This window comes from Petromyzon marinus, chromosome 7, assembly GCF_048934315.1.
Source record: "Petromyzon marinus isolate PM22_M1 ecotype Great Lakes invasive population chromosome 7, UKy_Petmar_22M1.pri1.0, whole genome shotgun sequence".
Classification (NCBI taxonomy): Eukaryota; Metazoa; Chordata; class Hyperoartia; order Petromyzontiformes; family Petromyzontidae; genus Petromyzon; species Petromyzon marinus.
This window is the reverse complement of record NC_133673.1, coordinates 13,061,505-13,172,160: the sequence shown is the minus strand read 5'-3', so window position 1 is coordinate 13,172,160 and position 110,656 is coordinate 13,061,505. Positions and strand designations below refer to the sequence as shown.

The 110,656-nt window shown below is 52.8% G+C and overlaps 2 protein-coding genes and 1 long non-coding RNA gene across 5 annotated transcripts; 2 read left to right on the top strand and 1 right to left on the bottom strand.

Annotated features, from left to right (window-relative positions):
* Nucleotides 1-7,155: 7,155 nt before the first annotated feature.
* On the bottom strand, nucleotides 7,156-32,331 carry LOC142924031 (uncharacterized). The gene is made up of 3 exons (XM_076065416.1): nucleotides 31,763-32,331; nucleotides 21,855-21,962; nucleotides 7,156-8,933 (listed from the first exon to the last, which is right to left on the bottom strand). Exon 3 carries the CDS (start codon nucleotides 8,893-8,895, stop codon nucleotides 7,972-7,974), a length of 924 nt encoding a protein of 307 aa, XP_075921531.1. The 5' UTR covers nucleotides 8,896-8,933; nucleotides 21,855-21,962; nucleotides 31,763-32,331; the 3' UTR covers nucleotides 7,156-7,971.
* A 3,237-nt stretch (nucleotides 32,332-35,568) lies between these two features.
* Nucleotides 35,569-41,610, top strand: LOC142924030 (uncharacterized). The gene is made up of 3 exons (XR_012941174.1): nucleotides 35,569-37,855; nucleotides 38,022-38,162; nucleotides 39,006-41,610. It is a non-coding gene; the product is annotated as an uncharacterized LOC142924030 (long non-coding RNA).
* Nucleotides 41,611-51,854: 10,244 nt separating this feature from the next.
* On the top strand, nucleotides 51,855-83,591 carry CHST1 (carbohydrate sulfotransferase 1). Of its 3 annotated transcripts, none has more exons than XM_032949203.2 (3): nucleotides 51,855-52,111; nucleotides 53,343-53,488; nucleotides 79,933-83,591. In XM_032949203.2, the coding sequence occupies exon 3, from the start codon at nucleotides 79,969-79,971 to the stop codon at nucleotides 81,529-81,531; it is 1,563 nt and encodes a 520-aa protein (XP_032805094.2). In that variant the 5' UTR covers nucleotides 51,855-52,111; nucleotides 53,343-53,488; nucleotides 79,933-79,968; the 3' UTR covers nucleotides 81,532-83,591. The 3 variants fall into 3 exon arrangements, with proteins under 3 accessions (XP_032805094.2, XP_075921530.1, XP_032805093.2); XM_076065415.1 differs by having other exon boundaries at nucleotides 53,343-61,615; XM_032949202.2 differs by lacking the exon at nucleotides 53,343-53,488.
* The last annotated feature ends 27,065 nt before the right edge of the window (nucleotides 83,592-110,656 follow it).

The window sequence follows — 110,656 nt, the reverse complement described above, 5'->3', positions numbered from 1 at the left end:
TGTATAGTAGTGTAGTGTATAGTAGTGTATTGTGTAGTGTAGTAGGAAAGGAAGGTCTGGACCGCCCTACTCAACACGCTGCAGCCGCGACCCTCACCAGGACAAGCGGACTGAGAAACGAACGAAATAACATATTGGTGCTCATCTTCCGTTCAGAGCAATGAGCCAGTGGTGGAAATTCCACATTCCGATTGCAGGAGCGAGCTTATCCGTAGCGCAACCGCCGTCGAATTCCTCACACAGGGAGTACTCATTGTATCCACCCGGGAGCGATGATGATGATGATGATGAGCTGATTCGCCCACACAACCCGAGCCACCTGACCGCAAGCATTTCAACGTCACTGCAGAGGGCGATTTAGAAAAGAGGCGCGAAAAACGGTGAAACACCGGTGAACGCGGTAAAAGCCGCGGCAAGAAGCAAAAAAAAGGCACCTTTGCAAGGAAGCTATCACAGAACAAGCGAAAAACAATAAACGAGCGTCCCAGCAAAGGGGAAGCCGTACGATATTAAGGAGCAGGAGCGTAAAAGCACTTGAGGACAAGGGTCGTCCCGGCAGCCAAGGGGCCACGGAAGAGGGGGCCGCGTGTGGGGGTCTGACAGCCGATGGACGGGGCCTGACGATGGGTTCACTGGTGGCCCTCCCTCCCCACATCTCTCCGTGCGACCACGGCTGCGAGCGGGTGACGGCGGGGGCGGGGTGGATTTAACTCGCCTGTTGTCCACCCCGTGGTGCTGCCAGCGAATTCAACCGGGCGCAGAAAATGTACAGTTTTCGGGGGTTGTGGCGGGGCTGGGCGATGGACGACGATGACGAACACGATAGCGCTCGCATACTTCACCAGTCAGAACTCAAACTCCGTCGGAGGCCAGGAATAGCCAAAACCTTGCTTGGCTTTCTGTTGCGGGTGTGCAAATTACCCGAATGGACGAAATTTCAACGAAATTGTTTGCAGTAGTGGTATATTACAATTAGGGGCTTGTTTTAAATTTATTATAAAATTTATTTTAAAAGGATACCGACTTTGATTTGGTGTTCCCCTATTTTATTTATCTTAAATCCACGGCCCCGTTTGGTCTGCTTGTGGCCCTAAACTTTTGCTTAAGTTTGCTTCTGCAGAGCGCCGCGTGAGAGCGTTTCACAAAGTTGGCAGTTTTTTTAAAATAATTTGATTTAATCATTTTATTTGCATCGCCACGTCTGTGCGATTTCTGTAAAGGCTACGTGGCGAATGGGGCGAGCACAGAGGTACGGCACTTGTGTGCGACGTTTAAGCTCCGAATTTGCCACCGTATGGCAATTGCATCTCAAAATACATCAGCACCCTTCCTTGCACGTCCGCACATCAGAAAAGCAATGGCGTTGCCATTTTTTTTGTTTCTGCCCGAAAACAATCGCGGCTGCCTTTGTCTCGCCAGCGATGACGTTCGCGCACGAATGCACACACACGACCACCGCGTTCACCGCTCGCCAGCGCCACGGGGTTGAAGAGGGGGCGACCCCTCGTTGTGGCCCAGCGCGGCCAGGCGGTCCTCGAACTTCGCGCCCGGTGCCGGCGACGAGCGACAGCGCGCCACCGCCCCGTGCCACGTCACGGCCGGAGGCGCGCGGCGCGACGCGCGGTGCCGCACGACGGGCGCGGTGAGCTCCAGCGAGCACCGGCACGCCCGCACCGCCCGCGGCGACGCGCCAAGCGACAGCGGCACCTGCGGCGTTGGTAAAACGCACGCAGACGGACACGCGTGTACGCTGACGAAGACAAGGATCACCCCCCCCCTCCGTAGCCTTCGCTGGCTGTCGAGGCAAGAGCTGCTTGCGAGCGCCCATACACGAACACATGGAAGGAGGATGCACCAACGCACCAGCGATAGCGACACACATGCAGAGAGATCACCTTTGTCGACTGTTGGGTCAAGCGATGTTTTAACAAGCACAGATGAAGATCCCCCGTTTAGCCTTAACAGACTGTGGGCAAGTGCTGTTAGCGAGCACCTATTAAGGCCGGCACGGCACACGAGGGGGTTGGTAGCCGGCACCATGCCTGGCCGCCTTTGTCTCCCTAGCGGCGATGTTTGAACATCGCACCAGGTACTCAATTGAGGCTGAGTCGACCTAGGAGAGGCCCAGGACCGGTTCAGATAATCAATCAGCAGTGGTGTTGGCCATGAGCAGGAATCAAACTCGGGTCGCTGGGTTCATAACGCAGTGCGCTAACCACTGCGCCACCGCTCCCTAAACAGCGACACATACACAACCACAGCTGCACACGCAGACACGCGGAGCTTGTCATTAACGTGGGCTCATCAGACAACTGGGAGACTTATACCCTCTCTCCGTGGCATACACACCAACACGCAGTTGGGGAAAATGCTGTTAGCGACTACACGGTAGTTGTCATCATCATCATCATCGGCCATGGTTAATCCACTGCTGGATAAGGGCCCCCCTCCCTCTCCAAGCCGCTGGCGCCACCCGTCGCGATCCCGCGGTGTAACGATCCACGCGACACCGTGTGCACGAACCGATTCCATCGCTCCATCTCCCCGGCAGACGTCGTCATGGATGCGTTACATTTCTCGCCCGTCTCTCCGTTGCTGTTTTTATTATTATTATTATCACGTGTTGCGTGGATAGTATTGCGTCCGTAATTACGAATATTTTCAGCCCTTTGTCAATCACACCACTGCTTGCGAGGGCTGTCCCAGGCACAGATGCCAACCCGGTAACGACGGGCATCGCACGCACCTCGGTCAAGAATTGAACCCGGGTGGCCGGGATGGGTACGGCTCCCGAGCAAAACACAGCTTGCCGCCTTGCACCACCACCACCACCGCTGCTATCGCGACGTTCCCCTCCGCGCGTTGCGGTACATAAGCATGCGGCGCTTTCGAGCGCTCGTGCCGGCGGGCGATTAGATGGGTTTATCAAGCCATCGGTTTAGCGTGCGCGCGTGGATATCTTCCCGCGATACCGCGGAGCGGGTGGCTGGCCTGGAGCGGCCTGGAGCGGCCGACGCCCCGATCCGACGCACCGCGCCTCCCCGTCGCGCTCCAAATGCGACGCGGACGATTTCCCCCCAGTGAGGGTCCTCCACGGGGCCGCACCACGCGCGACGCTCTTATCGACAAACACCGGTAAAACATTGACTTCACACGCACACAACAAAAGTGCTGTAAGTGAGCAGCGCCTACAAAGGCCGGCACGTCACACGTGGGGGGGTGGGTGGCCAGATCCGCTCCCGCCCACCTTCGTCTCCCGAGTGGAGATGTTGGCACACCGCACCAAGTACTAATTTAAGGCCGAGTCGACCTAGGGTAGGCCAAGGTCCAGTTCCGATAATCGTCACTGTTGCTGACCATGAGCGGGAATCGAACTCGGGTCACCGGGTTTGTAGCGCAGCGCAAGCTAACCACTGCGCTACCGCTCCCCAATGAATTCTCACGCAGGCACGCACACACATACACGTACGTACGCTCGCTAGGCCGCTGTTGCCGCAACTATGAAAACGCACGCACGCACAAGCTAAAACGTCCACGCATCTCCGCACTGTCGAGCGGCGCAATGTAACGCTGCATGTATTTAACATCGGGGACAAGCGCGAGCATGACGAGGGGATTTCCCCCTCCCCCCACCCACCGAGGTCCGAATTGAATTGAAATTTATTTCTTCAGGAGGCATCCATACGTTCGCCGTCGGCCGCCGTGCGGACACCACGACGAGGCGCGAGGACTTCCCTGACGCGCAAAATCCTCATCGGCCGGGCGGCCCGGGGGCCCCTTCGAGGAGACAAAAACTTCCAAAGGTCATCGACGATTCTTACGCCGCTGCGTCCGTGAAACCCCCGTACGGCGGAGCGGGTGGGGAAAACGCTGGCCACCCCTCCCACCCCTGTACCGCGCGTGGAGCAGAACGTCTCGAGAGGTGGCTCTACGTTGTCCGTCTCCGCGGGCCGCTCTCCAACGCCGAGGAGGAGTCGCGCCGCTCTCGGCGAGGAATCGGGGGACGGATTCTCCCGTCGCCGGCGACAGCAAGCCCCGGGGGAGAATGGCGAGCGAAAAAACCCACCCCCCACAAACACAACACATTAATCCGATCGACGTCTCTCTTCTCGCGTCTAGGGAGCAGAGAGGGATTTGAAACAGCACTGCGGGAGGGGTGGGGGTGCGGGGGAGGACACAGAGGCTCTTTCTCTGGGAACGCAAACGAGGCGCAATCTGGCCCCCAAATCCCCGCGCAATGTCGCAAACATCTGCGGAAAGGACACCAGATGGGTGCATCCCGCCCGGCGATTAAACGCCGGCGCGCGCTCTCCGCACACAGTCTCACGGGGCGAGGTGATCGTTACGCTCCGGGCAGGACGGTTCGTTATAGCTCGTCACGGGCGTTCGGTCGGTCTATCTGCTGCTGGATGAAGCCTGCCCCCTGACCCCCAGATGCCGCCGTCGCTTGTGGTGTCGCGGTGGAGAAAGACCATCAAGATTCCGCGCGCGAGATGATTTCTCCGCTCCATCTCGGCGGACGTGACACCCCACTTTGGCTGCGACTCTGCTGCTAGTGATGATCGCCGGCTACCATCGCTGAAAATTTACCAGTTGGGTAAACGGATGATGATGATGATGATGACGAAGACAATGACGATGCACAAAAAACGTCCCCATCGAATCGGCCAAGAATCCTAGTGCAGGACCCTCCTGAGAAAGAGTGTTGAGACTCGGCAAGGATTTTCTGGACTGTAAAAGCCATCATCATTATTATTGACCGCAGCTGATAAGGATGATAGCCTTCACGCAACATATTATTTTTGTATATTCACGACTCAATGTGTTTGTTGTCGTTGTGGTTTACATACAATAATCTACACCGGGTATGAATGTAAACAACTTCATCATCATTATTAGCAACCTCATTATGCACAGGTAGAGGCGCAGCCCTGCAAACTGCCTGCTCACGATACTGCTGGCGGAAGGCCCGCCACCACAGAAGAGGCTCCAGAGAGTCTCTCTCGAGTGTATTTGGCCTACTCTTCCACGCCGGCCACACGTCATTTTTGGTGGAGGTGGGAGTACCCACACTTCATCCGACTACGCGCGACCTGCCGATCCACCGTTCGTCGTACCGATGTTGTGGATAGAGGCAGGAGGGAGGAGGGAGGGGCGCAGGGGGAAGGGCCGGGGTGGGGCGGGGGAGTCCAAGAAAGTTGCCTCATTGATTCAACTGCAGCGACCTCTGACCTTACGTAAAGGACACATTTCCATCCGTTCTGTCTTTGGTCGGAAGCAAGGCTATTTCCCTAAATGTCAGCCGATTCATTTATCCTCTTATAAAGGCAGTCTTAATAACTATTCAGATTTACATGGCGCTCTTAAGCGATGGATCTCAGAGCGCCACACATGCAGAGGAGGAGAATAGGTAGAGAGAGAGAGAGACTCATGGGACCAGATGGAGAACTAGTGAGAGAGGCCGTGGTAAACAGCTGGTGGTGGGGACTTACAAGTCTCCACTGACTGCGACCTCCTGACCTCCAAGAGGCAGGGGACTCCGGGGCCCCCCGGACGCCGTGCGGACAGCAGCCCGGTGGGCAACCCCAGCGTGGCAGCCTGGAGCGAGGTCACGCCGAGCAGGGGGGGGCAATGAGCGGTGGACCTTAGAGGCCTCGGCGGAGTTGCGTGTGGCTGAATAGTGGAGCGTGCGGCCGAATCAGCTCCTGGATATGAGGTGGAGCAGGCCCGTTTAAAGCATTCGAACGCAGGCACGAGTTGGAGAATCTTAAACTCAATAATATCGAATGCGGGTTAAAACGTGTGTTTATTTGTGCCTACGCGCAACTATCAAAGTAGTGCCGCCACCACCCTTATTTGTGTTTCGCTTAAATTAATTAGCACTCCCCGGTGTGGCAACGCGTGCCGACGGCCGCCCAGAGGCAAAAACCGACGCCTCCCCATCTCCCGCACCATCGGACACGGCAGCGCCAGGTCAACCCACCCCCGGCGGACCGCCCTCGCGTCGGGGAACCGAACCTTCAGATTCTCGGCGAGGATCTCGGCCGGGAAGCTGAGCAGCGTCGGGCAGGCGAGCATGACCCTCCGGACCGCGGCGCCGCCGCCGCCGCCGCCGCCGCCGCCGGAACCGCCGGCGCCATCGTCGCCCTCCTCCTCGTCCGCGTCGCCGCACCCCAGCTCGCTCCGGCAGAACCGCAGCACCGCGCCGATCGCCGGCGCCGCGGGCGGCGAGCCCCGCACGCCCGCCGCCACAGGAGGGCCGCGAGGCCCGCCAGGCGCTCCGGCGTGCCGCCCGCGAGCGCGTGGGCGTTCCGGCTCAGCAGCTTGGCGAGCCAGGCTCGTGCGTCGCGCTCGGAGCCGCCGAGCGAGCGGCGGGAGCGGCGCAGGGCGGCCACCGCGGCGCCGTTGTCGGCGGCGGGGCGGCAGAAGAGCCGCGGCGCCGCGGCGAGGAGCCGCGGTGAGGAGCCGCGGCGAGGAGCCGCGCGAGCACGAGGCGGTGGAGGCCGGCGGAGAGGAGCAGTGCGATGTTGTCCTGCGTGCGTTTGTGTGAGCGCGAGAGCGCGCGTGTGTGTGTGTGAATGAGGCGCGTTATTTTAGCGGTTAGCGCGCTGCGCTACGAACCCGGCGACCCTAGTTCAATTCCTGCCCACGGCCAACACCGGTGGCGATTATGTGAACTGGTCCTGGGCCTCTCCTAGGTTGACTCAGCTTAAAATGAGTACCTGGTGCGGTGTATAGTAAACATCGCCACCGAGGAGACAAAGGCGGCCCGGGCGTGCCGCTGGCCAACCGCCCCCTCGTGCGCTGTGCCAGCCTTCGCGAACAGCACTTGCCCTAAAAGTCCATTGAGCCCATACTGGGGATCTTTGTCTTTGGTTGTGAAGGAGATTCAATTGAACTGTCGCCCGGACGACGATGCTAGCGGTGGCTGGAAATCAAACTCAAGAGGGTCGCCAGTTTCATTTGGGCGGAGTGTGCCAACCGCTGCACCGCCACTCCACCCCGAGCAATGACACAGCAGCGAACAAACGCAGACACGAGGGGCTCGTCGTGCGGAGGGCGCGGTTTCTCGTAGCTCGACGGCGAAAATGTTTCCGGTCGAGGCCGATTTTAGAAAGCGATTTTGGAAAAAGGGTTAACACCGCCCTGGGCTGGTTCCTGCAGTGACCGTGCGTTTGGCGTTTATTGGTCAAACGGCGCAAATTGATTGCCGTGGGGAATTAGCACACACGCATCGTCGCCCGCTCGTTGTGTCCAGCGTCAGGAACACAGCGTCTCCAACGCGCCTGACCCCGCGCACATGAATACCTTTTGGTCATGCTGACCGTGTTCAGGTTTACCGCGTTCATGTGAATCATTTTTACGCGAACCATGTTCATGTGAACCATTCATGTTGACCGTGTTCATGTTGACCGTGTTTATGTGAACCATTCATGTTGACCATGTTCATGTTGACCGTGTTCATGTTGACCGTGTTCATGTGAGCCGTATTCATGTGAACCATTCATGTTGACCGTGTTCATGTTGACTGTGTTCATGTTGACCGTGTTCATGTGAACCATTCATGTTGACCGTGTTCATGTGAACCATTCATGTTGACCGTGTTCATGTTGACCGTGTTCATGTGAACCATTCATGTCGACCGTGTTCATGTGAGCCATGTTCATGTGAACCATTCATGTTGACCGTGTTCATGTTGACCGTGTTCATGTGAACCATGTTCACGTGAACCATTCATGTTGACTGTGTTCATGTTAACCATGTTCATGTGAACCATTCATGTTGACCGTGTTCATGTTGACCGTGTTCAAGTTGACCGTGTTCATGTGAGCCATGTTCATGTCAACCATTCATGTTGACCGTGTTCATGTTAACCATGTTCATGTGAACCATTCATGTTGACCGTGTTCATGTTGACCGTGTTCATGTCAACAATGTCCACGTTGACCATGTTGCTGATGATGATGAAAATTATGTGCTGCTGCTGTTGTTGCCACCGATAATCATGCTGGCCATGTGACGATGCAGCTGATGCCGCTGTACCTGCTGATTTGCCCGCTGCCCCGGCGACGCGGTGAGAAAAAAGGTTTCGGGGAAGCGCTGCACCACATTTGCCAGCTCGCCACCACCACCAGCGCCACCGCGACCACCACCGCCGCCGCCGTCGGCCACGCCGGAGCCCGCGGCCGGCCCGTCGCGGCGGTCGCACAGCGAGAGCCACGGCCGGCGCTGGGCTTGGGCGTCTGCGGGCGGGCACGGCACCGCGGCCGGGCAGCGCTCGAGCAGCGCGGCGACGGCGCCGCCGGGAGCCGCGCCCAGGGAGACGAGCAGCTCCGCCGTGTCCCGCACGTGCGCGCGCCGCTCCCGCAGGACCCAGCCGCGCAGCTTGCGCGTCACGCCCAGCTCGCGCGGTGCACGTGCCGTGTCAGCGTTCTCGTCCGCCGCCGGCGCCGCCGCCGCCGCCGCCGCGGTGTCGGCGGTTGGATTGTCGGGCGAAGGGATGGAGGAGGTGGCGCTGTTGTCGGTGGCAGTGTCCGGAGAGGAGATGGAGGAGGCGTGGGTGGTGTTGTTCGTGGCAGCGGCATCCGGCAAAGGGATGGAGATGGATGCGGCAGTCGTGGCGAAGATGGTAGGGACATCCGCCAAAAGCGTGATGGTGGAAGGGGCGGTGCTGTTGGCGGTTTGAACGTCTGGCGTGGTGGAGGTGCTGGTGGTGTTGGTGGTGGTGCTGGTGGTGGTGGTGGTAGGCACGTCCGGACAGGAGACGGATCTCGTGGAGGTGGTGGTGGACAAGCGGCGGACAATTGACGCAGTCGTCGGCAGCGGGTGGCGAGGGCGAGACATCGCCGCCGCCATCATCGCCATCCTCTTTATCGCGGTCGCCGTCAACGTCATGGTGACCTCATCTCACGACGCTCTGCGACGGGGGCAATCTGTGGCAGAGACAATCGACAAAGGCGACGGTGTGAGGATTGACACGGTGTTAGCTGCTGCACACGACTGAACCACCCAGCGGCGCGTTAACCAGCAGCTGAATGAAGGTCTTGCCGCGACATATCCGCCGAATAATTACGTAGCAAGGCTATCTCTATAACTCGCATCGATCGGCGTTGACCAGCCCTGCGAGGCCACTCGCTCGCGCGCGATGAGCGGAGCGGACGACCCGAAACGCGGGACCAGCGAAAGGGGTAACCACCACCACCCCGCGCGCTTCCGAGTACGGCAGCGGAGGGCGGCCTACGGCTCGTGGACCGCACGTGGCCCGCGGCTCCGTTGCACATGGCCCATGGCAACGCAAGGCCTACCGTCTTGAAACAAACGCATTTTATCCAAAACTGCCGAGCATTTTAGCCACACTAATAGGCTGCTGGGGGGGTGGGGGAGGGGGGGGGTATTTTCGACCTGCTCCTTGAGTCACCCCCTCGGTATGGAAAAGGCTCCACCCCCACCCACACCCCAGTTGTATGACAACGGCACCGGCGCGCCGAGCTGCCGCGAGCCGTGACACTCCGCTCGCTGCGACTTCAGGATTTTGCGATAAAAGCGATACGTCGTGAGAATTTTATCGTGTTATTTTATTATTTTATTCTCATTCTACGTGACTTTACCGAAAGAACCAAAGAAGAAAAAAAGCGATACCGTCCGCCCCCTGTTACATTCACAATCACGCTGGCAAAACCTGCCCTCTTTACTAAATTTTTTCAGCCACTTGATCAACTGCCAACAGTTTCTCCAGGCATTCCCCCGAAGCGCTTCGGTCTCTCCGGCATGGTGTAGGGCCCTCGCCCTTATACCGGGTACACGGCACTCGTCTTCCACTGCACCACAGCTTGAACCGGCCCGGTGGTTCAGCGGCACAGCGAGTGGCATGGCGAGCGGCACAGAGAGCGGCTCGCAATCCCAGGGCCACCACTTAAGTGAGGAAGCCAACAGTGCTCCGTCCCATTGATCTACTCGCCCCCACCATGGAAACGTAGAGTTTCCCCACCACTGGCTCAGGGGCTGTAAACGGGAGATCAGAACCGATGCTCGCAACGTCACTTTGATGCGTGACCGCTCCCGAGCTGCGATCTTCCTCCGATCCGCTGTATCGATCGTCCAAGTTTCACAATGCGTGCATCGCCATCGGGGGCCGCGTTGGGGGCGGGGTGGTGGGGGGGGGAGAAGCCGAGGGTCATCCCGCCTGATCGACCGACACGGTGCGGAGCCGCTCCGCTCTCTTGAGTGTGTCGTCCGTGTCTCCGTGCGTCCAGCCATCCGTGTGTCTGTGTGTCCCTGTGTCCACGTGTCCGTGCGTCCGCGCGTCCGTGTGTCCACGTGTCCGTGCGTCTGCGCGTCCCTGTGTCCACGTGTCCGTGCGTCCGCGCGTCCGTGTGTCCACATGTCCGTGCGTCTGCGCGTCCGTGCCAGGAAGTGACGCGTCCCATTGGGCCACCCGCGCCGCCAGGCCTGGGCTCCACCTGGGGTTGCCACCTCCGAGGTGCTCGTCCCCCGTCGACAGCCCCACGTCAGCGGTGGTGGTTCCGCATTCCCATGGCGACGGCAGTCAATCCATCGGGGACAACCGCCGAGTGACGTCGATTGTACCAACCCCGGAGGGACGATGGAGCTCAGTCCTACACCCAAATAAAAAATGTAACTTGCAAGCTTCCGCTTGCAAGTTCGTGGGCGAGACGAAGAATATGTCACGGTACCAGAGAAGGGGATAACTACGTGAGAATGCCTTGCCTTGAGAGGTGTATTACTATTACTACTACGCAACGGACGCAGAAAAAAAAACACATGGACTCGTGTCCTGGGAAGGCTTACGACTCAACTCACTAGGACAACCAGCCACCTCAAAAAGAGAACGGCCAATGCTGGGAAAACCAGAATCGGTGGCAACCGTACATTATACCAACAGACGATGCATAGAAAGTTAAACAACTGCTGACTGCTCTTCTAATGTACAGCCACGCAAGGGTGACGCCATCTTTGATCATGTGATTGGCATCCTGTGATAAAATACGAATTAAGAAATGTTTTAATATTCCGCACGCAAATAAAAGACACTGCGCAAATATCACCAGACGCGGAATACGGAGGTCTTAAAAACCTTGCCCGTTTCACCTGGCACGGCTGCCTCAAAAAGAAAGAGGGAAAAAAACACTTGGGACAGGTGGCAACCCTGGCACGGCTGGGGTGAGTGACGAGAGACGCTTGACCCCGGGACAATACGAAAGATTTGGGCGGAGAAAATATTTCTGACTTTTGGCGCCGCTCGATTATTATTTCATTTTTTTGGTACGCGCTCATGCAAACGCGAGGGAAACGCTCGTGGGAAATCGAGTTTTCTCGCGGCCGTGATTTTAAATAGAATATTGCCGGAACGAGAGCGCGGGGTTCCTCTCCGCCCCCGCGTCGCCCGATTCAAATGGCACCGCCGCATTAAGAGATGTGAATAATGGGCGATTTTGCATGGCAATGTGAAGGGGATATGCCAGTCAGTAAATTGTTGGCCTTTGTAAGTACAATAAAAAAACTACTTCCCCCCACATAGCCGATTACAGACTGCGGGAGGGAAGGCAAGTGCTGCTCGCCTATGAAAGCCCGGCGTGGTTGGCCAGCACTACGTGCCCAGCCGCCTTCATCTCCCCAGTGGCGATGTTTACGCACCACACCGGCCACTCATTTGAGGCAGAGTCGATCCTGGGGAGGCCCAGGACCGTTTCATATATCTATCAGTTGTTGGTCGTGAGCGGGAATCGAACTCGGGTTGTCAGGTTCGTAGCGCGGCGCGCTCCACGGCTACGCGGGCACAAACGCACACGCGAACACGGACAAAAACATCCTTTGTCGATCCAAATAGTCGGATGGACAAAGTCTGGTCAGCGAGCACCTACTTACAAAATCATACTCGTATAGATAATGATCTCCTAGGGTACAGCCTCTATAGACGGCAGGGGCAAGAGCTTCCTACCGGCTCTGAGAATTAAACAGTTAGGGTTGACTGTCACGCAATGAACATTTCTCTGCAGGAGAATAGATAAGTGGACGATACGTCTCCTCCCTTTCGCTCCTCCGTAGCACGGTGGCTCGGACAGTGCTAGCCACGGATATAAGAGGTCACTTGATCAAGGGAACTCAGAAGTAGTTCTGTGTTATCTACTTCCACGGGCCGATGTTACAGCTCTGCGAGAGCTCCTGTGGATGCCGAGCCTCACGACGTGATGCTCACAGCACGACTGGGAACAGAGTTTACGATAAGAAATGCATTTGTCTCTTCGTTGAATTCAGCAAGGTCGCAGATTCGAGAACTAAAGATTGTGGTTTCTACTGACGCGGGCAGGGCACAGAGCCACGAGTGTGGTCGCGAGCCGACCTCGGAAGGTGTTCTGCGACGTTCTTTTCCCGCAGCCGTTCTCCAACGCAGGGGTAGTGGCCAGGGGCGGAGCCAGAATTTTGACTTTTGGAGGGGGGCTGACTTCAATATTCTGAGATATACAGTGTTTATGTTTTCCAATGGGCGCCACAAATGTATGAAACACATTTTATTGGATTTGAACGCAGAGTTTAATAATAGGTCGGAGCCGCTGATGTGGCTAATAAGTTCGATAAGTTCGAAAGGCTGCCGCTCAAGCAGCCTGCATGGCAGCACAAGGTGGCAGCCTGCAGGGCAGCACAAGGTGGCAGCCTGCAGGGCAGCACACAAGGTGGCAGCCTGCAGGGCAGCACACAAGGTGGCAGCCTGCAGGGCAGCACACAAGGTGGCAGCCTGCAGGGCAGCACACAAGGTGGCAGCCTGCAGGGCAGCACAAGGTGGCAGCCTGCAGGGCAGCACAAGGTGGCAGCACAAGGTGGCAGCCTGCAGGGCAGCACAAGGTGGCAGCACGAGGTGGCAGCCTGCAGGGCAGCACGAAGTGGCAGCTTGCAGGGCAGCACAAGGTGGCAGCCTGCAGCATTTTGCAGCAGCCGGATTTCTGGTTATCCCGATTACCGACTTTCCCAAAATTTCAGGGGGGGCTAAGCCCCCCCCCCAGCCCCCCCTGTGGCTCCACCCCTGGTAGTGGCACTGATATCTGCGCGAATGGAAAACTTCGGTGCCGCGCGGACGGGGCAGAAAATCGCATGAGTGGAATATAATTATAATACGTATATATATTTTTTAAAAAGTCTAAGTAAAAATGTGCAAAAAGGAATTGAAGAAGAAAAAAAAACCTGCTCATTTCCCTCGAGGTTTGCCACACGTGCCGGCAACTCTCCTGTCGTTGCACTCATTGATTCCCACGTCGCAGACACGGCGATGGCAATCTTAGATAACTTAAGCAATATCCGCGCGGAGAAAAACCTATTATAAGAAAATAACCCTTGGGCTTAACGGCATACGCTTCAAAATGTTCGGGGGGGGGGGGGGGGGGTGGTGGGGCGAAAATCCCAAATTAACCAAAAAGGTTGTCTCTTTAAAACACCGTTGCTCGAGCCGTTATTTTAATATTAAATCACCGGTGCCATCACGGGGAATTGTAGACGCCACTTTAGCTTTACGTTCCCTTCTTACTCGTGCATATACCCATGAGTTCCCGGTGTATATAAAACCAAAAAGTTTGAAACTAATGAATGAGTTTCCCTCCCGCTGGAGCGTCAACGTCATCATTTTACTCAACGATCTCATTACCGCTCCCCCTCGAATTTACGATGAGAAAAAACTTTTTCGCCCATCGCACGGCGCCCCCACGCGCTTCGACGCGCGGGAGGTAATTAACGCGAGACAAGCAAAGCGCCACGACGAAAATAAAAAGAAACAAAAAAACCGGCGAACTCCGCTGCCAAAACAAAACTCGCAATCGCTGCAATCTGCCCGGGAACTATTTTCGCCGCGTCCAAGATTTGTTTCAGCCGTTGCGCCCGGCACGGCTCTCCCGACGCGTGCTGCGGGGGGCCGTGCCGTGCCGTGCCGTGCCGTGCCGTGCCGCCGCCGTCGTCGCTCGGGAACGACGTCCGACGTTTGCCTCCACGTGCCGGGAGATTTCTCTTTTTCTGCTTGGTCGGGGATCGGGAGGACGGCGCGACTTGTTTTCCGCGGCGGAACGAGCAAGGGAGTAGGGGAACAAAAAGGGAAGAAAAATAAAATCAAGCGCGAGGCTACTGGCGACACGTTTGACGAAAATAAGCGTTTCTGGGGGAAAAAAAAAACGCGAAGCTCGTCACAAACGTCGTACTAGGTTCACAGCACTATCGTGGCGCGCGATTTCCATTCACGGGACACACAGAAATTCAGCATTCACCGCATTTAAAATTAAGTGCTAATTGTCCGAAACGTCAAATGTGTCATGAAATCGTCACTTATTCGCGTTACTTCTGATTTCACGTTTCGTGAAAAAAATAAAATCTGACAAAATGCTCTACGACGTACGGCGGCTTATGTCAATATTTTTTTTTGGTGGGAGGGGTTCGATGGGGGGTGGTAGGGGAAGCAAGCAACTGCCCCCCCCCCCCCCTTTTCAGAGATGCGGAGAATCTAAATTACACGCGATGGAAATGCGCGCTTCCATGGCATCTGTAATGCGCAATCATTTACACTTCTGAAGCGTCTTCAACCCGGAGGTCACAAGGCGCGGTACAAAACACACGCGCGCACGGAGGCTCACACCAATCACATCCGACCCCAACACAAAGGATACGCCTCGAAGTAACAGGTCATTTTACATCGTTACTCCGGCAATAAAGGGCGACGCTGCTGCTGCTGCTGCCACTGCAAGTGGGATTCTTGGCGGCGATGCCGCCGATTCGATTCAATCTCCCGGCACGGCACTCGAAAAGATGGTGCGAGTTTCTAAAATCCTTCCCCTCCCCCCCCGCCCTTCGCGCGCCGTCCGTCCTAGCCAGCGGCAGCGAAGTTAGTCCATCGGCAGGTCACGTGTGGAGGGGCAAAGTGTGGATGCTCGCACCGATTTCAAGGCTTCCGACCAGCGTGGAGGAGTAGGCCAAAGCACCCTCGACAGGGTAAGAGATCACGAGCGAGCGCGAGAGAGAAATCACGAGAGAGAAATCACGAGAGACCGCGTAGGAGATCTCGCATGTCTCGAGCTGCTGTGCGCTGCGCCGCGTGGCCTCGCACGGCCTGCTTGCTGTCGACCAGCAAAGGCCCCAGCCCGCCCCCCACCCCCCACGAGGGCTGGGGCCCGGTTGCCGCTCGGCGCTCGCGTTAACGCGACACGCGCCGCTCAGTCGAGGTCGCGGCTCAGCTCGGCCATTACCCCGAGAAGCTCGCCACCAATTTCGCAGCCGGAAAGGTTAATGAAATCTCACCCATTGTGTGGAATGAGTTGTGACTGGCCGTGTACGCGCCCCCCCCCCCCCCCCAAGAAAATGTCAAGCTTCGCTCGCCTCGCTCGTCCGCTTGTAAGCGCACGCACGCGCAGACGCACGCGACCCGCTTTTTTTTCTTTTCCGGCAGCGCTGGCATTTTGCACTGACGGCACCCGCGAGCAGATTGACGCGTCAGAGCTAATGACCGTCCAGACCCCTTCGAGTCCCGGCTTTAAACGGCAGGGTCCTGTCGCATAGCACAGTGGTGGCGGTGGTGGAAGCGGTGGTGGCAATAATTGCGGAATTGGTTGCAGCGGTAGTCATGTGGTAGTGCTAAACACTACCACATTTCGTGGTAGTGTTTAGCAATGGTATCAGTGGTTGCAGCAGGAGAGGCGGCAGTAGCAGCCACAGTGTCATCATCTGTCGCAGCAGCAGTATTAGGCCCAGCCAGCTGCAACAGCAGCAGCGAACGTGGCAGAGGAAATGGCAGCAGCAGTAGCAGCATCAGTAGCAACAACGGACCTTTTCAGCCTCCACCTTAGACCCGAGTCAGCAGCGGTGGCAGCAGCGGCAAAAGCATCACCAGCCTCTGAGTCTCCACGCGTCTTGACCTCTGCCCCTTTGAGAAGGAGGAGGGGGAGGAGGAGGAGGAGGACGAGGACGAGGAGGAGGATCCCCCCCACCCCCGCACTTCGCATCCCCGTAGCTCTTCTCGCTCGCTCGCACGCACGACGAGCGCCACGCGTGCCACGCGCCGCATTGCATCAACGTCCGTGCCGTCGGGGGCCCGGCCACGACGAATCCTTGCTGGAGGGAATTTGCGGCTGTCGGAATAGCCGGCGAGCGAGGTGTATAAATATCAAACGCCTTTTAACACAAAGTCGCTCGCAAATGACCTCTCCGGCAAGGCGAGCGGAATACAAATGAGTGATGTTGTACCGTACAGTATTTATACAAGCAGACCTCCGTTCTGTCCCCACGTAAAAAAAAAAAGATGTATATTTGTTGAGCTCATCGGAGTATTTGTTGTTTTTTTCAGGCCAATTATCAAAGTCGAAGTCATTTCTTACTCAAACGCACTTTGAGGCAGTGCTTAGCTCCCGTTGACAGGACTGAGCCAGTGGTGACAATTCCACAATCCTATGGCGAGGGCGAGTCTATCCATAGGGACAACCCCTGTTGACTTCCCCACAGTGTGCTGCTTGTTTTACAGACCCCGGAGGGATGATGGGCCGAGTCAGCCAACCAGAATCTGAACTCGCAGGCCGTTCAAGCGAGTAAAAAGCCTACGTGTCAAATCAAGCAATATTCCGGAGCGGATTCGACCTTCTGGGTCGCATCGGCAGAGTCGTCAGGCTTGGAAGAGGAATGAAGCCGCTCGCGAAAAAAGGGCCCCCGAAAACGCGCTCGTTTTTTCCGTGCCGAGGGGGGGCGTGAAGAGAAAAACACTTCCATGGTGGCGGCCGACTCTTAATAGGGCCATAAAACATTAACGGTGGAGGGTGCGGGCTTGTGAAAATTAACATCTGCGTAAGCGAAAATTAACGTGCGAGCACGCGAGGATTTACACTGATAGGCACGAAAAGTGGGAGCGCGAGCATCTGCGCTCGCGAAAATTAACGACCGCGCTCGCTGCAAAGGTTTTGGGGAGGGCTTTTTTTTCTTTCTGAAGAGCGGGGATGTGACCGGGGCGGAGAAGGCTTTTGGGAGAGGGGGGGTAACGAATGGGCAGCAACACCATTGTGTGTGCGTCACCGTTGTGTGTGTGTGTGTGTCACCGCTGATCAATACAGCCTTCCATAAGCCCCACTGAGACTTTTTAGATCGCTAGATAGATACGTACCCGTTATTCGTTCGAATTAAACGGGAAAACAGAGGCAAATATCTCTCACTCTCTCTCTCATGCACGCACGCATGGGCAGGGCTCCATGTCAGCCGGGATCTGCCCGGGTCGGTGACGCGGGAAAAAATTCCGCAACCGGCACACCGCATCAAGTATACCTCCTCTTGCCACGGCTGCGGGCGGCAACTGATCGCGTGGCGCCGAGCTCCAGTCCTCTTGGCGAACGGGGAGAAAATGAAGCCGCACACGAGACCGTTTTATCTAAATGTCGTGGCGCGCGCGTCTCGTCCGTAGCGACGGAGGTGATTTCGTTCGCCCGAGTCTCACGATCTCCCCGACCGCAAAGGGCAACGAGGAGGGGGGTTACGGGGGGGGGGGGGGGTTCAGGTTTTTCATATATATATAAAAATGTAATTATTCACGTGCGGGGAAATAAAAAATATCTCCGTAAAAACGTGAGAGTTGAAACGGGTCTTGGAAAGAAAATGTCACTTCTACCGTCGGTGGATTGGAAACTAAAAAAAATGCAAATGCTACGAAGCACCCGGCAGCAAAAAACAAAAAAGAACCCAGCACGCAATTTTGCAACAGCGACGGGAAGCGTGGACGGTCGACGCATCCAAGGCAACGCGCACCGCGTCCGTCGTGCATCCACAGATATCCCCACGCGCGATGAAATACGCAGGTGGCATTTACGAAAAGATATTTTTTTCCCCTTTCCCCGGAAAGGAATTTAATGAGACACGAACCTGAAAATAAAACAGCACCATTCGATACCATGATTCTGTGCGACGTCTGACACCGTCGTGAACACGAATGATAGTTTATTTATAGAAAATAATTTGTAATCGTCTACTGATCCACTGCTGGATGAATGTGTTTCTACGTTGTGTCGGTCATGAGGGGCATGATTGACCCATACTTTACCACGGTGGGTGAAGTTGAGATGCCCTGGACTTGTTTAAGAAAGCCTGAGTCTTAAGACTCTTTTTCTAGGAGGGCCCTGCCAAGGAGGGGCCAATGGTAGCGATGCATAAACCCAAATGAGTAATTTGCGATTGCAGTTAAAAAATTTGGGCAGTATAGACCATAAAGCCCATCGCACATCGGCCTATTCTAGCAAACGACATCATGGAATCTTTAAACGTCCGTTCTGAAGCAGGCGGCGGCGTGAGGTTATTACACTTTCCGTGGTAATAACCAGGGCGGCCGCTGGATTCGAACCGTGAACCTCTGCAACAAGGGGCGAACGTGCAACCACAAGGCCGTGTCACCGCCCTGCAAACGACGGTTGGGCTCACACAACGCCTGTGCACTGACCTCTATGCTACCACTCCCTGCCTCTGGCATCACCTCCATGCTGCAATTTGAAACCTGAACCGCAATTATAATTTCACCCCAATGCTCAAAAATAATATTATTAATCCAAAGCAAAAACACGCACGCTGCGGGAACAAAGGCACACACATAATTTATTCCCGCTCAATGTTGTATTCGTATTATCTTGCTTACTGTTGTTTTTATATTCTTGGTTCATTCGGTAAAGTCAAGCTACACGGCAGAGAGGTGTCTCGTGAAAAGACGGTTCAGACACCAGGCCCAGGGCTCGTTCAGATATCACTCGCTTGCCACTTACGTTAGCCCATGGCTGGGAATCGAACCCCGGCGGCACCTGGGCTCACGGCGCAGTTCGCTAAGAACGCCGCGCTCAATCCCCGTGGTAGCGCTTCCTCCGTGAGAAGTGTAATAACAAAAAGTGCTTGAAAATATAAATCGTTTACCCAGGGCAGGGACGGCAACAACGCCGCCGCCGACGAAGACGGCGTTGTGCGGATTAGAGCCAACAAAACTCTCTCTTCCCCGCTACTCTCGTTCCGTTAGGCAGAGCGCGTGCAGCACGAGGTCTGCACTGCTATACGTTACCACGTGATCGTGGTCGCTTTGTTGAGCTACCATTTGCGGCCCGGGTCACGTCTTGAAAAATAAATTAACTCAGTGGGATTTTGCCTGGTAAAATAAAAAAAATATGTATTCTTTGGTTCTTTCGGTAAAGTCACGTAGATTGAAGAAAAAATAATAATCAAAAGAAAAACTACGACGTTTCGATCACAACACAAGCGATCGTCATCATTTTTTTTCCTCCTGATGACGATCGCTTGTGTTGTGATCGAAACGTCGTCGTTATTATTTTATTTACTTTTATTATATATTTTTTTCTATCTACGTGACTTTACATGAAAGAACCAAAGAATATGAATTCCTGCAGTCAAGAAAGTTTTATGTCAAAATTTTTTAAAAATAGTTACATTTTATTTGCATATTTTGTTAAAGTAGCTTTTTTGTACCTTTCCTATACTTTGCACAGTCGTGTTCTTTGTATCGTTTGTCGCTGTAACGTTGGTACCCGCCCTGAAGTGGACATCTGTTTAAAAAGAAAGAGCTTTACAGCTCGTCGGATTCCACCAGTGTAAATAATCTGACTGAAGAGATGCCGATTTCCACGAAAAGTCTGCCAGCCAGCCAGAAACCACCATGGGGGGGAGGGGGAGCTGAGCAGATGGCCAAGAAGGCCGGCTCCATCTCCCCGCCTCGAGGGGGCCGCGGTGCTCCCGAGTCGAGCGGCGATCAGTGACGGGGGGCGCCACGCGTCCAAAACGTCCACGGTCGCGTGATTTAAAAAAAAAAAATTGCAGTGCGAGCGAGCGATTTTCAATCCATATTCTTGGTTCTTTCGGTAAAGTCACGTAGAAGGGAAACAATAAAATAATAAAAATATAAAACAATAAAATTTCTCACGACGTTTCCACTGCAACACAAGCAATCATCATCAGGTGTGAAAACCACAACAAGAAAATTTGAAAAAAGTGGCGGGTTTTTTTAACGTTAGCACCACAGAGAGCGATTTGACAGTTTGTTCAGATGGACGAGTCCATCTATGCTCGGAAAAGAGGGGGGAGACGAAAAATAATGGATGTGGTCTGAAAGCCACCTTAAGCGTGATCAATCAATTAAGACCCGAAATGGTTTATCAAATCCTTCCAATGATTGCTAAGCCAGAATCCATCTTCTCGGTTTAAATTGTCTCTGTGTTTGTATATGTGGATAGCCTCATGAACGAATCTCTCATGGTAGCCAGATGGCTTGCAAAGAACCTCTGTCTTGGAGAAGTCAATGTCATGTGAGCCTACTGAATTATAACAGTGATCTGCCACAGCCGAGGTGTTGGTCCTACCGTGTTTCAGGTCTGCTTTATGTTCACGAATGCAGTCCGAGACATGTCGTTTGGTTTCTCCAATGTAACTACTACCACAGAGGCAACTTAGTTTGTAGAGGCCAGGGTACTGTATGTCTGGAATTACATATTTTACAGACGGAACCAGATCACGGATTTTATGTAATGTGTTGAATCGGACCTGGATCTTGTGTTTATTCAAGATTTTGGAGATCTTTTTTGTGATCCCTGCAATGTAGGGTAAAGTGATGGTTTTGAAAGGCTCCTCAAGAGGGTCCTTCTTCATGGTTGGAGTGATAGCTTTACGGATTGTGTAGTTGGAATAACCATTAGCCTTAAGAGCTTGGTGTACGTGCTTGAGTTCACTGGCTATGTGTTCCTGGTCGGATATGCATTGGACTCTATGGTGCAGAGTCTTGATGACGGAATTCTTCTGGGATGGATGGTGGTGGGAATCCGGTTTCAGGTAAGCATCCGTATGGGTATCTTTCCTGTAGACAGAGTGGCTCATTGAACCATCAGGTCTCTTTTTTATTAGGACATCCAATTATTGTTTCCTTTCTACATGACTTTACCGAAAGAACCAAGAATATGAATCCATGCAGTCACGAACGCTTTAAATGAAGATTTTCAATCCGCTTCGCGATAATCAAAAGGAGCTCAAATTAAGGACTGTGCCCAAGCGGTCTATTTTCTTTCCTGTTATAAACGGATATTTTCTTACGATTACATTTTTCTTATTTTACTCCGCCACCAGCTTTCATTACGGAGGCCGCGTTGTTGCTGCTGTTATTGCTACTCCCGCGGTAATCTCTTTTGTAATGAGGCGACAGACAGCTGCCTCACGTTGGGCACGGAATCCACTCTAAGATTAACAATAAAAAAAACACTGAAAACGCACGCATCGACACCCAGCGTCTTCCCCGCCCGAGCAAAGCGAGCGTCGCCCCTCGTCTCGGCCGGCAGTCCCTAGCAAGTGGTGGAAATACCACGTGACTATGACAGGAGCCATCGGAATCTATTGTAGCAGTGGCAGCCGAAACGTGGAGCGACGAGATGGGATCGAGCGCCGGTCGTGAGAAATGCCGACGACTTGGGGAGGCTTTCATCCAGCAGTGGATCGACCATGGCTGATAGTGATGATGATGATGATGGCAGGAACCAGCTTAAACATAGATCAACCACAGCTGACTTTCCACGAAATAATGATGTGCTAAGCTGGCCCGGGACCAGGTTATTGAACTCAAGTAATTTCCAGTTACGAGGCGATGGATCTGGCCACAGGCACAACAAGGTCTGCTCAGATTCAAAGAATTGAATTATCGGTTGTGTCGAGTGGAGGAGGGTGTACAACACATGTTTTACTCACGTGATCCGACCCAAACGTCAATTACGAAGCGTAATATGTCAGCTTCCACGAGCAACGCTATCCATAAGAGGGTTTTTTGGGGTTAGATGGCATAAATAACAATATTGGTCGCGAAAGACCTGCGTGTGAGAAGTCGGTCTCTGCCAAACTGGAGCCATTCTCTTGTACACAGGGCGATTCACTCGAGCGGCAGGAAGAGAGCGCCGATCGCGCCCATCGCGGTCCAACTGTGAGATGGAAATTAAAAAAACACAAATGGAAAAGAATATTAAATACATTCACACCGCAATTTTATTTAACAACCAAATATTGCAGAAAATTACGTGTTTTTTTCAAATCGCAGATTTGCTATGTTCACAGAGGCGCTCAATTATCAACGTGTATGCTCTACAGTGCAGCCCTCGCTGAATAAAGGAGGTGAGTCACACTTTTTTATGTTATATTTTTACGCCGTGGTTGTTTAATTCATCTTTAAGCGGTAAACGCACGCGGCTCGCCAGAGCGAGCGTGCGCTACGTGAAGGGCTTACAGAGCGGAGCCCCCTACTCCCACGCTCCCGCCCTCACCCCCAATCGCCCGCCCTCCCATCCCCGATGAATGGGAGCCAGGGCGAGGGTAAAAGGGTAACGAATTAGAGGTAGTGTCAGGGCTAAGTGTTAACGCAGTGATTCTTAACATATTTTGGAATGACACCCCCCCCCCCCCAAGTCAAGTCTGGTCTCTTCAATGCCCCCCCCCCGTCCACACCTCAAGTAAATGCGATCTGCAAGGCATGCGTTTCATTGTTTGGTTTGTATTAGTGTTTCAGTGTCATTGGGTTAAGACTGTATTTATGGTTAGTATTATAGAGGCTACTCGGGTTAGCAATTTGATTGGTATTTGGGTTAGTTTAGGGGGCTAGTGTAATCGGGACATGATTGGTGTAGGGGTTCGTGTTGGTGTAGGGGTCAGTGTTGGTGTAGGGGTTAGTGTTGGTGTAGGGGTCAGTGTTGATGAAGGGGTCAGTGTTGGTGTAGGGGTCAGTGTTGATGAAGGGGTCAGTGTTGATGAAGGGGTCAGTGTTGGTGTAGGGGTCAGTGTTGATGAAGGGGTCAGTGTTGGTGAAGGGGTCAGTGTTGGTGTAGGGGTCAGTGTTAGTGTAGGGGTCAGTGTTGGTGTAGGAGTTCGTGTTGGTGTAGGGGTCAGTGTTGGTGAAGGGATCAGTGTTGGTGTAGGGGTCAGTGTTGATGAAGGGGTCAGTGTTGGTGAAGGGGTCAGTGTTGGTGTAGGGGTCAGTGTTAGTGTAGGTGTCAGTGTTGGTGTAGGAGTTCGTGTTGGTGTAGGGGTCAGTGTTGGTGAAGGGGTCAGTGTTGGTGTAGGAGTTCGTGTTGGTGTAGGGGTCAGTGTTGGTGTAGGGGTCAGTGTTGGTGAAGGGGTCAGTGTTGGTGTAGGGGTCAGTGTTAGTGTATGGGTCAGTGTTGGTGTAGGGGTCAGTGTTGGTGTAGGGGTCAGTGTTGGTGTAGGGGTCAGTGTTGGTGTAGGGGTCAGTGTTGGTGTAGGAGTTCGTGTTGGTGTAGGGGTCAGTGTTGGTGTAACAGCGATGCGGTTTGTGCCGGGGCGAGCGAGTTAAAGGTGGAGGTGGTTCGGTCGCCCAATCCGCCAGCCTCAGCCTTCGCGAGGGCTTTTAATTTAGGCGGCGCTCAATCACCCGCGGCAGCCCCCGCGTTTCACTCACATCCCCGCACGCCACCGCCCCTCCCTCGCCATTCATCGGCGATGCTCATCGATTGCCCGTGGGCAGGAAAGAGCAGGAAAGGGCAGGCTAAAGGGCAGGGCATAGGAGAGGGCAGCACAGCCTGCAGCGTGGGCAGAAGCCGATAAATAAAATAAAATCCCACGTACATTTGATTTTTTATCGCTTCCGTTCTTACAGCACAAGGCCATCACAAAGGCTCTACGTCTCACACACGAGTATAGCCTGTAATAGTTTCTCACAAGTGGTGGGGGGCGACTTTGCTGTGTGTGGTTTTACCCTATTGGGTCATTTTCAAACTTGGAAAGACGTGGAGTGTCACGGCGGCACAACGATGGCATGCTCTTTTTACGAACAACCCCGCGGGCCGTTAAAACGTCGACTGTGGCTGAGACAGCCACAGTATTAACCAGGGCGGCCACTGGGCTCCAACCGCGAACCTCCGCAGGATGAGCGGCAAACGCGTCATAACCGACTCAAGACTCCGTCACCGCCCAGCCGCAGGAGCAAGCCCTTATTAAAACGATCCATCATTAGCGCTGGCGATCGAGTTAAAAACATTTAAAATATATATTTTATATATAAAACAAATGAGAAAATGGCGCGCAGGCGCCACGGTTATTCTTGGGACAAAGACGACGTTCTCGTAACGTATTTCGCTAATATGTGATTTACGTGTGGCGATGACGTTTAATGAAATTCTTAACGATGAGGTTTGGCGCGTGTGAATTTCTCTTCCCCTCGGCCACCTCTTTTTTCCCCTTTCTCCGCGGCGAAGCGCGGGGTCACGGGAAGTCGCGGAGGAATGAATAACCCGCGTCACGGCAGGACAACACCACCACCACCACCACCGTCTTCCGCCGTTAGTCAGACGTGTTTCTTTAAAAAAAACGCCGCAATACCTAATTCATATTCAAATGATCATCATTACCATTGTTGTTATTTTAATAAGCGAACGACTTAATTAAAAATGATATATAAAAATTAATTCTTATTCTTCTCACTGGTTGCTTGAGAGATGGCAGATGGGGGGGGGGGGGAGGCCGTCATCCAGCAGTGGAGCAATCGTGGCTGCTGCTGCTGACTCGTTATTGAGATTATTTGGCTGCGATAAATTTCCACATGATAAGCCACTTCGTTCAGCTATCATTTGTGGCCATGTCACTTCTGAAAAAGAAGCTAACAGCTCAGTGGGCTTTACCTGGGGTTTCTGTTTACCTTTGCTATACCTTGCACTCCTATCGTGTGTATGTATTGTGAAAAAGAGCTTTATAGCTCATCGGATTCCTCCAGTATAAATAACGATTCTGACTAGCCTTGTCATCGCCGCTTAACTCAATGTCAGATTGGTTTGTTAGTCACAGTGCAAGTCATTCGCGCTATTGATTAAGTGCCGTGCAGATTGCCAAGCCAATGTTAACTTTTTTCTTGACGTTTTAATTAGAAATGATAATTATTTTAAACTTAGTTTTCAATGTTTTTTGCACAACCAGCGTATTTGCGATGCGTGGCTACATCGTCGCAGGCAAAACGTGCATACGTTCGTGTCGTTCTTAGATATCCCTCGCAGGTAAAAGGTAATTAAATCAATAATGAAGGATAAATATATATTTACCATCAGACATGGTGGCCCGAGGAGCGGAAAGAGAGATGGCGCAGGACATAGCGGAATAATGTTCGTTGACTCATTAATCCCCCCCCCACTTTCCGTAAGAGCGCAGAAGCGTGGTCACCACATCTACGCCTCTATCTAAAGAACGAAACAGGTGGACTTCACCACAAATCTGGCTGTCGCCTGATGAAGCTAGTTGTAATTACTGGCGAAACGTCGTACTCAGTTTGTAAATGTTGTGGCTTGGCTCTCCAACACACCGGCGTGCTGTACTAGTGACGAATTTGCCACGTTCTGTTTACGTGACAACCCTTACTAAATTGGCTGTGTCGGGTGGTGGCGGGTTTTAACGACGCTTTTATATATTTACGCGATCTAACCCAAAACAACCTCTATTATGGATTATAAGCGTGGAGAAGGTTGGCAAGGACAGCAGAACACCCCACATGAGTGAGACAAACGCGTGGAAGAAGAAGAAATATTTACCATCGGCCGTGCCAGAATGACAACAGGCCGACGATACAAATGTCTCCATGAATGTAAAAGTTTAAAGGCAAGACACGGCGGTGCGATTGTGGCCATGCAACCCAAACTTTGGACCAAACCGTAAACCCAGAGAGACACTTAAGAGGCTCAGAGACCCATAGAGATAGAGACCCGTCGTGATACACAGAGATCCAGCGTGACACATAGAGACCCATGGGTGTAGATTAAAGACAAGCCACAGTCGTGCGCTTGTGGCCGGGCCATGCAACCAAAAACATGGACCACAATGCAGAGCGACTGTCGTCTACGCTGCTTCAATGGAGGAAGAGAACAGCAAAACTCCACGAATTCTCTCCTGAAGCCCTCTCGTGACATCCAGACCTCGACATATGCATTCGGCTCCTGAAACATTTTGCAACACGCAAGAACCGAATAAATGAACCTTATGGCGGTACCTCGGGGTACCACAATACCCCGGCTCTCGCACAATGTCCGTGATGCAGTAATTTTTAGTCTGTTGATGGTTGGCGATGCGGCAATCGACGCACCACTACGGTGCGTGCGAGCGTTCAGGGTTTCAGCGCAATCGTCCTCGCTGCGTTTCGACATCGCGGAGTGTGGCACTGATGTCAGATTGATTGGTTACCCCAGTCGCGGAGTTAAGTACACCCCTGGAAAAAAAATAGTGTCCCAGAAATAAAATATTTAATTGCCTCGGTCATTTTGTATTATTTGGTTACTCCAGGAGTACCGCCATAAGGATCAAATAACGTGGACAATTCACGGCCTTTTTTGTCAACCCACCGCTGAGTCAATGCCTCTTACATGGAACGATAGCCATACTTCACCACGCTGGTCAGTGCACGGGTTGACGGAGAATGGTATGTACTCGAGACCAGCTGAGCCATCACTTGCCACTGATGTTAGTCGTGGTCCGGGAAAATGATTCAGGCCGCCGGGTTGAGAGTGCCGTGTGTTCACCGGTTTTACACCGTTGCCTGCACTACTGCATATTAAAGGATATCAATCTATAAATCAATGTGAGAAAATGTGGTTATGATTCCGTGCAGCTCTACACTGCGTGGGTGTGAGCCTGCATACATACCCTGTGCATTAAACGCCAGACATGTGACCCCAACGCATCTAAGTGCTGCTACAGAGAAAAAGCCAGGAGAGGCAAGGCCAGTTGCACTGAACCTGTGATTGTGTGGCCGGAATTATGTCACTGACCACATAACGGGCTTGCCGACTAAGTCTGCCATAACACCCATCTAAGACAATGCTTTGGCGAAACGCCAAGCCTACCACTACAGCAAACTTATACCACACCAGGCCTACCACCAACACATTGCCAGCACACCAATTCTACAACCACACTATCATTGAAACTAAATTATCCCGAAAACCACACCATCCCCTAACACCACACCATCCCTACAACCACCCCATCCATACCACCATATCAATCCCCTACCACCACAGCATCCCCTATCACCACACCATCCCTACCACCACACCATCCCTACAACCACAACATCCCTACCACCACACCATCCCTACCACCACAGCATCCCCTACCACCACAGCATCGCCTCCCACCACACCATCCCTACCACCATACCACCACACCATTCCTACCACCACACAATCCCTACCACCACACCATCCCTACCACCACATCATCCCTACAACCACACCATCCATACCACCATACCACCCATAAAACCACACCATTCCTACCACCACACCATTCCTACCACCACAGCATCGCCTCCCACCACACCATCCCTACCACCATACTACCACACCATTCCTGCCACCACACCATCGCCTCCCACCACACCATCCCTACCACCACACCATCCCTACCACCACACCATCCCTACCACCATACCACCCATACCACCACACCATCCCTACCACCACAGCATCGCCTCCCACCACACCATCCCTACCACCACGCCATCCCTACCACCACACCATCCCTACCACCACACCATCCCTACCACCACACCATCCCTACCACCATACCACCACACCATCCCTATCACCACACCATCCCTACCACCATACCACCACACCATCCCTATCACCACACCATCCCTACCACCACACCATCCCTACCACCATACCACCACACCATCCCTACCACCACACCATCCCTACCACCACACCATCCCTACCACACCATCCCTACCACCACACCATCCCTACCACCACACCATCGAGCAATGTGAAATCAGCACGGACGCTGCGCTCGGGAAAGGGGCCAAGCTACCCACGCGCGTTACGACTCCTGCCAGGGTCTGGCAGAGGGAAGGAAGGAGGCGATGTCGCGATTGCCCTTCAACTTGACCTTCAGGGGCATTCCGCGGCAGGTGAATAGCAGCCTTGACCCACAAGACCGACGGCCCGCCCGTGCGTCTCTGTCTCCCCAGCTGTGGCCGAGGGTTTGACAACACCGGGAACCCCGCTGGAGGGGCCGAGCAGACTTTAGGTATTGGGGGATGGGCCCGCTCCACACGTGCCGCTCACGCTTGCGTTAGGAGGCCGTCCATAAATGACGTCACACGTCACAAAAAGTCAGACCCCCCCCTTCAAATATTACGTCACAAAGCTCTGCCCCCCTCCCCCAAAAAACACATGCTTCAAATCGCTATAAACTATTATCATTGTAGTGCGTATTTAATGTGGCGCTGCACTCTGATGTTGTAGGAGAAAACATTTATGAAAAAGTCTATTTAATTAAGTAGAACGTGTTGTCTATATTTATTTAAAGTTGCGCATTTTGATGTGACGTCACATTTCTCAAACCCCCCCCTCCTCGTCACACATCGTCACAAATGTCTGACCCCCCCCCCCCCCAGGTGCATGACGTCATTTATGGACGGCCCCTAAACACGGCCAAGGGGAATCGAACTCCGGTTAAACCGAGCTCGTCGGCGCCGTGAAACAATGTCACCGACATCCCAATAGCCCCGCCATCCGCCACTCAAGTCAACCAGGGCGCCCGTGCCAGGCTAGGTGCACTTTGAGGCTACCACGTGCAAGTGTCGAACAAAAGTACTCGCTTGACTTAAAGCTCTCGTGACTGCAGGAATCCATATACTTTGGGTCTTTCGGTAAAGTCACGTAGATAGGTTCAAAGAAAATAACAAAAAAACTACGATGTTTCGATCGCAACGCTAGCGGTCGTCCTCCTGATGACGACCGCTCACACACACACACAAAGATTCCCCATATAGCCTTAATAGACTGTAGGGGCAAGTGCTGTTAGCGAGCACCTATGAAGGCCGGTAACAGTACACAAGGGGATGGGTGGCCAGCACCACGCCCGACCGCCTTTGTCTCCCCAGTGGCGATGTTTACACACCACACCAGGTACTCATATGAGGCTGAGTCGACCTAGGGGAGGCCCGGGACCGGTTCAGATAATCGTCACTGGTGTTGGCCGTGAGCAGGAATCGAACCCGTGTCGCCGGGTTCATAGCGCAGCGTGCTAACCGCTACACTACCGCTCCCACACAGACACGGACACACAACAACAACCGCCATTCGCCACTAAGTGGCGGTGACGTCACCACGACGCTTGTGCCAGGCTATGTGCACCCCGAGGCCACGTGAAGTGTCGAACGCCCGCTGGCAGGCGGTCACGGGGCAGACCCAGGTGCCACGGGTCGACTGACTGAGATGACTGAGATGACTGACTGATGCACCACCTGTGCCCCCTACAGTGCCAACCTGCTGTGCTTTAGCCACCCGGCGCTCCGCTCGTTGTTGTGAGCGTCGCTCCTCCGCCCTCCGTTGTTGTTGGAGGGCGACTGCCTCCAACTGTCCAGTAGCAGCGTCCTTCACGAGCCTCCTCCACAGAAGCCGATCTTGACACCGCTGGTACCAGTCATCGGCAAGTCCACTCAGCTCCACGTCCTCCTGTACCACATCACTCCATCTCTTCTCTAGCCCGTGCCGCGCCCGCTTAGCCCCCTCAATCCGGCCGAACAAAAGCTGTTTCGGCATGCGGTGGCTGGGCATGCGGCCTACATGACCCAGCCATCGCAGCCTTCCCCGCCGGAGGAGCTCACCGATGGGACCTTGCCCAGATCTTTCAAGAATTTGTGAGCTCCTCACACAATCCAGTCTGGTATAACCCAGGATGGATCGTAGGCAGGCCAGCCCAAATGTTTCTAACCGGCGAAGATGTTCCATTAGGGGGGTCCACGTTTCGCAAGCGTAGAGAAGGGAGGGAATGACCGTGGCCGAGAAGACCTGAAGCTTAGTGCAGAGCGACAGACCAGGTAGCTTCCACACAGCGTTACGCAACCGATGAAAAGATTTTGCCGCTCGACTGATTCGGAGTGATACCTCTGCTGTTAAACTGGAGCCAGTCATAAGCACACTGCCCAGGTATGGGAAACTCTCCACTCTCTCCACAACTGCCCCATCACCGATGGGAAGTTGTGGGGGTGGAGTGTCCGATGGTACAAAATACCCAGGCAGGTGCTTAGTTTTGGTGGGGCTGATGGTAAGGCCCCACCTCTTAGTGGCACGCTCCAGTCTCAGCAGCAGCGTCTCCAACTCCTCCTCTGAATGAGCAGCTATTACCAAATCATCAGCATACATAACGTGGTTGAGCAATAGGGAGCCATCCCTTGATCGCACCCGGGCGTCGATCAGCCTCCCATTATATCTGTACCATATGGAGATTCCCCCGGTACAGCTATTGAAGGCTTCACGAACTACGTGGTCAAAATAGATGTTAAATAATGTGGGAGCCAGAGGACATCCCTGTCGCACCCCAAGGTTAACAGGGAATGGCTCTGACTCCCGGCCACGTAGTTTGACCCGGGCCCGCTCACCATCATGAAGGTCCTTAATGATCGTGAGCAGAGGGTCAGGTAGTCCAAAAGCACGAAGAACAACCCAGAGCCCAGGCCTACTGATGGTATCATAGGCAGAGATGTAGGTCTTGTTGGAATTCCCTACACATCTGCTGTAGCAGACGGACAGAAAATATGGCATCTGTGCAGGACCGCCCTTGCCTGAAACCGCATTGGGGCTCCGCAAGCCTCTCCTCAGCGTGCCTGGCAAGGCGATGTTGAATAATCCTTGCCAGGACCTTTCCCGGCACACTGAGGAGTGAGATGCCCCTGTAGTTGTTACAGATGCCCCTGTAGTCGTTACAGTCTGTGCGGTCCCCCTTCTTAAAAAGAGGGACCACCAGGGCATCCTTCCAATCCTGCGGAACCCGTCCAGTGGTCCAGACTGTTGTTATGATGTCATATAGGGCAGTCTGTGCACAAACGCCGCCCTCCCTCAACATTTCGCTTAGGAGATCGTCTCTGCCCGCTGCCTTTCCTGGTCTCAGACTCCGGATCGCCTTCAGTACTTCCTCAACAGATGTCACCTCAGCCAGCCACTCACAGGGGGTGACTTCTTCCAATATAGAGTCCCACACACACGCACGGACACACACACACAGAGTCACACACACACACAGAGTCACACACACGGAGTCTCACACACACACAGTCTCACACACACACACAGCGTCTCACACACACACGGACACACACAGAGTCTCACACACACACAGAGTCACACACAGAGTCACACACACGCACTCACACACAGAGTCTCACACACACGGACACAGTCTCTCACACACACACAGTCACACACAGAGTCTCACACACACAGAGTCACACACACAGAGTCACAGAGTCTCACACACAGAGTCTCACACACACAGAGTCTCACACACACACATAGTCTCACACACACACGGACACAGTCTCACACACACACGGACACACACGCGCACTGTACCTTGTGTACGGACCCTCGCCCCTACACCGCGTAACATTTCGCACTGTACCGGGCACGAGGCGTGCGATGACACAGCCACGCACGCGGCACGGCCGCCTTTGTCTCCCCATAAGTAGGTACCGGTTACTCATTTATTTAAGGCTGAGTCGACCTCGGGGCGGGTTTGGCGAGCCCCAGGCTGTACTTAGAAGTAGTCACTCGCGCGCTGGCGTTGTGTTAACCACAAATCCCAGCCACGGAGTTGATTGGTGGTGGTGGTTGTTGGTGGTGGTGGTGGTTGTGGTCACGGCAATTCGCGGGTGTCTCCAAGGGGAGAGACGGAGCGATGGAGACCGAAGGAGTTGGGTGAGAGACTGCGGAGGGGAACTCACGAAGGGCGAGAGGCGAAGGGCCGGGAGAGCCTCGTGATGACCACAGCGCACAGCGCGCGCGGGGCGCGTGCACCACCACGAGTCCGTGTGTGTGTGTCAGTGTGTGTGTCAGTGTGTGCACCTGCCTGGGTATTTTGTACCATCGGACACTCCACCCCCACAACTCCCAATCGGTGATGGGGCAGTTGTGGAGAGAGTGGAGAGTTTCCCATACCTGGGCAGTGTGCTTATGACTGCTCCAGTTTAACAGCAGAGGTCTCACTCCGAATCAGTCGAGCGGCAATATCTTTTCATCGGTTGCGTAACGCTGTGTGGAAGCTACCTGGTCTGTCGCTCCGCACTAAGCTTCAGGTCTTCTTGGCCACGGTCATTCCCTCCCTTCTCTACGCTTGCGAAACGTGGACCCCCCTAATGGAGCATCTTCGCCGGTTAGAAACATTTAGGCTGGCCTGCCTACGATCCATCCTGGGTTTAACCAGACTGGATTGTGTGAGGAGCTCACAAATCCTTGAAAGATCTGGGCAGGGTCCCATCGGTGAGCTCCTCCGGCAGGCAAGGCTGCGATGGCTGGGTCATGTAGCCCGCATGCCCAGCCACCGCATGCCGAAACAGCTTTTGTTTGGCCGGATTGAGGGGGCTAAGCGGGCGCGGCACGGGCTAGAGAAGAGATGGAGTGATGTGGTACAGGAGGACGTGGAGCTGAGTGGACTTGCCGATGACTGGTACCAGCGGTGTCAAGATCGGCCTCTGTGGAGGAGGCTCGTGAAGGATGCTACTGGGCAGTTGGAGGCAGTCGCCCTCCAACAACAACGGAGGGCGGAGGAGCGACGCTCAGAACAACGAGCGGAGCGCTGGGTGGCTAAAGCACAGCAGGTTGGCACAGTAGGGGGCACAGGTGGTGCATCAGCCAGTCATCTCAGTCAGTCGACCCGTGGCACCTGGGTCTGCCCCGTGACCTCCTGCCAGCGGGCGTTCGACACTTCACGTGGCCTCAGGGTGCACATAGCCTGGCACAAGCGTCGTGGTGACGTCACCGCCACTTAGTGGCGAATGGCGGTTGTTGTGTGTCAGTGTGTGTCAGTGTGTGTCAGTATGTGTGTTTGTCAGTGTGTGTGTGTCAGTGTGTGTGTGTCAGTGTGTGTCAGTGTGTGTGTGTGTCAGTGTGTGTCAGTATGTGTGTGTGTCAGTGTTTGTGTGTCAGTAACTCTGTCGTGGACAGTGCTGTGGGGGGAGGTCCAATTTTTGATTGGCTCCTCCCCTCATGGCATATGTGTCCACCACAGGGGCTAAACGGGGGCTCTGGATGGGTGCGAGGGGCTGGTAACCCCTCCACCTTCAATTAATTACCACTAAACCACGAGTTAAACTGAAATATGTAACTAATAAGCTTGTGCCGAAGGCCCCGGGGGGCCAGGCGTCTATGACGTCTCCTGGCCAAACCCCAATTGGCGGAGCCAGGAGATTGAATATCTACCCTTGGGGCTCCTCCAGAAACAACGAAAAGCCACTACGGGTGGCCACGTGGAATGTTCGAACGCTCACTGCGGAGGAGAGGCTGTCACTCCTCTGTCGGGAGCTGGACCGGTACCGCCTGGATCTATTTGGCATTCAAGAGGTCCGGTGGACCGGCTCTGGCTCCTGCCACAATGAGGGGTGGACAGTCCTCTACTCGGGGCAACAGACTGCCAAACAACAGGGTGTGGCTCTTCTTTTGAACAAAAGAATGAAGGGGGCGTGGGAGCGTGGCGGTGAGGTGTGGGAAGCTGTAAGTCCCAGGCTACTTTGGGCTCGCCTTCCCGTCAACCGGAGGCGAGGAATGGTGATCGTGGTTACTTATGCCCCCACCGAAGATGAACATCCGTGGAGGGATGCAGGCAAAGCCAATGAGTCAGATGCCTTCTATAACCTCCTGTCACAGGTGCTGGCTAAAGTGGCCCCTCGGGATAGAGTCATCATGTTGGGTGACTTCAATGCCCGAGTTGGTCATTATACTGGCAGCTGGTCTGGAGTGATTGGAGGGCATGGGCCAGATCAGCTCAATAACAACGGTAGGAGGCTGCTAGATTTTTGTGCAGCCCATGGGCTTGTAATTACCAACACGCTGTTCCGGCATCGGCGCATCCACACAACATCATGGATGCATGCCGGGTCCAAGCAAGAACATCTGCTGGACTACATAGTGAAGGACCAGCGGATGTGAGCCCATGTCCTTGACACCAGGACCTACCATGGAGCTGATCTGCCCTCTGACCATCGGCTAGTCATTTGTAAGATGCGCCTGCCATTCTTCCACTCTGGTGGTGGGTGTACACCCAGGACCCCATTCCAACCTAAAGTGGCCTGGTCTCAGTTATCTGATGAAAGTTGCAAGCGAGAATTTCATCATCGCTTGCAGCTGGGATTGGCATCGTCCCCGACTCCTCCTGATATCGAGGGTAAATGGGCGAGGTTTAGGACTGTGAATCGTGCAGCTGCAATGGCTGTTATGGGTACGCGGTCCAGACCTCCCCAGAGACCCTGCCTGACAGAGGAGGTGTTCAGGATGGTTGAGAAAAAGCGACAGGCCCACTGTCATCGGCTACAGAATCCCACGTCAGAGAATGAGGAGGCTTACCGCAGCCTTCGCTCGGAGGTTCGGAGAGCCGTAAGGCGCTGCAAGGATGGGTGGTGGTCGCGGGTTGCTGAGGAGATGGAGTCTGCCTCAGTGGCCCGTGATCACAAATCTCTATTTAACTCCATCAAAAAAGTATCCTGCAGCGCCACACCTATTACCATCATTAGGGGAAAAAACGGTGATCCAATCTCCGACCCCCAGGAACAGGTTTGCAGATTTGCTGAGCATTTCTGTGAGGTCCTGGGGGAGGGAAAATCCCTCAGCCAGGAAAACATCGTGGCACAAAGTGAGGATGACCCTGCTGAGGCTGTGGTGCCTTAAAAATTAGAAGAAGTCACCCCCTGTGAGTGGCTGGCTGAGGTGCCATCTGTTGAGGAAGTACTGAAGACGATCCGGAGTCTGAGACCAGGAAAGGCAGCGGGCAGAGATGATCTCCCAAGCGAAATGCTGAGGGAGGGCGGGGTTTGTGCGCAGACTGCCCTACATGACATCATAACAACAGTCTGGACCACTGGACGGGTTCCGCAGGATTTGGAGGATGCCCTGGTGGTCCCCCTCTTTAAGAAGGGGGACAGCACAGACTGTAACAACTACAGGGGCATCTCACTCCTCAGTGTGCCGGGAAAGGTCCTGGCAAGGATTATTCAACATCGCCTTGCTAGGCACGCTGAGGAGAGGCTTGTGGAGCCCCAATGCGGTTTCAGGAAAGGGCAGTCTTGCACAGATGCCTTATTTTCTCTCCGTCTGCTACAGCAGACGTGTAAGGAATTCCAAAAAGACCTACATCTCTGCTTTATTGACCTGGTCAAGGCCTATGATACCATCAGTAGGCCTGGGATCTGGGTTGTTCTTCATGCTGTCGGAGTCCCTGACCCTCTGCTCATGATCATTAAGGACCTTCATGATGGTGAGCAGGCCTGGGTAAAACTACGTGGCCGGGAGTCAGAGCCTTTCGCTGTACACCTCGGGGTGCGACAGGGATGTCTTCTGGCTCCCACATTATTTAACATCTATTTTGACCACGTAGTTCGTGAAGCCTTCAATAGCTGTACCGGGGGAATTTCCATTTGGTTCAAATATAATGGGAGGCTGATCGATGCCCGGGTATGGTCAAGGGATGGCTCCCTCTTGCTCAACCACATTATGTATGCCGATGATTTGGTAATTGCTGCTCATTCAGAGGAGGAGTTGGAGACGCTGCTGTTGAAACTGGAGCGTGCCACTAAGAGGTGGGGCCTTACCATCATCCCCACCAAAACTAAGCACCTGCCTGGGTATTTTGTACCATCGGATACTCCACCCCCACAACTCCCAATCGGTGATGGGGCAGTTGTGGAGAGAGTGGAGCGTTTTCCATACATGGGCAGTGTGCTCATGACCGGCTCCGGTTTAACAGCAGAAGTCTCACTCCGAATTAGTCGAGCAGCAATATCTTTTCATCGGTTGCGTAACGCTGTGTGGAAGCTACCTGGTCTGTCGCTCCGCACGAAGCTTCAGGTCTTCTCGGCCACCGTAATTCCCTCCCTTCTCTACGCTTGCGAAACGTGGACCGCCCTAATGGAGCATCTTCGCCGGTTAGAAACATTTAGGCTGGCCTGCCTACGATCCATTCTGGGTTTAACCAGGCTGGATTGTGTGAGGAGCTCACAAATCCTTGAAAGATCTGGGCAAAGTCCCATCGGTGAGCTCCTCCGGCAGGCAAGGCTGCGTTGGCTGGGTCATGTAGCCCGCATGCCCAGCCTCTGCATGCCTAAACAGCTTTTGTTCAGCCGGATCGAGGGGGTTAAACGGGCGCGGCACCGGGCTAGAGAAGAGATGGTGTGACGTGGTACAGGAGGACGTGGAGCTGAGTGGACTTGCCGATGACTGGTACCAGCGGTATCAGGAGGCTCGTGAAGGACGCTACTGGGCAGGTGGAGGCAGTCGCCCTCCAACAACAACGGAGGGCGGAGAAGCGACGATCACAACAACTAGCAGAGCGCCGGGTGGCTAAAGCACAGCAAGGTGGCACAGTAGGGCGCACAGGTGGTGCATCAGCCAGTCATCTCAGTCATCTCAGTCAGTCGACCCGTGACACCTGGGTCTGTCCCGTGACCTCCTGCCAGTGGGCGTTCGACACTTCACGTGGCCTCAAGATGCACATGGCCTGGCACAAGCGTCGTGGTGACGTCACCGCCACTTAGTGGCGAATGGCGGTTGTTGTGTGTGTGAGAGAGTCCGTGTGTGTGAGTCCGTGTGTGTGTGAGTCTGTGTGTGTGTAGGGAGCGGTAGTGTATAGGTTAGCGCAGTTGCGTTATGAACCTGGCGACCCGAGTTCGATTCCCGCTCACGGTCAACACCAGTGACGATCATCTGAACCGGTCCTGGACCTCCCCTGGTACGATGTGTAAACATCGCCACTGGGGAGACAAAGGCGGCCGGGCGTGGTGTTGGCCACCCACCCACCCCCTCGGCCTTTCATAGGTGCTCGCTAACAGCACTTGCCCAATCAATCTGTTTAGGCTTAATGGTGGATCTATTTCTTCGTGTGTGTGTGGATCCCGTGTGTGTGTGTGTGCAGCATGTGCCCAATGCTATAAAATTATATATCTAAATAACGATTACAGCCTTCTTATGTGCTCGCTAACATCACTTGCCCTAACAATCTGTTAACGTTATAACGGGGGATATTTGTCGTGTGGTGATGTATGATACACCGCACCAGGTACTTATTTGAAGCTGAGTTCGATTTAGGGGAGGCCCATGACCGGTTCGGATAAATCGTCACTGTTGGTGGCCGTCAGCGCTAACCGCTACACTACCGCTCCCCATCGCCACTGGGGAGACAAAGGCGGCCGGGCGTGGTGCTGACCACCTCACCCGCGCGTGTGCCGCGCCGGCCTCATAGCTGCTCGCGAACAGCACTTGCCCCAACAGTCTGTTAAGGCTATACGGGGATTATTTGTCTTTGTGTGTGTGTGAGTACCTGGTGCGATGTGCGAACATCGCCACTGGGGAGACAAAGGCGGCCGGGCGTGGTGCTGACCACCTCACCCGCCCGTGTGCCGTGCCGGCCTTCATAGGTGCTGCTCGCTAACAGCACTTGCACCAACAGTGTGTGTAAGGCTACGCGGGGGATCTTTATCCTTGTGTAAACGTGTTGCATGCGAGTTCACCGAGACCCACCAACAGCGTGCGTGGGTGGGTGGGGAGGAAGACAATCTTTTTTTTCCGGAGCTCAGCCAGGGACAGCTGCAAGTGAGAGTAAACTATCCTTTAAACACGGACCCGTAAGCACCCTCCTACCAACAGCTGCCTTTGAATTCTGCGGTACTCCGTAGCGTGGACTCCAGATAATTAATTATTATCATTACATATTTTCAACTTACTACGCGGCGAGGATTCACTCAATCTTGGAGCGAGAGCAAAAGACGCGAGGAAGAACCACAACAGACGAGCGGTCAGGCAGCAGCAGCAGGAGGAGCAGCAGCAACCACACGGTGAGCCGGCGTCAAATCCCCCCCACACGAGGTCTGCGGTCCTCTATATATTGAGGTGTTTTCTGCCAATTAATGAGTGATTACGTGTGGGAGAAAGCCCGGGGCATCCGAGGGAAGGACAAAAAAAAACGACGCGTGCGAGGGTGCAGCACTCTATCCCATACAGATGGAACAGGTGGAGTTCACGCATGCAAGCCAGGCCACGGCGCGCATCTACGACGCTTCTTTCGCACCGTACGTAGGCACACGTCCTCCGCCCAGCCACGCGAAGGGAGTTGGAACAACAACAACAACTACAAACGCGTCGGTGAGTCCACCAACCTGCGCTGCTACTACCTCCACGGCGCTGGATTTAAACAAAAAGCGCCGCGTGCGTCACCCACCAGCGGCAGGCAGTTTTTTGTTTGTTTGATCTGCGCGAGCGGAAAGAGAGAGGGAGCGAGAGAGGCATTGTTGAAGCCTCTGGCAACGACGACGCGCTATCTGTGCCGGATTATCCTAGTAGCAAAAGTAGCTAGGGTACATATGTAGTAGCTACTACACGTGTAGTAGCAGCTACACGTGTAGTAGCTACTACTACTACATATGTAGTAGCAGCTACACGTGTAGTAGCAGCTACACGTGTAGTAGCTACTACTACTACATATGTAGTAGCAGCTACTACACGTGTAGTAGCAGCTACACGTGTAGTAGCTACGGGCCCCGCACTTTCAAGGGCCCCGCGCTAAATGCTTTCAAGCTATCAATTTCGGTTCAGTGATTCTGCACTTACTCTATTACTTTTGTACTATACTGCCTTAAACTTTTATGAACGACTGTTTAAGGTTAGCGATTTGTCGTATTACCTGGCTGTATAGCAAACGAAGAAAATACAATGACTTTACTTTGAAAGTTAAAATTTCGTGTTTTCACGTGTTTTCTTAGGGCCCCTTTATAACATATGCTACAGGCCCCGCATTGCGCGCTATCCGGAGTGCGGTCGGGGGACTCTTTGCTGCGTCCCATCCCATCAGCCGCGTCCGTGCGCCTGTCCCCCATCTGTCTGCGCGCAGCAAATAAAACGGCACCGCAAATCCCGCCTCGCTCGCCCGTTCGATCACTCACTCATCCCACCGCGCGCTCTCTTTCTCTCTCTCCGTCCCCCCCCCAGCCTCGAGCCAAACACGAGTTTGCTTCGCCTTGAAGATTACATAAAGGTCACGCGTCTGCTACAGAGAGCCACGAGGGGGGTGAGCGAGCGGCGGGCGGGGGGGGGGGTGCCGTTTGTTTCTGCACGCACGCGAGTTTCAGGGGTGGCTGGGTCTCCTGTGTCGTGTGACTGCGCGGCTGCGCAACGCCGATACGCTGGCAAATTAACACGCGGCCAAACCAGCGGCGACGATGCAGCAGCTACTGAAATCGAGCTGCCAATACTAACTCGGTGCAAAGGGATTTGTAATAATCTACGAGCTCGACAAACTGACTCACAGCCACAACTTGCTTTTCATTATTATTTGTTTAAATACGTGAAACAACGAGATCAGTGGTTCTTAACCTTTCACCGAAGGGCATCTCGCACCCCCATTTGGGGGGGGGGCGTGCACCCCGGGTTAAAAACCACTGAACTAGATAGTATGTTATGATAATAGTGTTTTTCCCCTTTTTTCTGGCAACAAAACTGAAACCTTTTTACAAGGATTCATGTCTGCAGTAACCACAATGCCTGCAGTCAAAATGCAAACAAAAAACATACTATGATAATATATGCATTGTCCTTGAAACTGATTGGTCCACACCAAAGGGACGGCTTTCTTTTGAGCCTCGACCCAATTGGTGCTCGACCAGATGATGCCAAAAGGCGTACATCTCAAAGACAATGCCACTATCAAAGTAATGATGGCTCGGGGTGAGCACCTACATCATTAGACCTCCTTTGCCAGTACCAAAATATAATAATAAAAAATAATAATTAAAAAAGGGGAAAACCCTATTATTATATTTTGGTACTGGCAAAGGAGGTCTAATGATGTAGATAGTATGTGAATATATATATCATTGTTGAGAATATTCTCATTTTATTTTGAGTATTAATGTGATGATGGCACGTTGAGTGGCACAATTGTGACAGAAAGGCTCCACACACGTGAACAAAACTAAACTTGACTGAAGCGTCCTGTAAATTACTTCACTTCTGTGTGGCCACACCCACTCTGAACCCTACCCCGCCCCCTATGAAAACAGACGCTGTTCCGTGCAGCTCACGACTGCTTGCTCCTTCCTTCTCTCTACTATTCACTATCATCGTAACCCTCTCACACCCTCCGACATCTTGGCCAGGTCATTCCTTCTCCGCCTTCTCCTACTCTTACCCTGCACTCCTTTCTTCCTGCCGTGTCATCTTAATCCCTCTTTGTCCGTCTTTACTCTCATTCCAGTGGTGTATACCACAGGTAGAATGCGTTATGACAGTGACTTAGCCACGAAAGCCACACTTGAGTGGGAAATACTTAAACATTTTTAGAAGCGCTCTGCTGCATTGGGATGTTTGTTGTTTGACCAACACCAGCAACATTGTGAGTTCTATAGGCATTTATCTTTGGTAGGAAACCTGAGGACACCGCATCGCGTGGCGCTTTCAGATGCGCTTCTGCGGCCGTTAGGAACGTTCTTCCGATATCAGGAAGCCACTTGAGCTATGCACTTCTAAATCATCTAGATTGAAAACTCGTTTCTTTAGAAATGCTTTTTTGTGTTTAGTGTGTTGTCCTTCCGCCGCACCTCCAGTTATCAAGGTTGGCTACATACGGTGCGACAGAAGTTCAACATTAATACATACACACATCACTGACGCTATTTGTAACCGGCAATAAAACTATGGGATAACCAGGTTCACAGGGCAGTGCGCTAACCACTGTGCCACCGAACCCCACCCAATGTAATATCATTATATACAAAATTGAAAGCTGTTTGTATGTATTTCTTCTTTCTCACCGTACGTAGCTAACGCGCCAATCTGTTTGGTTTAAGAGCTGAATTTAATAGAAACACTAACCCTGACAATAGACCTTCCTATTCTTCTGGCCTATTCTTCATCTTGAGGCGGCTCTAGAAACGTTGCAAGTCGCGGGTATCGGGGAGTGGCGTTCCAGAAATATCAAGCTTTTTAATCAAAATCAGAACATTTATTTTTCCTGGAGGAATCCGATTACCTATAAAGCTCTTTATCACAGATGTCCGGTAGGGGCAGGTCAGAACGTTACTACAAACAATGCAAAGTATAGGAAAGGTAAACAAATCACTTAATATATATACAAATACAACGAAACTGTTTTATCTCACAACGTAAAGCCCACTTGAGCTAATAACTTATTTTTTTCAAGCGACCTGGCCACAATTCATTAATAGCTCAACAAAGTGGCTTACGATCACGTGGAAATTTATAGCAGCAAAATGATCGAAATGCATGTTCCTAAAATGTGCATTCTGGCCACGAGCTTCAGGCAAGACCAATGCGTAGCGCAAGAGACGACTTCGCTGTCTCGCGACGCGATGGAACTTTCACGTCCACTTGAATGGTCCTTCGCGCGAAGCAGACCCCCTTTAGCGGGCGTAGCAAGTTCCCGTGATTTATACTGGTAGGAACGAAGTTGTTAACTGAGTGTACCAGCCTGCAATAGATTAATGTGTCCGTCCGTCCGTCCCCTTTCAATACTTTAACGAAGTGAAATCTCGTGCTGTTGGGTGTAATAAAATTGCGCAAAATTCCAATGTTCCTACCAGCCCACCCTGCAGGGACCTGTTCTCAGGATGCAGCGGCGGCGGGGTCTGACTCCCTTTAACTTGGGCTGCGGGGATTTTTGTTTCGTCGTGTTATTATCATCACGCAGCCACACGCGTGCACGCATGTGCAAGCCCACACAGCCGCGTAGGCAGCCTGATGCAGTCACGCAGAAAGATGGAGATCCCCCGTGTAGCCTTAACAAGAGTTTAACAGACTGTTATGGCAAGTGCTGTCAGCGAGTAGCAGCTTATGAAGGCTGACACGGCACACGAAGGGGTGGGTGGGCAGCAGCACCACGCCCGGCCGTCTTTGTCTCCCTAGTTCCGATATTCTCACAAACACCACAACAGCGATCGCCATTTTCCAGTAAATGGCGGTGACATCACCACGGACATTGTGCCAGGCTAGGTGCACTTTGAGTGCACTTTGAGTGCACCTAGCCTGGCACCACGCCCGGCCGACCCTTGTCTCCCTCGTGGCGATGTTTACACATCGCACCAGGTACTCATTTGAGGCTTAGTCGACCTAGGGGAGGCCCAGGACCGGTTCAGACAATCGTCATTGGCGTTGACCGTGAGAAGGCAATCGAACCCGGGTTTGCCGTGTTCGTAGCGCAGCGCGCTAACCGCTACGCTACCGCTCCCCAGCGCGCGCACACAATCACCCGCACAATCGTGAGTGACAGGGCAACACCGCGCGGTAGTTATGTGGCTGCCTGCAAGCCACCAACTGTACCGAGGTTGCAAGTCCCGTGGGGTCACTGACGGCCCCTGGTGCCCACTTAGTGCGGCCTCTGACGACCTGCAGCCTCCCCGCAACACACAAAGAGTGAAAACACCCCCAGCACCCCCCCACCCCCATCATCATCGTGCTGCTGTCAAACCCAACAATGGTTTCAAATGGTGTGGCCGGGCCCTCCACACTGACGATGTCTTATCGGTGAAAGTGACCCCCTCGCCGCCACCCCCCCACCCACCCCCCACTGCGCAACACGATAGGAGCCACCGACTCCCCCAAATCTCGGCCCCCCCTCCTCCCCCACTCCGCCCCACATTTCGGGAGGGGCACCCCGGTGCGGCCGCCACCACTTCCGGCCCCACCACTGCTACGGCACCGCGGGGATGTCCGCGCCCTCCACTCCACCCCCAACAAGGTGCGGTGTTTTTGGTAGCGAAAGTCGCATTAAGATTCATCATCACGAGGCTCGAGGAGAGGTCGTCGGTCGATGAGGCTAACCTCGCCCTCGCTCCCTCCCTCCCACACGAGTTGTAGAAAAGGTTGCGGCCGGAGTGTGAGCAGCGTCACGCTCGCCCCGCGTTTTTTTTGTCTTCCCAGCTCTCAGGAGGCTTTTTCATATATATATATTTTTTTTTAAAAATGTGTATTTGCTTCTTCTTGCACGCGTTTAGATGGTCGCTTGAGGTCGAGCGGACCTAGGGGGAAACGCAGCATCGTACGGAATCGGGAATTCGACCCCAATAAAATATCGCGCCTTTGTAAGCTTAGCGCGTGAACCAGTGAGTTGTTTCTGCACGCGCACGCTCACACTTATACACAAAGATTCTCCCGTATAGCCTTTATCAGACTGTTGCGGCAAGTGTTGTTAGCGAGCATCATACGAAGGCCGGAACGGCACACGATGGGGTTGGTGGCCAGCGCCACGCCCGGCTTGCCTTTGTTTCACGGGTGGCGATGTTTACGCACCGCACCGGGTACTCATTTGAGGCTGAGTCGACCCAGAGGAGGCCCAGAACCGGTTCACACAATCGTCACCGGTGTTGTTGCCCGTGAGTGGGAATGGCATCGATGAGAGCGCTAACCGCTGCGCCACCACTCCCCGTGCACGTGTGCCTGCCCTCATTCACACGCACCCAGCTCCAAGCACAGACGCAGGAGACTACGTACAATCAACGTACACGCACGCACACGTTCACGCGTGTACACGGCCTGTCCGGGTGAGCGATGCTTGGGTTGGCGGTGCTCGTGAGGCACAGGGAGAGACAAAGGCGGCCGGGCGTGGTGCTGGCCACCCGACCCGGCGTGTGCCGTTCCGGCCTTCATAGGTGCTCGCTAACAGCACTTGCCCCAACAGTCTGTTACAGGCTATACGGAGGAACTTGCATATTTGGCTGTGTTTGTTGCTATGTATCGGTGTGGTGTCTACTGTATGTGTACATAGTATATGTCCAAGTCTCTAGACAGTATAGTGCGTGAGTATTATATCTCTCTCGTTAGACTGTGCGTTTATTAAAGCACAAATCACGCACATGCAGAGAGAGAGAGAGACAAGGGGGGAGAGGGAAGAGGACGGCGAGAGGCAAGAGCAGCGTTAGACGAGGGGAGGGAACCCCGTGGTCGTCATTGTTAGAGTTAGTACGCGTGCTAGTGTCAGTAGGAGTGTCAGTGTTAGTGTCAGTGTTGTTGTCAGTACTAGTGTCAGTAGAAGTGTCAGTGTTAGTGTTGTTGTCAGTACTAGTGTCAGTGTTGTTGTCAGTACTAGTGTCAGTAGGAGTGTCAGTAGGAGTGGCAGTGTTGTTGTCAGTACTAGTGTCAGTAGGAGTGTCAGTACTAGTGTCAGTGTTGTTGTCAGTACTAGTGTCAGTGTTAGTGTCAGTGTTTTTGTCAGTACTAGTGTCAGTAGGAGTGTCAATGTTGTTGTCAGTGTTGTTGTCAGTACTAGTGTCAGTAGGAGTGTCAGTGTTAGTGTCAGTACTAGTGTCAGTAAGGGTGTCAGTGTTAGTGTCAGTGTTGGTGTCAGTGTTGTTGTCAGTACTAGTGTCAGTAGGAGTGTCAGTGTTAGTGTCAGTGTTGGTGTCAGTGTTGGTGTCAGTGTTGTTGTCAGTACTAGTGTCAGTAGGAGTGTCAGTGTTAGTGTCAGTAGGAGTGTCAGTGTTAGTGTCAGTACTAGTGTCAGTAGGAGTGTCAGTGTTGTTGTCAGTACTAGTGTCAGTAGGAGTGTCAGTGTTAGTGTCAGTGTTGGTGTCAGTGTTGTCAGTGTTGGTGTCAGTGTTGTTGTCAGTACTAGTGTCAGTAGGAGTGTCAGTACTAGTATCAGTACTAGTGTCAGTAGGAGTGTCAGTGTTGGTGTCAGTGTTGTTGTCAGTACTAGTGTCAGTAGGAGTGTCAGTGTTGTTGTCAGTGCTAGTGTCAGTAGGAGTGTCAGTGTTAGTGTGAGTACTAGTGTCAGTAGTAGTGTCAGTGTTGTCAGTACTAGTGTCAGTAGGAGTGTCAGTGTTAGTGTCAGTACTAGTGTCAGTAGTAGTGTCAGTGTTGTTGTCAGTACTAGTGTCAGTAGGAGTGTTAGTGTCAGTGTTGGTGTCAGTGTTGGTGTCAGTGTTGTCAGTGTTGGTGTCAGTGTTGTTGTCAGTACTAGTGTCAGTAGGAGTGTCAGTACTAGTATCAGTACTAGTGTCAGTAGGAGTGTCAGTGTTGGTGTCAGTGTTGTTGTCAGTACTAGTGTCAGTAGGAGTGTCAGTGTTGTTGTCAGTGCTAGTGTCAGTAGGAGTGTCAGTATTAGTGTGAGTACTAGTGTCAGTAGGAGTGTCAGTAGGAGTTTAAGTGTTGGTGTCAATGTTGGTGTCAGTGTTGTTGTCAGTATTAGTGTCAGTAGGAGTGTCAGTGTTAGTGTCAGTACTAGTGTCAGTAGAAGTGTCAGTAGGAGTGTCAGTGTTGGTGTCAGTGTTGGTGTCAGTACTAGTGTCAGTAGGAGTGTCAGTGTTAGTGTCAGTACTAGTGTCAGTAGGAGTGTCAGTAGGAGTGTCAGTGCTAGTGTCAGTACTATTGTCAGTACTAGTGTCAGTAGGAGTGTCAGTACTAGTGTCAGTAGGAGTGTCAGTGTTAGTGTCAGTACTAGTGTCAGTAGAAGTGTCAGTGTTAGTGTCAGTAGGAGTGTCAGTGTTAGTGTCAGTACTAGTGTCAGTAGGAGTGTCAGTGTTGTTGTCAGTACTAGTGTCAGTAGAAGTGTCAGTGTTAGTGTCAGTACTAGTGTCAGTAGGAGTGTCAGTAGGAGTTTCAGTGTTGGTGTCAGTGTTGTCAGTACTAGTGTCAGTAGGAGTGTCAGTGTTAGTGTCAGTACTAGTGTCAGTAGCAGTGTCAGTAGGAGTGTCAGTAGGAGTGTCAGTGTTGGTGTCAGTACTAGTGTCAGTAGGAGTGTCAGTGTTGGTGTCAGTGTTGGTGTCAGTGTTCGTCCTCGTGCCAATGACGGCACGAATGGTGATGCTGGTGCTGCTGTGATCTCCGTGTCTCTCGCCACTGCTGTCGTACGATGCTACCAACACGCACTCACCCCTCACTCGCTCACTCGCTCACTCACCCCTCACTCGCTCACTCACCCTCACTCACTCGCTCACTCACTCACCCGCTCACTCATTTGCCACCCGCTCACTCACTCACTAACTCGCTCACTCGTTCACTCACCCGTCAATTGCTCACTCACTCACCCGCTCACTCACTCAATCGTCACTCGCTCACTCACTAACTCACCCGCTCACTCACTCGTCACTCGCTCACTCACTCACCCGCTCACTCACTCACTCACTCACCCGCTCACTCACTCACCCGTCACTCGCTCACTCACTCACTCGTCACTCGCTCACTCACTCACCCGTCACTCGCTCACTCACTCGCTCACTCACTCGCTCACTCACCCGCTCACTCGTCACTCACTCACTCGCTCACTCACTTACCCGTCACTCGCTCACTCACCCGTCACTCACTCACTCACCCGTCACCCGTCACTCACTCACTCACCCACTCGCTCACTCACCCGTCACTCGCTCACTCGCTCACTCACTCACTCGTCACTCGCTCACTCGTCACTCGCTCACTCACCCGTCACTCACCCGTCACTCACTCACCCGCTCACTCGCTCACTCGCTCACTCGCCCGTCACTCGCTCACTCACTCACCCGTCACTCACTCACTCACCCACTCGCTCACTCACCCGTCACTCGCTCACTCGCTCACTCACTCACTCGTCACTCGCTGACTCGTCACTCGCTCACTCACCCGTCACTCACCCGTCACTCACTCACCCGCTCATTCGCTCACTCGCTCACTCGCTCACTCACCCGTCACTCGCTCACTCGCTCACTCACTCACTCACCCGTCACTCACTCACCCGCTCACTCACTCGTCACTCGCTCACTCACCCGTCACGCGTCACTTGCTCACCCGTTAATCGCTCGTGCTCTCTCACTGCCTCTTGCAATATCTCAACTCTCTCCCTCGTGCCCTAACGCATCATATCACTCTCTCCTTCGATCACTCACACACTCACTCACACTCACTCACTCACACTCACTCACACTCACTCACACACTCACACACACTCACAACAACAACAACAACAACCGCCATTCGCCACTAAGTGGCGGTGACGTCACCACGACGCTTGTGCCAGGCTATGTGCACCCTGAGGCCACGTGAAGTGTCGAACGCCCGCTGGCAGGTGGTCACGGGGCAGACCCAGGTGCCACGGGTCGACTGACTGAGATGACTGGCTGATGCACCACCTGTGCCCCCTACTGTGCCAACCTGCTGTGCTTTAGCCACCCGGCGCTCCGCTCGCTGTTGTGAGCGTCGCTCCTCCGCCCTCCGTTGTTGTTGGAGGGCGACTGCCTCCAACTGCCCAGTAGCATCCTTCACGAGCCTCCTCCACAGAGGCCGATCTTGACACCGCTGGTACCAGTCATCGGCAAGTCCACTCAGCTCCACGTCCTCCTGTACCACATCACTCCATCTCTTCTCTAGCCCGTGCCGCGCCCGCTTAGCCCCCTCAATCCGGCCAAACAAAAGCTGTTTCGGCATGCGGTGGCTGGGCATGCGGGCTACATGACCCAGCCATCGCAGCCTTGCCTCCCGGAGGAGCTCACCGATGGGACCCTGCCCAGATCTTTCAAGGATTTGTGAGCTCCTCACACAATCCAGTCTGGTTAAACCCAGGATGGATCGTAGGCAGGCCAGCCTAAATGTTTCTAACCGGCGAAGATGTTCCATTAGGGGGGTCCACGTTTCGCAAGCGTAGAGAAGGGAGGGAATGACCGTGGCCGAGAAGACCTGAAGCTTAGTGCGGAGCGACAGACCAGGTAGCTTCCACACAGCGTTACGCAACCGATGAAAAGATATTGCCGCTCGACTGATTCGGAGTGAGACCTCTGCTGTTAAACTGGAGCCAGTCATAAGCACACTGCCCAGGTATGGGAAACTCTCCACTCTCTCCACAACTGCCCCATCACCGATTGGGAGTTGTGGGGGTGGAGTGTCCGATGGTACAAAATACCCAGGCAGGTGCTTAGTTTTGGTGGGGCTGATGGTAAGGCCCCACCTCTTAGTGGCACGCTCCAGTCTCAGCAGCAGCGTCTCCAACTCCTCCTCTGACTGAGCAGCTATTACCAAGTCATCAGCATACATAACGTGGTTGAGCAATAGGGAGCCATCCCTTGACCGCACCCGGGCATCGATTAGCCTCCCATTATATCTGTACCATATGGAGATTCCCCCGGTACAGCTAATGAAGGCTTCACGAACTACGTGGTCAAAATAGATGTTAAATAATGTGGGAGCCAGAGGACATCCCTGTCGCACCCCAAGGTGTACAGGGAATGGCTCTGACTCCCGGCCACGTAGTTTTACCCGGGCCCGCTCACCATCATGAAGGTCCTTAATGATCGTGAGCAGAGGGTCAGGTACTCCAAAAGCACGAAGAACGACCCAGAGCCCAGGCCTACTGATGGTATCATAGGCCTTGACCAGGTCAATAAAGCAGAGATGTAGGTCTTGTTGGAATTCCCTACACCTCTGCTGTAGCAGACGGACAGAAAATATGGCATCTGTGCAGGACCGCCCTTTCCTGAAACCGCATTGGGGCTCCGCAAGCCTCTCCTCAGCGTGCCTGGCAAGGCGATGCTGAATAATCCTTGCCAGGACCTTTCCCGGCACACTGAGGAGTGAGATGCCCCTGTAGTTGTTACAGTCTGTGCGGTCCCCCTTCTTAAAAAGGGGGACCACCAGGGCATCCTTCCAATCCTGCGGAACCCGTCCAGTGGTCCAGACTGTTGTTATGATGTCATATAGGGCAGTCTGTGCACAAACGCCACCCTCCCTCAGCATTTCGCTTGGGAGATCATCTCTGCCCGCTGCCTTTCCTGGTCTCAGACTCCGGATCGCCTTCAATACTTCCTCAGCAGATGGCACCTCAGCCAGCCACTCACAGGGGGTGACTTCATCCAATATTTGAGGCACCGCAGCCTCAGCAGGGTCATCCTCACTTTGTGCCACGGTGTTTTCCTGGCTGAGGGATTTTCCCTCCCCCAGGACCTCACAGAAATGCTCAGCAAATCTGCGAACCTGTTCCTGGGGGTCGGAAATTGGATCACCGTTTTTTCCCCTAATGATGGTAATAGGTGTGGCGCTGCAGGTTACTTTTTTGATGGAGTTAAATAGAGATTTGTGATCACGGGCCACTGAGGCAGACTCCATCTCCTCAGCAACCCGCGACCACCACCCATCCTTGCAGCGCCTCACGGCTCTCCGAACCTCCGAGCGAAGGCTGCGGTAAGCCTCCTCATTCTCTGACGTGGGATTCTGTAGCCGATGACAGTGGGCCTGTCGCTTTTTCTCAACCATCCTGAACAACTCCTCTGTCATCCAGGGTGTCTGGGGAGGTCTGGACCGCGTACCCAAAGCAGCCATTGCAGCTGCATGAGTCACAGTCCTAAACCTCGCCCATTTACCCTCGACATCCGGAGGAGTCGGGGATGATGCCAATCCCAGCCGCAAGCGATGATGAAATTCTCGCTTGCAACTTTCATCAGATAACTGAGACCAGGCCACTTTAGGTTGGAATGGGGTCCTGGGTGTACACCCACCACCGGAGTGGAAGAATGGCAGGCGCATCTTACAGATGACTAGTCGATGGTCAGAGGGCAGATCAGCTCCACGGTAGGTCCTGGTGTCAAGGACATGGGCTCGCATTCGCTGGTCCGTCACTATGTAGTCCAGCAGATGTTCTTGCTTGGACCCGGCATGCATCCATGATGTTGTGTGGATGCGCCGATGCCGGAACAGCGTGTTGGTAATTACAAGCCCATGGGCTGCACAACAATCTAGCAGCCTCCTACCGTTGTTATTGAGCTGATCTGGCCCATGCCCTCCAATCACTCCAGACCAGGTGCCAGTATCATGACCAACTCGGGCATTGAAGTCACCCAACATGATGACTCTATCCCGAGGGGCCACTTTAGCCAGCACCTGTGACAGGAGGTCATAGAAGGCATCTGACTCATCGGCTTTGCCTGCATCCCTCCACGGATGTTCATCTTCGGTGGGGGCATAAGTAACCACGACCACCATTCCTCGCCTCCGGTTGATGGGAAGGCGAGCCCAAAGTAGCCTGGGGCTTACAGCTTCCCACACCTCACCGCCACGCTCCCACGCCCCCTTCATTCTTTTGTTCAAAAGAAGACCCACACCCTGTTGTTTGGCAGTCTGCTGCCCCGAGTAAAGGACTGTTCACCCCTCATGGTGGCAGGAGCCAGAGCCGGTCCACCGGACCTCCTGAATGCCGCATAGATCCAGGCGGTACCGGTCCAGCTCCCGACAGAGGAGTGGCAGCCTCTCCTCTGCAGTGAGCGTTCGAACATTCCACGTGGCCACCCGTAGTGGCTTTTCGTTGTTTCTGGAGTAGCCCCGAGGGTAGGTATTCAATCTCCTGGCTCCGCCAATTGGGGTTTGGCCAGGAGACGTCATAGACGCCTGGCCCCCCGGGGCCTCCGGCACAAGCTTAGTTGTTACATATTTCAGTTTAATTCGTGGTTTCGTGGTAATTAATTGAAGGTGGAGGGGTTACCAGCCCCTCGCACCCGTCCAGAGCCCCCGTTTAGCCCCTGTGGTGGACACATATGCCATGAGGGGAGGAGCCAATCAAAATTGGATCTCCCCCCACAGCGCTGTCCACGACAGAGTTGCCCGTCCGGCACCGCGAGGAGGTAGGGGGTTGTTTTGCCGGACACACACTCACACACACTCACACACACACACTCTCTCACAAAAAGATCCCCCGTATAGCCTTAACAGACTGTAGGGGCAAGTGCTGTTAGCGAGCACCTATGAAGACCGGAACGGTACACGAGGGGGTGGGTGGCCAGCACCACGCCCGACCGCCTTTGTCTCTCTAGTGGCAATGTTTACACAACCGCACCAGGTACTCATTTGAGGCTGAGTCGACCTAGGGGAGGCCCAGGACCGGTTCAGATAATCGTCACTGCTGTTGGCCGTGAGCGGGAATCGAACCCGGGTCGCCAGGTTCATAGCGCAGCGCGCTAACCGCTACACTAGCGCTCCCCCAAAAAGATCCCCCGTATAGCCTTAACAGACTGTAGGGGCAAGTGCTCTCACACACACTCTCACACACACACACTCACACACACTCACACACACACTCACACACTCACACACACACTCACACACACTCACACACACTCACACATTCACACACTCACACACACACTCACACACATACTCTCACTCACACACACACTCACACACACTCACTTACACGCACTCACACACACTCACATACACACTCACACACACACACTCACATACACACTCACACACTCACATACACACTCACTCTTAAGCACGCCAACATCGCCGCTCGCTCTCCCCGGGGCCTCTCGCAGCCCCAGAGTTTAAATGCGATGCGAGAGGAGGAGGAGTGTTGTATTTTTTTGGATGTGATGCGACGGGATGTGATGTGTGATTAGGATGAGGAAGTGGTGGGCGGGGGGGGAGATATGAGGAGGTGGGGGGAGGGGTATGAGGAGGTGATGAGAGGAACAGGTGGAGGTAGCTGTACTAGTCGCCCTGTGGATGATGCTGATGATGATGGTGACCATGCGGAGGATGAAATGAGACGAGAGATGAGGAGGGTTGGGAGCGGCACGTGTTTGTGTCAGTCGTACTGAGGTTGATGATGATTGTAATGATGATGAGGAAGAGGAGGCGATGTAGGGAGGGAACGATGTGGATGGATGAAGATGTGGATGAAGCAGGTGCTGTCTCTGTTGTGCCATGGACAATGATGCTGCTGCTGATGATGATGGTATCGACGATCGTGATGCTGCTTGTAATGAGGAGAAATGTCGGAGCGATCGGAGAGGAGCGAGCGAGAGTTTGGGTGGGGGGGAGAGAATCTGGGAGAGAGAGAGAGAGGGGAGGCTCGGTGGTGGTGGTGGGAGGATGAGGAGGAGCAGTGGGAGGAGGGATGCTGGAGTGAGTGCGTGGTTGGATGAGGCGGGTTCAGCCTCGGCGATAAACGCGAGCAGAATTCTCCGTTGCCACTCGCTCGCTCCTGTCCCGACTCTCGTCACCGTCTCTCTCTCTGCTCTGCGCGCACAAACACACACACACCACGCACACACCACACACACACCACACACGGCGGCGGGGATGATGCAGTCCTACGCATCCTCACGCGCGGCTGCATAGGAGAGGTGAGTGCGGTGCACGCATCGCAGCCCCCCATGCGAACCAGCCAGCCCCCCATACGAACCAGCCGCCACGCCGATTCCGGCGTGGCGTGCCGGGGCGGGGATGCGAACCCGCAGCGGAGCTCCGGGTGAGCGGAGAGCGGCGTAGGAGGGGACACACACACAGACAGCGGCGGCTCGTGCGGGTGTGTGTGTGTAGGGGTGTGTGTGTGCAGGGATAGTGTGTGTAGGGGTGTGTGTGTGCAGGGATAGTGTGTGTAGGGGTGTGTGTGTGCAGGGATAGTGTGTAGGGGTGTGTGTATGTACGGGGGTGTGTGTGTAGGGGTGTGTGTGCAGGGATAGTGTGTGCAGGTGTGTGCAGGGATAGTGTGTGTGTGTGCAGGGATAGTGTGTGTGTGTGCAGGGATAGTGTGTGTGTGTGTGCAGGGATAGTGTGTGTAGGGATCGTGTGTGTAGGGATAGTGTGTGTAGGGGTTTGTGTGTAGGGGTGTGTGTGTAGGGGTGTGTGTGTAGGGGTGTGTGTGTAGGGGTGTGTGTGTAGGGGTGTGTGTGTAGGGGTGTGTGTGTGTAGGGGTGTGTGTGTGTAGGGGTGTGTGTGTAGGGGTGTGTGTGTAGGGGTGTGTGTGTAGGGGTGTGTGTGTGCAGGGATAGTGTGTGTCGGGGTGTGTGTAGGGGTGTGTGTAGGGGTGTGTGTTTAGGGGGTGTGTGTCTTTGTGTGTGTATAGGGGAGCGGTAGTGTATCGGTTAGCGCGCTGTGCTACAAACCCGGCCACCCGAGTTCGATTCCCGCTCACGGCCAACACCGGTGACAATTATATTTATCTGTGCCGGTCCTGGGCCTCCCCTAGGTCGACTCAGCCTCAAATGAGTATCTGGTGCGGTGTGTAAATATCGCCACTGGGGAGACAAAGGCGGTGTTGGCCACCCACCCCCTCGTGTGCCGTTCCGGCCTTCATAGTTGCTCGCTAACAGCGCTTGCCCCAACAGTCTGTTAAAGGCTATACGGGGGGTCTTTGTCTTGTGTGTAGTTCTATTCCGGCTCACGGTCAACATTGGTGGCAGCGAATATCTAAACCGCTGCTCCTCCAACCAGCCTCATCCGCCTAGGTCGACTGAGCCTCAAACGAGCGCCTGGTGCGGTGGTCGGGTTGTGATGCTGATCACCCACCCCTCCCTCGCGTTCTGTGCCGGCCTTCGTAAGTGCTCCTCGCTAACAGCATTTACACCCCAACAGGCTGTGTGTGAAGTCTGCAGCGCGAGCGATCGTTGAACGTGTAATGAGAGCGGTGGCGCAGCGGTGAGCCACCCGAGTTCGAATCCCGCTCACGGCCAACATCAGTGGCGGCGAATATCTGAGCGGGCTCCTGGCCCTCACCCTAGGTAAACTGAGCATTGAGTGTTGGTGTATGTGAGTATACTTGTGTGTGCGGTGTCTGTACATGCGCGTTTGAGAGTGTGTGTGTATTGGTATGTCTCTCTTTCACCTCCCTTAGGTCGACTCAGCCTCAAATGAGTAGCCGGTGCGATGTGTAAACATCAGCAGTGGGGAGACAAAGGCGGCCGGGCGTGGTGGTGGCCACCCACCCCCTCGTGTGCCGTGCCGACCTTCGTAGGTGCTCGCTAACAGCGCTCGCCCCAACAGTCTGTTACAGGATACACGGGGGGATCTTTGTCAATTCCCATCTCACGACCATTGAAGTGCCCCGAAAGTCTGTTCAGGCTATACGGGAGATATTTTGTTATTGTTGTTTGTTGTTGTTGTTGCGAGAGATTGCATGCGTGCGCGTGTGTATGTCTGCGTACGTGACAGACAGTAAATGTGTGCGCGTATTTACGTGTGGCGGAGCCGGTGGGGTCATGGTTAGCCCACTACGCTGCAAAAACCCTGCGACTCCGCGCTCACGACCAGTGACGAATATTTGAAACCGAGCCGTCCCCTAGGTCGACTCAGCCACAAATGAGCCTTGTGCAGCGTCAACATCATTGGAGAGACAAAGGCGGATCTTTGTCTCTGTCGGCATGTGTGCGTCTGCATCTGTATATGTGGGCGTCGTCTGAGTGGGTACGGGGAGCGGTGGTGCAGTGGTTAGCGCACTGCTCATTCCCGGCCACACGGCGAACATCACAGCGATATTGATCCTGTCCATCGTGCGTCCCTAGGGTCGACTCAGCCTTAAATGAGCAACCTGGTTCAGCCTCAACATCATCAGTGGGGAGACAAAGGTTGCCGGGCGTGCTGATGACCACACCACCCCCAAGTACGGCCCGTCCCAGCCTTCATATGTGCTCGCAAACGGCACTTGCCCCAACAACCTCATAAAGGCTATACGGGGGATCTGTATCTGTGTTCGTATGATTATGAATGAGTGGGACGATGTTGCCACCCCCCCCCCCCTCTCCGCCCCACCTCGTGTGCTTTAATAGGTGCTCGCTAACAGGACTTTCCCCAACGGTCTGTTAAGGCTATACGGGGGATCTTTGTCTTTGTGTGAACGTGTGCGCATCGGCGTGTGTGCGAACGCTGCATGAGTGAGTTTTTCGAGGATGTATGTAGATCTCTGGGTACTGATGATGTGGGGAGCGGTTAGTTGGTCGCGGTTAGCGCTACGCTGCGCTACGAACCTGGCGACCCAGGTTCGATTCCCGCTCACGGTCAACGCCAGTGACGATTATCTGAACCGGTCCTGGGCCTCCCCTAGGTCGGCTCAGCCTCAAATAAGTACCTGGTGCGGTGTGTAAACATCGCCACTGGGGAGACAAAGGTGGCCGGGTGTGGTGCTGAAAATCCACAAGCTCGTATGCCATCCCGGCCTTCATAGTTGCTCGCTAACTGCACTTGCCCCGATAGTCTGTTACAGGCTATACGGGGGATATGTAGCTTTGTGTATAAGTATGACCGCGTGTGTGGAGAGATTACGAATTGGTTAACGCACTGCGCTTCCAAGGCGCGATATTTAATTGCGGTTGATGTCCTGATCCTGTGCCTATGCTGTGCCTCCCCCTAGGTCCACTCAACCTGAAGCGAATTTCTAAACCTGTGCGTAAATATGAGCGCCTTTTGGAGAGCGTGATGCTGACCATACCACCCATTTTTTGCGCCGTCGAGCACCTTAATAGGTGCTCACGAACACCATTTGCCCCAAAAACAGTCCGTAATGCTCTTACAGGATAATGTTGTATCACTTGTGACGATTCGATTATAGAATGTATGACGCAATGCCAGGTTCAGATCGCATCATTCATTGTTTTGCTAAAAAAGCAAGGACTGTCCACCCCCAGTCGTAGATTTGTTCATGGATACAGTCAAAGATGTATTGTAGTAGTTTCTGATTTAAATTGAGATCCCTTCCCTTTATAACTCAGGAATCCTCCGCCATTCCCAAGTCAAGGGCCGTATATACTGACCCAGCAGCGTATCTTGGAAACTAGAGCCAATCAACAATTTTTAAGCGTCATTTTAATTCTCAGTGACCCAGAATGAGTGAAGTTGGACGACATTTATTTCGTAAGCATTTTGGCTGTAGACCAGTGTTATCATTTGGCCCCATCTACTCTGTCTATCTCCGTATATCGTTCCGTCTGTATCTCCTTTGCTCCGTCTCTATGTCTACCCCTGTCTCGCTTGTGTATCTCTTTGTCCACCTCCTCCACGTCTCCGTCTGTCTCCCTCGCACCGTCTATAAATCCGTCGATCTCTCTGACTCCTCTCGTTTAGTCGCTACACATCCCTCCGTATGTCTCTGTCCACGCGTATGTCCCTTCTTTTCTCTCTGTCTCTCTTTCATCATATAAATAATATATATGTTTACCTACCTCTAAGTCTCCGTATTTATTTCTATCGCTTCCTCTACCTCCCATCTCTCTCTCTCCCTCCGTCTGTCTCCCAGATCACCCGCGCAATTAGCGAGCAAACTGTCGCGCTCGCGCGTAACGCGAGCGACTTCGCGGCGCTCTGCACGGCGGCAGTATCCGCAGCCACTACCACCGGCAGCAGCAGCAGCTTGACAAAAGCTCTCATATTCATAATGATGCTGATCAATTGTGATTCAAATTTCGCCCGTGATTTGTTTTGGTTTTGTTTTGAAGACGCGTCCAACGACGTGAGTGAGTTGCTGGGGATTTTAGGTTTTGTTTTACGGATTCACGCTGTGTTTAATTAGAGGTGGTTATTTTAAGAATTGCTCAAATGGATTAAGTTCCCCCATGCTCGATGCCTAAGAGCCAAACGAGCCGAAACGCGCCCGGTCTCGCCAGATATAAAAAGCTAAGCAGGTATTTAGCCTGGCATGTGTTCGGATGGGCCACCAGCGAGCACAAGCAGGATGCTGTGGTGGCTACGTAGTAGACGCCAGAGGGCAGTGCAGCACATTCTATCGTTGTAGTGTACTTCTACGATGCCACCACGTCTAACGCTCCCAGTCCTTCTCCAACCGGCACTGACCAGCCTGGTGAAGTATGGCCGAATAACCCAACACGCCGTGGGGGAAGCCCTCATCCAGCAAGGCTGTACACGTTCGAGGGTGGAGCGGTGGCGCAGTGATTGGCGCACCGCGCGATGTGAATCTGGGAGACGGGAGTTTGAGTCCCCGTCTCACGGCTAATATCAGCGGCGAGTGATGTTCGGACCAGACCGGTGAAGTATGGTCAAACAACCCCCACGACGGACACGACGTGGGGTGCGTGGGGGGGCTATCATACCCATGCGTGCAAGGGCAGTTAAAACCGAAACATCCGCACAGATAGATTCAATAACCCATTGCCGTAGCTATTTCGTAACTCAAAACTGCAACATTTGGCATTCATTCCCAGGCATGTGTGTCTTCGTGTTTTTTTAATAAGTTATAGTTGACCATACTTCACCACGCTGGTCAGTATTCGTTGATAATTAAGTGGGTGGCCTGCTGATGTTAGCCGTGGCGTGGAGTCGAACTCGGGTGGGTTGGTTGGGGGGTCATGTGGCCATAACCGCGCAAGTGTGCTAACCGCTGCGCCACAGTTCCGCGTCGCAATTAATACGATCAACACCGTCTTCGCACGGGCAGCATTAACATAATTTAAATGCATACATTACCAATCAACAGATGCGCTCATCAAGTAATAGGCTCATTTGCATGCGCGTTGTGAATTCTGGCGTGCCGAGATAACTTTTTGGGGGACGGTGGGGGGGGGATGACTATGTCTAGAACCACACTGGGAGGACACGTGGATTAGGGAACACGGGGCGAGGTAATGATATCATCATCCACACTCCTTAAATTATAAGCAGGTGTCCTCGGGTGAAAACCCGTTCGGCCACACCAACCTTTCTTTTTGCCGTGCGAGCCCTTTAATAGGTGCTCGCTAACGGCACTTGCTCCCACAGTCTGTTGAGGCTATACGGGGGAGGGGAGGGTTGGTGGAATCTTTGTTGTGATTATGAAGACGATTAACAATTAAACGGAAAGCTCGTGCATTTAACCAGGTGATAGCCCACGAATGTGCTTTAGTATTCATGAGCTCTCCCACACTCGGAGAACCTTGAGAAATGGAGCCGCCTCCTCCGCCTCCTCCGCACTCGCTATTATTTATGCATGAACGCAATTTATTTACGGGGTCATTTTTTTAAAGTGTGCCACTGCGGTAGTGACATACGGCAACAAAGACAACAATCCCCTCCGTATAGCCTTTACAGAGTGTTGGGGCAAGGGCTGTTCGCGAGCAGCACCGAATGAAGGCCGGCACGGCACACGAGGGACTGCGTGGCCGGAAAAACCTCGGACCGGCCGCCTCTGTCTGCCCAGAGGGCGATGGTTACACATCGTGCCAGGTACTCATTTGAGGCCGAGTCGACCTAGGGGAGGCCCAGGACTGGTTCAGATAATCGTCACTCAAGTTGGTTGCCGTGAGCGGGATTCGAACTCAGGTGGCCGGGTTCGTCGCGCAGCGTGCTAACCGCTTCGCCACCGCTCATTCTCAAACACACACACACGCCCGTGTTACGACCCTTACACGCACAGGGAAGTCATTCAGCTGGGATCTATCAGGGTCAGTGATTCAGACAAAAACAATCTATGTCTGCATCCGGCCCACCACATCCAGTATACGTATCGCTACGACTGTGAATTACAACTGAATTGCAGATTAAAACACAGCCACTGTTCACCCTTCTTTGATTAATGGAGAAACGCTCGTAAAATATCACGATGGTGTCGGATGTGCTCGAGTGAAACTGCTATTCGCATCCTTTGCTGGGATGGTGATGGTGCATTCATTGCTGTGTACGTGTCACACGCACCCAAACTGACTCATGCCATAAATAAGCCACGCTTTTTTAAAAAAAAGCTGGAGATATCATTACCATCAAAATGACACTTTTCTTTCTCTCTGTGCTTTTTCCAAGACGTCAGCAATCACGGCCTTCCTCCCATGCATCTCTGCGCGTGATATTTACTCAAGAACTTTGCATCGGACACTCCTCTCAGTTGCATCCAGTGGGTGACATGGCTTGTGGTGTCACTCGATTCGCAGTCTCCCTCTAATGTTCCCAGTGAAAACCACATTCAGTCTCTCGTTTTCTCATTACATGTCCAAGAAATCTAACTTTACCTTTATCATTTAAAAAAAAACAAATTATATTCCTGTTGTGTACCCTGCTGCTGTCTGTAAAAAACATTTTTTTTGTATCACTCATCTTGTGTATGCCCATGAAATGTTTAGCTTCTTTTTTTTTACACCACGTTCTGTTGCTTCTCGTTTGCTCTGCAGGGTTCTTGTCATTGTCCAGCTTTGATATCCGCACAGAGGAGATCAGACCACGCGTAACGCCGCAGTATATTCTTAGGATGGTTTTGACATCTTGACTGTGTAAGTTGGCCTTAGTTGTGGAACTGCCCAGCATGAAACAATTTTAAAAATATTGGACTGTCAATAATATTTCAGAGGGTGCTCTACAATATGGATAGGTATATATTTGAAGAAATAATGGGGCTTATCACGTTTTTGAAACTCTCCAAAAGACACACACTCACGGGTTCGTAGCGTGAAAAACTCTCGTTTGCTCTGAGCGCACAAGTCACATATTTAGCCAGAGCTGTTAAGGTCACCGGTCAGAAATACGCCGGCACTAGGTGAATATAAATATTCACTCTCTACGTATCTCGATCGCTTTAGCATTCACGGCCGTTTGGAAATCTCTCAGAGCAGTCAGTCGGTCACTCCGTGTGTTAGAGAAACGGCCTGCGAAAGCAGATATCAAGGAACTACTTCTGAGATACATTACAGTGCCTTTTTTTAATAGCCACGCATTCAAGGATGCTAAACTCTCCCACGCGCCTTGCGTGTATGTATGTTGAACTTCTCTTTCACCGTTGCGCAACTAACCGCGCTAATCATTGTCACATGGCAGTCAACCAATTGATCATCTAAGCTGGAGTTTAGCCAAATTCATTGAAAACCTAAATTTAATGTGATGGGGGCTTTTGTGTGTGTGTGCAGTCATTGGTGAATGGGCTTAGAATATCAACCCGCCAAACTTGAGAACCCGGTATAATCGCAGGAGAGCAGTGATCTGAACCCCGGACCTGAACCCAGGCTTTCTCAGCAGTGTTGGCGCGGTGTCTCCACCCCCTCTTGACCCACGCGGCCACCCTCTCACCCAAACCCACATTTTAATCGGTGGTCACAGTTACCGTATTCTCCGGATTAAAAGACACTCGGGAGAGTACGACATCCACGCAAATAAAAAAAAAGCCTTGCGCACAGTGCCAATAATCTGGTCAAAACAAATCTGGTCGAACAACAGCAACAACAACCGCCGTTCGCTACTAAGTGGCGGTACCGTCGCCACGGCGTTTGTGCCCGGCTAGGTGCACACGCCCACCTACCGGATGACCCATCTCTTCCCCAACGTGTGTTGTGATATGTAGAGGGGTGAGTGGGTGGGGAGGGGCTGGGGGGAGGATGCGCAATTATCGTGAGAACGCGGTGTAGCGTAATCTGTGCTGCATTTCGCAGTGGCTAAATTAGCCGGACCGCTCGGATATATTACATTCCTATCCCAAACCAAAGGGAATGATGCATCTGGGGAGGCTTTCCCGGGCTTAACGGGACACAAACACCGCACTCGTTCCATTCCGCCCACTCACCCGGTTCGCAGAGCAGCTGCAGATCTGAGCAGCAGAGGGCAGTGTCAATAAATCCACTGTTGTACTGAACCGATATGCGCCCACCACGTCTGTGCATCACGCGTGCGTGCATCGTGCGTGCACCGAGCCCGCGCTTACCAGCGTGGGATGAACTCTGGCCAGATGTCTCATCCAGCAGTGGAGCGGGGCACACAGGGGCACGTGCGGGTACCGATGGGGGGAGGGGGGGGGGAGACGTTGACGATGCCCGCTGCCCGATTTGCAGGGCGGACGTTAAAGACGCACGCGAGACGAGCTCCTGGTAGCGATTTCTTTTGCGTCGTAAAGCAAAATGGAATGCCCAATATTAAAATGTTAACGTTGCGCTCAGCAATTACGTGATGTATGTTGCGGGGTGTTTTTTTTTCTTCCTTTCTCTATTTGCGAGAGATAATTAAGTGCAGTGGGCTGTAGCGGTGTATAAATAAAGGATATTGGCGAAGTAAATAATTCAGGTTTGTTACGCGGCCACAGGCCCCGACCGAGGCAATTGCCTCTGAACTCGCCCAGTCAAAGGATTAATTTACGTCGCGTGAACCCTAAACTCGTCTCGTAGGACCCCGAACTCACTCCACCGCACGTCACGGTAGTCGCCAGCACGACACGAAGACGAAGAGACACATCCCCCGAATGGCCTCAACAGACTGCGGGGAGGGAGGGGGCAAGTGTCGTTAGCGAGCAGCACCGATGAAGGCCGGCACGGCACACGAGGCGGTGGGTGGCCAGCACCACGCCCCTTTGTCTCCCCCAGTGGCGATGTTTATTAACACACCGCACAGGGTGCTCATTTGAGACTGAGTCGACCTGGGGGGCGGGGGGAGGGGTGGAGGCCCACAGACCAGTTCATATAATCGTCACCGATGTTTGCCGTCGGCTGGAATCGAACTCGGTTCGCCGGATTCTTAGCGCAGCGCGATCGCCACTGCACTTCACACTCCTCACTCACACCCCGACACAAAGACAATGTCCCCCGTATCGTCGTTGGGGCGCGTGCTGTTTGCGAGCGCCTTATACTCGCACACCAATACAGACACGCGTCCCTGTACTCACCCACACACGCGCATTCCTATAACCAATACTCTCCTCCTATGCAATACACAGGGTCTCACTTCAGCAGTCAGACTTATTACAGATCGCCTCTTAACACTGTCATCCCAAACACGTGCACCGACACTCTCATCATATAGCTCCCTTCCTCCTCTCCCCCCTGCACGTCTCCCCTTCGCCTCTTCCCACACTCCTCCGTATCAACCTGGTCGTGTTCGAGAATGGGTCCCCAGTGAACCACAACACCGCCCCATCTGCAATCGACAGAGCGAGCCGGGCAGTGGAGCGAAAGAGCCGGGTGAGTTCATCCCCTTGTTAACAGCCCGGAGCCATTGGTGGAAATTCCACATTCCTATGGCAGGGTCTTAGAATAGCCAATGGAGCGAAAGAGCCGGGTGTGTGCATCCTCTGTTAACAGCCCTGAACCAGTGGTGGAAATTCCACATTGCTATGGCAGGGTCTTAGATTAGTTAATGGAGCGACCTGAGTACGATTTACGGCCACGGCTAACATCAGTGGCGGATATCTGAACCGGGGTGACAAAGGCGGCCAGGCGTGGATTTGGCCACACCGCCCGCGTCATGCACGCGCAAGCCTGTTAAAGGCTACACGGGACATCTTTGTCTTCTTCTTGTCGTGCCTTTGTATTTCATCTCCCGGCCGCCTCATTTTCTCAGGCATCAATCGCTGGGGTAATGGACAATCGAGAGGTGACGTGCGCGCGCGCGCGTGTTTGTGTGTCTGTCTGTGCGTGTCTCGCTATCCCTGGCGATTCGTCAAGATAACCAGTGGCGTTTCCAACCGCCTCATAATGGGGATACTGATAGCGATCTACAGAGATAACAAAAACAAAGACCCCCCCCCCCTCGTATAGCCTTAGCACACTGTTGGGGCAAGTGCCGTTAGCGAGTAGCACCTATGAAGGCCGGCCAGCACGGCACACGCGGGAATGGTTTGGTCAATATTACGCCCGGCCGCCTTTGTCTCCCGAGTGGCGATGATTACACAACGTGGCAGGTTCTCATTTGAGGCTGAGTCGACTCGGGACGTTGGGTTCTCAGCGCAGTGCGCTAACCACGGCGCCGCCACCGCTCGCAAGGACAAAAATCCCCCCGTGTAGCCTGAACAGACTGTTGGGGTTAAGTGCCGTTCGCGAAGACCTATGAAGGCCGGTACGGCTCGCACCATGCCCGGGACGCCTTACACACATGGATGTATAAGGCACACACACACGGACATGCTGTCACACGCATGAACACACACACACACACGCAAGCTCACATGAACAAACGCACGTGAACACACACTGGGAAGAGTCGACGGGGCTCTGTGTGTGTGTTGTCGTGGAGCGGTTAGCGCGCTGCGCTATGCGAACCCGGCGACCCGAGTTCGATTCCCGCTCACGGCGGCCAACACCAGTGACGATTATCTGAACCGGTGTCGACCCTCCCTTAGGGGAGACAAAGGCGGCCGGGCCACGCGTTGGCTACACACCCACCACCGTTCGTGCGGTGTGCCGGCTTTCATATGTGCCACTCGCTAACTAACAGCACTTGCCCCGACGGTCTGCGAAGGCTATATGGGGGACCTTTGCCTTTGGTGCGTTTGGCCTCTTTCAGCTCGGCTCCGTCTCCTGCATCCTAATTGAGGACTAAGTGGAGCGAAGTCACTCCTCCTCTTCCGGCGTTCGTCCGCGTCAATCGCCTCTGGCCGGCAAAGAAAAAACTTAATCGCCCACGCGATAATGATTAATCTCTCAACACAAAGGCGCAGCCCTGCAATTGCTCATTCACTGCACTGCTACAAGGAGCCCTCTCTCTATATATAATAATCACTCTACGGTGGTATTTTGGGCTACTCTTCCACGCTCGTCGGACGTCTTTGTAACGAGGTGGAACTACCCACTTCTTTACCCCAGCACACACGACCTGCTGAGCCTTTATACTGCTGAATGGACACGGGGGTGGAGGGGCGGAACTTAAGAAACTTGCTGAATTGTTTCAATTGCCGCTCCGGGAGGTTCGTCATTAATCCTGTGGCCCTGAAAGGGAAATATATATACACGCAGCATATAATAGGCGACGTTTCGGGCGATGATCCTTCTTCACAGCACCCGTTCATCGAGATACGAAAACCCCGGGTTATTATAAATGGGGTTGACACAGACGCATATCGATACATGAAGGGTAGGTCGATATAGACGGATAATGAAAGTCACGATAGATAGATTACTTAATATAATGGATAATAAATATGTATTGTAAGTTAATTACTGTAAATAAATACATAAATTTATTCATGCACATACAACGGACAGGTATGCGGACATATAGATATCACAATTGATTCGATATATAGACGAATATACATCTGTATTGTATATATATACACGGATGTATTTAACAAATCATCGCACAAACGAACAGACAGGTGAAATAGCGACAGAGTGCACCGACTACGCCCAACAGTTGTCCAGACACCCGCGTTGTGATACTTGGGTTATATGTGGAGACCAAACTGCCACACAACACCACCACCACCACCACCACGAGGCGAGATCGATTATGATGAGCATTGATGGCGATTGCGTCTGTACAAAGGGTTATTTGTGTAAGGACAACTCCGACGCACTTTTCCTGGAAAGGTTTTCTTTATTTAAGGAGCCGCGTGCTCACTCTCGGACAGGCGGAGACCCGCCACTGCAACAGCCCCGAGTCTCCTGCGGATCTCCCTGATATAGGGTCCGAGGCCACGCCCCCATTCCCGAACCTTCTCGCAGGTTCTAGAGCGCTCGCTCTACCGGCAGACTCCACCGTCCTCTTACATCACCTGGCCACGCTCCTATTCTCGATCGTTCCCGTAGCCCACCAGTCCACTCGCACTGCAGGCTGACTCCCCTGTCATTACCTCCCGTGGCCACTAGTCCACTCGCACTGCAGGCTGACTCCCCTGTCATTACCTCCCGTGGCCACTAGTCCACTTGCACTGCAGGCTGACTCCCCTGTCATTACCTCCCGTGGCTACCGGTCCACTTGCACTGCAGGCTGACTCCCCTGTCATTACCTCCCGTGGCCACCAGTCCACTCGCACCGTAGGTTGACTCTACTGCCATTACATTATTAAAACAACAAGAACAACAACAACTTTGAAGTGCTATGTGGAGACAGAGCCGTCCAAATGGGGGTAATGCGGGGCCCCGGGGCAAATCAGCCTACTGTGGGTCTCCCAAGAGCCTTCAAACTAAACCAGAGAAGTATTACATCTGACGCCGTGACGTCGAAGCGGTTTGCCCCCCCCACCCAGCCGCCCAAAGCGCGGGGCCCGGGGCGGACGACCCAATTGTCCGTGTTACCCTAGGGACGGCTCTGTGACATGCAATCACATTTACGCTCTTCCACTCGGGTACGCGAATGATTATTATTATTATTGTTGTGTTTAGTTGAAGCAGTTTGTTTCATTTCATATTGCTTTTCATTCGCGTGTGTTTTCTTTGCGACCGCCAAACACCCCGTTTGTTAGTTGTGCAATATTCCTGAAGGACGCTGCTGCACGAAATGTCGATGTGTTTTTTTTATTTTGTTGTTGCTGAGCTGCTGTTGTTGTTGTTGCTCACGCAGTACCACGGACCAGACGTCTCAAATAGCCGGGTAACTGGCGAAACGGGACCGTCATCATCATCATCCGTGTAACACATGAAAATAAACTGAAACTCACGAGTGGCAACTTTGCTTTAAATCGAGAGACACGTGGCAGGCACGTGCGTCACAATATAACAAATACCAATAAGGCTGCGTGGCCTTAGAATTAAAATATATATATAAATTAGTTAACTCTTGGCTTAAAGCTTTCGTGACTGCAGGAATTCATATTCTTTGGGTCTTTAGGTAAAGTCACGTAGATAGGTTCTCCTGATGACGATCGCTTGTGTTGTGATCGAAACGTCGTAGTTTTTTTTGTTATTTTCTTTGAAACTACAGTGAGCGAAAAAAGTATTTGATCCCCTGCTGATTTTGTACGTTTGCCCACTGACAAAGAAATGATCAGTCTATAATTTTAATGGAAGGTTTATTTGAACAGTAAGAGACAGAATAACAAGGAAAAAAATCCAGAAAAACGCATGTCAAAAATGTTAGAAATTGATTTTCATTTTAATGAGGGAAATAAGTATTTGACCCCCTCTCAATCAGATAGATTTCTGGCTCCCAGGTGTCTTTTATACAGGTAAACAAGCTGAGATTAGGAGCACTCCCTTTAAGAGTGTGCTCCTAATCTCAGCTCGTTACCTGTATAAAAGACACCTGTCCACAGAAGCAATCAATCAATCAGATTCCAAACTCTTCACCATGGCCAAGAACAAAGAGCTCTCCAAGGATGTCAGGGACAAGATTGTAGACCTACACAAGGCTGGAATGGGCTACAAGACTATTGCCAAGCAGCTTGGTGAGAAGGTGACAACAGTTGGTGCGATTATTCGCAAATGGAAGAAACACAAAAGAACTGTCAATCTCCCTCGGCCTGGGGCTCCATGCAAGATCTCACCTCGTGGAGTTGCAATGATCATGAGAACGGTGAGGAATCAGCCCAGAACTACACGGGAGGATCTTGTCAATTATCTCAAGGCAGCTGGGACCATAGTCACCAAGAAAACAATTGGTAACACACTATGCCGTGAAGGACTGAAATCCTGCAGCGCCCGCAAGGTCCCCCTGTTCAAGAAAGCACATATACATGCCCGCCTGAAGTTTGCCAATGAACATCTGAATGATTCAGAGGAAAACTGGGTGAAAGTGTTGTGGTCAGATGAGACCAAAATGGAGCTCTTTGGCATCAACTCAACTCGCCGTGTTTGGAGGAGGAATGCTGCCTATGACCCCAAGAACACCATCCCCACCGTCAATCATGGAGGTGGAGACATTATTCTTTGAGGGTGTTTTTCTGCTAAGGGGACAGTACAACGTCACCGCATCAAAGGGACGATGGACGGGGCCATGTACCGTCAAATCTTGGGTGAGAACCTCCTTCTCTCAGCCAGGGCATTGAAAATGGGTCGTGGATGGGTATTTCAGCATGACAATGACCCAAAACACACGGCCAAGGCAACAAAGCAGTGGCTCAAGAAGAAGCACATTAAGGTCCTGGAGTGGCCTAGCCAGTCTCCAGACCTTAATCCCATAGAAAATCTGTGGAGGGAGCTGAAGGTTCGAGTTGCCAAACGTCAGCCTCGAAACTTTAATGACTTGGAGAAGATCTGCAAAGAGGAGTGGGACAAAATCCCTCCTGAGATGTGTGCAAACCTGGTGGCCAACTACAAGAAACGTCTGACCTCTGTGATTGTCAACAAGGGTTTTGCCACCAAGTACTAAGTCATGTTTTGCAGAGGGGTCAAATACTTATTTCACTCATTAAAATGCAAATCAATTCATAACATTTTTGACATGCGTTTTTCTGGATTTTTGTTGTTGTTATTCTGTCTCTCACTGTTCAAATAAACCTACCATTAAAATTATAGACTGATCATTTATTTGTCAATGGGCAAACGTACAAAATCAGCAGGGGATCAAATTATTTTTTCCCTCACTGTATCTATGTGACTTTACCGAAAGACCCAACGAATATTTAAATTAGTTGATATTTTATTTCAAGCTCACGCAGTGTTGTTTTAACTATTTACTGATTTACGTGTTTACCGATTCATCCAGCAGAGTCACACGAGAGTCACGTGACTCTTTGTCAGGAGGCTGCTGCCGCTTCATTGCGGTTTTTGTTTTGAAATGTTACAATGTTTTTATGTTAATGATGAGTTGTGTTGATGATTATTATGAGACACGTGGGAGGAAATCGGAGCGCCCGTAGAAAACCCACGCCTTGCGCGAGAGGGACAGCGCTCTATCCCCGTACAGACAGATGGCGATTAGTCCACTTGGTGTACCGCCTTCTCGTGGCGAGCCAGGAGGGGGTCACGGGACCCCCTCCTCGACGCCCACGGGAAAGGGAGTTCCACGACAGTGTCTGTGTGTGTGTGTGTGTGCGGTGATCCACCAACCCCTCGCTGCTGCTCCCACACCACAGTGCTGGATTCCAGGTAGAGGCCACGTGCGGTGGCAGCGTGGGCGTCGGTGACAAGCGAGTTGAGTCCTGTTGGGCTGTGCTTGTGCACCAGCACCGCCAACGCAGCGCCAGCAGCAGCAGCAGCAGCGGCGTCACGACACGTTCGGATTAAACGAGCGCAATGCGGTTGGGAGGAAACACAGCGATAGCCCGCGGCCACGTCTCCTTCATAATTCACAGGCGCATCAAAGTGCACGTGGTGAACAGCCGCGTGTCCTTCCCCCTCCACCCCTCACCCCCCCTCCCCCTACACCCCTCACCCCCCCTCCACCCCTCACCCCACTCCACCCCTCATCCCCCCTCCCCCTCCAACCCTCACCCCCTCCAACCCTCACCCCCCCTCCCCCTACACCCCTCACCCCCCCTCCACCCCTCACCCCACTCCACCCCTCATCCCCCCTCCCCCTCCACCCCTCACCCCCCCTCCACCCCTCACCCCCCCCCTCTACCCCTCACGCCCCCCCTTTACCCCTCACCCCCCTCCACCCCCCACCCCACTCCCCGTGCACTCAGTTACCCGGCTACCGGCCGCTCTGCACCGGCCCAATCGCAACCACCACCACCGCCCCCACCGTCATCCCTCATCGAGGCCGCTCCGTCTCGCTCTCCCCGCCTTTGGCTCCTGCGGGGGTGCCCGTCGCGCACTGTGAAAGGCACAGACGCCGGGGCGTGCCTCAAGGGGTGCTCGCTGACATCAAGGCCCAACGTTTCGGCTGCAGCTCACCTGCTGCGGAAAGCGCCGAAGGTCAAGTTGAAGAGGCCATCGCGCCCATCGCTTCCTCACGCCTGCCAGGCCCTGCCAGGGGTTGTATGCATGTACGTATGTTGAATTTATTTTGCACCGAGACGATTTAGAAGTGCGTAGCTCCAGTCGCTTCCTGATATCGGAAGGAAGAGCGTTCCAGACGGCCGTAAGCGCCGCGCAACGCCGAGAACGCAGTCTTTGTTTCGATGGCCGAGCCAAAAGCCGCTGCCGCCGCCGCCGCTGCTGCTGCTGCTACGAGGATGAGCTGAGTTGGCGTGGTGATGGTCTATGATGATGCTCACGACGAAGGAAGATGACGGCTGATGATGATTATGATAATAATCGTGATGGTGAGCGCGACACTCTGGTGAGACTGAAGCCGCGCCGCTGCCACCAAATCCTTAACCCAGATGCGACCCCTTAGCGCCAATTTGGTATTAATAGGTGCTCGCTTAGCAGCCCCTTGACCTGACAATTTAACCGTGTCCCCTGAGCATGCGAGCGTTTTCACGTGTGAGTGCTTGTGCGTGCGTTCGGTGTGTTCGACCGTGTGTGTGTGCGTGCGTGCGTGTGTGTGTGCGTGTGTGTGTGCGTGCGTGTGTGTGCGTGCGCGTGTGGCTGTGTGGAAGCGGTAGCTTCGAGGCGAGCGCTGCGCTACGAACGCGGTGAACCGAGTTCGATGCCCGCTCACCGCCAATATCGGTGACGATTATCTGGGCCTCGACTAGGTCGACTCAGCCTCGAGTACCTGGTGCGATGTGTACACATCTCCACGAGGAAGACAAAGGCGGCCGGGCGTGGTGTTGGCCACCCACCCCCTCGTGGGCCGTGCCGGCCTTCATAGGTGCTCGCTAACAGCACTTGCCCCAACAGTCTGTTGAAGGCTATACGGGGGACATTCGTCTTTGTCTCCCAACATGTGTGTGTGTGTTCGAGACACAGGCAGCCGCGAGATATTGGAAGTCCGCCCGTCATTTCACAAATTTCCTAACGTGAAATACATTATAGATCAGAACAGCTAATTTAAAGTACATTTAAGACTTCAAACCTGGACACGCATCAAGCGCATGGGAGCCGAGCCCCATGGTGTCGAGTTTGATGTATGGGCCAAGCAGTGTCGGCGTGGGAACGTAATGCCATCACCACCATTATCACCATCACCACCATCATCATCACCATCAGTACCACCGCAATGATGCTGATGACCGTTATTCGTAACACGGCATGTCGGGAGCCAGCACTGTTAGCGAACACCTATTAAGGCCGGCAAGGTGCACGACCAGCACCACTCCCGTCCGTCTTTGTCTCCCCATTGTCACAATGTTTACACGCCGCACGGGGGTACTCGCTTTTAGGCCCAGTCGACCTAGGGGGAGGCCCTGGAAACGGCCGGGTTCGTGGCGCAGAGCTCTGCCCGCTGTGCCCACGCTGTGCCCAAGGCGCGTGCAAGGCTTCGCGGTGTATTGACGAGCATGCGAGCACGCACTGACAAGCGGAGCCCTTTCGCAAGGGAGACATTGATATAGGCGCGTGTAAAACACATTCACTCACACGACGCATTACGCATACGGGACGATGATCCTCCGTTGCCCCCGTTGGGGCAAGCGCTGTTCGAGAAGCGCCAAGCGCGACCGCCTTTGCTTCATGTTTGGACAACGCCGCGCCAGGTACTCGTTTGAGGCCGAGTGGACCTAGGAGAAGATATGGGGACGAGTTCAGATATCGCGCATTAGTTCGCCGTGGTCGGAAATCGAACCCGGGTCGGTCGTTCGGTTCGTAACGCAGTGCGCTCACCGCTCCGCCACGGGCTCACAAACACACACATCGTGAATCCACGACCGGATGATAGGCTCGCACAAAGTCCTTGCAATGTCCTTCCCCCGCACCTCCGATTAGCACGGTCGGCTACGTACGGTGCGAAAAAAGGTCATAATACAGGTTTTTTTTGGGGTTAGGTCGCGTAAATATATAAATGTGTCGTTAAACCCGTCACCACCCGACACAGCCAACTAGTAAGGTTTGTCACGTGACCAGAACGTGGCCAATTCGTCACTAGCACAGCACTACACCGGCGTGTTGGAGAGCCAAGCCACAACATTTACAATCCGATCACGACGTTTCCGCCAGTAATTACAAACCAGCTTCATCAGGCGACAGCCAGATTTGCGGAGAAGTCCACCCACTTCGTTCCTGAAACAGAGGCGTAGACGTGGCGACGTGACTCGTGCGCTCCTCTTGGACTTGCGATCGGGGCGCGATCTTTCCCTGGCCTTCGGCTGCCGCTCCGCCGTTCGTCTCTACCCAGGGGAGAGAGAGTGGCCCTCCCACGCCCTTCTAGGGATCCCGTGCCCTGCCCCAGTCCCACTGCGTTCTCCTTAACGGTCAATATGATGTCTCTGTGACCTACGCCGTGCTTTCTCGTCCACGTGTTCGCTCCTGCCTACCACCCCCACCACCATCGTCATGTCTCTCAGTACAACGGAGATCGCTTGCCGTTGTTTACCGCTGCGTTCTCTCGTTCGCTCTCTCTCTCTCTCTCGCCGTGCGCGCCTCTGTTCCCTCTCGCGCTTTCTTCTTCAACGGTAAAATTGATTAGCGCGCAATTAACGTTGATCCGTGACCACTAAGGTCACCTCACAATCGAATAATTCGCGGCGCGTGAACACGAACTGGCGACGAGGAGGAGGAGGAGGGAGGAGGATGGGGACACTGTGTGCGTTCTGAGCAGTGAGACTCAGAAAAACAAAAGTCTGTCACAGACATCCCCTTTGACTTATCCCGCTTACGACATCCCGGCGTGGCATTTTAAATAACGAACGGCGGCAAGCGCTTTAAATTACGTGAGCCTCCGCAGGGCCGTCCGTAGTGGGCTTGCGGGGCCCCTGGGGCAAATAGCACGATGTTCGCCCCCCCCCCCCCGCATTAAAACTAAAACGGAAGTATTACATCTGACGCCGTCACCTCGAAGCGCGGGGCTCCCCAAAGCGCGGGGCCTGGGGCGTTCGCCCCGATTCGCTGTGCACTCTGACCCTCCTACCCCCCCCCCCCCCCGATATCGCCTCTATCCAGCCAAATAGTCGACCGGCTGTTCTCGTATGGCGGTGCGGCTAATGTGGGTATCTACCCACCTAAATCCAAGGGGTCCTGATCAGCGTGGAGGAGTAGGCCAAACACCCTCTCGAGGGGAGGGCTCTGCAGAGCAACCTCGAGTGGAGGCCATGCCGAACAGCAGTGGCGTGAGCCAGCAATTGCGACGCTGCGCCTTTACCCGCCTTTGTATTGCTCACGGCCCTTTCACTTTGTTCTTATTCCTTTCCTGCCAATGTCGCCAAATCGCCTCGGCGGCACGCGCCCCCGATTCTCGTCAGATCCTCGAAGCTAAGCAGCGACTGCGCCTGGTCAGCGTTTTGATGAGCGACCGCTATGCACAACACACACACACACACGGACTCACACACACACACTGCCTCGTTGCTTATTAAGGACCCACCGTCTCATATTATCACTCACGTGCATAGTGGCTCTTGAAATATTGAAGGTATTTTTTTGTTTGTTATATATGTAATGTATATACATATAGCACATTCGACACAAATGGATCTTATTGTTATTTTGGTTGCCGATCCTTGGGTTAGCCTAACGATAATAATAATAATGTTGATTGTTTGTTAAAATAAATACCCCCCCTCCTTCCTCCTCCCTGTACCATCCTAATTCCGAGCACGTTCGACGCGCTGCTGATGTGACTACAAAGCGAAGTCATTAAAAACAGAGAGGCAGTGTTTACACTCAGCTCAGATACAAAACAGCCTCCTTCTCTCCTCCCCCCGCTCCTCCGTTGCTCCGACTCTTACGAGCCAGGTATTATACGATCAGGTCTGTTGCCCCTTGTAAAGTACTCTGCGCACTATTTTATTTTTGTACTATCTTTTTTTAAGAAGATAAGGCCCACAGAGCTATGCAGCTCTTTTGCAGGAGCGACCCTGGCCACGAATGACAGCTCAAAGAAACGGTTCATCACGTGGACATGGAGAGCAGCCAAATACTCGTTTCTAAATGTGGAGGGAGAAATCGGAGGACCCGGAGGAATATCCACGCGACCACGGGGGGAGAGAGAGAGAGAGACACGCAAACTCCAAATATACAGCAGCAGGCGTCAGGGTCGGGATCGAACACACGACCTCCTGCATACCAGGCGATGTAGTTAACATCTCCTCGCCACCGTGATGATGATGAGAGAGAGACACGTAAACCCCAAATATACAGCAGGCGTCAGGGTCGGGATCGAACACACGACATCCTGCGTACCAGGCGAGGTAGTTAACATCTCCTAGCCAGCGTGATGATGGTGAGAGAGAAAAACGCAAACTCCAAATATACAGCAGGCGTCAGGGTCGGGATCGAACACACGACCTCCTGCATACCAGGCGATGTAGTTAACATCTCCTCGCCATCGTGATGATGATGAGAGAGAGACACGCAAACCCCAAATATACAGCAGGCATCAGGATCGGGATCGGACCCACGACCTCCTGTATACCAGGCGAGGTAGTTAACATCTCCTAGCCTCTGCGATGATGAGAGTGGGAGAGACACGCAAACTCCAAATATACATCAGGCGTCAGGGCATGTGCGTTTGGTATGTATGAGAGAGTATGCATGCCACTGGGAAGACAAACGCGGCCGGGCGTGGTGCTGACCACCCACACCCATTGTGTACCGTCCCGGCCTTCATAGGTGCTGCTCGCTTACAGCACTTACCCCCAACAGCATGTACAGGCTACACGGGGGATCTTTGTATGATGAATATGTAAGTGTGTGTGTGTCTCTTTCACCTCCTTTAGGTCGACTCAGCCTGAAACGAGTACCCGGTGCGGTGTGTAAATATCGCCACTGGGTGCTGCTCGCTAACAGCACTTGCCCCGAACAGTCCGTTAAAGGCTACACGGGGGATCTTTGTCTCTGTCTCGTCTCTATCACCAGGCAGCCAAAACCCTAACGCGTCTCATCTCCTCCTGACCCCCCTCCTCCGCGCTTCATTCACGCAGGTGGCGCGGTTAATGCGATGCAGCAGTCGCGTATGGATCCATTGGAACGCGATGACAGAGTTTTCAAGGGGCTGTGTCTCGATTTGGTGGGTGGTCGAGTCGGCTCTAATTGCCCTGGGGTGGAGTCAGGTTGGGGGGGGTGGGGTTCATCGGTCCCATTACACTGAGCCAGCGCATAGCAATTAACCAATTAGTGGAGCTCACGTCCGCAGTGCTGTTGAGATTTAGTAAGTGGGAGGGAGCGAGGGTGAAAGTGTGAGATTTGGATGGAGGGAGGGTGAATTGTTGTGTTTGCCGATATGGATTACGGTGGTTGACCGCTAACCGCATGGAAATTCTGGAGAGAAAAAAAACGGTTACCAATTTGCCGCACGTATTTGCATTTTACTGAGAATTGAAAGGAGATTCCAGAGTGGTGGTGGAATGGAACTGCGCGCTGGACTTGCCATTCAGAGGTCCCAGGTTCGATTCCATCTCCATGCGCGGCAGTTAGTAACAATGGTTGGCTACGTACGGTGCGAAGGAAGTCCAATTTATGTACAATGGAGAAAATGTTTAAATCTCCCCAACTCTGTTAACACACCTACCCGTGTGTGTTTGGATTGGTGTGTGTGTGTCATAAGCGCACAAACACGCACAACGATCATCATCGGCTGCGTAACGCTTTGTGAATGCTACCTGGCCTTTTGCGCCATACGAACCTCCGGGTCTTCCCAGCAACAGTTTATGTCCTCCCTTCGCTATCTTTGCGAAACGTCGACTCCTCTGATGGAACATGTGCGCCGGTTTGAAAAGATTCAGGCTCGCCTATCTACGATCCATCCTTTTATTTTTTACCAGACTGGATTGTGTGAGGAGCTCGCCTGATCCTTGAAACATCTGGACACAGTCTCATCGATGAGCTCCTCCGGCAGGCGAGGCTGCGTTGGTTGGGTCATGTAGCCCGCAACGCACAGCCACCGCATGCCTAAGCAGCTTCTGTTTGGCCGGATTTAAGATGGATAAACGGGCGCGTATACTAACCCCACCTTCACTAATCCGCATTGTTTATCGAGTTGAAGTATGGTCAAATAACTTCACCCTCCATGAACCCGCACGACGCACAGTGGGACCCTCATCCAGCAGTGGATTCACAACAACGTACGCGTACGTTACCCACAATGCACCGACTCACGAAGCAAATCAGTTTTTACCAACAACAAAAAAACACCACGTGGCCATCAAACCCGGAGGAGCAAGCCCGGAGGGGGGACTTAACCAAACCGGGAATTACGCGAACGGGCATCACCAACATTGGAACTCATCAGCGAGCTCTGTGGTTGGGTTAGCCGTACCGTGGACAGGGGCCAATTGCTTAGGCGTCATATGCCTCCGGTTGGCTACGTACGGTGCGAAGGAAGTTCACCATGCATACATACCACCCCACCCCACTCACACATTTCAACCCCCCACCCCGACTCCCCACCCCCACCCTGGGGGTCCAGGCCGCCTTAATTAATTGACTCTTAAATGCATTGAGCCCTCGCTCGAGGGACCACAGGCGTCTATTAATCTTATTACGATGACATCCATCGCGTGAACAGACTGCGAGCGCGTCGTAGACTACCCTGACCCCCCCCCCATCCACACCCCCCTACCCCCTAACCCCACTACCTCCTATCCCCCTCTCATCCGTACATCCTCCTACCCCCTAACCCCCACATCCGTACACCCCCTCTACCCATTAACCCCACCCACCCTACCCTATCATCTTCCCACCATCCACACCCTTCTGCCCCCTAACCCCACATCACCCCCGATCTGCCACGAATCGGATGTGACTCCTCCAATTCGCGGCGATGGTGTCCCAAGAGTGCACGTTTTTATATATATAGGAAGCTATATATATAGGAATCTATATATATATGAAACTATCTATATAGGAAACTACCTATATTTATGGACCCAAGGATTGGTTCAGAAATTAATCTCAAGCGATGTTAGTCGGATTCAAATTAAGGAACTCATCCCGCCGCTGTTTCGATAATAGCGCAGTGCGCTAACTGCTGCGCCACCGCTCCCGCAAAGCAATTGATTTACTGGCCGTTAAAAAAAATTCACTGCGGCAGTCATCAACTCTGCTGCTGCTGCTGCGGCCGCTGCTTTGTAATTGAAAAAAAAAAGAAAATGCAATACGCCAACATTTAGGGATAACAGCCCCCTTCCGTATGAGATTATGGCTCGTGTAATTAGAGGCCACATCTTCGCAAGCGGTGACCAGAAACAGCAATGAAATTCGTAAAATTCATCTCGTGCAAGTAATAGGTTCACAATTCGCACAGAATCTGCTGATTTTCTCTCTCTATTTCTCACGTTTCCTCTCTCTCCTCTCTCTCTCTCTCTCTGCCCGTTACAGAAAAAAATTGCGATTAGGATAAACGCCCCATTATCATCAATAAGGAGATGTTACGCAATTGTCTGTAAAAGTCTCTAAAGCCACCGTAATCTCGACGTTGTGACAGGCTGACACGTCTTTAGTGGGCAAAGCATCACCCCCCCATCCCCCACTCCCCCCCGTGTTAGACAACGGTCAGTGGAAGTGGATATTACAGAGCTGTCTCTGCAGTATCTTCAATTGCCCTTTCTTTTTTTAATTTGAAATCCACACATTATAGACAGTGCTACGTTTTATAACACTTTCCTGGCATACGAAAAAAAACCACGTTCTTCGCATGGCAGTCAAAACGAACCCCCTAATTTAATGCGAATGTGTTTTTTTGTTTGTTTTTGGTACGTCTGTGTGTGTGTGTGTGCGCGCTGTTATCCGTGACCAGGGCGAGAGCATCAACTCGTCGCCCCCGCCTCGAAAAAACGGCTTCAATCACAATAGTCGCGGCCGAAACCCGGATTCGAACGTCGGTCCTCGACAAAGCCGGCTTCAGTGCTCTGAACCGCTGAGCCACCAGGCCGCTTCCGTCATCTCGCACGATCTCTGCGTTGTCACAATCCGCTTGGGCAGCTGCCCGCGAGCCGATTTCATCGCTCCATCTCCGCGGGGGATGTCCCCTCGGCTGCTTTACCTCGCTGGGGCTGCCGCTGCACCGTTGTAGTTGTCGCCTGCCGCCTGTGTAACAAAGATGACCTAAGGCTTGATGATGATGATGATGAAATTGAGGAAAAGGGGATACATGCCCCCACCCCCCGTCACAAATACAAAGATCCACCGTATAGCCTTAACGGACTGTTGGGGCAAGCGCTGTAAGCGATCACCTATGAAGGTTGGCACGGCACACGAGGGGGTAGGTGGCCAGCACCACGCCCGACCGCCTTTGTCTCCCCAGTGGCGATGTTTACTACACACCACCGCACCAGGTACTCATTTGAGGCCGAGTCGACCTAGTTCAGATAATCGTCACTGGTGTTGGCCGTGCGCGGGAATCATGTGCGGTAATCGAACTCAGGTCACCGAGTTCGTAGCGCAGTGCGCTAACCGCCGCGCCACCGCTCCCCACTACACACACGTGCACGCACACACACACCATTCCATAGACACCCCCCCCCCCCGCAATCAAAATCTCCAACACCGCGTTCACATGCCCCCCCCTTCCCCCCTCCATACATCTCACGCGCGTGAGACCCGGGAGCGTTGTCGTCTAACGCACGGAGTCACCGACTCATCGATTCCAATTCCTCTGCGTTCTTATGAGGAGGAGACGCGCCACGGACCGCTCTGACACAATCTCTGACACAATCGAGCTGGCGTGGCCTTTGGGTTACGGAGGAAGAGGTGGGGAGGGTGGGGGGAAGTCTAGGTGGGTGGAGGGAGGGAGGGAAGGGGGGGGATGGGAGGCAGTGGGGAGGGGGGGTAGAGCCAACGCCGATATTCAACGGGGGAATTGAAGTATCTTGGCTAAGCAATAATGTCAACCCGTTCTGACAGCAGCGCCGCAAGCCAGAGGGATCCGTGCGACCCGGTGAGGGGTTGCCAACTTATCACATTCTCGGTCCGTCTCGAGCGCTATTACGGCACAACAACCGGCGACATTTATAGGCGCTCATACTGCACAGCGCCAGTGCGCTGGAACGCGAGCGCGTGGGTGTTGAATCCCGTTATTAAGGAAGGCACTGGAGCTATGCACTTTTAAATCTAGATTGATAAGTAATTTATTCAGAACTGCTCATTGTTGTTGTTGTTGTTTTAGTTTGTTGCCCTTCCCCCGCACCTCCGATTTAGCGCGGTTGGCTGCGTGCCGTGCGATAGACGTTCTGCTAAAGATGTATTCGTAATTAAAGCATTTACATTTTACCAGGTAAGGCCCACTGAGCCATGTAGCTCTTCGTCAGAAGCGACCTGGCCACAATTGATAAGCTCAACTCAGTGGCTTACCACTGAGTTGAGCTTGTACAGCAGGCAAATACTTTAAATACGTGATGTTGATGTTAAATGTGGAGGGAGAAACCGACAATCCACGTGACCACGGAGAGAGAGAGAGAGGGAGACACGCAAACTCCAAATATACTACAGCAGTAGTCGTCAGTGTCAGGATCAAAGCCACGACCTCCTGCATACCAGGCGATGGTGTTAACATCTCGCAACTGTGGGTATATATCCAGGGTGCTTCAAAGAAATGTGAACACTTCAGATAATTTGCAACAAACCCACAAGAAACGTGTCACCGGGGCGCTGGAGATCACCTGGAGAAGATTCCAAGCCACGTGTTGACAACGATGGCGAACAAGTGGAGACTCTTTGACTTTTTGAAGCTATTAGCATTACATTTGTTATCACGTTACGGTGCATTAACCGTTCTTTATCCATTAAAAACGAGAGTTACAATGTGAGTGTTAACATTTTTTGAAGCACCCTGTATATTCACATATATATCGAGGCTGGGTTATTTAAATGGCTCGTACAATTTGCTTCCCTGGGGAGTTGGCGCCTTCCTTTTTCACCAACCGGGTGCTGGCGGCTAACTGTGTCGGGTGGTGGAGGGTTACGACACATTTATAAATAACGCGATCTAACCCAAACAAACCTTTATTATGACTAATATTCGTCGCGAAAGCCTACGTGTTAAACTAACCACCACGTGCCTGCTGCGATCCAGCGCTGTGGAGGCAGCAGCTAGGGTTGGTGGATGACCACGCGAATGTTGTGAAACTCCCCGTTGGTGTCGAGGAGGAGACGCCGTACCCTGGCTCGCCAAGAGAAAGCAGTACAGCAAGTTGACTAATCGCCACTCGTTTGCATCTGTACGGGGATAGGTCGACTCAAATGAGTACCTGGTGCGGTGTGTAAACATCGCCACTGGGGAGACAAAGGCGCTCGGGCGTGGTGATGGCCACCCACCCCCTCGTGTACCGTTCGGGCCTTCATAGGTGCTCGCTAACAGCACTTGCCCCTACAGTCTGTTACAGGATACACGGGGGATCTTTGTCTTTGTATGCACGTGCCCACGTGGGCGGTAGCGCAGCGGTTCGCGCGCTGCCCTACGAACCCCGGCGACCCGAGTTCGATTCCCGCTCAGTGCAAACGTCGGTGACGATTAAATGACCTGGTCTTGTGGGCCTCCCCTAGATCGACTCAGCCTCGAATGAGTACCTGGGGAGACAACGGCGGTCGGTCGTGGTGCTGGCCACCCTCCCCCCGTCGTGTGTCGTGCGGGCCTTCATTGCCAGATAACAACACTTGCCCCAACAGTCATTCTTCTTCTGTCTTGATTTCCCCCCCCCCACTCCCGTGCCTATATAAAGCCACAACAGCAGATCATTTTCTCACCTGATGACGGACGCTTGTGTTGCGACCGAAACGTCGTGTTTCTTTTATTATTATTTTTATATCTACGTGACTTTACCGAAAGAACCAGAGAGTAAGTCTTCTTCTTGTTGTACGGCTGCTGATGTAGATGCAGAGAAACGACTTACAATTTTCACATTCTCGTGTCGTGAGCAGCGGAGTGTATCATCTTCGTCGTCGTCGTCGCTGCGATGTCTCCTCCTTCGTATGTGTGGATCGGGGCATTGCGTCGCTAAGCGTTGCTACCGTCTGTTCAGGATGACCCACAGTCGCACCAATACTACTCGAGAGTTGTTTTTGTCGTTTCATTTTCCATTTGCCCATCAGGTATCCGCATCTGCTGCGGTGGGTTGTGCTTGACGCGCGATCTCGGGTGGAGCGCGAGCCGCTGAGTCTGATGAGGCTACGCGGGGGTTATTCGCCTCTGTCTGTCTGCGCGCGTGTGTGTGTGTCCGCTCGTGTGTGTGTCCGCGCGTGTGTGTCCGCGCGTGTGTCCGCGTGCGCGTCCGCGTGTGTGTGTATCCGCGCGTGCGTGTGTGTGTATCCGCGCGTGTGTGTATCCGCGCGTGCGTGTGTCCGCGCGTGCGTGTGTGTGCGTCCGCGTGTGTCCGCGCGTGCGTGTGTGTGTATCCGCGTGTGTGTCTGTATATCCGCGCGTGTGTGTGCGTCCGCGCGTGCGTGTGTGTGCATCCGCACGTGTGTCCGCGCGTGCGTGTGTGCGCGTCCGCGTGTGTGTGTCCGCGCGTGCGTGTGTGTGTATCCGCGTGCGTGTGTGTCCGCGCGTGTTTGTGCATCCGCACGTGTGTGTGTATCCGCGTGTGTGTGTGTCCGCGCGTGCGCGTGTGTGCGTCCGCGTGTGTGTATCCGCGCGTGTGTGTGCCCGCGCGTGCGTGTGTGTGCATCCGCGTGTGTGTGTGTGTGTGTCCGCGCGCGTGCAGGCGCCTCGCCCCTATGGACAGGCGCAGAGCCCGGCCATGGCGTGCTCGTGGAAGGTGGTCGTCTTCGTGGTGTGCGCCTCTCTCGGCATCCAGTACACGGCCATCAAAACCATCCGCACCTACGGCTTCTACATGTGCGACGTGTCCGACGCGCCTCCCCACTGCTTCTTCACCTTCGGCAGGATGCCGCGTCTCTCCGGGTGCGCCGCGCAGGCAGCGGCATCGGCGGCCGCGGCAGCCAAAGGGACCGCCGGTGCCGGCGGTGCCGGTGCCACCGCCGGCACCGGAGGAACGGGAGAGGATTCCCGAGCAAGGCCCTCTGAGTTGGCGGCCGCGGCGAATGTGGCGAAGATCGTGGAGACGGCTGCGACGGCGACGGCGGCTCCGAAGCGCAAGCACATCCTCATCTTCGCCACGACGCGCAGCGGCTCCTCGTTCATGGGCCAGCTGTTCAACCAGAACCCGGAGGTGTTCTATCTGTTCGAGCCGCTCTACCACGTGCAGGCTACCTTCGTAGACACGGGGCTGCGCTTCCGCCACGCGGTGGACAGGCGCGCGCTGCTCGGCGCCTACCGCGACCTGCTGCGTAACCTCTTCGACTGCGACCTCTACTTCCTGGAGAACTACATCAGGCCCGCGCCGCGGGACCACGAGACAGCGCGCCTCTTCCGACGGGGAGCGAGCAACGCGCTCTGCAGCCCGCCCGTATGCGGCGACACCCCGACGGCGTCGTCGTCCTCGTCGGCTTCGTCAGCATCATCATCATCATCGGCGGCGGTGTCATCATTACCATCATCATCATTAATGTCATCGTCGTCGTCTTCATCATCATCATCCTTCTTCTCGCCGCCCTCCTCCGCGTCATCTTCATCGTCGTCGTCCTCGGAGCCGGAGGAGCAGCGCTGCCTGCGCGCCTGCGGGCCGCTCAACGTGACGCTGGCGACGCGCGCCTGCCACGCGCGGCCGCACGTGGCCATCAAGACGGTGCGCATCCCCGAGGTGCGCGACCTGCGCCTCATGGCCGACGACCCGCGCCTCGACCTCAAGATCGTCCACCTCGTGCGCGACCCTCGCGCCGTGCTCGCGTCGCGCATGCTCACCTTCACCGAGACCTTCAAGGCGTGGAAGATCTGGAACGCCACGGGCCGCATGCCCTACCGACTCGACGCGGGACAGATCACGGCCACGTGCGACGACTTCGTGCGCTCGGCGCGCACAGGGATGTCGAGGCCGCGTTGGCTGCGCGGCCGCTACCTCCTCGTCCGATACGAGGACCTGGCGCGCGATCCGCTGGGCAAGGCGGCGGACATTTATCGCTTCGCCGGCATCCCCATGGGCAAGGCGGTGACGGGCTGGGTGCTGAGCAACACGCGCGGCGACAACCAGCTGGGCCGCTACAAGTACTCGACGAGTCGCGACTCGGCGGCCGCCGCCGAGGGATGGCGGCTCAGCCTCAGCTATGACATCGCCCGCTACGTGCAGGAGGCGTGCAACGACACCCTGGCGCAGCTGGGGTACAGGGCCGTGGAGTCGGCCGACGAGTTGAGGAACCTGTCCCTAAGCCTGGTGGAGGAGAGGGCGTTCGTGCCCTTCCTGTGAGTGAGCCGGAGAGAGATGAGAGCAGAGAGAGAAAGAGAGAGAGACACACACGGTCCGCGTGTGCTGTATAAGCGGAGGAGTCAGATATTGGTTATGGTGGTGATGATGGTGATGATGATAGTGGTGATGGTGATGATGGTGGTGGTGATGGTAATGGTGGTGGTGGTGATGGTGATGATGGTGGTGGTGATGGTGATGTGGTGGACATGATGATGATGGCGGTAGTCATGATGGTGATGATGGTGGTGGTGATGATGGTGGTGATAATGATAGTTACTCACTTTATCGATGAGGATGATAGTGATGGCGATGATGACGATTGTGGTGATGACGATGGTGGTGATGCTGATAATGATAGTGCTGGCAATGATGATGATAGTGCTGCCGATGACGACGATGGTGATGATGGCGATGCCCCTACTGGCACAGACACAATTCCCGCTTTGCAGGCGAGGTACTGATTCACATTCATGCTGCACAGGGACAGCTGCCACTGGGGGGGGGGGGCTCCGAATGCGAAGAGATGTAAGTTACTTATCGCGTGTTAAACGCCTTTGAGAAGCCACGGCGGTTCCATGAAACAAACAAACAAAGATAATTAATTTACGAAATGTAATTCGCCACTGGCATCGACTGCACAATAGAGATGGGACTGGCAGAAGGACGACGCCGCGCGTCGCTACGCTGGGATGAGCGTTGGATGCTCGCACACGTTGGCGGGTCTGACTCGGTGGTGGAAATTCCACGCTCCAATGCCGAGGGCCAGGCCATCGGCGAGCCACCCACTGTCGACTGTCTACAAACTGGTTACTCACTTTATCGACCCTCGGTGTTTGACGATGGGTTGACTCGACCACCCACTGCGACTGTCTGGTTACTCACTTTATCGACCCTCGGTGGATGATGATGATAGGCTGACTCGACCCACCGTCTGCGACTGTCTACAAACTGGTTACTCACTTTATCGACCGACGGTGGATGATGATGACAATGATGGTAATGATGGGCTGACTCGACTCACCCACCATCATCATCGCACGTGCGATCTCCTGACTGAGTCGCGCTGCGATCACTGCAACGCCCCCCCCCCCCCGCCCAGCTGACTGCGTTGCCAGCCTTCGCGTCGTTCTTGTAAGGCGGACATCGTCGTAATCGTTGGCTACCATCGGCTGCTTGTACCCTTCGTGCGCATGGGCTTTCTCCCGACACTCTGCACTTCTCCTCCCCACGTGCAAAAATGACGGAACAAACAGTCGCCAACGTCGTTAAACACAACAACTAAATTAAAGGAACTTGCCCCTCCCCCCCCCCCAAAAAACGTCTCCGTCGCGGGACCCTCGCGAACGAGAGAGAGAAAGTCTCGAGACTCGGTGGGGAATTTCTCGAGTCGATGAAGAGTTGAATCGAATGAAACACGACGAGCAGCAGCGGCAGCAGCAGGAACAGCAGGAGGTACAGCAGCAGGAGGTGGCAGCAGGTACAGCGGAGTGGCGTAGCTATCGAGTGTGCAGGCGGTGCAATTGCGTCGGAGTCGAGGAAGGGCCCCGGACGCAAGGCGACGAAGAGGGGTGGGGGGCTTGGACATGGGGGGGGGGGGCGGCGTGTGAATATTTGCACCAGGACCAATCGCAACCACGCTACTGACAACAACAACGACAATGATGGTGATGACGGTGATGGTGGTGTAGCGGGTCAGCGCTCAGCTGCCCTACGAAACGCGGCCACCCGAGTTCGATTCCCGCTCACGGCCAACACCGGTGACGATTATTTGAACCGGTCCTGGGCCGCCTCCTCCTCCACCCCGTACGTCGACTCTGGCTCGGCGAGTACCTGGTACGGTGTGTAAACATCGTCACTGGGGAGACAAAGGCGGTCGGGCGTGGTGCTCACCACCCTTCCCCTAGTGTGTCGTGTCCGCCTTCATAGCTGCTGCCACGCGCTAATAGCACTTGCCCCAACAGTCTGTTAAAGCTATATGGGGGATCTTTGTCTTTGGTGGTGATGATGATGATGATGAAACTGTGCATGTGGACGGCGTGTCGAATGTACAGATATCAGGAGAGGGATCAACGCGTGCGCTTTATCACGCGATTACTCCAGACGACCATCAAACATATATACTGGCACGCACACTGACACCCACAGACACACACGTACTGACACACATTCACACACACGCAGATCCAATGACGCACACACATACGCATGCATACATACAAAACACACGCACAGATACACACCAACAAACACACACCATCACCAACTCGACAACCGACATTCGTTACTCAGTGGCGGTGATGTCACGACGGCGCTCGTGCCAGGATAAGTGCACCTTTAGGCCATCACGTGAAGTGTGGAAGGCTCACTGCTGTCAAGGAAGTCACAACACACACACTCAGACCCACACACACACACTCAGCCACACACACACTCAGACCCACACACACACACTCAGCCCCACACACACACTCAGACCCACACACACACACTCAGCCACACACACACACTCAGACCCACACACACACTCAGACCCACACACTCAGACCCACACACACACTCAGCCCCACACACACACTCAGACCCACACACACACTCAGACCCACACACACACACACTCAGACCCACACACACACTCAGACCCACACACTCAGCCCCACACACACACTCAGACCCACACACACACTCAGACCCACACACACACTCAGACCCACACACTCACTCAGACCCACACACACACTCAGACCCACACACTCAGCCCCACACACACAGCCCCACACACACACTCAGCCCCACACACACACTCAGCCCCACACACACACTCAGGCACACACACACACTCAGCCCCGCACACACAGCCCCACACACACACTCAGACCCACACACACAGCCCCACACACACACTCAGCCCCACACACACACTCAGGCACACACACACACTCAGACCCACACACACACACAGCCCCACACACACACTCAGCCCCACACACACAGCCCCACACACACACTCAGCCCCACACACACACTCAGCCCCACACACACACTCAGACCCACACACACACTCAGACCCACACACACACACAGCCCCACACACACACTCAGACCCACACACACACTCAGACCCACACACACACTCAGCCCCACACACACACTCAGACCCACACACACACACAGCCCCACACACACACTCAGACCCACACACACACACAGCCCCACACACACACTCAGACCCACACACACACTCAGCCCCACACACACACTCAGACCCACACACACACTCAGACCCACACACACACTCAGCCCCACACACACACTCAGACCCACACACACACACAGCCCCACACACACACTCAGCCCCACACACACACTCAGACCCACACTCACACTCAGACCCACACACACACTCAGCCCCACACACACACTCAGGCACACACACACTCAGCCCCGCACACACACTCAGACCCACACACACACTCAGACCCACACACACACTCAGACCCACACACACACTCAGACCCACACACACACTCAGCCCCACACACACACTCAGACCCACACACACACTCAGCCAATCAAAGTCGCACCCACCCCTCCCCACACACACACACAAAGCAACCTCAAGTTGTCCCGATTGCAACTCAAGAGGCAGACCAACAAAACAACATCGTCAACAACAACAACAACAACTCTGCGTAGCATGCTGCATCGCACAAACACCGCGGGGATCTGCTGAGAGGGGCCACTCATCGAGGCCTCTGACTCCGGTTGCGATAGAAGCCGAGCCAGTGGGGGGGGGGGGGGGGGTTAGACGGCGGCTCGAATGGCTTCCCCTGATTGCCTTCTATTGGGTTGTGCCATTGGAGAGGTGCACACAGAGAGCGAGAGAGGGGGGCAGGGGGGAGGGGTTTTTTGGGGGGGATATTTATTTATTTATTCCCGCGCTCGCAACAAACTCCGGGCAGTGCACCGCGTGCACTGCGAGACGGATGGTGTGGGGGCGGGGCGAGTGGGGGGGGGGCATTTTTTTGGGGGGGGTGGTGGGCTGTGGATTAGTAAAAATGTTCGCACACTCCCCCCCCCCCCACCGTGACCCCCACCCCCCCCCCACACACTCCCACCGCGGCCGCCTCTCGCCCGCAATTATTCGGGCAAGAGCAGTGGACGCGTTCCGCAAAAGAACGCCGCTCGGGCGAAGCGTGCGTGGGGTGGGAAGGGGGGATGAAGAGACGGCTTGCTCCATCGCCAAAGAGGACAAGGGATGGAGACGTTGCGAGGGGCATCGCGAGACAGACGCCCCCCCCCCCGTCCCTCCACCGCCCCCCCCCCCCAACCTCGGTGACGCCGTCGGTAGCCCTCGACGGGCTCCTTTCTCGGAAAGGTCACGGAGAGTCGTCGGATCGCGCGATCGTGCGGAGCGCGGCGCTTTCAATTTGTGCGTTCCGTGCAGGGAGAGGGGGCGGTGCGTGGGTGCGATTCGAGGATTGACGCGGGCTTCGTCGCTTCGAAGTTTGTTTTAGCGAGCCGCGAGCCACGTCGTCTTCAGCCCACAAGCTTCTTTGCGTTTCGTTAGCCGACGCGACGTCTGTCATCTGACAGCTGACTTGCAACTTCATTGTCAGAGGGGGGGTGGGTATATATAAAGAAGGAACTGCGTTGGCAGTTGTACACAAAGCACAAATTAAAGAAGAAAAATATATATTAACCACATTTGTCATTCATTCTGCCTTAGTGACAGTGAGTGAGAGCGGCGGTGCAGCGGTTAGCGCGTTGCGCTATAAATCCGCCTAACGCGAAGGATTTCCCCCCTCCCCCCCCACTCGCTAACCCGCATTTGACCAACGTGGTGAAGTATGGTCAAACAAGCCCTACAATCGACTTCAGCTCGGAGAGGTCATCATGTAGCAGTGGATTGACAAAATGTCCACCTTTGCACGCACTGCGCATCACGACATTACAACAGAAGAGAGAAGAAAACACGCATCGTCAGCTGATCCTTTTAGACGGTGAACCAACCTGTTGTTCTCTGGTCTGCTCTGAGGAAGGCCCATTGCTCGAAACGTCAACCAGTGACACACGAGTAAACAACGGGGCAGCGTTGACGTTTATATTTTCTAACCGGGAAGATCACAGACGTGGCTCTGGGCCACGTGGGCGAATAATGTCACGTGGGTTACACAACGGGCCCAACTTGGCCTCTCCAAAGAAAAAAACGTGTCCGTCGCCCTATTTGGACACGTGTGTTATTGAGGCATCTCGTTTATAAACAGAACAACAACAACACTTTCGGCCTGGTTTCGACTTCATGGGTTCCCATCAGCAGTGCCAGGTCTGCAGTTGGAGAGAATTCGGATAGAACGGGGGGGGGGGCAGCGGGAGTAGGAGGTGGAAATGGGGGGTGGGCTAGACGGCGGGGCATCGTAGAGTACAACAATAATGCATTTTGGCTGCACTGATGTATGGTGAGCGTTAATAATCAAGGGCTGAACGCTGCTTAGATCGCTTTGGCTATTGGCTCGCCTCTCGAATCCACCATCGCCACCCCTCCCCCTCACGTCCCACCACCCCCCTCACCACCACGTCAAGATTCTGAACGCAGACCACCCACTGTCAAAATAATTCGTGGCCGCTTCGATTCAAGTTCAGAATTAAGGTAACATTGGAAAATATAATCAGCGGCGGAACAAAGCAAACGGATAGCAAAAGAGTGTCACGTGATTAGACGCGCACCCAGATGGGTGAGAAGCTGAGCTTAAATCGAGGTTTCAGCCACCCAGCCGCGATTAAACAGTCCCCACAAGTGTAGCGCGTTAATGGCCTCATCCCGGTCACCAATGACTGCACTCACTCACACTCACACGCGCGCGCGCACGCACGCACAAATCCATCACGTTAAATTATGAGGTTTCCACTTCATTTGGGAAAATTCCACTTCTGAGAAATACCGATTTTAGTTTTGACTGCCATGCCAAAACATTTGTGCGTGTGTGTGTTTCTGTAGCAGGAAGGTGTGAGCAAGTTCAGCACTTTATTTAATGCGAGCTTTATATATTCAAAGCTTAGATATAAACAAGGTCAATTGAAGGGATCTCATATAGTAGCTCTATGGTATCCGCTTCCGCTGCCTTTTCGCTGGTCTGCAACAGATGAGATCCGAGGGGTGGCCGCGTCTCGTGATGATGACTCCGACAGCACGATCGGGATAGCATTGGGACGAGGCAGCAACGAGACCCAAGCATACACAGCCACATGGATAACGCGATCCTTAACCCGCTGCCAAACACACAGGTCATCTGAATATATCTTATATACACTATACACACACACAAATGCGCGGCGATTATTACATAATAGTTAGCTAAGGAGGGGCGGGGGGGCTTTTTTAACGCAAAGGCAAACAAAATGCAAATATAGGAGGGCATTGGCGTGACAAAGGCAAACAGAGTCTATAAGGCGGGTCTCGGAGCTAATGCTGAGGCTTAGTGGAAGCGGAGCCACTCTTAAGGCCTTCAATTACCGACCGCCGCGTGAAGCCACCGGCGGGTCTAAGCACCGCCGTGGATGTACGTGGGCGTGTTTTCTGTCTTACCACAAGAGAGTGCTTACGTTGGCAGGCATAGCCGCTGACTTGGCGTGGGTCAGGGAATGTGTGTGTGTGTGTGCGTTGTGTGTGTGCTCCATTGGGGAGCGGTGGTGTAGCGGTTAGCGCTACGCTGCGCTATGAACCCGCCGACCCGGGTTGGATTCCCGCTCACGGCCAGCACCGTTGACGGTTATCCGATCTGGGTCTTGGGCCTCCCCTAGGTCGACTCAGCCTCAAATTAGTACCTGGTGCGGTGTGTAAACGCCGCTACTGGGGAGACGAAGGCGGTCGGGCGTGGTGCTGGCCACCCCACCCCCTCGTGTACCGTTCCGGATATCATAGGTGCTCGCTAACAGCACTTGCCCTTACAGTCTGTGAAAGCTAAACTGGGGATGTTTATCTTTGTGCGTTCGGGTGCTACGAAGTTGGCTACCAGAGTTCGGTTTCCGCTCAAGGCCACCAACATCCGTGACGAATATCTGAACCGGTACTGGGCCTCCCCTAGGTCGACTCAGCCTAAAACAATCAGTAACCTGGTGCAGCGTGTTAGGATCAGCACTCGGGATGCAAAGGCAGCAGGGCGTGGATTTGACCACAGCACCCCCTCGCGTACTGTGCCGGCCTTCATAGGTGCTCTCTAGCAACACTTGCCCTAACAGCCTGTTAAGGCTATATGGTGGGTGGGGGATCTTTGTCTTTGCGTTTGCGCGCGCGCGCTTCGTGCATTGCTTAAGACTAATTAGGACCCACGTGAAGATAACGGTGATTGATGATTGACACCTACTGATGGCGAGATAATGATGACTGATGCTGCTGGTAATTGACGAACCCGCTAATGAAGGGTGGCGGCGTTGAGTACGATAGCTTCACGTTGATCGGCTGACTGACGATGACACTGCTGATGACACTGATTGATGTTGATGATGATGATGGTGGCGGTACATCTTGTTCACGTGCTAGCGGCGGTGTGGCGACGGCGACGATTTGAGAGAAGCCTTCATTTCAATTCAGCAGTACATTCAACCATGGCTGATAAAGAACCTGATGATAATGACGATGTTGCTGATGATGAAACTGCTGCTGCTGATGATGATGCGCGTCAAATTTTTATTTTGATTGTGCATCTGACTTGCGCTAACTCCCCCCCTCCCCACAAGTGCTCGCCGAGACCACGGCTGCCGTCAGCGTGCGCTTTATTTTCGCAATAAAAGGAAAACTCCGAAAGAGATTTTGATCAAAATCCCCACCCGCGTCGCGTCACTCGTCACTTGGCTGACATCAAATCAGGAGACAATTTACGTTGTTCTCCCACGATGCCGTTCACTACTGTAAGAGGGCGTGGCAGTGGCGAGAAGTTATCCCGACCCTGACGCCTGCTGCTGTATATTTGGAGGTGGCGTGTCTCTCTCTCGCCATGCATGGCCTCGTGGATTTTTCTCCGGGTCCTCCGCTCTTCCCCCCCCCCCCCTTCACGTTTAGAATCGACATCACGCGTTTAGAGCATTTGTGCTGCTATGCATTGCCACGCGATGATGAGCCAACTTCGTTGAGCTATCATTTGTGATGGCCAGGTCGCTTCTGAAAAAGAGCTACGTAGCTCAGTTGGGCCTCACCTGGTAGAAGATAAAAAATAAATAGAAGGCGATTGCTGATCCTCATCAAGCGTTGATGTAGGTCCCACAAAAAGGACCCCGCGATTCACAATTTTAAAAACTAATGTTCTGCTATTCAGGATATTTAAAAGTGTCCCCCATGACTGATGTTTATTTTTCCAAGACTTTTTAATAATATAATTCGTGCACGTGTGTGTGTGTGTCTAACGATCTACATTTGAAACAAAATAGATTGTTTGATGACATAAGTGTAATATTTTTCGAATGTATTTGGCTGTCCGCCCAACGGTATGAATGGGTAGAGTATAGTGTGCGGATCGACGATTGGAGAGGTCGCGTTTGGTGGGGTAAAGTGTGGGTTTCTCCCACCTAGTCTGATAACGTCTGGTCAGCGTGGAGGAGTAGGCCAAAAATATCGTCTAGAGCGGCTCTCCAGAGCTAGATGGAATGGTGGCCCCTGCCACCAGCTGGGGCGTTGGCTAGCAATTGCAGGGCTGTGCCTTTACCCCTTACCTACATAATTTATTGTTAATGTAATACATTCACGTATTCATCTAGTTTTTTTCAGGAGGGTTCTCCAGCATTTGGTCTTTAAATAATAATTTAAAGATGTTTTCAGCCAATTAATGATGACGTCTTTATTATACAAGTAGGAGCCAGTCCTACTAACAATTGCCCAAGATCTGCGGTCCTATAACTGGTAAGATGCTTTCAGCCAATTCATCAGTGTTTACGTGTGGGCGTGAACTGGAGTACGCGGAGAAAACCCACGCCTTGCACGAGGGAGCAACACTTTACCACCATACAGATGGAAACAGATGGCGATTAGTCCACTTGCTGCACCGCTTTCTCCTATCGAGCCGGAGCATGCCACCTCCTCGACACCCACGTGGTGAAGGGAGTTTCGCAACATCTGTGCGTGACCGACAAACCCTCACTGCCTCCACCAGTAATGGATTAACCTTTTTTTTTAAACGCATCTCTTATCTTGCTTATCCGGAAGGATAACCCGGATACAATGGCTCAGAAACGCGGATCAGACATTGAGAGAGAAAATGAAACAAGCGCCGAAGAGGGCGCAAAGAAACGCGGAGAGGCGCGTGCTTGGAATGACACCGAGAGGCCGACAGAGGAGCACGGTGGGATTAGAGGACGCACGTGAGCGAGGGAGACGCTCGTGGTCCGCCCACCCTACAGCGCGTCCACTGAACAAACCACGGCAGCAGATGCGGATACCTGATGCACCAATGTAAAAATGTAAACAGATAATAATAATAAGAACTATCCAGTCGTTGTGTTGCCACTGCGGTCATCCACAGCAGGCGGCAACAACGTTTAACGACGCAATGGCCCCCCGGTCCACAAACACGAAGGAGGAGACATCGCAGTCGCGATACAAGTCCGCTGCTCCTGGCGCGGTTATCTGTGCTAGACCGCCCGCACGGGAGATTGTCGTCGTTTGTCTCTGCATCTACACCAGCAGCAGCCGTACGAAAGAAGAAGAATCGAGGTGGGGGGGGGGGGGCGTGGGTGAGGGGGGGTTAAGGGGGGGGTTGGTCGAGTTGGTGTTGGGGGTGGGTCGGTGGAGTTAGTGGGGGGGGGGGGGTGTCGGTGACAGTCGGGGGAGGGGGTGTTGGTGGGGTCGCCCGGGGGGGTCGGTAGAGTCGGTGGGGGGTGGGGAGCTGCTCGTGTTATGATGCGGATTCTTTAAGCCTGCCCCGGAACATCGGGGCCGTGACACCATCAACCCAGATGCGTCACCTCCATTCCGCGATACAACGTTAGAGGGGTGGGGTGGGGGGCGGAATTGTGCCTCGTGGCAATTGAACCCCGCCTCTTCAAGCCCCCTGGAGTGAGGGGGCTCAGGGCAGATCGGTCCGGCCGCGTCCACAGCCCGAAAGGCGAGCGGGAGAGAGCGCGGCAGAGCACATCGAGACGCAGTGAGGCAGAGAGACGCACCGGAGTCGACAGTGGGCGCGGAGAGACGTGCGCAGAGAAACGCGGAGAGACGGACAGAACGAGCCACAAACAACACGAAGGGACACAAAGACGGACAGACGTGCGGAAGAAAGTGAGACGAAAATTATTTTAAAAATACATAGATTTTATATAGGTCGTTCATGCTAATAGCGTCCCATAACGCTGTACATTAATTATGTATTTTGACTTGAAACTTTTGTGACTGCAGACATTCATATTCTTGGTTCTTTTTTTGTTATTTTTCTCTTTCTATTTACGTGACTTTACCGAAAGAAACAAAAATATAAATTATGTATATAAGGACCGAATCCCATATAAAGCTACTTCCAAGCAAATGAAAACTCTACTCCTACCAAGCAAAATCGAAAAATGTATGAACAAATTAAGAAATGGCACCCACAACAAAAAAGCCCAAAAAACGTTTTTTTTGCAAAACAAATAAATGAGTCCATTCGGTCTCAACATATCCCAGACCACAATACCGACTTCCCAACCAATCCAGCCAAAAAAACCTTCACAGGAGTGGAGAGAAAGAGAGACAGGGAGAAACTTTCCTCCCGGGGTAAATGAAAAAAAATATCAAAACAAGTAAATTAGTCAAATCTTGACTTAAAGCTTTCGTGACTGCAGGAATTCATGTCCCTTGAGTCTATCGCTAAAGTCACGTAGATAGGTTCAGATTAATACAAATAAAATAAACAAAAAACTACGACGTTTCGATCGCAACACAAGCGGTCGTCATCAGGCGGAGATAAACGATTGACCAGGGCTCGCCTGATGACGACCGCTTGTGTTGCGATCGAAACGTCGTAGTTTGTTTTTATTAATTTGAACGTGAATAAAAATAAATGAGTCCATTCGGTCTCAACACATCCCAGACCACAATACTAACTTTCCAACCAAGCCAGCCAGACAACCTTCATAGGCGTTGAGTGAGAGAGACAGGGAGAGAGGCGTCCCCCCCCCCCGGGGTAAGTGACATCACTGCCTCTAATCCAGCAGTGTTGCAGGCAGCAGCGAGAGTAGGTGGATCATCGCTCACAAGTTGCGTGTGTTGCGACGATCACGCAACTCGCGTGCAGACGCTGCGACACGGATTGCTGCATCGCAGGCTCGCGTGAGATGGCGACGCCTTGGGGGAAGGTGTTCATCCGGCAGAGTGTCGGCCAGGGCTCGTCATGATGATGATCGATTAAATTAAAGCATAATAACAATACCGGAAGTGAACCACGTGATGTGATTTTTTTACATTTAAAATGTAAAACAAAAATTCAAGAAAAAAGTGTTTAATTTTGGCAAGGAATTCATTTCACCCAAATTAACTTTTCAGGCCTCCATTAAACATATTTTGTTTTTCACATTTTTTTATGAAACTGCGCCGAACAACGTCCTCCCCGAAAAGAAAAGGAAGTCTTGGAGAAAAAAAAGTAACGGACCAAAGCGAGAAGAGAAATGAAAGCACGTTAATGATGATGATCATCATCATCACCACCACCACGCAGTGAGCAATTATTTTACAATTTACAAAATGAATAAACATCCGATCTGCTCCGCTCTCCGCCCTCCTCGCGCGGCCCCGAGGCCGCAATCGACGCAGCAAGATTCTCGAAGCGACGACGCTCGAGGCTGCTCCACACGAACATTCACCGGGATAATGCGCCACCACCGCCCGGAAGCCAAAAGCGCGAATCGGCCTGGATAAGTGGACGGATGGGTTTACCACCACCACCGCCACCACCACCCACCACCACCACCACCCACCACCACCCACCACTCGTGCTCACCGATCACGACAGGTTTTCATAAGGAGGCCAGACCTTGTTCAGATTGATATACTGCTCCCATATGTCACCACAATGTCCCTACGATCTTGGGCATTTATGCAGATCTTCTCTGCTATTCCCAGGTCGACGTTTCGGTCTATGGGTGACCGGGATTTTTCCAGTGTAGGCCCCAGGCTATGGAACGCCCTTCCGCGAGACATCAGTGATCTCTCTGAGTCTGTGAACATTTTTAAAAATGCGCCTTAAAACCCATTCATACGCTTCCGCTTATTAAACGTTCACTTCATTTAGTAAATTATTTAAAGCGTATTTATAATTGTATTTTTATGCTGAGTGTCTGCTGCTGCTGTGTCCTGTACAGCGCTTTGAGATCCTTTATGAAAAACGCGACATGAATTGAATGATTAATTAATATTAATTATTACCATTATATAATTCGGAATCGAACTCAGGCCGCTGGTTTCGCCCAAGGCTCATGGTTTAATTGATTTACAATTATAAAGATCCCCCCGTATAGCCTCAGCAGACTCATAATACCAGTTTTTTTGGGATAGATCGTCCATAATATCGGTTGTTTTGGTTAGATCGCGGAAATATAAATGTGTTGTTAATCCTCCACCACCCGACACAGCCAATTAATAAGGCTTGTCACGTAAACAAAACGTGCCAATTAGTTACTACTTCAGCCCATCGGTGTGTTGGGAGTCAATGCACATTGTTTACCATTTGAGTACTGTGAGGTTTCGCTGGCTGTTACATGTATCATCATCGGGCGATTTTGCCAGAAACCTCCTCCCCCCCCTTTATTGTAAATAATATTGGTCGTGAAAGCCTCCGTGTCGATGCTCAACAGGCTGTTAGAGTAAGGCCGTGAGTGGGACTCGAACTGGACTGGCCAGATTCGTCGGGGAGCTCGTTAACCGCAACACACTATACAAACAAAGACAAAAAAAACACCCGTATAGCCTTCACACACTGTTGGGGCAAGTTCTGTTAGCAAGCGCCTATGAAGGTCGGTACGGCACACGGGCAGTAGCGATGTTTACACACCGCGCCAGGCACTCATTTTAAGGTTGAGTCACCCTAGGGGAGGCCCAGGACCGATTCAGATCATCGTCACCGGTGTTGTCCGTGAGCGGAAATCGAACTCGGGTCGCCAGGTTCGTAGCGCAGCGCGCTAACCGCTACACCACCGCTCCCCTAATCTATACCCACACTCTCACGTACACCTCCGCACCCTCCACCTACCTACATGCCTACCGATCTACCAACCCGTCCGCGATTCCCCGACGACGGCTGACATCAATGGCGAGTGATATCAGAACCGGGATCGGCGACTCCCCTCGGCCTACTCAGCCTGAAAGTGAGTCCCTGGTGACGTGTCTAATTGTCAGCATTGACTGAGACTAAGGTGGCCGGGCGTGTAGTTTTGCCCTCCGACCCCATCGGTGTTCCGTGACGTCCTCCAAAGGTGCTCGCTAACAGCAGTTGGAACCGACAATCCGTGACACTCTCTATGGGAGCAGGGGAGATTTCAGTGTGTCCATCCGTGCCTGTATTAGCTGTATGCATAGGAGGCTCAATTTCTAGGAGGCTCGTGAAGGACACCACTGGGGCAGTCAGAGGCAGCCGGCCTCCAACAACAGCGGAGGGCAGGGGATCGACGCTCACAACAACGAGCGGAGCGCAGGGCGGATAAAACGCAGCAATGTGGTACAGTGTTGGGCACAGCTGGTGGTGCATCTACCGGTCATCTCAGTCAGTCGACCCATGGCACATGCTGGGTTTGTCCCGTGATCTACTGCCAGTAGCGAGGGCCTTTCACACTTCACGTGGCGGCCTCAAGGTACACCTGGTCTGGCACACGTGCCGTGGTGACGTCAAAGCCACTTTGTGGCAAATGGCTGTTGTTGTATGGGCGTGTGTGTGCGTGTTTGTGTACTACGAACCCGGCCACATGAGTTCAATTCCCGCTAACGGCCAGTACCGGTGACAATTATTTGTAGCTGGTCTTGGGCCTCTGCTAGGTCGACTCAGCCTCAAATGTGTACCACTGGGGAGACAAAAGCGGCCGGGGCGTAGTGTTGGCCACCCAATCCCCTCGTGTGCCGTGTCGGCCTCAATAGGTGCTACTCGCTAGCAGCGTTTGCCCCAACAAGTGTTAAAGCTATACGGGGGATCTTCGTCTCTTTTTGTGTGTGTGTGTGGGTGGATGGTGAACTGACGCCACGTGAACACGGCGCGTGAACCGCGCGGACCCAAAAAAAAGCGACTCCCACCGGAGCAGAGCAGAGCAGAGCGCCGCGTTCATTTGCATCCAGTAACTACCTCCCTGGGGTGTTCACCTATGCGGCACTGGGGGAGGGCAGGAGTGGTGGCGGTGTTGGGGGGGGGTGCAGGTTAAAAATTACCGCCACCACCACCACCACAGTCGCATCATCAACAACAACTTCTGCATCCCTTCTCGCCTGCTACCTCTCTCCCACTTCCTGCTCCTCGCCCCCCACCTCCCGCCACAGCCCCCCCCCCAACACCCCCAAGGGAAATCAGCGGCGTTGTTATACAAAAGTGCTCGGAGTTTGCTCCTGATGTGGCTGGAGGTGTAATTGGAAATGAATGTTTGATTGGCCTGGGCGCGCGTTCAACCGGCACCGCCGAAGTCGCTTCTTTGAGATTAAAAGAAACGCGTCTGAGAGAAGAAGAAGAACTCCCCCCCAACCACCCCCCCCCCCCCCCCCCAAACTGATGGAAATAGTAAAAAATATAATTATAATGATGTGGTTGTCTGAGCCGTGGTTTATCTGTAGCCAAATCAAGCCGCAAACAGAACGGGACGTTTCTCTGCCGAGTGAAGCCCAACTCTCCGCTTCCAGAGGAGCCACTCGGACCCGGAAGACAATGTCGTCGCGGCCAGCGAATGCATTGGACCGGCGTGGTGAAGTATGATCGAATATGGCTCACGGCGCCGCAAAGCGCGGGGAGGCCCTTGGTCTCGAAGTGGATTGATGCGTTGGCCGGACTGCGCCTGTGCACCTAAACATCAGCGCTGGGTAGAGACAAAGGCGGTCGGGCGTGGTGCTGTCCAACCACCCACCATCTCGTGTGCTGTACCGGCCTCCATAGGCGCTGCGCGCTAACAGCACTTGCCCCAACAGCCTGTTAAGGCTCTACGGAAGATCTTTGTCTCTTTTTGTTTGTTGTTTCTCGCTTAAGTTTTGGAATGTGATGATATTTCTGTACGGCACTTATTTAAACCTGGGGGAAAATGGCACTTTTGGTCTCAATGGGCTCCTGGCTGGTCATAAACAACAAACACCGACAAACAACAACAACAAAACAATATAATTGGAAAACCCAATGCACGTGGACGGTAGAGTTTTTCTCTCCCCTTCCATCCCCGTACGAGACCCCACGGCGAGTGGCTGACTCTGTCCCCACATTAAAATGAAATGTGTTTTCAGTCCATTGATCCATTATTGGCCTCGCAGACTCTTAACGACGAGCGGCGTTTGTTAAATGACGCGTACTCGCAGAGGTTAATATGAGTTCGAAGACCGATAGTCAACGTTTGAAAGATTGCGTCGCAAATTACTTCAACGGAAGAGAGAGAGAGAGCGAGAGAGCGAGAGAGAAAACCCACCAAAGGTAACATCGCCCCCCCATACATAGGGACGCATGAATGGCCTCGAGAAGGCCGTGGCTGCGTTCACTATTAGCCCTGCACAGAGGCAGCTGCCATCAGGGGGGGGGAGGGGCTCCCCTAGGCTAAAAACAAACCGTGCGCCCTGGACTCGCCGCCGCCGTCGCTGCTGCTGCTGTTGCTGTCAGACAAACTAAATTACTTTCCCGACGGGTTTGTGAAGGCGACAGGGGGGGGGGGGGGGGGGACGCGAGAGCGAAGTATAACTGCGCTACCCTTGCCACCAATCACGGCTGTTGTCGAGTTGCAGTTGAGTGAGGATTGCATCCCTCCCTCCATCCATCACTCCACTCGCCCACTCTCCCCCTAACCCAGACATGGGTAAAGTAGGGCCCCCGGGCTGTATACGGCCCGTTGGGCTTTTTAGTCCGGCCCGCCGAAGTTGTCCAAATATTATTATTTAATTAAAATTTACCTTTCTCCTGGAATGCCCCCATTTCCCCATTAGATGGCGCACTTTGACCGGGAGTGTGGTGTAGAGGGCTCGAAAGGGCACATGATCTGGCAGTGCATTGTGGGCCGTCAGCGCCATTTTCAGGGTTTGTTTACATTGCTGAGTTAGATACGGTGCTCCCTTCACTTTTTCGCTTTGCCCTGTGAGCCCTTCTGTAAAATGAGCGGATCAAAGCAACGAAAAGTGGACAATGAGTGCCGAGTGTTTAACACGGAGTGGACAACAAAATACTTTTTTACTGAAGTCCAATCGAAGGCTGTATGCCTGATATGCCGAGAAACTGTCGCAGTTTTCAAGGAGTACAACATCAGCCGTCACTTTGCTACGAAGTATGCTAACTACGCTAGCAAGCAGTCAACGCAAGAACGGGCGGCTACGGCTCAGAGGTTGGCGGCTAATTTACAGACTCAGCAATATATTTTTCACCGACAAACTGCGATTCAAGAGTCAACTATCAAGGCAAGTTTTTTGGTGACAATCGAAATAGCAAAGGCTAGCAAGCCTTTCTCCGAAGGCGAGTTTGTAAAAGAATGCATGGTACAGACAGCAGACATCTTGTCTCCGGAAATCAAAAGCAAATTTGAAAAAGTCAAATTTCGATTTAAAGCTTTCGTGACTGCAAGGATTCATCTTCTTTGGTTCTTTCGGTAAAGTCACGTAGAATGAGAATAAAATAATAAAATAAAATCTCACGACGTTTTGGCCACAACACGACAACCTGTCGGGACGACAGGTTGTTCCTTTCACCTGAAGAAGGCCACTTGTGTTGTGGCTGAAACGTCGTGATGATTTTATTGTTTTATTTTATTATTTTATTCTCATTCTACGTGACTTTACCGAAAGAACCAAAGAAGTTGAAAAAGTCAGTTTATCACGCAGGACTGTGACTCGCCGTGTGGAACTGATTGATACAAATATAGCCAGCCAATTAAACAAAAAATCTGATTCCTTTGAGTTATATCCACTAGCACTGGATGAAAGTACGGACGTAAAAGACACTGCTCAGCTCCTCATTTTTATCCGAGGCATTGACGACAGTTTTGCGATAACAGAGGAGTTTTTGACCATGGAGTACCTGAAAGTAACAACGCGGGGAGAGGACTTGTATAACCAGGTGTCTGTTGTCATCGAAAGAATGAAGCTACCTTGGAGTAAACTTGTCAATGTCACAACGGATGGATCGCCAAGTTTAACTGGAAAAAATGTTGGGCTGCTGAAAAGAATCCAGAATAAAGTGAAAGAGGAAAACCCTGACCAGGATCTTATTTTCCTTCACTGCATCATCCATCAGGAATCCCTGTGTAAGTCTGAATTGCAGCTTAATCATGTCGTGAATCCAGCCGTAAAACTTGTTAACTTTATACGAGCAAGGGGACTTCAGCACCGTCAGTTTATTACGTTCCTGGAGGAAACTGATGCGGATCATCAGGACTTGCTGTACCACTCTCGTGTCCGCTGGTTAAGTTTGGGGAAAGTGTTACAACGAGTGTGGGAGCTGAAAGAGGACATCATCGCATTTTTGGAGTTGATGGGGAAATCTGACGAATTCCCTGAGCTAAGCGACAAGAACTGGCTTAGTGACTTTGCGTTTGCTGTGGACATATTTTCACACATGAATGAGCTGAATGTGAAACTGCAGGGGAAATATTAGTTTGTTCACGACATGTACAAACATGTGAAAGCCTTCAAATCCAAGCTCACTTTGTTCTCCAGACAAATTGCGAACAAATCTTTCGCTCATTTCCCCACACTTGCCATGCAGGAAGAGGCACCCCAAAACGCAAAAAATGCAGCAAATCACTTGAGGACCTGCACGGAGAATTCTGCCGTAGGTTCTCTGATTTCGAAAACATTGAACAGTCACTTCAGCTGGTATCCTGTCCCCTGTCACGAGACTCTGAAACAGCACCACAGGAGCTGCAGTTGGAACTGATAGATCTTCAGTCTGACTCCCTCCTAAAGGAGAAGTTCAACTCTGTTAAACTGAATGACTTTTATGCTTCACTTAACAGAGCCACGTTTCCAAACCTCCGGAGGACTGCACAGAAGATGCTGACTTTGTTTGGCTCGACTTATGTGTGTGAGCAGACATTCAGCGTCATGAACGCCAACAAAGCCCGTCACAGATCAAAGTTAACGGATCAGCACCTCAGATCTATCCTGAGAATTGCCACAACCAAAATAACTCCAGACGTGGATGCACTGGCAACAGTGGGAGATCAACAACACTGTTCCCACTGAAACTGACAGTGATGATGTGTTGCTGCAGCGAGGTTGGAGCCAAATCTCCGACACACAGCCTGCGTTGCTGCTCTAACCTGTTAATGTAAATAATAAAGAAGGTCAAGTGAGGTCATTGGTTTCGGCGCAGGCCTCAGATGTTTTCATGATGTTTGATCAGTCATGTCACGACATGTTTTTGTATTGTTCATGTTCGTGCAATTTGTTAAATTGCCTTGCAAATAAATGCTTTGCTACCTGTTAAAGGCCAAATCGTTTCATGTAATGATTTTTACATGTCATTTATATAAGTTCACACAAACACTCCATCCATCTGTTCCTGGCCCGGCCCCTCTGTCAAATGTTAGAACCCATTGTGGCCCGCGAGTCAAAAAATTTGCCCACCCCTGCCCTAACCCCTCCTCTGTCTGTCTATCTCTGGCGCAAAGCCACCAAAATGTGCCTGTTTTAAAATTCAAGAGCAGTGGGCGTGGCTACCCGAGCAGTGGGCGGAGCTACCTGAGCAGTGGGTGGAGTTACCCGAGCAGTGGGCGGAGTTACCCGTTCAGTGGGCGGAGTACCCTGAGCAGTGGGCGGAGCTACCTGAGCAGTGGACGGGGCTACCTGGTCAGTGGGCGGAGTTACCTAAGCAGTGGGCGGAGCTACCTGAGCAGCGGGCGGGGCTATCTGAGCAGTGATACGGGGCTACCTGGTCAGTGGGCGGAGTAACCTGAGCAGTGGGCGGAGCTGACAGAGCTGACGGAGAGGGGGGTGGGTTACTTCCAGCCCCCTTGCCATCTGTCCTGGTTGAGTCGCCGGACACAGATCGGTGGCTGTGTACGCGCGGCGCGCCTCGGGAAGGCGACGAGAGAGATACTGCACACCACGGGGGAATGGTGTTCGCTGCTGGGTTACGGATCGGATGGGGGTGGGATGTGCCCCCGTCGTGATTGACAGGGCACGGCTGTGATTTGCCTGCGAGGCAGTCGCAGGCTTGGCGCATCGTAATTCTTCGGTGCCCCGGGTCGATTCGTATCACTGAACACCCCCGTGCAGGGCCGGTCTCTCTCCCGCTCTCTCTCTCGCCCTCTCCTCGTGCGCGCTCTCTCTCTCCCCCGATCTCTCTCGCTCTCGCCACTCTCCTTATTGCATTCCCTCCAGCGCAAGCTCCAAATCCCCTGGCTGGTGAAATAAGCAATCTCTGAGCGCGATTTCTTGACCACACACGCGCGCGTGTGTGTATATGGAGGCCTCTGGGGAGCGGTAGTGTAGCGGTTAGCGCGCTGCGCTACGAACCTGGCGACCCGGGTTCGATTCCCGCTCACGGCCAAAACTAGCGACATCGATTATCTGAACCGGTCCTGGGCCTCCCCTAGGTCGACTCAGCCTAAAATTTGTACCTGGTACAGTGTGTAAAAATCATTGCCACTGGGGATACAAAGGCGGCCGGGCGTGGTGCTGGCCACCCATCCCCTCGTGAATGGCCTTCATAGGTGTTAGCTAACAGCACTTGCCCTAACAGTCTGTTATAAGCTATACGTGGGAGCTTTGTATTTACTTAGATCGTACGTGCAAGTGCTGTATATATGCACGTGTGTATCGACATGTGTCACGTCAACCCAGAACACCTGCGTCTGTATGTCCCGTAAACGAGCAGCGAGGCACCCACCCTTCCACGCGATGAACTCACCTAGCTTGGCACAAGCGCTGCTGTGACGTCACCTTCTAGGAGGAGCGGTCTGTGTCCCAGTGCCTGTGGGGAGCGGTGGTGTGGTGGTTAGCTTGCTGCGCAACCAACTCGGCAACCTGAGTTCGAGTCCCGCCGCCAAGACCGGCGACGATTATCTGAACCGGTCCTGGGCTTCTCACTAGGTCGGCCTAGCCCCAAATGAGTAGCTAGTGGGGTGCGTAAACACAGCCACTGGGGAGACAAAGGCGGCGAGGCGGGCGTGGTGTTGACCACCCACCCCCTCGTGTACCGAGGGGGTGGGTGGTACCGTGCCTTGATAGGTGCTAACAGCACTTGCCCCAACAATCTCTACGGGTGGGGTCTTTGTCTTTGTAAGTCTAGTAAATGTGGCAGTGGTACCGACGAATTTGATTTGTTTGGCGGCGTCACGACAACAACAAAAAGCGCGTTTATTTGAGACGGAATCGACCAAACATTTCACTGTGGCAAGGACCGTCTTGGCAAAGGGCCTCGAGACTCCACGAGGTTTTCCTGGGGTAAGTTAATGGTATTGTTACTGACTATTTCGCGGCTACCGTGGCGCTAACCCTCGTTGAGTCAAGCTACAGGAGGGGGGTGCCTTGGGAGGAATTTGGTGGGGCGGTATTTTTGGTCCAGATATTAAATCTCAGATGGCTTCCCCATGGGGAACCCTGGGGCAGGGATCACACAAAGACAAAGATCCCCCGTATAGCCTTAACAGACTGTAGGAGCAAGTGCTGTTAGCGAGCACCTATGAAGGCCGGAATGGCACACGAGGGGGTGGGTGGCCAGCAGCACGCACAGCCGCCTTTGTCTCCCCCAGTGGCGATGTTTACTACACACCGTACCAGGTTGCCATTTGAGGCTGATTCGACCTAGGGGGAGGCCTAGGTCCGGTCCAGATAATCGTCACCTGGTGTTGGTGGCCGTGAGCGGGAATCGAACTCGTGACAACCGGATTTTTAGCGTGGCGTTGCGCTAACCGCTGCACCACCGCTCCCCGGTGGGGCGCGCGCGTGTAAACTCATAAATGTCGACGACGCGCAAGCAAGTAGCCGAGAGGCGGTGCAAATTTGCGCACAGTAAATCCGCGCTCTTCATATCCACGTAGAAATAACATCAAAGCGCCACCCCCACCACCGCCCGCGCGATGAAATCGATGCTCGTAAATAATACTCCGTCGCTTCCAAACTCACAAATATATAATCATAGTAATAAATTATTGTCACAATAATAAATATAGAAGTCGATCTATCGCGGCGTGTTCGCAGATGCTTTTAAATAAAAAAATACACATCAATATTCACTCCTTTGTTTTCTTCAACTTATAGGGCAGTTAGTCGCTAATGTTATTATTTGTCAAACAAAAATATATATATTTACACGGGTATACTGAAGGCTACTCATTCTGTTATTCGTACAATATCTATGTACTTGCAATGTGCACGTAACGTCCCCTGAACGTGATTGACCCACCGTCCCTCCAGCCAGCCAACCTTATTTCGAAAAACATTAGAATGCGGATTTCAATTATATATATATAAAAAAAAACTTTTTTCCCCTTCAAGAATATTTATTCAGTAGTTCTTTTTTTTCTCGCAGATGTTCAATTCGAGTGCACGTAGATGGCCAACGTGCCGCTGATGGTTAATTTAGAGAGGAGTTGGAGGCATTTATTTATAATTCCGTTCGTCTGTAATTATAATGAATGTCAACAAATTACTTAAAGCCTCGCTAAGTCTCTCGACTCCTTTTCAATTAACCTATATACCCATATCTCTCATACAGCTCGACTCAATCAAAGATGCACCCACTTTTATCATGTAACTACTTGTTTAACTGAACCCCATTCACTCTCAATGAGCTCGATTCAACTATCCCCTCTCTCCCCTCTCCCCCCTCTCTCTGTCTTCTCTTTTTTTACGATCAGAGGAAACAAGAAGATGCTCGGTGTAGTCGGCACTTTGCTTCGTTCATCGCTTATTTTTTTTAATGCTTTGCTTTATGTAACCCCCCCCCCCTTTTTAAATGAAAGAGCTAACCCTCTTCTCTACTCCGTCTCTCTCTCCCGCACCTCTCTATATTTCATCTCGCTCTCCTCGTCGTCCTCTTTCCCTTCCTCACCTCCGCTCACTCGGCCTTCGCTCTGCCTCTCCCGCTCCCCCCCCCCTCTCTCTCTCTCTGTGAGCCCTGGGGGAGGGCGAAGGGAGTACGAGACTCAGGATGCTCCGTGCGCTCTGGCGTTTTTTGTTTTGTTTTCACCTGTATTTAACCAGGTTACAAAACAAAAACCCCTGGAGGTTAAAAAATATATATATTTTGCGAGGAGGACCTGGCAATAAGGCCGGAAAAAAATCACCACGCACACACACACGCACAATGCGAAATAGTACAAAACATTAAAAAATAATACAAAACATTAAAAAAACAATTACAATGGTCAATTAAATTTTCTTCTATCCGAGCTTTGAAGTCAGATGGCGATACCCTCTTCTCCAGTTTTTTAAATATCTTGTAATTAAAAATGTTGTAATTCATTCCAGGACCAAGGAGCATGATAGGAAAACGATTGTTTCGCCATTTTAGTCCTTGCCATAGGGACTTTTAAAGAGAGCACTGACTTACAACGAAGGCTGTAGGGTTGTGATGATTGTGGTCGCTGTGAACAACGGTATGTAGGGAGGAGGCCAAGTACTGCCTTGCACGCGAATATGTACAAGTGTTTCAGCCTTCTGGTCTTCTTCGAACGCTGGGGAGCCGGAAAAGCCCTCTGTACCAGCGTGGACGGCACCCTCATGTTCACCTTCTGAAGCGCTCGCTCGTCAACGTGGCGTGCGCGAATGACCACAACCACCACAACCACGTGACTTTTCTTTAATGTTGTGCGCGGTGCTTTTTAGCGCCACAGCGCGTGGATTTGTAACGTTTATTTTCATTTGTTTGCTGGTGACTTTGTGTATTTCATATCGAAATCGCCTCCAGTGCTTTTGCTGCTGGCGGCAATAAAAGTTGATTTTTAAAAAAAGGTTGGTGTGAAGGGAAGACCACTTCACCATGGTATGCCAGAGAGAGGTGATGGCGAGGAGGGAGGGAAGGGAGATAGGGAGGGCGAGGGAGGGTGGGAAGGAAGGATGGAGGGGAGTCGGGAGAGAGGGTGAAAGAGGTGAAGGTGGAAGGGGGAGCGGTTGTGTTTGCGAATTGGTGCGCTGCGCTATGAACCTGGCGAGCCGAGTTCGATTCCCGCTCACGGCCAACACCCAGTGACGATTATATCTGAACCGGTCCTGCGCCTCCCCTAGGTCGACTCAGCCTCAAATAAGTACCTGGTGAGGTGTGTAAACATCGCCATACGGGCGATGTTATTTATATCGTTCATTGTTAAATTTGATTCACAGTTCATCTTCTTGCTTCTTTCGGTAAAGTCACGTAGAATGGAAATAAAATAATGAAAATAAAACATAATAAAATAAAATTCTCACGACGTTTCGGCCGCAACACAAGTAGCCTTCTTCAGGTGAAGAAACAGGACTGTCCAGAAGACAGCGCTTGAGTGAGACAGTCCTGTTTCTTCACCTGAAGAAGGCTACTTGTGTTGTGGCCGAAACGTCGTGAGAATTTTATTTGATTATGTTTTATTTTTATTATTTTATTTCCATTCTACGTGACTTTACCGAAAGAACCAAGAAGATGAATCCCTGCAGTCACGAAAGTTTTAAATCGAAATTTGATTCACAGTTCTTATTATTACTGTTGTTACATTGTTACATATGGTGAAGCCATGTTTCTTGCGGAAGTGCGGAGTTGGCCTGATAACTTTAATATAAATTGCCTAATGGTTGTTTTTGTTTGTCTTGCATCACACTGGGATTTTTTCACACAGCGTTGTAATACGGTGGGGTTCTTTTTTTAAGATTTGCTGGTTTATCCAGGATGATTCTGTTTGCGCGTCGTCGCTTTAAGATGTTTCTCTCTTCATATTTAGTTTGTTGCGGTTGCACCCGACTCGAGAGCCGCATGGCTCACAGGGCTATACTTAATAAATGAAACTTGATCTTTGTATTTTGGTATGTATGTTGAAAATCTTTCGCACCTTACGTAGCCAACCGTGGTCATTGGAGGTGCGGGAGAAGGGCGAGTTGTTTATTATTATTGTTTTATTTTGCGAAATAATAGGGTTTTCATTTGCTTGTTATGTGTGTGTGGTGGGTTTGCCGATGACTGGTACCAGCGGTGTCAAGATCGGCCTCTGTGGAGGAGGCTCGTGAAGGACGCCGCTGCTGGGCAGTTGGAGGCAGTCGCCCTCCAACAACAACAGAGGGCAGGGGAGCGACGCTCACAACAACGAGCGGAGCGCCGGGTACGCCGGGTAGCTAAAACACAGCAGGTTGGCACAGTAAGGGGCACAGCTTGTGGTGCATCAGCCAGTCATTCCAGTCAGTCAACCCGTGGCACCTGCAGGGTCAGTCCCGTGACCTCCTGTCCAGCGGGGCGTTAGACACTTCACGTGGCCTTGACGTACACCTAGCCTGGCACAAGTGGCGTTGTGACGTCACCGCCAATTAGTGGCGAATGGCTGTTGTTGTTGGGCTTCATTCAAGCCGTGCCAAGCCAACCGCGTACATTGGATTTGGTCCTTATATATTCTTAATCTACAGCGTTGTGGGATGCCGTTGACATGAATGGGGCTATATAAAGTAAAAGTATTATTATTATTAAATAAATTCGTTTTCGAGGTGTTTGAGAGATAGACTCACGGTGATGACACCACCTTTGCTCTTCGATTTAAGACCGACACATGAGGACTTATTCACAATTATGGCTATCGCCTGATGAAGCTGGTTGTTGTTGTTGTAATCACCAGCGACATTTCAAAGTACTCGAATTGTAAATGTCGTGGGTTTACTCTCCATCGCACAACCGGTGTGCTGAAGCAGTAACGAATTGGCGCGTTTTTTTTTGTTTACGTGACAAACCTTACTAATTGGCGGCGGGTTTAACGACACATTTATTATTTTCGCGATCTAACCCACTACTACTACGTGTTAAACTGGTGAGAGAGGTTGGAGAGAGGGGGAGTGAATGAGGAGAGTGGAGCAGGAGGTTTATCGGGTCGCTGCATCAGAATTCCGTGGTGCGCGGTGCGATTGGGCAAATATAGAACGCAGATCCGCTCAACTCAAATCCGCTACTTAAACCTTATTCTTACTCGCGGTGCTCGGACGCACACATTTTTTTCCCTTCCACACGAGCCCCGCAGGCATCACCGTCGATGAAATTTGTTGTTTGTTGTTGTTGTTGTTTAACTCCCCTTCTCTGTGGCCGCACGCGAGGGGGTTGGCGAGGTTAATAAGCTGGCGTGCTCGACGCATAAGTAATGCGTGCGTCGATGATGTAAATGCGATAACGGAGACAATTCATTGCACGCGCGTGGCGCACGTCCATTCATTCATTCGCTCGCTCACTCGCTCGTTCGTGGCGAGCGAGCGATGCAATTATTTTTAATGTCGGATGTCCCGGTTTATTTTTAGCCCTGTTTTATAAGGAACGCGCGCGGTTAAAATGGAGAGATGATTCACTTAAATGCGTAAAAGCGTGAGTCGACGCGAGCATTGGCGACCCGTGAATAGGAGGAGGAGGCCTGTTGTCCCTTCATTGTACAATTTTGCGCGGCCCTGGGTCAACCCACTGCTGCATGAAGGCCCCTCTCCCCATGAAGGCCCACCAATACCTTAGTTTGGGGGTGGCGGGGCGTGTGCATCGCGAACACGTGCGCACACAGGTACACGTGAAGACGAAGATGGCCTTCAACAGAATGTCGGAGCAAGTGCTGTTAGCGAGCCTCTCATTAAAGCCGACACGGCACACCTTGGGTGGGCGGGTGAGAAAGTGGTCCCGCACCAGATTCGAATTTAAGGCCGAGTCGGCCTAAAGGAGGGGGCGGAGTGGTGAGAGGGGAGTGGGAAAGACCGGTTCAGATATTGATGTTGTGCTGTGAGTACTCGGGTCACCGCCGCGTTCGTAGCGTCATGCCATAACCACTGCACCACCAGCTCCCCACACTATAGCTCACCCGCACTGAAACTCACCCGCATTGTAACTCACCCGCAATGTAACTCACCCGCAATGTAACTCACCCGCAATGTAACTTATCGCACAGCGTGTGTTAAGCACGCGTCGTGCTTTGCGTGGGGGGCGGTAGTGTAGCGGTCAGCGCTACGCCGCGCCACCAACCCGGCCTCGCAAGTTCGATTCCCTGCTCACGACCAACACCACTGACGACTATCTGGGCCTCCCCTAGGTCGACGCAACCACCAGGGTGTGTAGTAAACATCACCACCGGGGAGACAAAGGCGGTCGGGCGTGGCCACCCAACACCTCGTGAGCCGCGCCGGCCTTCATAGGTGCTGCTCGCTACCACCACTTGCCCCAACAGTCTGTTACAGGCTACACGGGGGATCTTTGTTTTTTGTTACGATGACCTCGCGCTGTGAGTGCGACGCAGGGAAGGAGCTTTATCCCACCGCTCGCTCCGAGCCGCACTTCACGAGCTCCCCTTCAAAGGATTTCGCCAAGATTGGGGAAAGAAAGCTCGCCATATTACGGGCAGCTAGCTTGCAAAACGGCCTCGGTCTAAATATACCGAGAGAAACGCAAGCACGGTGCGTAAAGTAATAATAATGATTTATTATAATAATAATATTAATATTATTATAATAATGATATTCTTTGGGTCTTTCGGTAAAGCCACGTAGATAGAAAAAATAATAAAAAAAATAATAACAATATCACGACGTTTCTATCGCAACACAAGCAATCGTCATCAGGTGCAAAAATATAGCGGGAGAGGGGCTGAGGCAGGAAAAAGATATGGCGCGAGAACTGCTTAGGCAGGATGTTATAAAGGTTCGGGATGGGTGTAGCCCAAGGGTAAATGGGCGAGGCTAGAGATGAAATTTGCATGTAAATGTAAAATCGGAGAGCTGAGCCATACCCACGACTACGAGGCTGTGGGGCTGGCCATTGCATTTGTGAGAGATTAGCATGTCAATGTAAGAAATTTGCTTGTAAATTTGACACGCAGGCTTTCGCGACCAATATTATTCATAATAAAGGTGTTTGGGTTAGATCGCGTTATTTATAAATGTGTCGTAACCTTCCACCACCCGACACGGCCAATCAGCAAAAAAGTGTCACGTTGACAAAAGACAAATAATTCACTCCTTTAGCCCACCGGTGTGTTGAAGAGTGACTCCACAACATTTACAGTTTGAGTACTGTGACGTTTCGCCGGTAACTACATCCAGCATCATCGGGCAATTCGCCAGAACGGTAAAGCCCTCGCTTGCTCCCGGTCTTAAATAGAGCAGCATGGTGACGTCATCATTGCTTGTAAATGTAATATCGGGGGAGAGCTCGGCAAGAGCCACCGCCACATCGAGGAAAACGAGCAACGGTAGCTGTGTTAGTGAATGTAACTCAGAGAGTCGAAAATAACTGCTAACATTGGCAGGTAGGAAGGGAACATCACAGCCAGTTATGACCTAAACTGGTTAATAACGTCCTTCCAATGATTGCTCAGTTTGCACCCATCTTCTCAGTTGAAATTGTGTCTGTGTTTATATATCTGGATGGCTTCATGAACGAATCTTTGCTGATAGCCAGTGGGTTTGCAGAGTACCATCGTCTTGGAAAAATCTATTTCGTGTGTTTGTAGACATCGGGGTATTGCATGTCAGGGATCACATCCTTCAAAGATGGGATCAGATCACGAATTTTATGTACTGTGTTGAACCTGGATCTTGTGTTTGCTCATGGTTTTGGAAACCTTTTTGGTGATCCCTGCTATGTATGGCAAGGTGATGGTTTTGATTGGGTCCTCAGATGGTTCTTTCCCAACGGATGAGGTGATAGCTTTACAGATTGTGTAGTCTGAATATCCATTCATCTTGAGGGCTTGGTGTACATGCTCCAGTTCACTGGCTAGGTGGTGATGGTCGGAAATAATGATAATACTAAACATCGGATTGTCGAGTCGAGAGAGCGAGACGGCGCGTGGGGATCCCACTGCAAATTCACCCGCATCGGGGTGGTTTTTATTTTTGTTTGGGATGGAAGCGAAACACCGAGGTGGCTGATTTTTTTTTCCATCAAGGGACGAACAGGCGAATCGCGAAACAAGCTGGCAGGCCAGTCCACGGAGGGAGCCTCATAGACCGTTCGAAAAATCAGGACATCGCGAGGCATGTTCTAAAAAGCGGTCAACTCGCAAACCAGCACACAACAACAACAACAAAAACCGCCGCCGTTTCGCCACTAAGAGGGCGCCGCGGTGGCTAGGAGATGTTATCTACCTCGCCTGGTGTGCAGGAGGTCGTGGGTTTCATCCTGGACCTGACGCCTGCATATTTTGAGTTTGCGTGTCTCTCTCCCCGTGGTCACGTGGATTTTCCCCTCCACATTGAGAACAAACATGCGTTTAGAGCATTATGCTGCTATGCATTTCCACAAGATGATGAGTCACTTCGTTGAGCTATCATTTGGGGGCAAGGTTGCTTCTGAAAAAAAGAGCTAGATCGCTCAGTTGCGTAAATAGTTGTAGACGCTCTATGGTTGTCTATCTGTGAATCGCTCTCCTCTACCTCTGCATCCCGTGATGGTGCACTGAGTCACCCTCGCCGCAGCAGCCAGGATGTCAACTCGAAGCCTTCCGATCGCAAGCCACGCGCTGCGCCATCGCCGCGACAGTGACCCCACGTGGTCACCTAAACTGCGACTGCTGCTGATGATGATGACGACACAATATAACCCCCGCGCCCCCTCCTCTCGCCCCGCCCTCTCCTCTCCCCCCACCCGCTCCCCCCCCCGCCCCCATTTCCACCGTCTGTACCATCGGATTGTTCGACTCCCCTTGCCTTTTAATTTGGCGAGGGAGTCAACGTGACGCTGAAAGAGGGTGGGTGGGGGGGTGATTAACGGGGCTGGAGTGAGACGCCGTTGAGATTCATCCCGAGGGGGAAGCCGCCTAACGACTCCGAGACGATGACGCGGGCGAGACTGGGCCCCGACGATTCGATTTGCGCCTCCCC

Excerpts from the sequence above, each read along its gene's own strand:
- CHST1 (XM_032949202.2), top strand. The coding sequence starts at position 79,969 with ATGGCGTGCTCGTGGAAGGTGGTCGTCTTCGTGGTGTGCGCCTCTCTC.
- LOC142924031 (XM_076065416.1), bottom strand. The coding sequence starts at position 8,895 with ATGACGTTGACGGCGACCGCGATAAAGAGGATGGCGATGATGGCGGCG.